The sequence below is a fragment of the Acanthopagrus latus genome, chromosome 5, assembly GCF_904848185.1.
Source record: "Acanthopagrus latus isolate v.2019 chromosome 5, fAcaLat1.1, whole genome shotgun sequence".
NCBI classification, from domain to species: domain Eukaryota; kingdom Metazoa; phylum Chordata; class Actinopteri; order Spariformes; family Sparidae; genus Acanthopagrus; species Acanthopagrus latus.
In genome coordinates, this window is record NC_051043.1 from 23,108,944 (window position 1) to 23,253,122 (window position 144,179).

The window sequence follows — 144,179 nt, forward strand, 5'->3', positions numbered from 1 at the left end:
CCTGATGAAGACTGATGGTCCCACTAAACCGAACAGACCAGAGACACTTAAAGACAAAATGGGATGTCTTTTAAGAATAGTAAAAAAAAAAAAAAAGAAAGAAAGAAAAAAAAAAGAAGCTAACAATACATTTTCAGACTGTATTCTCTCTCCAGGCTCTTGTTCATCAGGGGGAACACAGAGAAACTAACTGTTCATTCATCCATTTTCTACACCCCCGCTTATTGAGGTTCACAGGTGGCATGGAGCGGATCCAGCATGCACAGAGCTAAAGGCTGGGAAATATCGTGAACAGATTGTCAGTCCGGCACCTGGAAGGAATCCATGTGAAGACAGGGTGGACGTGCAAACTGCACTCTGAGATCTGGACACAGGACTGTGTCTGCTGTGAGGCCACGTCGCTAACCGTTTAGCCACCTCTGCGCCGAAATGTAACATCTCTTTTTTATTTATTTTGTTTGTATTTTTATAAGAATCTTCCCATTGAGATTCAGAATCTCTTTTAAAAGGGAGTCTTGGCCAAGACAGCAGCATATCAGATCCAGCCACTGAAGAGTTGGAGACATTTCTGTCATTCAATTTGTTGGAATGTGCCTTGGTAAAAACTCTAGTCTTTTGTGCTGCTTGGTTAACATGCTAGATCATTAAGTTTTGAGTGGCAGAAACAAATAAATACGAGCCTAATCACTTGATACAAAAAAATGCAGGTGAGCATCAACCCCCTCCGATGCCCTCTTCCTAAAGTCAAACTAAAGTGAAACCAGGCTGTGTTTGGATTCAGGGAGTGAGATTAAAATCTATTCTGTTGAAGAATGCACATCTCCATAGCGCCTATAATAACCAATGTAGATGCGGCGGGAGAGGAGCTGCACCAGTACACCACGCTAATTCTGCTCGCTTGCACGTAGCAGTGTGGAAAATAAGCTGGAAATATCAGATTTGAAACACAAATCAGATTTCCTTCGCTTTAGATGATTAAATGGCAATGGCAATAGCTATGTTTACAGCATGTCGCCCTGATAAGCCTTTTGATTGAATGAAAATAATGATATTCCTCTGCTCCGATTTAATTTCATAAGAAGCTTGCTTGCTCCACTGGGAGATTTCAATTCAGGAGGGTGTGACTGCATGGTTATGTTCATATGTGCAGAGTAACTCAGCTGTTGGTCATAATGTGGTTAAGGTGATGCCTTCATATACAGGTTTAAATAACTTACAGATCTCAATGAGTAAATCACCGTCCACAGGTTGAATGATACACCGCCGGCTATAAATAATGCAAAGGATACCTTGCTTACCTCCATTGATCAATAGAAGGTTATTTCCAAAGATGATGAAGAAATGATAATCACAGGGATTCTCAAAATTCTGATGACTGGGTGCCAATGTAGGAAGTCATCAATACCCTTTTTGACCAAAGCGAACCAAGTGCTGATCTGGGCTCGTGCTTACCCTGTTTTCAGTCGGTTCAACCTCCAAACCTTTCAAGAACCAGTTTGCTTTTCCACAAGCATGAGAGTCACTGCAGAGTCACATCATTCAGTGGCTGTATTCGTCTCCAATTCCCGAGGATTGCTTGGAAGAGCTAAGGTGGACTACATCGACTCTTGACAAGTGTTGTTCCTGGCTTTGCATAGCATCCAAACATGACTGGTCCTTGAAGCACTGTCACTTTAATTTGGCATCCACAGTGAAGACCTTTAGTCTTTTCTCCCTTGGGTAAGTCAGAACATGCTACACTGACTCTGGCTTTTAAAAATGGTGTCCATAAACGGTTTTAGTTGGTCCTGGGTTACAATAATCCTGCCCTCCCACCCTGACAGAAACGGTTCTTCCTTGTAGACCAGCAAAGTGTTGGTGCCTCCGTCGTACCAGGGTAGTCTCTGGCTCCAAACTGGCACCCGAACCACCTTGGTTGAAAAAGGGTAAGTGATTGAGGGCTGCAAAGTGAAATCCATGAATTTGTAGTCATATTTTGACAGGTCTCATAATGCCAATGAACACTGTCACCTGTCTGCAGATGAGGCAGATTGTTCAACTGGTCCCACGAGGGCCGACAAAGAATCCATTGATACGTTTATCTTAAGACTTCTTCTCAAACCATGCGGTGTTTCTTTCTGTGGTGGCTTTACTTCTCACTTCAACCTTACACTGCTGAATCATCCAAAGAAATACAGCCCCAGCACTGATGATGCCAGCAAGCTCTCTACAGTTGTCATTCCTAGCTTTTTTAGGGTGTTGCAGTTTGACACAATAGCCAAGTAGTGTTGGGAAGTGAAAGTATTGAAATATGATAGATCTGTCTCATGTTATGCTCAAGGGCCACACAAAACGGCCCCCAGACTTTATTTTGAGAGCTCCTCGTCTTTTTGTTAAGATGAAACTGTTCTCATAACTCTGTGTAAGTCTCAGTATGCGCCAAATACAAAACCAAAATTGAAATGACTGAGATCTCTGCTGGCAACGGTAACCCAGTTAGTCTTCAAAGCATGTTGAATTTCTCTCTTTTTTTTCTATTTTCGCAATAATGGTCTGAGTTCATGCTGACCCTGAGCTGTAACGAAACTCTGAACCGCTTTAAAATAGTTGAATTGTCGGGTCAAGAACAGATCTCTCTCTCTCTCGCACACAAATCTTCTGTGGCTGGTGACACAGCGGGAAAGTACCTGTTGATCCCTCACACCAGAGGTTGTATTTAAGGTCACCCATCCAGACAGCCATTCCCGTAGATGCAATAAAACTCTGGATCCAACATTCCAGCGGAAGCACTTTGAGGTTCCGTTTAAAACCCGTCACCAAACCGACGAGAAAGAAAGAAGGAAAACACCCCAAAACCAGCCTCTCTTGGCAAGCAATTATTTACAGTGGGGGAGGCAGCAAAAAGACTCAAACAGATTGAGAAACTCACACACGCACATGTGGCCCGCACCGAAACACACCCAGAAATACACACACATACACTCGCGCACATGTGTTTCCCGCAGCAGAGCCACCGACACTTCATCATCTTAGATTAGCAGGGTGGTCAAACATGGTGGAAACTCTCTCAGTAGTTTGTCTGCTTTAAAAACCAGCCTTCGTGTGTGTGTGTGTGTGTGTGTGCGTGTGTGATCTACCAAATCTTCCATGTCATTCTGAAGGAAAGTGATGTGTCTATATGTGGATAATAAGCTCCTTCGGGGAGAAACTCTCTCACTGTCGACCACAAACTAGTCTTTTACTTCAGATGATACACTTCATTCAGGGAACATTTTTTCCCCGTCTCCTGATCTCAATTATATTCCTCTCGTATTGTTTTTTTGCGACTTTGTATTTGGACACTCCGTTGCCATAGAAGTAATATGTGTCCTATTAGAACACACACTACAGTCTACTTTCCATGTCATCGTAAAAAGCTTTCAGAGCCAGTATCCAGCTTTACTTCGAGCATTACACACCACTAACAAAGAAAAAAAAACAAAAAAAACTAGGCCCGGCTATTAAAGCGCATACGGCCTCCTTCTTCGAAAAAAAAAATGTCTTTGATTATCCTTCCAGTTCCTCCTCGCTTGAACCACTTCAACTGCTTTCAGGCTTGGTTCTTTTAGAGCACCCTGCTAAGTGCCGCTAATTGAGGTGTGTTGAGTTTTTTTTTTTTTTTATCTTATTTTTTTTTATTGAGGGATGCCAGTCAAGCCCCTCAACACTCCTACATCCCCCACCCCCTCGGTCCACTCAGGCACATAAACACAAATTAATTCACATCTGAACCCTCGCCCCTCGCTCTTACGGACATTTCATGCCTTTGAGCTTCTGCGATTGTTACGACTCTCCTCCTCATTCTCTCGTGGCCCGGCTACGCACAGCGCCAGCGGCTCGTCTCAAGGTCACACAGCCTCGCTTACTGATTCACTCCCAGTATTGTCACGCTGTCTCTTTCCATTCAACTTGAGCATATTTGTCTTTTTAGAAGCAAATCTGAAGCACTCTAAACAAAGGTATAGTGTAAAGCACACGTTCAATTCTCAAACAAAAAAAAAAACAAAAACACCCAGACAGGTCAATATTATGCATTGCGCTTCATTTCGAGCACCATAATACCGCCTGATTCATCTTTCTTTCATTCTTTCGAAACCAAAAGGAAAAATGTGTGGAATTCCACGGGCATGAATGAAATTGTAGGTTTTCTCTTCCCCTCTTGAAAAAGAGGCCACACAATCCCCAGTCCGGAGCACACAAAAAAATGGCTTTTTCTGGGACATTCACCTGGTGTGTGTGCTCAGGGCCATACAGTCACACATCAGTATTGCCGCCGTCATACTCGCTTTTTATAGGGTCTGGAAGAACGAGATGGGATTTTGGAATCACATCACTGTGCTGAATACATCACCACAAAATGAGAGCACTACCAAGCAGGAGGGGGGGAAAGAGTTCTTTTTTTTTTTTTTTTTGCTTATTTCTCTCACAGTGGATGTCCTCGTTTATAAGCCCAGTCTTCTTGTTTTCCCTCATCTTGAATTCCTAGTCTGTTTAGCCCATGTGTGGATTCCCCCTCCCCTCCATGCTTTTGCGCTGTTTCTGATTGGGATAGTGTGTCTTCAGCCGATCAATGAAAATATGCCAATAGAATTTATTGAAAAACGTATTTACTGTATGGTGTCCGTGAGATAAGGCGTTATCCTAGATTGTCTGCTCTCTGATGTATAATCCCTGTCATGTGGTTGGAAAATCATTAATTGTGCTGTAGGGTAATAGATAAGAAAACACACACACACACACACCCACACACACACACACACACACACACACACACGTCACTGTCACGTTCACCCTCATATACTTAAGTCGTGGCAAGTGCAGTGTTTCACGTCCTCATTTCCACAGGTCCAAATGAATCAAACAGCACATGGCAGTGCAGTTGCATACGACTGATCAGTGATTTCTTATCAATTTCATTTCTCACAAATCTTAAAAATTGAGGCGTGTTTTGTATCGTTGTGCACTGCGTTACAAAAGGCCGCCAGCGTCACTGCCAACTGACATGGTTGGCTGGACAAGTTCGCATGATCACTTTTCATTATTCCTTTTTCACAGCTAGATCTGTAACAGATTAGGGATAAATTACCTCCATTCATCATACATCTACGGAGGCGCTGTGTGAGAGAAATCAGTCGCTGTATGTGGTGGATTGTTGCTGTGGTGGAATTGCACATCTCTCTCTTAACATTGATTAACACACCAAGTAGCTGGACAGAAAGCATACATTAGCGCAGTCTGCGTGTATGGCTGGATATTGATGGAAAATTACTGCGAAATGGAGACAGTTTATTTCAGATTTTATTTTCTGATCACACCCTTGAAAAACTGCCACTTTTCCTGCGGCGTACGTGATAATTTTGCTTAATTTCGTGCGACAAAAGAGCACAAGTGTCACATATTTGAACGATGTGTTAATTTGGTATTATTTCGCCTCCCCCCCACCTTCCATTTCATCCGCCAGCGTTAACACTGGTGTCTTGGCACAGTTTCTGTTCACAGCTGCAGTGCCCTGAGCCGGGTCAGGCGAGCAGACTAACAGGGAGATGAGCTGGTTTGCACATCATTAGCTCAATGATAACTTATTGTCTGTGCTGCCAACTATAACAAGAGATATGGTGGTGCGCTCACCCTGCTCTGCTTCAGCCCACATGAGGAAATGTGACGCTGAAGAGGTTTATATTCAAATATAGTAACGCAGCTGTGCATTTAAATGGGTATATGTCTCCACAGATAGAAAGAGTAGCTGACATAGCCTATAGGAAAACAGACAAATACCAATATAAACTCCGATTAGAACAAAAAAATCATCTCTCCCGCTTGTATACACAGATTTTTAAATGTAATTTTGCGAGAATACTCATGTAGAAAATCAAATCTCCCTCCCACAAATCCATCCAAATGGATTTACAGAGGAAACAAGAGGTTTTCATTGATTTGCTTTTGTAAAAAAAAAAAAAAAAAAAAAAAAGTTATTGGCGCTTTCGAAAACTTCAACCCCCTGTGCTCTTTAGAAGAGCTCAGTTTCCTCGTACTGTATCTGGTTACAGACGTTTAAAATAGTGCACTTAAAATGTCTCCTGTAACTAGCGCCCTGCTTCCATTACGGTGAACCTAGTAGCGGAGTGGGGGCACAGGTGAGGCCATTTTGCCTCTCCATATCATGTGTGCAGTTGAAACGAGGGGCCATTAGGTTTAATGAATACCATATTCTATCAATTATACATTCCCCTACATGGTTTGTGTATGTGTGTGTGTGCAAGGGAGCAGCAAAAAGGTGGTGGTGGTGGGTTTTCAACATTACAGGAAGCAATCATACTTAAAAGTTGTCGCCAGGATGTGAAAGTTGCAGCTCGTGTCATATTTTCACACAGATTGTAGCAGTGGGGGAGAAGGAGCGGGTTAAAGTTTCTTACAGCGCATGCCTTCATCTCACCTCCTCCTTTGTTGTGTAATGTGTGAGAAAGTGTTCATTAGATAATGCGGTCCAGTGGTTCAGAGTTGGCGTAATTGGCTGCTGGGCCGTCCAGCCCCTCCTCTGCCGAGCATTAATTTAATCACTGGTCTAGTGTAAGCCTATACCGACCTTAATGGTTAAAGTAATTGTGTCAGTGTGCTCTCCCACAGACATTATCCATCCAAAGTCTGTCCTCGAAACAGAAAATTCCACCTTGAGATACAGTTAGTCAAGGCCATTGAACTCGAGCAAAAACACTTGTGGCTAATGGGAAATTATTCGAGCAATTACCGCTGAGGTCAGTGAGAAAAATGATAATGGGAAGTGAAGTTGGAATAAACAAAACTTGATAATTCTATTATTCCACAGCTGAAAAAGAGAAACTCATCGGATGTATATCGGACCTGACTGAGTGTGTAAAGTCATTTACTGCAGTTTTAAGCAGAGGAAATAATAACAAGTAAATCGCTTGCATAGTTGAAAAACAGTGCACCAGTTGCACCATGGCGGACTCCGTATCTAGCTAGAGCTTTGCAGTGTTTATCACTCTGTATTTAACCCAAGGCCCCTCCTCTGTATGCCCTGCCGTCCTTCATGTGGTCATAGACCACTGGCGAGGAACTAAATAATAACATTTCACAGTTTCACTATGGGGCGCCATCTAAGGCCTGTAGCACTGTCACTTGATATCACTCTCGCCGTGCACAAGGCTGCTCGGAGTGCACAAAAATGCGTGAGTGTGTGCACGGGTCTGTGTGAGAGCTTGCACATGTGAAATTGCATTCTCGTGCGCTTGAATGTCAGATATTACGATGACTGAGAGGCTATAACCTTCATCAGGTCTGTAAAGGTAAAACATGTGTTTCCAGGGGAAGCTAACGCTCCACTCAGATTTACAGAGGGAAATGACATATCCCCTTTCTGACAGGGAGTGTTAAAAAGTGAAATGGGGATAGACGCTGAGACAAAACACACCTCAGGGGTACGAAAAGCTCAAATCATAAACCTGAGTCTGGAGGATGGAGACAGGCATCTAGAGCCATATAACACCGAGCCTAGTAAAGTAGAGGGAGGCTGGATTTTAAATATCATTATATAATATAGTCATATTTTTAGAACTTAACGTCAGCTCCACTTCTGAATCATGTACAAAGGAAACCAACCTCCTTCATAAGAAATGAAATGCCTTGGCACTATTCGGTCTTAATTATTAGAAACATACCCTGCGACACCATTAGCCCAGTTTATTAAATAGTAAAAAAATAAATGCGCAAAAATCGTAAGGCTACTTATTCGGCTGATAATTTCACGGCATGTAATTGGTCCTTGGCTGCTGTGCCGTTAGTTTCACTACAACATTACAGTGCATTGTTCATTGTCCCTGAAACAATATAGGTGTCTAGTGTCCAAACCCGATGGTTATTTGGATAGAAAACATGCTGTTTAACCCTTGTCCAGTTTGTCAAGATAGACAAACACGCTCCTGTACAGTTTGACTGCTCGACCCCTGAAATATTGGCACTGACCCGCGCTTCCACGTCTCGAGTCGTCGAGGCATAAACATTTTCCCTGTCAAAGTATTTCCTTCCCCTGAACCAGTCAGTAGTCATTTTCGCAGCGCCCTGAAAGATTGAGATGCTTGTCGTATTCATTCTCAGCCGAATCGCATGTCCGTCTGAAATGGTTGCTGAGTGCCAGCGAAGGATGCCTTTCAACAGACGGGGGGATTTCCAGCAGCTCGAGGTGGAATAGTCCCTGGGAGGGGAAGCGGAGGGGATGGATGAGGGGGAAGGAAAAGGCAGGGAAAGGCAGGGAGAGGGGAGCGGAGCCCAGAACGGGGCCAGTTGCTCAACGACCATGGGGAATCTGGTCTGGGCTGTGGCTCTCAACACATCCATCTTGACCTGAGGCAGGCAAGAGATTGGTTTCCTTTAACAGCGCTCTAATGTCAAAACATCATGAGGCGCGTAACAGGAACACCACCAATGAATGCCTTTGAATCCATAAACTGATATTTCAGCAGACATAATTGATTATCGCATGCTGACAGGCAGACACCGTGATATTGATCATTGATACGTTCCCCTTTTCATGTGGGATGGCCAAGTGTGTCCAAGAACAACTGAACGGATTCAGCCTAAGTGTTTTCTGATGACCAAGAGATTTGGGGAAATATACAGAGAATGTTGGTACAACTCAGACCGTCCACCATCATGTCCAAAATCTTCCACAAGAATGCAAACCACAGCGCGCTGAACCGGAGCCAAGTTTGGCTGCAAGCTGGGAAACAGGCTGAGACGAGTTCACATTGGTTCAGCACAGTAGATTAGTAATAGCAAACATCTTTTCTATGAGAACCATTGGAATTGTACTGCAAGCATATTGTTTGCATTTCACGTGCGTACTAGTGTGTGTGTGTGTGTGTGTGTGTGCATTTAAAAAATGTGCATATCTGTGCATCTGTGCACTGTTACACTTGGCAGGGCCTGTCAGACAATAGCCTATAGTGATAACTCAGACTGTGCGGTATGAATGCTACCAGATCTTCCCAGAAAAAATGACCTATAGGTCATCCGTGCAAGCAACTTATTACGACCCATATTTACATTTACTGATAGGCTGTGATTTCTTGTGGCTTTAGTAATTATGAGGGGAGCAAAGGAGGAAGTCAGGTACCGTATATAAGTAGCAAAGTCCGCAGATGGAGGAGGTTGAGGTGGATGGCCGGGTCAAACGCAGGACTTTCACCTATGAGACCCTTGGCTAGGAAACCGACGGCCTTACTTAAAACCAAACATGATGTTTTTTTTATGAAAGCTAACCACCTCATTTTTAAGCTGGAATCTAGCCAAACTGCGACCGTTTCACAGCGTGAAACTACTCGTTTGTCCTGCACGCTTGCTGGTCGTACCGTATATCTTGTTTCAGGATTCCTTGGCAAACAACTTGAGGTGCGGGGGTGTGTTAATTGTTGAGCGCGTGTGATTAAATGTGCATGTGCATATTTATGTATCTGCTTCACACTGTTGCACTTTGCGAGGCCAATTAGATAATAGCCTGTAGCGATTAATGCAGACTGTGCAGTGCAAACATTACGTGTGCTATCTGTAATTAGCCCTGTAGTACATTTCGAATGTGGCAAATGGAGTGCTCAGTCACTACAGGCGTTAATCTCTGTCCGGTGTTTGTCATTTTCTTTTGAAAATAATCTATTTGGAAAATATGTTTGCTGGTTATGTGAATTGTTTCAAAATATATGGTCCCTTCTTTCTTTTCTGTCTCATGATTTATTACACTTTATGCTGCATGCTACTGTTTTTCTTTGTGGCAGTCAAACAACATCACTCTGTGCAAGCAATGAAAATTCCCTTTTACCCTCCATCCTTCTCTCCTATTTTTCCATAAATTGTCAAGGAGACCTGGATGCAAACCAGCTTCAAGGCCTGGAAATGAGAGTATTTTTACTGGCTCAGACACTGTCCAGAAGATATTAGCCGTGTAGGAAATGTGCTGAATATTACAGGCCCCCACTATCCGGGGCCAAGAAAGACAGTTGGTGCAAACCCCAGACTGCCGTGCGGCTGCTATCTCTCAAAATGTCAAAGCTTTGGTCTCTAAGTCCTCTTTCTGTTCTGCTGTGGCTCCAGGTTGGACCGGGCAGGCAGGCAGGCAGGCAGGCAGGCAGGCGAGCTGACTGGCTGGCTGTCCAGCTCGCTGAGTCATAGTGGTAATTAAATGTGACTGGGGACTATAGGGTCAACTCTGATACTCAGCCCAGTCTAAAGGAAGGGTTTAGGCTGAAGCTTACGCTGCCGCTGCTGCTTCCATTTGCACGTTTTTTTTAAAGAGCTGGCTGGTTGAGACACTGTCCCAGTTTTTCCATTCATATGCTAAAACAATCGCTATTGTTTCAGCAATATCAAAATAATGCCCACGTGTGTGTATGTGCATGCATGCCTACATATGCACCTCTTTCGAAAGGGAAAAAAAAAAAAAGTAATTCCAGATGTGAAATAATAACATCTGACTGCCACAAACATGTGAAGGTTCCAAGTTGAATGAATTCAGAGTCAAGATATTTATGATCCCATAAATGGGATTATTTTGAAGTAATCCATTTTCGTGAAGAATAAAACAGAGCCAGGCGTTAATCACCAGACTTGCAAGCTCTTAGCTCCACATTCCTCACACGCTGTGCAAATGAGCCCTAAAATGTGCTTGACTGGTACTGCTACTCTGACGCTTACATGTAGTTTCCTGATCTGCAGCGTCATGTGGGACCGCGGCTAACGATCCAAGGGGGAGAACACAATGAAAGGCAATTTGTAGCATCTCATTATGACCCTCATTCATTATTATAGCTCCGCTAATTTATACTTTATGGCAATTTTTGCTCTGTTTCAGATGAGGAGGCATTAAAGTCACAGGCCCACAGTGTTGTTGACAAGGCCTGTCTAACCGCTGGCCACAACCACAGCAGCTATGAAGTGGTAGAGGGGATGAATCCCCCTACGAGGGAGCAGAGGAATAATATAACTCATATGAACAGCCACATTAAAATCAGAACGCTTGGTCTTGTAAGGTCATCTAAGAGAACATTATAACTCTTAAACTTGTCTCCTTGTAATCCCTGACATGAGGGGAAGAAATAACATTAAGTGCTTTTGGCTATGCGCACTGCGCTAACATCTCACGTCCACGCCTCCTGTGATTGGTCCGTGGACGCTCGAAAACCCTGGAGACCGTGGGTTCAGGGTTCAGCTTCCACTCATGCCAAAGACAGTAAACATCAGTCCAAGGAGTGTGTAGTGAAATCCAAATCCCACACTCCAATTCTTGAGTCTCTGACTTTACGAGCTCTTACATGATGTTTATGATTCATTCTGCATACCGTGTGGAATATCTTGTAACATCAACAACCATCATTTTGGTTTCCCTTTAAGTACAATATTTGATTTCTGCATTAGTGAAAGGAGTCCTGCACCATAGTTGTAAGAACAACAGCCCAAAAGAGGTTTGGAAAATGGAAAATGACTGCCTGTTGTTGCTTGCTCCTCTTGGTTTTTCATTTTTTTGGTTGGTATGATTCTATCTCTCAGAGTTTACATCCTTGCCATAAATGCTAAGTGGTAGTGGACAGTTCTTGGCAGGCAGCTACCATGGATTGGCCAAGTCATCCAGCAGCAGCAGCAACTACATGAGAATGTGTCAACGGACCAGATAAAACACACACAGATGCTCCTTGTTAGATGTTTTTTTGCCATCACAGACATCCGGATTTAGCATTATAATCTCGCATTTTTGTCCTTGCTTGGAAGCAATCAATAAATTTGGTATATCTTAATCCAATGACATTTCCAAGGGGATCAACGCTGATTTTTCTTGGTGGGATCTGTATGCGTTTCCTACCACACAGTCAAATAAGTGGAACCTTTGAGACCAGGCGCGGTAACACAGTGGCTGATTTACGGTCTGAACATGGGGAATGAATAAAGTGCCTTTCCCCCCCCATTGTGTAATATCCGACATGTCACGCCAGGTCTTCAGTCGGAATATGGCTCGGCAAGTGCCTTTTGCTTCACACAGAACGTGTTCTTGGCCTCGATCTGAGAAGCAGCTCTCATCTGAATGTTCTCTGCATGCTTCAAAGATATGAGATTAGACAGCTGCATGTCAGACTCATTGTCCTTCGTTAACAAGTCTAATTTGTGCCTCATTCTGTCTTCCAGCTCTTCCAAGATCTCAGACAATCATTCTGGCCCCCAGTGGGGTTGGAAGAATCATCACGCTGGCATCCATATTTGCACCATCTGCGATGGAGAGAGTTGTGTGGTTATAGATCAATCACACACACACACACACACACACACACACACACACACACGTACGCACGAATTTACAGTATATACATACACAAACGCACAAATGCTAATGTACAGTATGCACAGAAGCAGCAACATCCTTTTTCCTCTGTGATTACATAGAGACAAACAGATTTAAATGCTCTACTTTGACTCACAGCACACACACACACACACACACATACACTCCAACATCCCTATGTTGTATTTATGATCCCCATTCTCATCTAATCCCAGAATCCCTTAACTAATTTGGGCTAAAAACCACAACAAATGAGATGATACCACTTTCTGACGAGCCTAAGTGAGTGATTTGCTACACCAGCTTCGACTGCTGATTGTGAAACAGGCAGTTTATATATCATGATGTCTGCAGGCTCTTCAGACACCTCGCTATAGCAGTGGTGTAGTGTAGTTTAGTTAACACCCGGGATTATACTGATGTAGCTATCGGGCAGGCATCACCTCACACGTCTCTCTCAGTTGCACCGTTGTTCAACACCCAAAAGGATTTTTTTTTTTTGAAAAATCCAGTTACACTTCTGGGGCGGATCCATTAAAGGGATGAAATTCTACAAATGTCTCCCACCGTATCCACTGTAATAAAACCAGTGACTGTGTGCTATCAGCGGAAGTTAAAGGGAGTCACTGTTGATCCCACTGTTGAGTCAGGATGAGTGAGATGGTCCATTGGTGGTTATATTGCTCTGTAAGTGGACATATTTGAATTTAACCGTAGGTATTGCAATAAAACAAATGGAACGGGCGACCACTGTTTGGATGGATGGTCCCGGTCGCTGCCCGCGGTTCATTCTGATGCTTTCCCCCACCAGGCTCCCCCCCGTCTACTCATTTGCAGAGTTTGTTTCCAAAAAAGATTAAAAGCCATGAATCTAACAGTGCATACTGAATAAAGCCATAATGCAGGAGCAGATTTAGCTGTGTTGGGCTCTGGAGGGACGAGCTGGCACGGGGCTTAGCCGGTCTACAGCTGCCTGGTTCTGTTTGTGTGCGCTTTGATTCCAGGCTGTTCGATATTGGTCTGTTCTGCCTAGCAGGATGCTGACCATCGCTGCCAACCTGTGAGCGAAGCCCACCACAGCTTTTTTTGATATGAAACACACCCCAGTGCCTGAGCACAGAACACAACTATGATGAGGCAACCTTAAACCCGCATCCAAACACAACCCGCTCCTGGTAGAATTCTGTGAAACGCCTCTTGCAGAGTGTAATTTTGGCAGGCCTCATTCTCTCTCTGAGCAATTAACTTTCTCATTTTTGAATGGATTCCTTTCTTCGAGCACGATGTTGTTCCTGCAGCACTCGTCTCCGTGCCCCATGCTGCGCGGGCCTGCAGCAGCAGCGCCGTTGTAAAGCTGCTCTGGGATGCTGCAGCTTTCTATTCTCTGCCTCCTCACACAGCTATCAGCGGAGCAGCGTCTCAGCGGATGTTTTCGAGATGTGCTCATGAAAGCTAAGACAGATATTAAAGAGGGAATTAAACAAGCTCCTCTCTGTGGTTATTCTGCTATGAATGACTTGTTTAGATTTGGCTGTCTGCGCCGCTGCCAGCTCCAGTGTGACAGAGACAGACTGATAACGGCCGACAGTGCCTCCACTTCGAGAACAACCGCATTTACATCGGCGCGTGAGAGGTGTCGTTTTGCCATACGCGTGTTCTCCATCTCCATCTGACACACGCCGCCCTGAGAGAAACGGTTAACAAGTCAGACACCTGAATACTCCTCTGAGGACACGGTGTGTGTGTGTGGTGACAGAGCCCTCTCCAAAATCGAGGGGAGGGGGAGCATGGGACGCAGGGGGCACCACCCGAACGCATGAAGATCGCAATCACGGAGAAACAGGCAGCCGAGGCGGAGAGAGAAGGGCCTCTCGAGACAAGAGGCAGAGAGGAGCAGACCCGTGTTTTTATATATAGGACTGGCGGCAGACAAACCGCGAGACCTCGACTGCGAGCGAGGAGGGCCGGGGGTCGCCACTCTGCTCTAACACAGCAGTTGAGATGGCGAGATGAGGGGAGATACGAAGCAGTCACACAAGTGGGGCTTTTGAACATCACTTAACAGTGCAGGTCCAAGAAGTTCACGCCAGGAAAAGGCAAGCTGGAGAAAACCTCTTAAAAAATTTGCGGTCTGACGTCTCTGACAAGACTTCCCTCCATCTGATCTAGGACGAGTAACAACTATGTGATTGTACAGGCACAAGTACGTCACACGTTCTGTATTTGATAACATTTCACTACATTGATGCTCATTTTTTTTTCTTCTTTTTTGTTTTCTGCACGATACTTTATCTCAGCTGCTGCTGTCTTGGGCTTTGATTTTTACACATAGGAGACATCAGGGAAATTAACTGTCATCCTCAAGAAGTGGGAGTGGAAACTTCCCTCCCCCAGCCAGGATCACCGTGTGATGTCAGGCCGCGCTGAGCGCTCCACCAGCCGGGGCATGAGAGAGGGCAGAGGGGTCAGCTCTGTGGGAAAAATAACAGACAACAGAGGTGAATAGAGATGTGAGGAAAAGTGATATTCATTCAACTCGAGAGACGGAAAGGCAGCGATTCATAAAATAATGAAAACCGGTTGTGTCGACTTGGAGGGACTCCTCCATTCGCATCTTAATTGCGAGTTATTCTAGTGCGAGTGTTTCGTCTTGAGAAAATATGATTTATGTTCCCCTTTTATGTGCCACAGTGAGAGTGCGTATTAGCATTCTGACCTCGGCCCCCCCTCTGTTCTCTGTGTGAGCAATCACAGCTCAATTAAACCACAGCGACGCAGACACAAATTGTCCCGAATAACCCGGCGACCAATGGAGGCTGTCCGTTTAATGGGCGGCTTTCTGAAGGTGTCATGTAAGTTGCAGTATACAACGAAATGGCTTTAATGAAATATGCAAATTCTTATTATAAACCTGATGATGTTGCACTATAATTAACCTTAATATTTCAAAATGTTTAGAGGCTAACAAAGCACATTTGATACACCCTGCTTTCTCCCTCTGTGTGTGTGTGTGTGTGTGTGTGGTATTCAGACCTTAAAGGATCACTGAGTTGTTCCCGTCAGACAACTCTTCTAAATTAAGAAACCGTTTTCCACAAGGTTATCAATAATATCCCATGTTTGATTGAATGCACAGGGCACAATAAAAAAAAGAGCCTGTTGGCATTGTGAATCATGCAGAAATATTCAATCTGCACGGTCCATTATGGCGACATGTTTTTGATCACTACAATTTCACAGTTGCTCAGGCCTGAACTCAACCCATAGGACCTTGGCATCAAAACAAATGGTCCATTTCACGAATTAACTCTACTATATATGAGTTGTTCTCATGAATGTCGGCAGATACACGCTCTCCTGTGAGGTTCTTTAAGGGTGAGATTCTCCAGTTGGAAACAGCATTTGTTCATGTACAGGTCAATTTTGTGATTTTGTCAAAAACTGCTGTCATGCATGTCTTCTTTCAGACTCGTGGAAAGTGTCCAGAAATGTCAAAAACACATTTAGGTGTTAATTTTAGTTCAGGATATGTAAATATGCATACATTGATTTAGATATCCTTATTTACATATTTAAACAATTTAAAGTTTCAGACATATTTATTATAAATATATATATATATTAAAATTATAAGTCTGACTAATGAAATGAGGGAAATTGTATTTATTAGTTCCAGATTTTATCTAATTATATTCTTTATTTTGAAATAATCACAAGGTCTGGCTGTCCCTGATAGCATTTTCAGGAATTTTAAACATTAGTGAGAAAGACTTGATGGTGGGAATGGGGGCAGGTATAGCATATAGCATATGGTCAATTTTTTGCTTTAGAGGGTAGTGTCAAAAGCCATCTTGACAAAGGAGTCAGTGTTGAGCTGCGTCACTCCCGTGGGTGCTTGCATTTGTCATATTTGTGCACGCGGAGCACAAACGCATGGTTTTTCCTCATCTGTTCTGTGTACGCATGTCATGCGCACCTGCCTGGTTTGTATGTGCCAACTTTTAAGACTAATTAAACACCACAGAGGAGCTCCGTCTCTCTCTGTAGATCAGTCTTTTCCCTATTTTTTTTTTTTTTTTCAGTGTAGCTGATGCAATGCAGCCTTCTGCTTCAAATGCAACAACAACAACAACAACAACAACAAAAAACCCCGGAGCATTCTAATATGAATTTGGACATCGCAGCAGGAGGCGTTCGAAAAATTCAGTTCAACCCGAAGTCTGGTAAGTGGGAACAGCTTATCTGTCATCAAGTTAAACTACCCAAACTGTCCATTGTTTTTAATTATATGATTTTCAAAATATCTTGGCAGAACAAATGTTTGACTTTTTTCCATGTTTACTTACAGCATTTTTTTCCGTGTGCTGTTGAAAAAACATACTACTAATTTGCACCGATTTGGATACACTTGGAATTTGAACACATGAACCCCTTATGTTACCAACTGTAATGTTACTTCGCCTTTTTCTCAGCCCTCCCTCCATCTCTCTGTCTGTCTATGTGCCCATCTGTTGGAATTAAGTGCATGATCGTCTGTGTTTCTGTGCGCATCCGTATGTCTGTGGTTATGACTTGTGTGTTTCCTAATGTTTCTAAGATTTTGCCAGACATCTGAGTGAAATACTGTGCTGATGTGGCAGCTTGGAAAAGACGGGCTCACAGGAGGTAACCGCAGCACAGTTTTCAGTCTGTGACATGAAAAAGAAAGAGAGCTCAAAAGCTGTGTTGGTGTCAAATGCTATTCCAGCTACAGTAAATCCTCGCTCTCATCAGGGTTCTCGTCGTGAAGCCCCTTTCTGACACACAACACCAAACCGAAACACCTCCTCAGCTTTAAATACACCTATCTCCTGCTTTTGGAAGCCAGTGCAGTTTGCGGTCGCCAGCGGTTTTGTGGTTAAAATGCTGTATTTACATGAACCAGACAAAGCCGGGGGGGCAAAATCCAGAGCTTGCGTCCACTCCTGCGTCACCCATCCATCCCAGCCCATTTCCTCCTGCACCCTTTATTTGACTCTTTTGTCTCCCTTTGTACTTTTTTTTTTCTCCTCCTCCAGCATTTTGAGCATCTCAGCTGCCATTTAGGCAACAGAAATATGACGTCTGGCGCTCTAATGATTTGCAGACCATAAGTGGAAATGCCCACCATGAATCATGAAAATGCATTTTCCCATTTCCATTACGGAGGAGACTACATGCTCACGGAGAGATTTACGCCGTCATTGCTTTCTCGTTCTCTGCCTCTTTCTCTCGAAGTCCTCCCCTCTGTGCTGCGTTGACCGCCTCGCCTCCCATCGCCATTCGTTTTCCCACTCGACTCATTTATATTCCTCGTGTTTGCTTTTTTTGTCATGTTTGCCGGTAAAAGCCGACCAAAGTCCCGCCATGTGCATTTCATGAACGGACGCGAATATCTGAAACAGCCTGATGAGTCCTCTTGAGTTTTGCTGATGTTTCAATCTGATTAGTTTACAAATCCATCACAGGATCCATTTTTTCTTTTTTTTTTAACTCCCTGAAGGATACACATCTTGAATTGAATTAATGAAAGATTACTGTGTGGGCTTAGAATTTGTGCAGCTGAATGTTTGCCTGTTGTTATGCTAGACTACGGCAATTATGGCATCGCTGTTTGAAACACAAGACTTCAATCCTTGCAGCGTAACACAAGGTTTTAATTTCAGAGTGCTTGGCTGCCCTGGTACAACTTGGGGGCATTTACATGCTAATCAGCATCAAAAGCATGACGGCTCTGCAACTGATTTGTGCCTGCACATCCCGGGTTAAAGCACGGTGTAGAGCGAAAGAAAAAGAAAATGCCACCATTTAGTTTGAGTTCTGCTTAGAAATCTCCCTCGCGCCTTTAATATCTCAGCGTAAACCTTGAAACACATGCAAGCGCCCCTTCACAGCAAACACAGACCTCTCATAAATGAGTAGTGTTAATTGTAATTTAAGATGAGTGGCCGGGTCAGGTTAGGAGTTGCCATCGATTTGACAGAACGTGCAGAATCATAATGTTATTGGTTTACCCACAACTGGCTCAGCTCCTGAGGACCGCCTGTGGCACGTAAACCCGGACCGGGACGCATTCCAAATCATCAAGTCTATTTATGTTATTAATCGCACATCCACCCAGTCAGGATCAATCAGGAGGAATTGCACATGTAAGAATTATAAGAAAAAAAACAACTAAATAATCATTACAGTGTGTTGCGTCATCATGTACAGCACGTGATGTTCTGAGATACTGTTTTATTTTATCGCTCTGTCTTCTCTGGATCAGCCACTGATTTTCACTTTCTCTCCTTGTATCTGGTTCTTTTCAGATGCAATAATTTGAGAAACAGAACCGTCATGCGCGTTCTGGCTACATGTAAGTGGAAGTGCCTCTTACCAGAGCTGTGATTGATTTCAAGTAGAACTTGAGATGCAGAGAATACAATACAACCAAGACAACGACCAATATCACTTATTTTGGAGATCATCCTGCAGCTCCAGGTTGCTTTAAACATTCATAAACAATAAGGGAAACTAAATCCTGTTTGTCTTCCTGAATGTCTAAAAATGTAAGACTTTGGCTGAACTCCTTTGCCATCACAGAAAAGCATATTTTGAAATCTGTACTGTTGTGTTAATGTGCACATACCAATAATAGGTGTGTCAGGGGAGCAGGAGATCATCTGTGATCTCATACTGCATTTTTCTGTGTTTTCATCAGTAAAATACTAAGCTAAAAATCATTCCAGCCTCAGGTGCACATGGTGAGAAGCAAAACTGTGAAATGATCTTATAATTCATTCAAATGTAACCTACATATATTTGGTACCAACCTAAATATGTGTCTGTATTCTTAATCGTGTTTACTTGTATTGAATATTCAACATTTTAAGTCCTAACTTCAGACGGTATTTTTATTTCTGGCAACGTTTTTTGAACAGCTGCTGGTGTTCAGACGACATTTGACATTCAAGATGTTTGGCTCAGTTTCGCTGGATCGGGTTAAATTATTAATGGTTTTCATGGAAAAGCATGTTTATAATCCTCAGGTCTCCAAGAAGCATTGTTTTAGTATTAGTGCATAGCAAATAGCAAATGTGATTTGAATGAAACTATGAAATTATGTTTTCCCTTATCATGATGGGGAAGTATATTATGAAATATGAAAGCATGTCTGGCATGATGCAAACATTTTGATATTGAACAAACCGATAAGATGTTCACTGACAATGTGCCAAAATATGCATTTCCATGTCCACCTTTTAGCGACTACAGCACTATTCAGATCTTTTATGGCTATGTTTATGCATCGACAGCACTTGTTGAACATTATCGGGGCAGATCATGGTCTGGTTTAGTGCTGTTCTGACTAACAGTCTGAGGTTGTGTGCTATTGTTGTGCTCCGGTTGCCTAAACAAAACCACAACATGGGCGTCACATTGCGAACCTGGTCCCTGGAGTTAAAGTCCTGTACCGAGTCCACCCACCATCCACCTCCCCTCAATTCCGGTGCGGCTCTGAACTTAATCCTGGCAACTATTACTTCTGTCACCACAACGTAATTGTGAAAACAATTTGGTACTATTTAAATGTATTCCCGTTGCTGTGTTGCTTCATACAGATGAAGCTTCCCTCTCTCTCATCGAATAGCCCACATATGGAGAGTAAAGCATTTTAATGTCATTTATGAAAATGATGTCTCTGCAAGTTCGTTAGAATAACATTCATATTGTTACAAACACGATCAAAAATATTACTCTAGTCTTTAATTAAGTTCCACTGAGAGGTAGACACGACAATTATAACAAGAAAATAGCCTCATGAAGAGATTTCTTCTAATTTGGCACGCATAGAGAAAAAAACGCTTTCATCAGTATGTTTTTACTTCAGGAAAATAAATGAAGCAGAAGTGCACAAGCAGAGTCATACTCATACGGTAAATTAACTGTTTATTTCATTTATAGACAGGTGAAAGTGACACTTTTGATTAGTCTTCTTAGACTTCTATCTTTTATTATAACTGATGTATTTTGTGTCCTTGTTACTAACATGCATTTTTTGAATTGAATTGAATAAGATGACTTCTCCTATTCAACACCATCATTTAATCATTTCCAGAAAATGATACAGGTAAATTATCCAATAGTTAGACCAATCAAGTCAATCAAGCCAAGATTAAAATAAAAAGGAAATACATGAAACAACTCAATGTGTCAGAGAAGATTTATTTCAACGTTGTTAGTCTTTCCAGTTTGTAGTAGTGTTGGAATACCATATATAAGTAATTGAAATGTTAATATATTTTGGCAATAAGCTGTTGGATATATTTACTTTTAATCACAATAATCCAATCACATACTGCATCAGAGAAAACACCACAGTTTCAGCTTGGAAATGTATTTCTCATTCTCCTCCTCTCAGCTTTCCTTTGTGAAATATTGGATTCCCCCTAGCCCTTGACCAGAAGAAAAAGCTGCAAGTTCAACATTAAATACAGCACATTCGCTGAAAGATCACCCAAAACTGAAATGCTACACTTTATGTAAGGTTAACTGTATTTCCTCACATCGTTGCCCGACTCTTTAGGTGAAACTCCTGTCACCACTGAACTCTGAATCGAGCATTCCTCGTTCCTCTCGGGTCAAAATGTGAACCTCTGACTAGCTGGCCTCCTCCGTCTATGCCAGGAAATGACTACAGTTCAAGTGGAAGTGCTTAACAGCTGGTAGCTGCGATCCATAAACAGAAGATGGAGGCCCTGATTGGAGCAGCACACTGTGCAACGTCAAGCTAGAGTTTCAGGCTTCTGCCTCAGCGTGTAAATCACACAGTGCAGGGAAACAGAAGCCAGATGGTTATTCGCGTCCCAGGCTTTTGTGTGAATGTGCGCGTGTTGAGTGGTTGTACGTTTATGTCTGTTTGTTCCTATGTTTGAATGAATGGGTTTACTTGGCATTGTGTGTCATGTTGTATGCAAGTTTATCCAAGTCTCTCTGTTTATACAGTGTTAAGGCTTTGCTGCCGCATAAATATAATGAGAATCTGACATTTTAACATGGATAGATGACCATGGCACAACACTGCATGAGTATCATTTCTCAGTTCACCATGGTTTAAAGGAGCCTTGTATTATGTCATAATATGAATTGAAAAGTCCTTTGTAGTGATTATGAGGTGCTGATCAAAAGCAAAGGTGGACTTAAAGACTTTTCCATTACATAGAGCGCTAGAGATGAGAGAGATGTAAGTGTACATTATGTGTGCCATCTCTAGTACGTTCATCTTTCTTTCTTTCTCATATTTGAGTTTTAGATCATGAGAGCGAGGACATTTTTGTAAAGGAAGAACATGTTGGCTTCGTCAAAGGGGTTTTCCAGGAACAAGACTGTATCACAGAACACGTGGTGTGTAACGGCTGACCCGGACAACATATTTTCTGTTCTCGATTGGTTGGGTTTGCACAAAAACAAGTTTGTTTGGCTACAGAATTATTGTGATCATGCTTAAAAAACTAAAATAACCATGACTTACATTGGAAAACAAGAAGTCCAAAGTTTTGCGGACCCATCAAACTCCCTGACCTTTTACCCTAAGTGGACTTTATGGGTCTATAACAACATAACACAATTTGATATTTTCCTCCCAAGGGACAAGACTTTAAATTCCAAGTTCAATGACCGAAGATATTTGAAACAGCTCCGCAGATTTACACCCCATCAGAAGTTTGGCATCCACTTGTCTGTGCCTTCCAACAGAGTAAATCTGTTTTATGATGTAACAACACTGTAGTTAAAGTTCCATTGGTCCAGGCGCATGCATGACTTTATGCGTGTGGTGAGGGGAAACTTGAAATTAAAGTTAATTTGATTTCAAGTTAAAAAGAAATTCAAATTAAATCAACCACTTGGTTTAGATTAGAGAACAATCATGGTCATCGTTCAAACAAACCAACATTAAATGTTGGTAAGAAACAGACGAACAGCAGGGCCAGGGGTTCCCGAGGCAAAGACACAGATCTTGTCCACCCACACATCCACCTCCACCTCTTCCTTTGCTCACACGACGGTCACCGGAGGGCTTTGTCGCTGAAAAGTTGGAATGTAAAGATAGACATTATAATGTGGAGGCCTTTTCTGCTGATGCTGTGAATTGTCGATCAGGGTTAATAACATAATATGTAACACTTTCATATGACAATGTCTAAAACCTAGTAAACCTACAGTATGTTACATATTTTTTGAGCTGTGTATTAACAGTCAAACAGTAACAAATACCTCCACTGTGTTTTATTCATGCCAATTTTGTTTTTGGTGTTGGTCAATACCGTCATATCACCTTTACCCCTTTGAGGTGAGGATGAAGGTCGCTGTACTAGCTGCAACTCTATTGTCTGTGCTGCAAACTGGGAATCGAGCTTGGGTTACACATTCGGTTCAGCAATGAAGACAACGACTCCCATGATCCCGCGCTACTTCACAACGTCATCAAGCGCCATCTTCTGAAATAACACAACATGCATCTAAGGTTTGAATTGGGTTTAGGTAAGGATTATAAGGGTAGGAAAATAATTGTGATGGTGAAGGTTGGGGTTGGATGCTAAAGGATGCTTCATTTCACTGAGGGTCCTCACACGTGACTGTGTGAGAGAGTTTCCATACGGAGCAGCTACTCGTCCTCTTTGTTCGCTCGGAGGTCAAGGATCTCACAGCGGACTGGCTGTTTTCCCTTAATGATAAGCGTCTCCTGCTGGGGTTAACAGCTTACATAGTCTTGGTCAAAGGTGAAATACAAAATGGGATCATCTATACTACTCACATTTTATCCTATTATGGTAAGAACAATTCAAGCACATAGATATATTCTATACTGAGGTAAGGGCCTCCCTGTGACGCATACAACCCAGACATCATTATTTCTGTCATCTCTGAACACTATAATACAAATACATTATTAAACCTCAGAGCAAAGACAGCTTTTAATGTTTGGATTTAATGTTGTTCAATCAATAACAGGAATACTTGCAGACGGATGCATTCGACAAACCCTGTACATACAGATGAACAGCCTACATTTACACAGGCGCTGGCTCATTATGAACCGAGATACTGCTCCCAGTGATATCTTTGATTTGACAGATGCACTCCTCTCTCGGCTCTAACAGGACTTTTTATTGAGCCCTAAATGGTTGAGACAGCCACTGTATTGGCCGCTCAGCAGACGGGCCATCCTGTCCGGTATTATGGGGTGTGAAAGGAAAGAGATGAATATTGAAGGGGAGAGGCAAAGATAATGCTGGTGATAGAGGTTGGCCAAAAGCTGACAGGACAGCCCAATGGAGGGGAAACAGACAACTGACAAGACTCCAGCCATCTGAGCAGAGGGAGGCTTATAGACCAAGAGGTAAGATCGATCAGCATTAGTCAAAAAAAAAAAAAAAAAGATCAATAGAAAGACTGTTAAGTGGCTGGAGAAACAAACTTCCCTTTTCGAGGCCCAGTGTCTGAAATACGGGTGGTTTAATCACATCCTTTTCAATTACCTGAAACAAATTAATATTGTGGGCTTCTATTGGCTTTTTGGTAAAAAGAAAAAAGAGAGATTCATATATAAAATTAAAACGTCTGTGTGTGTATGCATCAGAAATGGATGGCTAGGGGGAGCAAGACGTGCAAAGTAGTGAAGCTCATGTAAGTGTGGCATCAATCCTCATTATTAGACATACGTTAACCGAAACTTGCACGTGTCAGTTCTGTTTCCTTTCTCGGCCCCCGCGCCAAGAAACGCCTCATTTGAGGTGTTTCTGCTGTGCCAGCTGTGCTGCGGTGTAGAGGTGCCATGTCTCTTCTCTGCTAAACCTGTGAGAAATCGTGTCCACTCCTACCACTGCTCTGGCTACAAATGCATTTTCTTTTCTTTTTTTTACACATTTCCTCCAAGCTTTGACGCTTTGTCTGGAAGCCTCAGGCCGGCGCAAATTTGCCCGCGGGTGATCTCTCTCCGCTCTTCGCTCTGACACTCTTATCTCTCTCTCTCTGTCCCTTTGACTACATCTACTCCTGTCCCTCTCTCTCTTCCTCCCTCTCTCTCTCTCTCTCTCTCTCTCTCTCCTTCCCCTCAAGCTATTCTTTCCCCTCTCAGTGGAGACCGTCAAGCCAATCTGCTTCGGTGACACTTTTACAGGATGTCCATGTTGAACTATGACCCCAGGAGCCAGGCTTGCCCAAAACTGTCACATGATTTAAGGTGGCAAATAAATTAGCAGCAAATTACCTGTCAAACACCTGCTGGCGAAGATGTTGAGAGGCTCCTCTTACCAAGGAACAGCTGGCAAAGGAGACGAGGAGGGGGCATTTCCATTTGACCAGAAATCACTACTTAACGACCCCCTGCCTCTTTTCAGCGCCCGGAGAATCTGTCAATATCATAACATATCATCATCTGCTCGGCTGTGACACCGATCCTAAGTGACGCGTGAGCTGTCATACGCGCCGCTCTCTGTGGGACAAATAAGTTTAGTGTTCGGCTGAATTAATCAGTGTTGACAGGAGGAGAATTCCCTCGGCTCTTACCAGTCACGACGCATTGTTTGCCTCACCTCCTAATTGCTCTTGCTTTTTTGTAATTAACTAATTGCAGCCCAGTTATGATTTTAGGAATGATTGTTTAATCTAGTGCAATGAGTGCGCCGTTGTTAGCACCTGTGGCAGAAGTTCATGAGGATGACGCGGTGCAGTGGGATCCATTATCTGAAATAAGTAAGAGTGACAAAAATTATTTAGACATTTAGACTGTTATACAATCCTTTTAGGACGCTCAGCAGCCATTATCATTGATGAGATCTGCTGCTCGGAGCAGCCGGGAGAAAACTTGACGACTGCTAAATACGAGGAACGCTCCACGTTGTGTGACAACTCGTAAACATTGCCTGTGTTATTTGCAATTAAAGAAGCATTAAAGTCTTTGAGTATTTCGCATCCACATGCAAATGCAGCTCCCTTTCCCATCTTTGTTTTTATGATATGAGTAAAGATGGCCCACCAGTCGCTGTGCGCCGAGATTCTACCGACTCTCTTTATTCAGTTCTGCCTGGGTGGCTCTGCAGGAGCCTGCTGACTTTACATTGTTTGCAATAGATACCACCTGTTTGGGGAAAACACATTAAAGCTCAAAATGAAAGGTAATATCCAATGACCTTTTCAATGGGACCTATCTACATTATTCAAGCAGAGCACAGACCAGATTTGATGTGGAATCGGCTAAACGATGCACCCGAGTCATGTTTTATTCATCCAGCTGCTTCACAAGCTGCAACCACCCAAAGACAAATGTTGGGGGGGTGTTAGAGAAACACTGAGATAAAAGTACAGTTTAAAATAAAGTAATAATCTTAAATAAATTGTCATTGTCTGCACTGAATTATTTAACAGTTTCAGACTACTGCTCCCGAAAATGATCCATTTTTAAAAAAGGAGCAGAAGATTCTTCTCTAATGTATGAGTGTACTGAAGCGACGAAGAAATATTAAAAGGATTTTCTTTAAAGAGCACAAAAAAAAAGCCGTATAGAATCGCTTCACCTGTTCGGACGACACTTGAGCAGAGCCAGCAATGTGACCTTTATTTTTTTTCAATCATGACAATTATTCTTCTTTTACAATATAATCCATTAAAAATAGTGACTGACATTAAGACTTACACAGAAGGTATAATGTTCAACCAGAAACATATGAAAGTTCATATATTATAAATAATGAAAGATATATGCTACGCAAGTACGCTATGTTACACAAGTTACATTACGTACATGAACTGACTTCATTATGCAAGTTAAAATAAGTCAACGTTGACTTTTGGATTTACACAAAACTCAAGTCCATTGGTTTATCGGTGTTGCTGTCACTGCTTACATCCACCATCAACCATTACTTCATGGTAGTGGGAAAAACTATAGAGCCACAGATTTTCTTCCCCCCTTTTTCCATAAATGGTAATCTGACTGGTGAGTGGTTGGTCCAGCGTCAGCCTGACAGAGGTGAGTGTGTTGCAGCTGCAGGTGTTTGCATCTGTTGTCTAACCCCCTAGCCATGCACAGTGTTCACCATATGCACCGCCGACCTCTGATCTCATCTCTCATCAGCCCTCTGAAGCAGCACACACTGAACCGAGTGTTGAGTTTTGCGTTTGTGTGTGCTCATGTGAAGGAATCGCATTTAAAGTCGAGTTCAAAAGGAAAAAGTCAAATTCTTTATAAATTAGTTTTGTGCCTTCATCTCAGTTGTGGGTATTTCCTTAGACCACAGGAAATGCTCAGACAAGCTTATACGACGGCAAAACAACATAATCTTTGTATTACTCACATAAATCTATTTTATATTGATGAACATTTTGAGCTGTTGAGGATTGAAAAAAACAAATGTCAAGGATCTGGACGACACACACTGCTGTTCTTTATTATTCAATTTAATGAGACACTTCAGAGAGAAAGACGTCATTTTCTGTAGATGTCTTTGATGTTGTGATACAGTCCTTAATGCGAGTTGTGCAGCAATGTATTCATTTTATTCATTTACACTGCGTTGGAAGTTGACATTAGGAAGAAAGTATCTGAAAAACACAAGCTTTGATAAAACATCTGGTGTCTAAATATGCTTTTAGTCTCCAATCATGTTTGATTATGAAAGTTCCAAGTTCAACACCGCTTCATATAGAGTTGAAGCAGACTGTGACAACACACTTATAATTGTCTTATTTTGTCTTTTTTCTGCTGAGATCTAAAGCGTCTAAAGTCTTTGACTCCACAATTTACTACCCAGCAAAGACATTTATTATGACACAAGTATCTCGTCTATAAAATACATGTTTTATAGAGTTACATAAAGCACTGTCATATACAGACACAAGCTGTTATCTCCATCACCAAGTCAGTCGGTGGAAGTGATATGCATTCTACTGTGACTGGCTGCTTATTGTTCGACAATCAGACTCCCTCCGGGGCCCACGCGGTCTCTGACAGTCTGCAGAACATCCAATGATTTTCATCTCAGTTGCCTGGTTTTCTGTGCGTCTTTAAGCCACTCTCTGAGGGGCCGTACAGTGTAACCCTACCCCCGTATCCCTCCTGTCAGTCTCTGCCTATGACCCATCCATCATCCGCTGCATAATTACTCTGTACAGCTACCTCTCGGCCCGTCACTGTAACTTTCACAGGCTGCGTTCGCGAGGAGGGCGAGCCCCTGCACATGTCTATTCTCAGACTATCTGCAGAAGTGATTAGAGCTGGAGACACGCAGGCCGACCTCATCAGTGACAGAATTAAGACCTCCGAGACAGTTGGAGGTGTATTAGTTCCTGGCCGGGGGCAGTTTCTTTTTTTTTTTTTCTTTTTCATTTGTTTTCTCTGCCTTCGCATCCATGTTGCTGCTGTATAATCTTGTTATTTTTCAGAATGTTTATAGCCCGGGAAAATAATTTTCACCAGGGCCAAAAAAAAAAGTAAGATGTCAACAGAAAGGTAGAGAGACACAGAGAGAGGGAAGGAGGGAGCGAGAGTGGGAGGAAAAGACTGCTTTGGCTGAGCGGTTGTCTCACATGAAGAGCGGCATGCTGTGACCATATGCTAGTCCAGGTGGACTTGGTATCCAGGCAACTGTATCAAAGCAGCGGGGGCATTTGCGATTGAATCCAGAGGACTTTTCAAACAGAGGAGTCAGAGAGAACAATGCAGCTATCATCTGTCGGCAGGTAAGATCACCTGGCCTCGCTGAGCCGAACACTCCTTCTGGCAACTCCACAGGGAGTTCATTCAGACTCTCTCCTGCCTCGGAAAAGACACTCGCACAAGGTGTCTGAAGGGAACACTGGCATGTCTGTTTAATTTTGATTTTCAGCAACCAAGGAGTTTCAGCACATTTAAAGTACTGGCCAGGTGCTTCATACAAATGAGGAGAAATTGGAACGGACGGAAAGATGCATGCACACTAGACTCTCAGTAATCTGTTTTCACCTTCAGGTGCACACAAAGTTAATAACCATGTATGAAATAGACTTAAAATATGTTGCCGATATTAAAGGCGTAAACACTTTTGCATAAATTCAATCCTGTAATTCAAAACATTCCTCCAAAAGCTCTCCAACTTGTGCATGCATCAAAATAACTCCACAAAAACCTTTACACGTCAGTGAAATACACGATGAATACGACACAATGCAAGAATGTTTTTCGACCGATGTATGTCCTGTCGTACATGTTTGGGTCAAGCATGAGTCATCTCGCAGAGGGCTCCTGAGTGCTGCAGGGGTGTGTGCCAGTGGGGAAATGAGCCCAAGGTCAGAGAGCTGCATGGAAACCTGCCTGCAAGTAACCGAACACCTGCCATCATCACTGTCCATACAGTACACATGTATAGCTGCATGTCAACTGAACCAAATTGGACCGACTACAATCATGTAGTCAGAAAATCTTTGTTATAAATTACAATCATACGGCAAGTTATTTACCATTACACTAAAATAAAGTACCGTAAACTAGGTCATTGTCATAGAAACACATAAGATGATGTCAGATGGTTGATTTTTTTTTACAAGGGAAAAAACAAAACCGGTTTCCTGCAGCTCCTGAGTAACTGACTTGTTGAGATGGACATGTGTGTAGTTGCCAGGGAAGTTATTATGTGTGTCAAGTGTCAGTGTCATGTTCAACAGTTATTAATTAAAAGTGTGAGTGCTCTCGGCTTACGAAATAGACGTTCAGCTCTTTTGTTACTACAGTAAATGTACATGATGTTTTCTCTGTACAGATCATTTGAGTTTTACATTTTTATTTACGTGTTTAATGTCTCATCTTACTTGTTGCTTTGTTGTTATTTTGCTGGTATTTTGTGCATTGTGTTATATTTAATGTGTTAATTAATCATCAAATAAATTCATCCAGTCATTCATTCATTCATTCAGTAGGGACTAGTTTTAATCACTTCTTTGCAGTTCTGTGATATTGCCCTTTGGTTATCTCGCTTCTGCTTTCTCTGTCACAGCACGTTGTAAACTCTGTATTTAAAAGATGCTGTATATATTATTATGCTATTATTATTATCATCATCATCATTATATTATCCCTGTTGAATTTAGTAATAAACGTGTTAGGGTTTTTTTTATTTCAGCTGCTGCACAGTGAGCCGGGCAACTGCTGGCTGCTCTTGTGATTAAAAGCTTGAGGTCTTAATCTTAATGTTTGAAATTAATTAGCCTACCTCCATAACTCTAATCAAATACATTATGTTTTTCAGTGGCTCCTCATTTACTAATGCAAAGTATAAATGTTTATGTGCCGCACTAAAAATCCACAGACCCGATATAGGAGACCATTGTTGTTTTCCTACTTGGTTTGTAGCAACCTTCCCAGCAGAAGGAATGTATTAATAATTTGGCGTATTTATTAAAACCTGACTAAATAGCATACTTGTACCGAGATAGAATTGGCTCTCCAAAGGAAAACGGCTGCTTAGCAGAAGATGGAAGAAATAAATGAGCCTAATTGTGCTGATTGGGGGAAACAAAAACACCAAACAAGCAGCATTTTAGTGGCAAATTGCTACTTCGTCAGCCGGTTGTTGCAGAGAACACATTTTCCCGTAAATACACAAAAGGCAATTTGGTCTTACAGTAAGGAACAACGCTGAACGCTAACAAACAGACTCAACTAGAATCATGTGCACCGGCGTATTCAGCAAAACACTATCAGCAAACCCCCGTTAAATGTTTTATATAATAATCATATTAGCGTGGCTCATTTTATTTAACTCAATCCAACTGACTGTGCGGAGAGTAGCTTGCTTGTTAATGTTGTGTCTAAACCAGAGAATGAAGGATCGACACTGAACATTTTGGAGCGTTTTTCGGGCTCCTTTGGAATGCAGCCCAGACAGCGGCGATGCCAAGTTTGAAGCATTATAACTGTCAGACAAAGAGAGCCAAACCTGAAACCCCCTCGCCGTGGGGGGCTCTATACATTCGTAAAATGCAACCATTCCAAAGACATTTAGTAAGAATGTCAGAGAAATATATTATAATTAAGGAGGATACCCGATCTTTGAGTTTGCTTGTCATTTGCTTAACCTAACCTCACTCAAATGCTGAATGATGCAGTGTTAGTGTTTGTAACGTAAAAGTCTTAAGAGCAGCTTTTATAATAACTGTGTGTTAAATGATCTTATTGTACTGCACCTTTAACATTGTAGACACTGCTCTGCATGCACTGTTGGAGCAGAAAATGCCTGTCGTTTCATAACAGAACGTCACTGAAGTTGTATAAGGTGTTTGTTTGAAATTGTCAGCATTTCAATACAAGCGTCTCCAGTCGAATGTGACGACCCCCGTACTTCTGAACAGTGCAAAAAGAAACAGAAAGCATCACATACCAACCTGCTGCTGTTGGATGATTTCAATCCTTTGCTTTAACTGTAAAATAAACACTGAATCAGTGCAGAGATCGGCAGACTAGCGATGGTGAATGTTCCTTGTCATTTTCTCAACACAGTGAGGCCAGAGTCCCGAGCTGCAATCTGTCTCTAATCTTCCACAGTCAGGGGGCCAGCTAGGGGGAGAGGAAGTCAGTGTAGGCAGCTGTGTCGGCCGCCGAGCCTAACACACTAACGCCCCGAATCCGCTGCTCCTTTTAATGGAACTTATTTCAGATGAAATGGAGAAAGATCAAAATGTGGATGGTGCATAGCGCAGGGCCCGGGTATAATGAGTTACAGGTGGGGTTTGAATTCCCCTGCGTGGCGGCCCACAGCTCCAGATGAGCCTGAGTGCTTTCACAGGCAGCTAGCTAGAGCCCCTTTCTGATTTCAGAGTACTTTTCCATTTAAATTGAGCTGCTGCTGCTGCTGCTGTTGACACTGCCATTAAACATCTCAAGATGCAAAAATATCTCTGTGCATGTTGGATAGTGCGACTTGACTCTATAACAATGGAGGGTCTGTTGTAGGTGAGGGGAAAAAAACAACAACTCCTTCTGCTTTTTTTTTTATTCTATCTATGCTCATTACCCTCAGGTCACCCTGCTGAATGAATACAAATCAAGCACAGGTATGGAATGAAGGATTGGTCTCACTAAGGAGTGTGGACATGTGCGTCACGTTGGATGTGGTTAGTTGTTAATCTGTGAGATATGAGTGAGGCCACCCCCTTTAGCTTCAAAAGGTCTTGAAGGTGAATACTTGAATGGCCCTGCGGGGCCGCTATATTCCTGAGAGAGTGGCATGAAACATGAGAATCGAACAGGAGGAGGAGGAGGAGGAAGAGGAGGAGGAGGAGGAGGAGAAGAGGGCAGCAGACACACATAACGAGAGCATACAAGAAGGAACTGACCACAGGCTATAGACGCTTGAACCTTGTGGTAAACTTGGGAAATGAGGTTGCCATCCCTCTAAATTTTCCCTTCAACCAAAACCACAGCTCATATGGTAGAGATTGATCCCAGATCAAAGGGAATAGCCAATTAGACACAGTCATCCATTTCATTTGTAATCTCCCTAAGATCACTGAAACATGTTGTACAGGAAACACTTAGGTGACATCTGCAGGTGCAAACTTTAAATGTTGCCCCCAACACACCTTTTTCAAATATAGAGATACAGCTCTATTTAGAATTTCATTGCAGGCGTATGCCTCATTATAATGGATGTTATTACCCTACAAGCATTATAGTGCATTTTCAAAGAGTCTAGACATTGCAGGGTGTAATTTTAAAGTCATTTGAAGTAATTTAGACCAAAATAAGTCTATCCTTTCACTCCGGTTCGTCCCCTAGGACACCCAAGAACTTTGAACTCTCGCAGACCCCGGTGTGTATATGTTAGTTCATGACAGGGAAACCCTATATGGGTGTGTTTCAGTATACTGATACACTAACAGGGTAGCCAGGTTCAGTTCACAGTGTGCTAAGGTAAAGAAGAAGTCACCATTAAGTAGATAATGGACAAGGCGCATTGTCAGTCCGGGGCACCGGGGAGTCGTGAGCGCCACACACAGATACATATACAGACCCACATGCACACACGCACACACACGCAAAAACAAATAAACATTAATGTAAATTGAAATGTTTAAAATTGTTAAAATAATTTATAGTAAATAAACAACTAGGGCTTGGCATTCTTATATGGTAATCATGATACAAGACTATATATGATCTTAAATGTTGGATATCATTATATTGTGGCATGGCATATGTGTTGTTTATTCCTGGCTTTAATTAGTAATTACGAACACTTTACTAATCATTTTCACATCAAACATCCCTGCAATTAATATGTTCTGGCAGCCATCGTCCCTGCACTATTGTTTCAATGTCGATAATGAGGAATTTGGCCAAAAACATTATGATATCTTATTTTGTCTTCCAGTCCTTGCATTCATTAAATGCTTTTGATGAGGTTTCAAAGTATCGAGATATTGTGTACCGAGATGTAGAGATATCACCAGTCACTGTAATTTTACCACAGAAACAGATAAAGAAGGGAAAAAACTGTGACTCATACGCTGATATAAAGTTTGGCATTAGATTACATTTCCATACCATTAGGTTTCCGTTGAGTATTTATGGGTATATTAAACATCTGGCAATGTCGCAAAAAAAAAATGAAAAGGGGAGCTTTACGATGATAATGAATATCAATATATGCATTTAGGGTGCCATCATCTGTGATGTACTGAAACATCTGGTTAAGCACAAACATTTTTTTATTCATGAAATAATTCATTATTACTATATATACACACAACTGCAAAAGTACGATAGAGTGTAGAGCCCAATAAATATATATCAGTTGGTCAATGTTATTAAGTATCACCACTGGCCTATATTTTGCCCAATAAGCACCAATATGACATTATTAATTTTATTTTTTAAATGATAATGTTGATAAAGTTACTTGGGGTTGTTTATAATTATTTAATTCGCAGGGCAGTTTACAGTTTCAGCGCACTGATTTTCTTCTAGACACCAAAGTTTCCTGTCAAACTGGAAAATATCTTGCAACTGTCACACTCAAGTGTTTGATAACCACATTTGAGGGATCATTGATTAGTTTCTTAATTGAAATGTGTGCATATCAGTCAATGTATAGATTTTTTTTTTTTTACCAAATATTCACATATGCATCATCCCCAAAAAACAAGTATTTGTTAACATTAACACTTAAGTTGGTACATATAATAAAGTCAAATGATACAATCAATGATGAGTGAGAAAATAAATGTGAGTGAATATAAAAACATGAAAAATCTATTTGTGTGCTCAGTGCTCAATTCTAACATTTTCCATAACAAGCATTCTCACTCTCTCCAAACAGATTACATAAATGAGTTGAAGTGACGAGACCTCACCAGCTGATACAGTTAAATAAATGATGTTATGTAGGTTTGGACCGTAACCTTAGAAATGTTGCCTTCTGTTGTACTGTGTCTGTTTATACACTGGAAAGTTTCTGAACGCAGCCGCCTCTCTCTTGTGTCTGGCGAGCAGACCAATAAACATGGAGATTACGGGGTTGTCCCCGCAGAACATTCCATGTAACCGCAAGCATAAAGCATACTTAGGATATCAAAAACTGAAATTAGAGGCGTCCTTCGTCGGAGCTCTGGAGAAGCTAATACAGATACAGTATATAAACCACATGACGTATGTATTCATTTAGGGTTAGACGCTGGATGAAATTACCATGCGAACACAGCAGGCTGGATCTTATTATTGCCGGAACTGAAGACTGAGAACTGTGATTCATTATACGGGAATTATGTGAGATGAAAAATTCAAGACAGCTCCGCACATATTTTTTATGGATGCGGCCGACATTTTTCGTATTTATTCTTGACAGCCATGTAAGTGCGATCAACTCAACACATATTAGCCACAGTATGCCGCTAAAACATTTAATTCCTTTTGCAGAGTTTGTTGTCTTTGATTTGGTGCCGGCGTACATGGAAGTGGTATTGACGCCGTGCTCTTTGAAGGCCAAATTCCTTCTCTCATACTAAGTGACTGGCTTGTGTCTTGCTCTTAAGAAGATTTTGATATACTGCACTGCTACTGATGGTATCCCTACAGAGGACAATGCTGTGCTGACATGCTCACTGGGCCAGAAACAAACTGACAGTCAATGCCAAGTATTCGGTTTCTAACATCAGAGAGCACATATCTCACAATACAAGTTTCCCCTCATCCTTGTTTCGCCACTACACCCTTTACTCGTCCTCTATTTTTTCCCTCTCTTGTCTTGAGGAAAAGGGCTCTTGTAACCCAACAGAGAGACACTGATCCCTGAGCACAGCATCTGCTGACAAGCCAGCCTCCCATTCAGCCTTGGCTAGAGGCATGGGCCACCGAGAAACCCGATCCAGCTTGGCAGGGTCTCAACAATCGCTTCCTGCCCCATCCCGGGCCCACACAGCTAAGTACTCTTAATTAAAGAGGTTAACTTGTCTAAGATGTGACCGAAGAAAAAAAAAAGAAAAACACTGAACAATCACATCACTGTTTCCTCTTTTTCCAACAAAAGAGGTTTCCACTCTGACATGGTATGATGTGAGCTCTGATACTTAAACAATTACATTAAAGGAGAAGCGGGTAAAAGATCCTCTTTAAATGTCTCTTAGTAAGAGCCGACCACCCCACTTGGTCCAGATGGACGGGGGAGAAGAGGCAAGGAGATGAGAGGAGAGGGGGATTCATGATGTACACTTGGACAGCTTTTCCTTCTCCCTTGTACTCTGGGAGCTTGGTGAATCTGTAACTGGAGAGGAGCAATTTTATTATTCTTTTTGGTTGGTTGTCAGCATACATATTAATGAAGGGGTTAGGTCATTGCCAGAGACATCTGTATTGGCCTGTGGGGCCGCCTGCTAAACGCCAGAGAAATTAGAAATGTAAATTTATACCCAGAGATACAATATGAGAGATTCTTCTCTGTTGTTTTAGGCTTCAGAGCTGTATGGGCTTCCATTCTCTGGAGGCAGCCCTGCGGAACAGGCTATTCATTGCAGATCGACCAGATTGCAAATGACAGACTTTGTACAACAGGCCTGTTGTGTCTCCGCAGCAAAACATGCAAAGCTCATTTGATTCAGTGGCTCTGCCTTCCTACTATCCATGCTACTGTCACTTTACACAATGCACATCAAAAAGTCCAGTTTCATTGGTGTCTTGGTTTACAGCTTAAATTCCAAGACATAAAGGAAATAATACAGACAAACAGGATATTCCTGCATGTCAACGTTTTATGCTTATATGAGGAAAGGCAATTTATTTTGTTGAAAAACCTATTTTGCACAAACCTTTTTTTAGTAAACTGTAAATAAGAATTCATAGTATGGCTACAGTGTTGTTACATAGCCCCACACTTGCTCCATTTCTGTGATATTCCATTTTTCTGTTCATAAACTCTTATTCCACTAATGTATCCTTGCTCTCATTGTTGCTCCATCTCCCCACAGAGATGATTAAAGTTTTATCTTTTCCTATTTTATCTTGAAAGCTTCTCCATAATTGCATCAGATATCATTTGGGAACGTTCTAATCCCTTGAAGTCATTCTTGTATATTCAAGCAATGGCCCATCAAAACCACAAGTACACGCAATGTGATAAAGACGAACCTCTTGCCAAGTGTCTATTGAGAGCTTTCCTATAATGTCCAAGAGATTCCTCATCAATAAAAATGATGCTGGTTCTCGTTTGTGTTAAGGTATTGATCAGCACAGGCAGTGTATCCACTATAATGGAGCCTCTATGGATTAGGACCTACGCTATAGCAGGTCTAGCTGTCAAGTCCAACATATCAGATTTACCTGACAAATTTTCATTAGCTCAGTCAAAACACATCTGGCTGGAGAGTGGGTCCTGAGGGGGGCAAGGGGCACTCTGCTTTGTTATCATTAGCCGTCAGGACCTAACCCATCTTTGGGTTCCCACTTAGAGGCAGGAGCCAAAACTTCCAGAGCAAAAACAGCTGTGAATAATTCCCATTTCCTCGCTGGGATTTACAATCATCTAATGGAAACAAAAAAAAACTATGTTGATGTAATTCAAATGAGGGTCCACAGGAGGCTCCAAAGTTTGACAGAACATCTCCCAAAAAGACACTGAACTTCCTGGTGTGATGCCAGGGTGGAGTGCCTGTTGTTGTTGGTCGCCTTCCTCTTTTCCTTCCTGTTTCTTACCCTGCTGGGATCAATGCCCAGAAGAGATGGTAATCACCACGACGACATGCGGCAGCACAGCTCATTAGTGTACATGCATAGCTCACAACAGGATTGCTGTCTGCATTTTAACAGAAGCACATTAGTCTGTGCCGCCATGTGATAAAACGCCATCATTGATCCAGGGTTTGCCCTGCAGGTTGAGGAAGGCTAGACAATAGCTTGAGGCAAAGGTACCCAGCTGCACCAAATACTGGTCACCCCTATATCCACTTTCCCTCCCTTCCTCCCTCCCTCCTCCTCCTAACCTCCAGCTAGCATCAGCCTTGTTTTCTCTCCAGTCCCGTGGTGCAGTCACATAATAAGCTATGATTGCTGCTCAATCTTTGTCTTTTTCAGAGACAGCCCATTTGAGATGCCTAGACCCTGAATTGAGTCTGCATGTAAAAACTCATTACTGGTGGGTGATGGATGAAGCCTTTTTTCATAGTGTGCAGCTGTAATAAACAATCAATGAGGAAGCATGTGCAGCACAAATCATCCTGTACACTGCCTTGCTTGCATCAATATTCTGTATGAGGGGTCTTGTTTTCCACTCTCAGGGTCAATACTAATAGACCAGTGCACAGATTGGAGATCTCCAGTGTACAATCCATACCAAAGACGTGTGATGGTGTTTGCACAAGACTAGTGCATGTCCTTGAGGCTTACATTCTTGCGTTTTAACAGTCTAGCAGTTTAACATTTTTTTGAATTACAGGTTTCTGTCAAGGTAAAATGAAAAACACAAAAGAGAAAAAGGTGAAAGAGGTACAGCTATGATATGGTGAGGATATAAAAGTATAATCGTCAAGCAAAACGGGACACTATCTCATTAAAGAGAGGTATTTGCAAAATTCAGTGTGCGTTTCATTCAAAATACGACTACAACTCTGTTTTAATTGAAGAAATTAAACAATTTCTTGGTAACTGCAAAGAAAAACACTGAGTTTAAGTGTTTCTAATTGCCCAACAGACTGCATAAGCATGGTGTTTATCAGGGGTGTTCCAGGGTAATGACTGAGGACAACATGAGCCTAATGGTTGTATTAGGAGGCGATGTTGAGACCAGAAGGCTCATATCCTCAGATAGACACATCAGAATCTTTGGTGGGTCAAAGTTAATGAGTTGGGGTCCATTGTGTAGCTTTTAATGCTCAATCCTGCAAAGAGCTGCGCAGCAATCAGGTTTTAAAACTTAAAAAGAAGAGGAACTACAGATATGCAACATGATATTTTAATTCATGCCCTTCAAAAGCAACCATAGGGCAGGGCAGATGCTCTGAACCCCGAAAAGAAGAAAAAAAGGAGCAAACCAGTCGTAAGCAGATACCACCAGTGATCTGGTAACTGTTCATAAAACTGCTACTTAAAATATTAATGGACTGCAGCAACTGTTAATTTAATAACTGATGGATAGTGTCAAAATGTAATGGAACCCATAATTGGTCATGTAGGTAATAAAAGGTGTTCATTAACTTAGTTAATGTGATGAGATTAAAAGTTATTAGGGGTAATTAATGTAAGTCTTTGCTTGTAGCTGGAAAGACCAATAAGTCAGGGGCTTTGCCCTATGAAGAAGTTATGATGCTGAATCAAACAGCTTCAGCACAACACACTTACATTCAAACAAATACCTTCATTCTACACTCTGAGACAATTTACAGAAAATATCTCACGGATTTTGATCAAGGGCAAAGTAGATTTTGCCATTTCAAAGCCAGCCCACAGCCAATGGGTCCTGACACTGAAAGCCCGATCAATTTTTTGTCTTTAACCAATACTTAAGACTGCCAAGAGAGCCTTGCTGGAGGACCTAAGAGTGCACTGTGTGTCAAAGGGCCTTGTTCTGGGGCAAAAATGAACAATGCTTTGGCACTTATTACTTTTGAGCTTGGCATTTCTTCAGCAGCATGATCTACTTCCAGTAAACATTCGGACTAATATGACAACAACTCTCGCCTTCACCCGCCTACCCAAGTCAAGTCAAGTCAAGTCAAGTCAAGTCAAATTTATTATTCCATGGGGGGAAATTAAGTTGCATCCATGGCATCTTTATAAATACAATGATAGCATTATGACCTTCAATCAGTGTTATAAACTTACTCTAAACTGTCGATTTAGTAGTGTGGGAGGTGGCGCAACTTTTCCTGAAAGTTATACATAGCTGTACAACTCTGGGCACCAAGCTGACCTTAAGAACAAGCTCAAGATGCACATGTTCTCTGTAAAATGTTGCACTTCCTTTGCCCGAATGAGCAATTCAAAGAAGGGGGTTCTGCATGCTGTACAGATTCTAAACCCCTTTAAGGGCAAGTATGCACACACATACACATTGACTTATATATCAGTTGACTGCATATATGTGGACTCTTGACACCATCACTTTGACTGCACATACCTGTGAGCAACTAGCCTTAGTAGCCAAAGTAATCTTTAGTTGTACTGGTGCCAAGAGTCCTTAACAGGTGTGGGAGCTGATAAGATCTTGTTGATACCAATGCCTTTATTGATTCTTTATCTATTCCCTCACTGATTCTTGATCAGTTTTTGTTCAGCAGGTTGTAGCCATGTCCGCCATCATCTTAATCAAAGAAAACATCTAAGTCTGCCTGCATGGTGCCAACATAGGATATTTACCCAGAGCAGCTGCCTCTTAGCCCTATCCCCAACCCCTTAATCCTTACCCTTGTGAAGAGTGTCAATTTTTTTTTTTCTGAACCATGTCACGTAGAATGACATTTGAGCATAGTGCTGGTATTTCTACCCTGATCTTCAATTATCATTTTAGAGCAATTACAACTAAAACTGCAACACTTTGGCCAATTCTGCTTCCCCTCCTTGACTCCTTCTTGTTGCAAATGTCCAGCAGCTTGGACACACGATTTGGACAGAATTTTTTTGGACTGAAAAAAGAAGCACATGCTGGCATTGAAAAGGAATTGATAAGCTTGGAGGCATACAATTCCTGACGGATCAGACAGTTCTAGACTGTGGATCGGAGAGTACCATTCTTAATTCTTGATTCTCATCCGGAGTCCTTAAAATAGTCCCAGGGTTGTAGTAGTAGTAGTGCTGGTTCTGGAGACACCAATCATCTATTGCATGCTGCTGATCACTTTAGGAGGTAGGTTTTTTGCATTTTTCAATAGTTTACTTGATTTGTGCATAAGTGACTACACTCTAATAGTGTTGATAGATTCTTATTGACTGGAAAACTAACAAATATCATTCAATAAACACTCATGTGGAAAAAAAACCTTAAACACTTAAAACCTTCATGGACTAAAAGTCTCATATTTCCCGTTGTCCTCTTGTGGCCATTTAGGCACCCAACATCTAATCGAGATCCAGAAAGACAAGATTTGAATGTTCTTCCAGCGACAAGGAGTTAAATGGTTAGAATTGATAAGGAAAACTTTTTATTAAATCTTGAAATCAATCAGGCAACAAATGGAATGATACAAATATAATGGATATATGATCCAATCAGAAACCAGAATAGTCTCTAAGGCACACACTGTGGCCTATCTTCCCTGATGTGTGGACAGAATTGAAGATAGCCAACCACAAAGTGGACGGCGCAATCACTGTTTAAGAGGCTGACCAAAGAGCCCTCAGTTTAATCACCCTCTTAGACTGTAAATAGTGTCAGATTCAGACTCTTGAAAAGACTATGCCAAAGACTTTTGGTCATTTCAATGAGGAGATTAGGCAGGTACAGATGTTTCAGTCAATGGCTTTTCAGTGCCTTCATTTTCATGTCTGTATTCAGCAAAACAGCAGAGCCAAGAACATCACAGATGGAATATTACTGTGTTGGTGAAGCAGTTCAGAAATTAAGACAAGCACATTGCAAATTGCACCAAGGAACACTGTGTTTCTGTTGATTTTTCCATATTTAGTAGTTTGATTATCTCAGTATCTCAGTGGGCAAGGTGGCAACAACTTTCAGTGAAATCACTAATGGGGAAGATTCCCCAATTCACAAAATGCATTCAGCTTTCTTATCTGGCTTCAGAGGATAGTTCCTACTCCAGTGCCCCACAAAAGTCTTCCTGCAGTATCTGGAGCTGAGCCACAGCTCAGCAGATACAGTTATGATGTTATTAGGCTGATGGACAAGTCGTGATTACTAACGGGAAAACATCTGAACTAAAATTAGTTCAGAATGCCACGATCAGTGGTTTCATGTGTTGCACTGGTGCACTTTTTCATCCTGCAGCTACAGAACAATGTTTAATAACTAAGACAGGGTTGTTAGGGAAATTACAATCCATGAAACAAGTTTATCAGAAAAAATGAGGTCATAATAATGATCCCATTGCATTTTAATCAAGCATACCTGTAACACAAACCAGACTAAACAATAAAAACCTTTGTTTATACAAACATCATGTGCTCCACAAGCCCAACAAGGGGTGATTCTGTTTACAGCTGATAAAATTTAATGTTTAGAAACCAAGGAAGTGGAGTAAACACAAGTTGGTATATCATAAAACACATGGTAACACAGACTCCAGACAACAGGCTGTAATATCTGTCACAGATCCACAGGTTATAATTGTGTACATGTGGAGCTTTTCATCCATCATGTCCTCAAGAATATAATAACAACCAGCTGAATTTAAACTGTCTTCATCTGGCCTCTTTAAAAATAAAAATACTTTTGATGGAAGTGAAATTTCAGAAAAACAATTTCAATGGAGAATAGATAGTTTTGCTCTGTATTTCTACTTGAGCAACTTTTCCGCTTATTGTCCTTACATGTTGTTTCCTCAGCATTGTACAGCAAGCACTGTTTGCCGAGCTTTTTTTGTCCAATTCTGTTTCTCAGCTCCAGATCTGATCTGTTATCAAACAGACAGCTCGGCGTGATGCCTTGAGCACAGTCAGTGCCAGACTGTTCATATCCTCTCTCTCCATAGCTACTCAACTGCTTCTGTGGTCAAGATATAACCCTGAATCCAATAAAGTTGGGACAGTGTGTAAAACTTAAATGTATTCACAAACAAAATGTTTTTACTGACAATGGCTTTCACAAGGTGTTCCAGAGGCTGGGCAGTACGTCCTTCACACAGTCATGTGTTTCACAGAGGTGAACTTGACCTCGTCCTTGCTTGTGAACAACTGAGCATTTTCATACACAATCATGGTCCCGATGAAACTGCTCACCTGTGGAATGTTCCACACAGATGGATAACATTCTGTCTTATTCATGTTTTACACAACATTTCAACTTTTCAGGAATCTGTGTTTTTAAATTTCTGGAGTCCTAACTTCTTACAAGAACCATCACAGTCTTTTTTGATTTTATACTTTCACTTTATTCTTTAAATTACCCATCTGTTAAGGGATGCAGTATGCCAAGAGTAATAAAAAAATATATATAAAACAGACCACAATGTTGGCATCCCCTGGTGCTCTACTGTATGTTAATGTTACTAAGATATATGCTAATAGCAAGGTACAACACAAACACATACATCAGCATGGACACACACATCCACACACATCCACCCAACACACACACGCTGGTAAGCTGGAAACTTCTCTGACTTGAACCTGAGGTGAAGGTAAACAATGGGGTCATTGTTTTTGCTCCAGATGAAGCACTCGTGTAATGAATATGCTAAACACAGAGATACAGAAGAGGCATGCTTTTTGGCCGAGTGCAACATGTCTGTCAAATTTAACTTGTGCTTATATATTGATGTTTCCACTGATAAGTGTGCAGTACGGTTCAAGAGCAGCACCAGCTGCTTTTCCATTAATAAGTCATGATTTCATGTTTTACTTCATACGAACGGACTTCTGTCACAATCACTTAAAGTGCTCGTGTTTGTCTTTAAGTACTGCAATGACTTTGTGCCACAGTTCCAAGATCTAATTCTGACCTATATACTATAGCATCCAGGGTAAAAAAAAAAAAAAAAGCACATGAATATATGTAATGATTTTCAGAGCCAACAAGCTGACTGAATCTTTGTGGGATAAAACCATTCTGTTGGTGCGTCCACCACTTGGGGCCATTTTGAAATACTGTATCTCAGACGGATTGCCATCTCCTGGGTTAATTAATCGATTTGTTGTCAACTCAAGCTCTCACAGTCTTAATGTGAGTATTTTCTGGTTTATTTACTACTCTCTGACAGTAAACCAAATATCTTTGGGTTGCGGACACAAGTCATTTGAGGAATCTTCATTCTGGACTTGGCAAAACAATGATGCACATGAATATGTACCAAACTCAATACACAAATTCATGTCCTCCTCACAATAAACTGTATTAACTTTGCTATAAGTCTAGCGCCACCACGAGACTACAATTTTGCCTTTCTTGTTCACTCAGCAAACAGTGAACTTTCAACCTTGATCCACTTTGAGAAAGAGAGTTGGAAAAGACTTTAAGTCATCATCATCATCATGTTTGAATTTAAAGTTTAAACAGCATTGACAATCTGATGTGTTTCTGATCTTTATGTGCATAAAATATGTATTTGTTTAATGTGTTGTTTGCAGTCTCTTGCAAAAGGCTTATACAGGAGGTGATCTTCATCTGTTCAGTCATCTTCAGTCCTGGTTTATCACTGAACATACAGTATAAGTACACAGCCATCCTCCTGTTTATCCAACCAAGCCACTGTTTCCTGTGCCAGTAATGTAAAACGCATCACTTCCCATGTGTCTGAGGATTCTTGATTTAAAGTAGCAAAATAGACAGTTTTTTATAATTATTACTTAAAATCCCTGCATATGTTAGACCCCGGTTCCTGTGGAAACTATTTAAGCATATGATATGACTCATTATAGGGTATAATAGTTCATTGCCTTGTTTGCTTAGTTTAAAAAAAAAAAAAAGTGGTAGGAGGATTTTTCTGAGAAAGCTCCCAATACACCTTCGTGTTTGCCAAATCGCAGCCACAAAAAATGTTCCTAGGAATAAATTTAGATCAAAATTGTGAGAACAGGATCTCAGAAGAAGGAAGAAACCTTCCAAAAGATTAACGGTGTGAAAAGGGGAGGCAACTCCTGCCACCCAATAAAGTCAAGGCTTAAGCAAACAGCTAAAGCTCCCTCACCCCTGGCCCAGATCTATGGTCTTACGATTTACATGTGAGTGAGTGTGTGTGTGCGTGTGATTGCGAGTGACTACTCAACACATATCCCCCCACACAGAAAAACACTAACACATGCATACGTACATGCTCTATCGCGCATACTGTACGTGACCCCATAAACATAATGTAGTACAACAGTGTGAAATTTGCTTGTTACATCTCCCAATAAATAAACATTAATGTCTTTTTAATGGCTTTCAAAGTGCGATCTCCCCAGTGCCAACTCCTCCTCTTAAATACTTGTTAATATTATTCAAACAACACCTCCTTCCCTGCAGCCAACAGGCATTTTTTCTCTCTCGATTCTTTATCTCAGAATTACTTGATAGGCGCTGAAGAAATACAACGATCCATGAATGAAAGGGAAATAACGGGGGAAAACGTACGAGCATCATAAAATCTTTGATGATTAACTGAACTATGTTTGCTCAAGAAATGCCTAAAAAACATGCATTAGAAGTTGTTCGCTGGACTGTGTAGTAAAAAGGCTCAGTGCTGAATAGTTCATGAAGATATTATACGTCTACTGTGAAGTGAGCATAACATACAGAACGACAGACTGGTGAAATACAACTTACTGTCATAGCAAAGATAATATCTGAAGCTAAAAGATTAGTGTGTGAGTGTTTAAATATTCATTTTAAAGAGTAACTCCACTAATTTTACAATCTAAAATGCTTTTACAGGTCTTGGGGAGTACAACTACATCTTACATGGAAAAATTGGTTTAAAGCTTTTGTGGCTCCAGGAAGCTGCATGTAATTTGATAAATTGTATCCATTGATGTCACTCGGTGTCGACGTTGCATCGAGGGTAATGTAGGCACCAGACTTCTACAACAATGCTGGACTCATTATGGACCATTTCAACAACAAAGGATTAAAATAGATACAGCAGAACCAGATATCACCTTTTTCATTTCATATATTCTTCTTCCCTTTTAAAGCCCGGTGCCTACATTACCCAACATTTTCCACATATGCAGTGGTACTCCCTGCAACCTGTAACCACAGTTTAATGTAGGTTTAACATTTATATTTCTAGTTCTATTTATTTACTTTTGTTTACAAGGTTACAATTTTTTTTTTTTTTTACCAAATACCTCAATACTGATATAGGGACAATACTGTAGGGATGACTGTTTCACACAACACATAATGACTGTTGCCAAATAATTATCAGTAACATGGATATAATGTGTAGCTGGGTAAAGGCAAGTAAGACCAAGTAAGTAACAGTAAGTTCAGAGAACTACTTCACAGTACTGTAATTTGGCATTTAATACCAGGAAAACACAACACCAAATTACAATATAACAATATCCTAAATCTAAGACAATATCTAGTGTTCTATCATAATATGAATATATTGACCAGCCCCAATAATAGTACATATTTGTTTCACATTTACTGATTTATATTTTGTCCCAACATAATCTTTATTATGTTATGTCTGAATATGTTTGGACAAGGCAATATGTCTGAGTATCCCTTGAGTTTGCTGCTGAACATAAACACAAGCACTAAAATCCTCTGAAAAACACCATCTTTGGCTGCAAGACTTTATGCAGTCATAAATATTTAAGATGAAATATCTGTGAATTTCAATATCAAGCCCATAGTAGAATTCCTCTGCCTGGAAAAGATTCAAGTAGATGCTGTGTTAGAAAAACACTCACAAGTGTAGTCAGCAATACAGAGAGAGAGAGAGAGGAGTGTGTCCTGCCTTAAATCCGTAACATCACTCTTAGATTTAATGGTATTCTCCTTTAATTTGAATCAAATGGACGAGAATTTAAAACAGCTTCTCAATGAGCGCACCGAGCTCCTGTGGGCTGAATTGAATAGAGAAGCTGTAAATGACCTGTCTGTTGGAAAATTATGTGCTTGGTAAATGCGAGAACTACTTTTACTGTTCGCTCTATAATCACTCGCGCTCTCTATTCGGTTTCATTTAGATATGCTTTATTGGCAAAGCCGCAAAACACGGGTGTTGCCAAATTTAGTGTTGCCAATTCTGAGAAACACAGCAGATTGATGAAGTACACTGCCTCTTCTCACGCCCTCTTTTTTTTATCATCATTTCAGACGATCGCACATGTGCACCTACATGCAAACATATACTCCCCACCCAAGCATGCATGCACACACTCTCCCACCCGGTCTTCCTTTGGGGAGGTCAAAGGTCTGAATTAGCTTGTCATTCAACCTAGTGCAGAGGAGAGTGTGTGTGTGTGTGTGTGTGTGTGTGTGTGTGTGTGTGTGTGTGTGTGTGTGTGTGTGTGTGTGTGTGTGTGTGTGTGTGAGGCTGTACGACTAATCCAGGTGCTCTCCAGAAGGGAAGATAAAAATCTGTTGCCTGCCTGTTGGGCCTCTGAATCTGCCAACAGGAGAGAGGTTGACCCCAACAACCTGTGTCCGGGCCCCGGTGCGTTTAATGGCTCAGACTTCCTACACGGAGACGCGAGACAGAAAACCACATGTGGTCGAGAGGGTGCTGGAATTTGTCTTTTTTGTTTGTTTTTTTTCCAAATTTACACATCGTAAACCCTTGTAAAACATGAGACAAGTTGAGGCTTGATATGTTCATTTAGCTTATTTCTAATCATAAGCAGCTTGATGTTAATGTACTAAAATGATCCTCATCAATTACTCTACATAGAAAACACATGTTCACCCCCCCACACACACACTTTATACCACTGCTGTACATACTGCAGCAATTTTGAATCCATATTGTAATATATGACCTGCTATACAGCCTGAAAATTACATGGACACCCCAGGCAGACTTCTTGTAAATAATCTTGTAATGCACGCGGGACAAGCTGCCTACTCTAACTGTTTTTCCTGTGGGCAGCATTTTTTACAGAAATGTTAAAGAATGCTGCAATCACCATTTGGCTCAGCTGGTAAAGGCTGAAATCGTGTCGTTCAAACCGGTTCTACATACATAAATAAAACATCCCTGTGGGCTAAACATTTTACTGGTCACAATGGAATACTGTTACCATTTCTGAAGCCCAAATAGTTAATTGAAACCATATTAAAAGGGCACGAGAGATACCTAAGTGTGTGCACCCTCGTTTGTATGTCTGCGTGTGCGCACAGACATGCGAATGTGTGTGTGGACCTGGTTCTGTTTTAGAGCCCGGACGACAAAATGGGAGGCAGCTGAAGAGCAGAGCTGGAGCTGGTTAGCGGCTGCCGACAAATAGGAGAGGGACCGGGAAGATTTTTTTGATCAAACACACATGAACATTGGGGGGATGCCATTTATGTTTCCCAGGATGGCAACTCACAAACACACACAGAAAGGCTGAAAAATCCAAACCAGCAGAGGAGCACGTAAGCATGTTCAATTTCAAAGTAATCTTGAAAACTAAAAAGGAACCTACAGGGAGGGAAAGGAATAAACACAGGACAGGGAGGACCCTGCTGGAGCCCGGGGAGCGAAATATAAACAAGAGCGAGGAATAAAACAGCAGTAAAACTCTTGCAAAACACCATCACTGACTTTTCCCCATTGTGGCGTTTAGCCAGCAGTAATATGTCATGGTTTCATTGTGTCTGTAATCTGATAAGGCTTTATGGTTCCTGCTGCTATTAGCGTCATCTATTGTCATTTTAGGTGGCAGGATGGCAGCCTGTGGCACTGACCTCTCGCGGATCCCACACTCTCTCCGGGCGGACGACGGATTGAGTTAGGAGCAACGCCTCTCTCTGACATCAGAATCTATCTAAATGTTAGGGCGGCTGTGGAAGAAGTGAGTGATAGCTGATTTCTGCTCACTGGGAGAAAAAGGAGGATGCGGTGAAGTTACACCACGTTTTGTCTCCCCCAAGAGGCGGGAGACATTTCTGCGCCGGTTTGCACTCCCCGGACCTCCCTCTGCGCGTCTTCCTCCTTTTCTGCTTCCCTCCGTTTCATTCCACATCTCGAAACCAAAACAGACGCGGCATGTGGTGGTGGCGACCTTTCCTGTGTTTGAAGTTCATCATGTCTTGTACAAGGGCTTAAGTTGGGCTTTTCAGAACATGGCCCATTTGGCTTTATAGGCCCTGGGTTGTGGGGTTAATTTAATTCTGCAATATATGTTTATTTCACAGCACATCCCACAGATGAATTCCGACTACAATAACGCACCAGTCGTAGTTTCTCTTAAACTCAATCCATATGGTCGTGATTTATGCCGTGTCTGCTTTTTCACGCTACAGTAATGCCATGAAATTTTTGAATAGACATATCTGCGCAGTCAATGACTCCCCCTGACCTATGATAAATTGAAAAAAAAAGAGAGAATGTCGGATAACATCTCCTAAGCTACAGCAAAGATGGCTTTTATTAGGCTGCAAAGAGATGAGTATCCTCTTCCTATACTTTCACGGTTAAATGAACACAGAGCTGGATGTTTGGTCCCGTAAGTTATCCCTCTCACAGAAATTAATAAGCATTTAGATCATGTTTCTCTTCTGTATTTATGCGTGGGAACTGCGCCCCACCCCTCTCCTCCTTCTGTCCACCTTATCCTGGTCTGAATTAACTGGAAACATGTTTCCACCACAGATAAGTATCAGAGAGGACAGGCCACGAGATTACTTTGGATCTTAGAACTGCTTCTTTTTTATTTTTCATTTTTGACAGAAGATAAGGGCGGGTTGAACAAACACACAGAACACACTGCCGCCCCGCCGCCTATGGAAGGTCACATACTTCTGGGTATTCCACGGAGAGGACTCCCATGGAAAGAAAAACTTTTTCAAAATTAATTTGATACCATTTAACTTGATCGCCTCAGAAAACGTATTGCTGGTTCGACATTAGAAATGCAATGTTTGTATAAGCTGCACGGGAAGAAAAAAAACAAAACAAACAAATGCCCAAATGGATCCTGCGAGGTCTGATTGATATCGAAGAAATGTAATTCCATATTCTGCTGATGGACGTCAAGGATGCATTATGACAATTACTGTTAAACTGGCATGCAGAACACATTTAATAACGGTCTCAATGCTAAAAGCTTTGAACTTTTCTGCCCAGTGCGCCATAGTTAATGGTACTTAATGAAATAATAGATGGCTGTGATTGACCACTACAGAATACTTTTTGGAGCCTAATTGAAAACAGTAAGCCACACTGAACACTCGGAGCACACTGTACACTTGGATGTACTGAATTGTGCTCTGTGTGAGTGAAGGGTTAGTCTGAGTCTTTTGGGGGTTTTTTTATTAGTTCAGCTAGGGCCACTGCTATGCCACGTCACATTTCGAGTCTGATTCAGAGAGCTACGATGCAATTATATAACATTTTCTGATGCATCTGCATTTGTTCAAATTTGGGAATTGTATACATGGTTAATTTTCTCTCACTGTTTGACTACTTAAACTCAAGAACTAGCCTGAGAACCTACAAACGACATACATTTACATCTGTTACATTTCGCCATCTTATTGAAACATGAAACAAAAAAAATGTATTTAAAAGCCAAATTTCGACATTGTTATCAAAAGTCAGATTATTGACTTGACATCATCTTCCAAGACAGAATTGTGGTGCAGCTAAGTATCGGTTATTTTCCACCGTTAGCTCCTTGAGTCTGACAAAAAAAATAGAGAATTAGATGTTTCCATTAAAAAAGGATAATGAAGAGGTAGGTATAATTCTAAAACATGTCGTCACTTAACATTGTGTCACTGCTGATTATATTCAGAAGCAGTAATATGTCATGTGCCATGTTGGTCCTGTAGGTGAGGAGGTGGCGTGTCTTCAGCTGTTTTGCATCACAGATAATGAGATGCTCCCCTGACCCCGGCAGTTGCTTCCAGTCTGAAATTGATCGATGAGAGCCCCCCCTTTGAACCTTATCTGGTGTTGGGCTTTGCATTATGGCTCGACATCTGGAAGAGAGATCAGGGCCTTCTTTGCATGGACTTTTGGATGAGGACGTGACCAGACTCTATTGCTTGGTGTGTAAGTGCCAAGCCACCAAAGTTGCTCACTTCCTCCACAAGTTTCCATCAGGGGAAAAACAGCCTCTGATGTCTGACATGTCATGGTTTGGTGATGTATGAGCTAGGAGACAGAGACTTTAAATAGAAGAATGTGATATTTGTGTTTTTCTCTTTATCTCCTATATGTCCCCAAACATTAAAATGAACGTAATTTTTATTACAGCCATTAATGTTGGAGAAGATATCATCAAATTTTATGCTAGCTTTGGGCAAACCATCTCTTGTAAATCAGACATAAATTTTACCTACTCATGTCTGTCGAGGCCCTTCCTGTGTTGGAGGCCCTTCTTGCATTCCCCTGACAATTCCTGATGATTTACATCTGCTCTTTTTCAGCAATCTCTGCTTTTAAGAGCAAGGTTTTTGGTTAAAAAAAGGGACTATTATCTGGATGTTAGTGGCAGCATTTTCTCTTAGGTCCCCTCAGTGCTTCTCTGAAATGGTCCTCTGTACCATCGAAGAGTCCCACGGGTTGGATAATGACAATCGATGCTCTTTTCATCAGCACAGCCATCATGTAGACCGGCTCTGCCAGCTCCACAGTAACATGAAAAGTTCATATTTCTCTCCGACTAAAATTGCTCACAACACTGAAGTTTATTTCACCAGAAATGTATCTATTTCCTTCACAAATGAAATATGCAGATGACGGCTAAACTGACAATATCAATGATGTTGCTTCTGACTCAGTTTGCGTCTTTTGGAAAACACATCTCAATGCGTTCCAAGAAATAAACACAGTAAAAGAGTACTCCAACGCTTACTGATGAGTATTCAGTACATATACTGTATATACATTACACATATGCAGGCCCAGCAGGGACTCTACCACAGCTCTCATCTTCTTCAGTGACTCTGATAAGCCCTGTGAGTTGAGGACCATAACGATCAGTAATTAGCTTTCTCGGTTTAACAGCATGTGTGATCAGCAGATCCATCCTGCATCCAGTGGCCTCTGGCAAAAACAAAAGGCTCCCTGGGCTGAATTTTCCAAAGTTGCCTCAGTGCTGTTACTGCAATAAACCTAATTTGTTGTTGTGCCTTGTTAAAGTCCAAATAAAAGCTTTAATATTTTTGTTTCTTGGAAAATTGAAGGCGCTCACTGAGCAGCGCAATGGATCTGGGTATGACTCATAAAAACAGAGTACTGCATGTGATTAGGGATTTATATGTAAGCGGTGCAGCGTTATTACTGATGACGTGCATTGTGTGTTTTGCCGATAACACACTGAGTGTACTTGAGCACAGGCATTAGTGTGGTCGTGTGGGTGTGTATGTGTGTGCCCTTGCATTCATTTATATAATAAACAAAGTATATATTTTTTTCCCTTGAAGAAAAAGGACCTCACTGAGCCAACCTTCAATAACAATGCAAGTTGTACACGCCACTGTCTAACCACTGACAGACAACATCCAGTTTCAATTACGGGTTCATATTAAGCTCCCAGCAGGAGGCCTAATTGAGGCTGTTACAAGAGTGTCTTGGGGGTCGAGCCAGGAACAGTGTTCTAATTGTAGCTTTGTTGTGGTGCTGTATCCATATCTAGTCGAAAATCTCATGAAATTTTAGGAGCATACAAATGGTTTTGCATGTGCCAGTTTAGCACAAATAACACATATTCGCACACCATTCCCAACAATTTTTCAAAGCATACCTACCGTTGTACGTTTTTTAACTTTTACGAAGCATGGACATCCATAAATCAAACTAGCAGTGATGTAATGTACGCAATTTGTGGCAAATGGGCTAAAACATTTAGGACCACAGATTAAACCCGTTAAACATTTTATAAGCAGTGCACCTCGCAAAAGCTTTGCAAGAATTTGCATCACGCAGTTAATAGTTTGAATTCACATCACATATGGTATTCATAGAGGCACATCACTTCATTAATCTTCTGTCATCAGGTTTAAAAGAATCCATTAGTGATAATTATAGACAATTAGAGAGAGCAAAGAAATTATTTTATAAAGCATATCTAACCAGATTACTTTTCTGAATTAGCCGAATATTCATTGTAATTACTGTGACAGTAAACATAGAATTATGACGAGGAAAATTTACATTCTCGCTGATCCGAGCAAATTAGATAAAACAGGACAAGAACAAAGTAAGCAAATCTGCACAATGTGGTGTCTTAGTTCACACACATTCAGCCAATCAGTGGCTTGCTGCAGGGGTGCACGTTAAAAAAAAGGGCACCTGTGCCTCCACGCCCCCCCCCCCCCCGCCCCAAAACCACATAATGAAATATCCACATGTTCTACTAATTTGCTTTTATTGCGCTACCTAAATGGGCTTGCATTTCACTGTTGCGTGAAAAATAATAAACACTGAATAGAAACAGGGGGACCACAGCAAAAACCACTGCCATTACTTTCCCCCAATTCATTCACCCTGTGCCTCCCCTTGTTTCTTCAGTGCTGGCCACATAGATGCTTTTCCAATTAGGCCCATAGTGGAGAGCAGTCTCATATATATTCATAGCTGGTATGAATGACAGAGGAGTGATGATAATGATCACGATATGAGCTGAGGAAAGCAATTACAGTCACCGCTACCATAAATAGTAATTGCAAAAATCTCTATCATTACAAAGAGAAACCACAAAACACTCACTATACAGCCGACGTTCAGCAGGAGAGGTGGTGGGGGGGTGGAGAGCAAGTACGGCTACTTTTTTAAATGAAAGCACTGTTTGCCAACTTTTCCCAACAAGCCGGTCAATAAGCACTTCAAATGAGTGGCCATGCAGATGTGTTATTGACTCTAATCACTGATCAGTCTTTTAGTGGTTTCTCCGAAATTGACTTTCTCTCCACAGTTTTAAATGGTGTGCAAACGGTAACGGGAAAGCAAGTCAATTACACCAGTTACTGTATGTTAGTAATTACTTTAGTCTGAGGATAATTTGGCTGTAGTCTGCGCTCTTCCCCCTTACACATAAGCGCGCACTATAGACGAGCGCGTGTCCATGTCTGACTGCAGCTGTCTTTTGTGTGCACATGTCCACCTACGTGCCAGCTCGTGCACCCTGATGGCTGCTGCAGTGTGCGTGTGTGTGGGAAACAGAGGGAGTGTGGAGTTTAGGGGGGTATGATTTATAGTGCTCCGCAGGTTATAACTCATTTCAAACTGAATTTCCTGCCTGTGTGATTGCATCCTTCCGTAATGCCCTTGACAGAATGGAAAGCACAACCGATGTTCCATGTCTAAAGACAGACATTTTTGGGTGTGACTTCTGAATCTATGCTTATAAATTACTCCCCTTACAAGGCAAGTCGATTGCGCCACAGAGACAATAACGGATCTCGCTCTTGCATTACAGAATATGTCTGCAAATGATTTGGGGCCATTATTGGATATCATACCAGCAAAATTATTTATGGATCAAAAACGAAATGGCTGGATGATGACGGTCCAATGAATCAGCAGGCAATGACGACCCTGCAGTTTTGACCTTATAATAATCTTAAAATGGATCACGTTTAACTGAGGACAACCACAACAGCCTCCCCTAAAACTGCAAACAATGAGGAATAAAAATGGTGATTAGGCTGCTCACAAGCCAAGTGAAGCTACACATGGAAAAAACCATTTAATCTGAATTGTCCCAGAGGTCGACTTTTTAGCCGTTCCCAGTAGCCAATGGGAAGGAAATCCTCGCTCGCCAGGTGATTCTATTTGTGGTAATTAAAGGCTCATTTAGTATCTATAAATAAAGACAACCAAGTGCTAAACTGTGTTGGCAGATTTCTCCTCCCTGAGGCCTGCAGCTGCACGTTATCAACAGCACAGGCAGGAGCACTCACCGGAGTAGAGCTTGACCAAGTCTGAGTACGAGTATTTCTTTTTCTGCATGTGTGTATCCATGCATGTATAATGTGCATGCATAGCACAGTACAGTCGTAGAAACAAACAAAAAAAAAAAAAAAAAGATATATATCAGAAGGAATAAAATTAAGACTTCTTTCCAGAAACATTGCATCCTCGCATTCTGTTGCCATTAAATTGGTATAATGAATGCAGGTCAAAGCCTGCACTTAAATTGGATGTCATTGATATAATAACTGCCTCAGCCTTGCAAGCTGCTACTGTATCACTGTGTGTGTGTGTGTGTGTGTGTGTGTGTGTGTGTGTGTGGCGTGTTCCCAGGAGTGAGAAGGGCTGATGATGCTCTGACGCAAGTTGGACCATTTCTGTTTCATGGTTTACGCCTTGATGTCGTACGTATACCTTATTACACGCATATACTCTAGTGTGTGTCTACACACGGGTGCACAGGCATAGACAAGTAAGAGAGTATGGCACTCCATGAATCAGCAGTATGTCTAATTTCTCAGCACATTACAGGGAGGATGGCCTTGTAAGACTCCAAATGAAAGGCCTAATGTCCCGCTATTGATTTCCTCTCCCTTAAATTGTACTTTATTAATGGCGCTGTCGACCTTTTTTTTTTTCCGAAACAGAAATAAAACAAGTAGTGAAAAGCCAGAGACGGAAAAGGAGCAACAGGCTAACAGGCACACCAGCATCAGCAGGCGGGTAGACAATAAAGAAGACAAACAGCTGTGGGGGATATACACAAACATGGAGAGAAAAGCGATGCTTCAGCTCCGTCTTCATAATAAGATATGCTCACTTCCTCAACACACCGAAAACAGCGAGAGCTGCCACTCTCCTCCCTTCAGTTAAAGCTTGTGGAACAAATAACCGCACGGGGAGGCGCCCGGCTCCTCCAAGTCTTTATGATAATGGTTTGGAAATATCTTACATCTTTGAGTAATAAGTCAGTGATAATGGTCTGTTCTTCTCTGGCTTTATTAAAGAAAAAACATCGCCCTGTCGTTATCAACATCTGTCTTCCTGTTTTCCAAAGAGTCTTCTCTCACTGATCCGGTGTGGCTCAAATCTGCCTTTACTGAAACGGTCTGCTCTTATCTGTCCATGTGAAACACCTCAGCACGCCAGCTCTTTCTGAAGCCTCGCCTTGCTACATTGCTACTCATGCAGTTGCACACTTTCACAGAGGGCACTCCCTGGTACAACAATCTAACGGCTAGGAGCATCTCTGCTGCTGCTGCTGCAGTTGGACGGTTTGCTCCGGGGACAGCTGCTGAGAAAAATGACGGTGCTTGTTTTCCTGGATCAGAGATTTCTTTCCGTTGGTTCCAAAATCTTAAACACTGACCTCTGTTAACACACTTCCTGGACCTTATGTTATAGAATAATTCAAAATGTCAGGCGGACAAGGATGGCATTACTTTTGATTATTTCTGTGTACAGTAGGTTGTCCTCCACAATGTAACCACTGCGAGCAGCAATTTATTTGCCCAAGATACTGTGATGTGATATCCAGCACTCCTGACCTTTCTCTATAGTAGGCAGTGTATGCTATACAGTCATCAGAGCGTAACAGAAATATGAAGCTGGAAAATCAGCTGAAAACTATTTCACTGCAGCTAAAGAGTACTGTATGTATCTGAGATAGAAAAAAAAGATTGGCTTACGGGAGAGTCGTGTGTGAGCGCACGTGTGTGTGTGTGTGTGTGTGTGTGTTTTCCAGCGTGTGCCCTTGTGTGTTTGCGCACATGTGTCTGGCTGTATGTGGGAAATGGGTGCAAAGTTCCCTACAACAACAACATTTAGCGTAAGTTCGAATGACCCCTAAAAGCTTGTGTGAGGTCATGTAATATTTGGACAGCCTAGTCCAATTTAGCTAGTCATATCTCCATCTGCTTTGCTCTGTATTTACCTCGAAAAGGGAATTGAAAACTGAGATAGGCCAGCTGTATGCATTTAGAAGTATGGCAGGAGAAGGCAGAGCCAGTACCCCTCCCTGCAGCTTTGCCCCCTGTTAGCGTGCCAATTTGTCTCCTCTATCCAACATATACTGAGTCAAACAGTGTTCCTCCTGTCTCACCCAACGTCTGGCACAGTCAGCAGGTTGATTCATTACCTGATGCTCGTACTGTAAAGCTTTTCAACTGTGATGGGGCGGAAAAAGTTCTCATGCAAACATTTTTTTTCTTCCTCTGCATGACACCTGGAAACTTGTTGACGTTACTTGTTACTTTTAATTAGTGACAGTGGGGAATAAAACATGGCCCCCTCTCAGGACTGTGAAGCTGGATGAAGTGAGAGTGACTTAAGCAGACTGTCACACAGAAAAGAAAAACAAAAAAAGAAATCGCATGCAGATGATTTTGGTTTTTACTTTTCCAGGTTTGACACATCTGTCTCTGAAGTATTTTGCCACCACCCCAATATGAAGGAGGTGGATTGTTTTCATTGAACACTAACATTAAAATATTTATGAGGAAAATGTAAATGGGTAAAGAATTAACCCAGCCCACTTTTGAATAACAAAAAATATTAAATAGGAACTTCAGAATTAGATATACATAAAATGTTAGAGTATAATATATCAAATGTAGATAGTCTTTCACTGGGTCCCTTCCCTCTAGGCTCTGGAGGGCCAGCCAGGTGAGGGATGATAATGCAATAAATTAAAATACAGTCAGAGGAGTTCATCTCCGGTGAAGAATCACGCAGATGATCAATATTCCATATCATGAAAAACACCATATATGTGGCAAATATCACAATATTCAATAATATATCTGGTATCAGCCCCTCTAACCTGCATGTGATCCTTACCTTCCTTACCTAACAAATTAAGCAATCTGTTGTTATCTGTATGACTAGAAGAGTACCGGTTTTAAATTATGCTCAGTCCTACTTTGTAATTTGGGTGAATTGGTCCTTTAAATATCCTCTTTTGCCAGCAGCAAGGTTCTTCTCTTACTCTTTATCAAGGCCCTGCAGTGATTTTCAGCTTTATAATTGGCTGTAAAGTAAACTTGTTTAAGGGATAATTATTTTCAGGAGTTACTTCATATCCATGCTCAGTTCCTGCATACAGACGGTACGTGTTAGCCTAAGATATTTTGGGTTTATTTTTCCGCTCCATTTGGGCACGAAAGGTCAACCGCTCAAAATGATTATAGAACAACTCGGCACAGGTGTCTAAAAATCCTCTGGATATGTTTGTTTACACAGTCGTGAAGTGCATGACATATTTTGCCCTGCTGTGAGCACACAAGTGTCACACACAATATCGCAAGTTCATGTTCCTCACTGCACAGACATTACCAGCGAACAGCAAAGCCAAATAATGACAACACAAGGCAAACAACTCTCGCCTGCAGACGCCAAGGCTGACACCCAAGGTCTTCCATCACTGCTCTGTGGCTGCCGCTGCTCCTCTACGGCACATCGAAGAATTTTACCCCGAAGCCTGACACAGTGTGAATGTGGGTACGCATTTGTGTGTGAGAATTTATGTTGGAGATACCGGGAGAATGAGAGAACTGTGTGTGCGTCTGTGGTTTAAAAGCGAGACAGGCTGCTGTGCCATTTTCCGGGGCACTGTGACATTTCTGCTGAGCAGTGGTCACCCATGGCGTTCGTTGGTGACGCACATGTGACAGAAGTGCTGACCCCCTCGGTCAATCTAACCGCAGCTCTGCTGACGCCTCAGATTCTGCAGGTTGCTGTGCAAATTCAAGACCCACATCTCCGGCGCTCAGGGAAGGAGTCATTAACCTCATCGTGTAGGTTTAGCAAAAAGGTTCGAACGAAACACATCTGCACTGTTACATCAACGTGCTGTTAAAGACCTTTGCAGAACAATCCAGGTTTTGGTTCTCAAACCACTTCCATGGAATTATTTTGCTGTTTGGACAGAGTAGTAAAGAATCTCAGAGGAAAGCTGGCTAATTCATCCAACATCACTCTGGGCCCCTCCACCCTGTACTGAATATTAATAGGCGAACTGGGCTATCTCTTTCCTCCCTCTCTCTCTGCTTCATCCAGATATGAGCAAATGATTTATATTTGGACTGTTTCCTCCGATTGATTGTCATTTAACTTTCTGCTTTGGAATTGTATCCCTTTTCTCTCCCTCTCGTTGTATAGACTGCAGCATCTTTACTGTCACACAGTTTGCTCTCCTGTCATTTTCCTTCTCATTTATGGTACTTATCTGTCATTCTCTTTCTCTCAAATCATACTGGCTGTCTTCTTGTGTTGCTTTTGTATTCAGAGTGGCAAACTATAAACTGACATAATAGTAAAAGGGCCTTTCTCCTTTTTTTTTCTGATGGACCTTCCTTTCATCTAACTTGTGGCTAAGTTTTCCTTCTCTCTCTGGATGCGGAGTCCCAAAAAGGCCATGGTGCCAGTTGAATGCATTCCCTCCGTTTCAATTTTCTGCACATTTCATCACACCCAGCATAACCCCACATGTTTAATTCTATTTTCAAATTGACCAAATGTAAAAATCCTGTCATTGATTGAAATGAAAAAGGGATCTTTCTTAAAAAAAATGGTCATTTGTGATACACAAATCTAGAGGACATAAATATACACTGTGCATTTTCTGAGTCATAATTTCAGAGTTCATAGTATGAATTATAGTATGCACTTTAACACACACCTTTAACAGCTGATTATGTTCCTTTCAGGGTTGGGTATCCCTGAGAGTTGCATCAGGGCAAGTGTTGGTGTTTGTGATATGTGGGGAGGGGAAAATAAAGGAGGATATTGCTGCTTAGTGCACTAAAATTAAGTGTCCATGTCCCATTCATTATTTTCTAATAAACCAGCTCAGTTAGGCAAACAAAAGACACTCGGTTTAATATGTGGCAACAGTATTTCTTTTCTGCGGGCCATTGTTTCTCTAAGCTATGCCCTTTCCATACACAGTTTGCTTAGCTGAGCTTCCTTGGCTAGACAGCCAATGTTGTTTTATGCATATAAGGCTGAACAAAGCTAAGTTACAGACATGTGGTGCAGATGGGGGTGTATGGTGGTGGTAACGGGAGTATCCTCTGCAGGGTGAGATAGTTGGAGATTCATGTCAGAGCAATGGTGGGAAACAGTGATGGCTGCAGCGGTGAGCTAATAAGCAACTTCTGCCTTATGACAACACTGAGGGGATACGCAGCCTCAAATGCATAAACAATGATGTCATTGTCCATCACAATGTTTCACTGTAGACATCGTCACATGCCAATTCGGCAGACTTCGCCCAACCCTAGTTCCTTTAATACCATTTTAGCTCAACCTCAACCTTACGGCGTTTGAGCATGGTTTCATATGTGGGAATTAAATGGATGGTGTTGTGGTCTGAGTGAGCAGGAGAATTTAGATCTGGCAACAGAGGCATTTTTTAATGTTTCCAGGGCATTTATCTAGAGTTATACAACACTTGACAGATTGTTCAAACCCAGACAGAGACAGTTCAAGTTTACAGTGGCCGCCTATTACATACACTCCTAAGTGTTGATGAGCAAAGTCTGCATTGACAGCTGCTCTTGCTTCATGCTGGGATGTAAAGAGCACTAACAACAACACTGCAAAACTCCCTCAGAAGGGAATAAAACAGCGTCAAGTTCATACACAAGGCCTCAACATAGAGTCATCCGATTGTTTCTTTAACTGTGTACTGTTTTCACAGTCATTACTTGCTAACCCTAACCATGTCACCATGTTGACAGTTTACTCTGCGGCTCTGATGAGAAAGAACCCCTAGATTTCCAGCCTTGTCTCAGGGCGAGGGCAGGGTACTCGCTGGACAAGTTGCCAGCTCATCACAGGGCCCTCACTGATGAGCAATGTGGGGTTCAGTATCTCGCTCAAGGACACTTCGACATGCAGCTCAGCCCTGCCCAGAGCCAGGATTTGAACCAGTGACCTTCCAATCACTAGTCGACCTGCTCTACCCACTGATCTACAGCCGCCCCCCTCGAAAGGTGTAGTACATAAAATCTCCATTTTTTACCATACAGTGATCTCGCATTACATAGTATCATCCAGGGTAAGGGAGGTCCGTGCCCCCATTGTTGTCATGGTTGCTGCTGTGCTTCATCGTTCCATCATTGAGAAAAACTATTTGACACGACATGTTAAGACAATATCAAGGCCAGACAAACAAATACACAGACAGCAATCTCGGGTCTCAAGCAGAGAAATGCCTCATGTCCACAAAGAAGCAAGTTGTGTTGTAACAGACTGGATGCCTTATAAATGTATAGAATACTGCCTATGAGCAAGAAAAGATGGCAATGCTGCAAGGGGAATGCAATGCTGCAAGGGGAATGCAAAGCAAACTAAGTCAAAAGGTATTAAGATGAATGTAAAAGTAGATTTCCCCTGGAGGCCTCTTATAGGGACTCTGCATATGAACCCGAGCTGCAAATAGTTTTTATTCTCGACTGCTCACAACTACCGCTACATTACTTTTGTACTGTTCCATTAACATGTCAAATTTTATTTCTCTTCAAGCAGATACAAAAAAATATGTCCCAGTAGAAATATAATCATGAACCTTTTCTTTGAAAGATGAGATATAAAGTAATAAGAAAAAAAAAGATTTTGGTGACACTGCTCCTTTGTTTTACTTTTATCTCAGTCGGCCTGCTTGCTGTCAATCCTGCATTCTCTGCAGACTTTACGGACAGATCCTCCACGCCTCCCTGCATTCCACCAGCAACCTGATTATTTTCTAAGCTTTGATAAGTGACTGCTGAGTTTAAAGAGGATGAAAAAAAAAACAAAGAACAAAGGAAAAAACGAAACGCATCAGAGTCGTTTATGGCTCTGACCTTTTGCTGCACAGACTGCACGCTTTATTATCCCTCATTCCAACTCAGGACTCATTAGGAACAACCGTTTACTTTGACATGTGGAATTCTTCACACACATCCACATAGACACAAATGCACATTCCGGGGCCCATGGTGGTTATTAGTTTGGCATTGGGAGCGGGAATGACATCATGAAGCGGGCGGCGGTAAACACCCTTGATTGGTGGACAGCTGAGACTGCCAAGAGAGTGGGTGTCAGTGTTGGTGGTCCACGGTCTCTTGCTCGAGTCCTGCCCAACGGCAACTGAAACGAATAAGCACTGTTCACTCTTAGCTGAGGTTGAACAAGCATGTGTTAGACTGCTGGGACTGATTAGAGCATTTGGGCTTGTTGTGTTTGTTTGAACAGAGGCAACTCACATCCCAAATCCTTTTAAAACGACAACCTTGTCTCGTAGAGTTGGATACGTATCATAAAAATATGGTCGCTGATGTTTGGTTTGCAAAGCGAAACGTACAGCGGGATGTGTGCCGTTATGTTTTTCTCTTTTCAATTTAAGTTTGCAAATTTGTGTGTGTGTGTGTGTGTGTCAGTACACTACATTAGTACATTTGAAGGGATGCTTTAAGCTGGGATTTCAGCCTTCTGCAATTCAGTAAAGTATAATTGCATTGTCATTTTCACAAGCTTATCCTGCTGCAGCTTAGTGTGCTGGAAGAAAGCCAAGAGAGGTGTTACAGTGGTGAGGTGGCAAGAGAGGAACTGTAAGACTGTTTGCATACACTTATGTACATAGTAAAGTACATCTATACACATTAACTGCATACTTATTATTATTATACATGTATGTACAGCATATAACAGGGAGCTGAATAATTCAAATTTAGAATCAATATTTACCACTGCATATACATTATATATCACTGTTTCTTTAATACAGCAGGGTATTTCACTGATAACATTTTAAATCACCTCGTTGAAACGCAGTTTGTACTAATTTGTGATGTCACATATCAGTTCTCAGTGATGTTCTGTTTTCAAGGTATGCAGTGGTGTTAAAAGTCGACAATCATCATACCCTGTACATTTGCTTATGTACAGTATTGCAATCTCAGTTTAAAGTTTTATCTTTTATTTCAAGTGTATTACAATCTAGTGTGTTTAATCAAACCTCCGTCAAGACATAAGATCTTGTGAAAGTATAACAAAACATTTGTCCAACCAGGAAACCTTCCTGTTTTCATTCCTTTAAAAAAGGTGCAGTTTGTAAGATGTAGCCTCTAGAGGTGTGGTTGCGGACAGTAACCAAGTAAACACTCTTGATCTTTAGCTACCCAACAGTAGCCACCAAAAAATTTGAAATTCGAAAGGTTGTTTGGTTTGCAAGTTATGGGCTAAAGTAGAAATAGGATGGTAACATGATGGACTGATGAAAAGGATTCACTCCCTCTATAGGTATAAAATCCAAATTTTAACTAAGTTAACCAAAAGGATTCTTAGTTTACACTAATGAAAACATAGTTTGTGTACAATTTATTCCAATAGATCCCCCTAGAAATGCCTCTATATAGGACTTACACTGGCTCTTAAAGGTGCAGTAACTGCTAATAATAATAATTGTTTAACACTGTATGACATGATGCCGTGAAAATGTTGTCACTGAAGGAGTGCTTACAATACCCCAATCAATAACATTATAAATAAAAAAATATATAAAGTCTCAGCTCAAACAACAACAGACTGGCCCAAAATAATCATCAACCCTCTTATTTGTCTCAAAATAAAACATGAGCTGAAACCAATTGTTATTTTCTTTGCTAATTATTTTTCTTTCAGTTGAATAATCATTCAGACTTTTAAATATTAGAGGTATGAAAAAAAAATGCCCATCACAATTCCCCAGGGACCAACAGGACATCTTTAAATTGCTTGTTTTGTCTAGCGAACAGTCAAAACCACCAAGATATTACATTAACAATGATGTAAAACAGAGAAACAATTACAGTACAAGAACAGGCCAAAAATTTCTTGTACAACAATTACCAGATGTGACTGGTGGGTAAAGAGAAAAAGGGTGTGATACATTGCAATAAAGAGTGGATATTAGCAGTGTGGTGTTTTATTTGAAGTTGGGAGGCACACTTTTTCAGGGGGGACAATGGCATATTAAGCAGCAATAGTTTGCTTTGTTTTAATGGGATGGCTCACCTTTCTGTTTTAAAGGAAAGTGGAGGAAAATGCATAATGGATCCCACATGTCTGGACAACAAATGATAGCGAATCTCCTACAGAAAATAAGATTCCTGGGATGTTGGGATGATGCATGGAACTGAACAAAGCCATTGCTTATGTTGAAACAAATTATTACTGGGACAGACGGTGCACTTTACACAGAAGTGTGCCTTCATTTTATAGGAAATAGGATATGGCCAGAGAAAACATATTGTCTGTTGGATTGCAATGTTTATTTTTTTCCATCCCTTGACTGTAAAAGCTCCATGAACTTCAATTTAGTATTCCAACTTAAGGAAATATATGCTCGGGGCATTTACCTAAAACACTGCCTCGCTTCTGCGCTGAATAACACTTTATCCTCGCTGTTTCCAGGCCGAGAGAAGTATTACCTTTCACTCAAAAACAGTCCAAGTCTGAAGTATCTGGATAGACTTCCCCTTTGTTCTCAAGCTCAGTCAGGTTTGGGGAGTTCAGCAGCAGTCTGCCAGTGTTGCTGTGTTATCCTTACATTTACATGGGCGTGTAATTGTTGAACTTAGCAGTGTGTTCATTCATTAGTGAGTGCTTACCTCCCTGGTCCCTCTCCTCATCTCTCTACATTAGCTCTGACAGTAATGACTTGCCAGACCTAACCTCTTAACTGGCCTGATGCATGCTTGTGGCAAACCCACTCGAGCTGCCCAGCTAAAATGGAAACATGCTGTTTCACTGTTTTGCTTTTTTGCCTCCGTTCCCTCTCGCTATAATTCCTGCCTTTTTCTTTTAGATCCTAAAAGGGCTATTCAGTGGAATTGCAGGCATTAATTTGTTTAGTTTCAGAAAAGTATGGCAACATTTATTATCTTTTAACTCAAAGTCAATGTGTCTAAATTTCCGTCTTCTCACTCAAAGGAGACTTATGAACATTTTCAGGTTTCCTAATTTTATTTTGGGTTACTTATAGAATAGGCTTACCTGCTTTAATGCTCAAAAAGCGCATCGCTTTCCTCATACTGTCAATTTTAGTAGCCCTTTATTTATGCTCTCTGGGTTGGCTCCTCTGATTGGTCAGCTCAGACACACCTGAGCCAGCACCACTAGCAACAACAGAGGAGCTGTGCTACATCAATTCTTCAGTGCCAAACTAGTTGCTAGACAAAACTGTTGCAAATGTATGACACGGTAACATAGTGTGATGCCACGAATGGTGTTTTTCAATTAAACCTGCTGGCCTGGCTCTACTCAGTACATCTGATAAAGTGTTTCAGGCACTTTGGAGCAGTGTTTTCTGTGGGAGGATTTTCAAGACCTTTTACACGCACAAGAGCTATAAAACAGTGAGGGAAGAAAACAACAATAAAGCGTAATGTGTCTACTTTAAAAGAGTTAGATTCTTTCTCATAGTCACAGCCATACATCTATTATCTGAGCAAACTGTGAATAGTTGGTCACAATTTTACAAAGTAAGCTCTCACCATCTAAATGTACTCTATAGACTGGGTCATGAAATCCAATAAGAATATTGCCCCCACGTGGATTTACACGACGACTCTGTATTGTCTAGCGTTTACAATGAAATGCGCTATAATCAAATGAAGTTCAGTCAGCTGCAGCCCAAACACTGCCAAGTTAATGACAGAGGTCAGGAGAAAATAACAGGATTTCAGCATGTACAGCACATCCTTTTTAACAACATAATACAGTGTCTCAAAATCACATATGATCTCACAACTTCAGTTTATTCAGATGTTCTCCATAGTCCCCAGCTAACAATCTAATTGAGCAACCATGAGTGAAGGTGAAGAAGGGGAACAGGCAACCATGTGAAATCATTACATCGGCATGGATAAAGACAGCTGGAGAACTTTTACTAACATTAATTCAGTCACACCAAAAAGTATTTTTGCGTGGATAATGAGAGTCCTATTTGGTAAGTGCCAATCTAAATGTTCACTCTATGTGGTACAGTCCAAGTTTTAACCACACCACAGCTTTGAGCCCCTGGACTGAAAATCATATCATCATATTACAAAACATGCAGCACATTTTCCCAGACAGATGTGTTATTTATTGGATGCATTTACGTTTTGAGTGCAGTGGATCCGTTGTTATGTTATCAGACATATGCTGCAGATTGGTGGAACATATTCATGAGGGACTTTTAGCCTTTAGTGCTCTTTTACCCTCACTCTATCCAGAGGGCGAAAAAAGATACACGAGTTCAGCTATATGATTCCTGACTGGACTGCAGAGATAAGAGAGTCCAAATAAATCTCCACCCGTCCAAATGGGTTCCAGTGACAGTGGAAATAAAGAGGTTTTGGTTGGCCAGCCAGATGACTGACGTCTTGGTGCCGTTCCCACCTCAGTGACCAGCAGATAAACCCAGGATTAGAGAGAGAGACACTATTAGACTGCTGCACACGCACATACGCACACTCAACACGCACACGCTCACACAAGGAAAAAAATGCATGAGCCCCATACCCAAAGGCATCGCCTGTCCTCACAAAAAACACATTCATTCACGAACTCATGTGAATACACACACTGGTATTTAGGCACATGCAAACTTGGTCAAGTTCAATACCAAATCAAATGTAGCTTCAGAATTATGACTCACACTATTACCTTGACATCTAACCCCTCTGTGCAACCACCTTGACCGATTACAAGAGCCACCGGTCAAGCAACAAGGACATGATCCCCTGCTCGCTTCCCACCTGCAAACACTGCCAATTATGTTTGCTGGAATGCGCACTGAGCTGGAGGTCCCGCTACCCCAGGATTGAACCCATCTCTCTGCGGTAGCTGGACACCGATTTGCCCCTTGGTCACCCCTGCACCCCAGAAATCATTATTTATCAGAACTGTTAGGCTGCTAAAAGTCTTGGGTGAAGCCATGGGAGAAGAGGAAGAAGAGAGGAAAAAACAGAAAGGGAAGGATGAAGGGAACGCCAGAGCAGAGAGTGGAGAGATGTTATCAGGGATCAGAGATTCTGTCTGAGCTGCAGACCTCTCTGCGTTGTGAACTCCTGGCGGCCTGACCTGAAATGATTCCAGTCTGTCTCTGGCTGGAGGAAAGACATCCAAGAGGGGATAAAGCCCTTGAACAACTTCATAATGCATACACCTGTTTCCTGTGTACACTGAGAAATGCTACAGGTTAGCCTGACAGATAATGTACTGCCATATAAAACAAGGTAGTCTGAACTTTTGAGCTGACACTTTCCTGGACACAGACTCAACTTTCGGCTCCTTAATTCAGATTCATTCTAGCATCCAAAACCCAAGGAAATACAGAGGAGACATTATAGTAATTATATGAGTCCAAGCAAATATCAAGGAAAATTCTTGACATGTCAGACTAATACAGAAGTATGATTTATGTTATAAGGATTGAGGATTGATTAAGGTTCATGCTTTGCAAAGAGAGAAAGAGAAAAAAACACCATGGATGAGAGATGACTTTTTAAAGAAGAGCGAGGAATCACACAATTTTAAAACGCAGACACCATTCTTCTTCAATAACAGAATCCTAACAGTATCAATTGAGCTAAACCTAACTAGCCTTAACTGAAGCCTGCCATTACAGCAGCTGGCATAAAACACTCAAACTACCCTATTTCCTCCAAAATATGGTCTTGTTATAAGACCTATGAGGTGGCTGTGCACACAAAGCTCTACAGATGTAATGCAAACACCATGGCCCCTTGAGAGACGCAATCATCATTAATGTGGTTGTTCTAATTAAATCACCAGTGCATACTGCTGAGCCAGCTGCTGGCTGTATGATAGTTTGCTCGATGGCTTGTCTAGCCGGTTCTCTTTAACCATCAGTCTAGGCCCAAAGTGGATTGTGAGCCTGTTAAAGTTGGGTCCTCACAGAACAAGTGCACTGGGACATTTTTATGGCTCTGGCTCTCCAGTCTGCAGGTGTCGCAGTATGCTTTGTTGCAGATACACATACCCCTAGAAGGAAGCGTCGAACTGTACTGTAATTGTTTATATGCTTGGCTGAATTCAAAATGTGATGCGTGTTGTTTTGATTTTAGGATTATTATTTTGATGACGTACTGATAGGAAGCAGATTCGTGCCTATTAATACAGAATACCGCGACAGAAATAAAGGGTATGGCTCTTGCGTGTCGTGATCTTTGAAAGCATATAGCAGTTTGAGGAGAGCTCTTCCTTTTCCTCCGATTTTGCATGGTGTTGCTGCTGGCTGTTGATTATCCCTCTAGGATAATGTGGTGCAGTTGTGCGAATGCTGCACCCTGGAGAATGGCCCTTATCTTCAATGGCTCTGCAAAACTCCAGCTGTTTTTTAATTGGTTGCTAGGATGGGTGAACAACAAGTACCTCCCAGCAGTGCTCTGTTCGGTGATGGAGAAGCAGTAATGCGTGGCACGTGGCCAGGAACTTGGAGGGCCTGCCTGGGTCAATAGCAGTAATACTTGATGCACTGGTTTTTCAAACATTTTCTCTAGGGGGAGGAGATTTACATAAGATTTGTTCTCATCGCCCCAAACTGATTTTGTGGGCGATTGAGTAAGATAAACCAGCATCATTTATTTACTCTGAATTTGGCCATCAACCAACAAGGCTATATCATTCAGCCTCCTTTGCAGCAGAGGGACCAGGACAGCCTTCCCAACACAAAATGCTCTCAGACAAGGTAGCACACAGTTTGACTTAAGCGAGAAGAAGTGGACAGCTGTTAAATGAAAAAAAAATTGGACGTTTTCAGAGAAGGTACGGTTCTCAATTACAACACATTTCAAGCTTGGCCCTTCAATCTAACTGTCCCATGAGGTTTCCTGACTTTCTGTTTATGCTTTCTATCCTGCACTCACTTTCTGCTGAAATGATGGGTGAATAATTGAGTAACTGATGGACAGAACATTAATAGGAAACACATTTGACAATTGATTTATCTAGGGCTGCAACTAATAATTATTTTCAGTGTTGATTCATTTGTAAATTATTCATTTTTTTATCAATTATTTTGCAGTTATTAATTAACGAAAAAAATGTTGATAGTGTTTCCCAAAGCCCAAGATACAGTCCACAAATGTCTTGATTTGCTTATCTGTAAAATATTCAGTTTACTGTGATAAAGGATAAGGATTGTATTCCTTTCTCACTTTGTTTTACTACTGTTGCAAGACAATTTCCCTCGGGATAAATAAAGTCTTCTTGAATCTTAAACCAGAAAAGACTAACACTTGGGAGGCTATAGAGATTTTGACCTGGTTTGATTGTCATTTTTTCATAAATAACAGTTCTGGGCTCTCAGTTATGAAGAGTTGCTTTTTTGTTTTCTATGACAGTAAAATGAATGCTTAAAAGTTGTGGACATGTTGGTTTGACAAAACAAGCTCTATGAAGGTGTCAAATTGTGACCTGGAAATTGTTCACAATTTTTTGTATCAATTATGAATTAATGGTAAAGCCTGCGTATTTCAGTGTTTCCCATTAATTACCCAGACTCTCCCAGGCCACCAAAGTCTTATTTGTCCAATCATATTGATCCAAATGATCACTATGGTTGGACAAATCACTATCACTACTTATGATGCAAAAATGTTTTCCACTTGTCATAATAGGTTTAAAGATCATCTTTCACTCGCAGTTGCTAAAGAAATGCAGAAAAGATGAAAAAAATGAAAAAAAATCTCTACCAGGGGACCATGCCCCTGGGCCCCCTACAAGGTCTGAAGTCCCACCACCTAGCCTAAGGAAATCTCGTGGGAAACAATGTATATATTATATATTATATATTATATATATATATATATATATATATATATATATATATATATATATATATATATATATATATATATATATATATATATATATAATATATATATATATATATATATATATATATATATATATATATATATATATATATATATATATATTCAGATTAATAAACTGCTGAGTTACAGCACAGAAATTTAGAAAGCCAGTACAAAATGTCTTGTGGCTAAACCTTGCATGTGCCATATGTCACAATTTAGTGGTACACTTGCCTAACAGCAACATACTATGGATCACTGGTCAAAGAGAATTTGAGTGATAGGCACTCAGTGTTGCCTCTAGCACTCATTCCTGAGTGGCGTTTCAACTCAGGGAGAGACACAGAGTGACTGAATGACGGTTATTGTTCTGGACTGGCTGTCTAGGCAAAAACCATGTGTCCTGTTGGCATAAATCACTAATAGTGTTAGTTCTCTGCAGGAACTGCAGCTGAGTTATTACACTTTTTGCACATAGAGGTCTTGTCATGGGTGGAATAACCAGCCTTTGCTCCATTTTCCACCTTTTGAAGGATTGTCCGTCCACCCTGGTGGGAGGCGCTGATCCATCCTCGCCCTGGCACTTGGTTCAACGTCAAACCACCAAACTGAAATGTCACTTTAACTTTCCGCGAGCACTTGTCACTGCAGGGCCAGCTTTGTCCCCAGGCTACGGCTGCAAGTTTCATACAGTGTAATGTCAGAGAGGCTATTCCCCCCCCATCTCACATTCAGATCTTATTCACCTATCTCCTTTAATGTGTCATTCCTGTGGTTAGGTGGGTGAGGGTCTGTGTTCACTCGTGGGATGTCAAAGACGAATCATTACACTACTGCCCTTAGTCAGGCGTGTGTGTGTGCTCACACACACACACACACACACACACACACACACACACACACACACACACACACACACACACACACACACACACACACACACACACACACACACACACACACACACACACACACACACACACACACACCTCCAGCAAGGAAGGTAACCAATTTGAAGAGGCTTGACACCTGCAGCCACTTTCCCCTTCTCTCTCCCTCTCTCCTTCTCTCTTTATCTCTCTCTCTCTCTCTCTTTTCTACCATCTCTCTTGATCGCTTGCTCTTTCCTACTGCCTCATCTGTCAAGCCACAAAGACACATTCATTCACTGTGAGGAGAAGAACCATTTGCAGGTCTGGAGACAAGATTCTGTCCTGGTTACAATCTGCCCTTGTGAAAAACGGTCAACAATTGCTTTTCAAAGCTAGAAATCAATTCAGACTGGAGCAGCTGGATTTAGAAGATAACCCTATTACATGCAGTAGTTATTACCAGATGATGCAAAAATGATGGTTTTAAGTTTCTAAATATTTGATCTATCTCATATTTAGTAACTTCAATGCACTACAGTTTCTCCCCTGCCTTCAAACAACTGTGGCGGGTTAAAGTTTGCGCTGTGATTTCCTGGAAAGAAGTGAAGATGATTTGAAATGAACATATGCTCAGTCCCTTTATGAATGTTTCATCCAGCCACTCTTTGCCCCTAAATACACTTGCCCCTCGCCTCAATCTGTGCAGCATATTGCAGCATATGGCGAGTTTACGATGACTGTCCAGTCACAGCCACCAGCCAATATCAGCCAGTTTAGAAGTGAGGACATGCCATCTGTCTGAAAGCTGATCACTGCTGCACAACTACTATATGCTTTTGTGCCATAACTGATGAAACACACTCACACTGCCTGCACATAAAAACATGGATGGCATGCACAAGGAGATGGCAGCGGGAGTGTGAAATGCACCTTGAACAAATCTGAAAGCTCGGAAGGGAAAACAACACACTGTGTTAAACTTTGGCTGAGTCTTATCATTCAGAAAAATCAAATCTTCAATCAAACCATTGTTTGGGTTGAACATATGCTGTTTGAAATAACTGACAAGTCTGTTTATTGAGTTAAATCACCATGGAGAACAAGTATTGGTTTTCTTCAATGATTGTTGAGATAGAGATTGGAAAAAGGAAAATTCTGCTCACAGCTTACTCGTTCTGGTGCCATGTTACGATAAGGTGATGCCACACAAGTAAAAGCAAACATACTGTACACCGGGATTGTACAATGATATGACGGTGTTTCAGCATGCTATCATACCACCCGGTGCATGGAAGGAAAAAAAACAAACAAAACAAAAAGTTGATTACTATCAGACCAAGCCACAAATCAAACTCACTCAAGATCAAGCATAGAACAAGATGGCGACATCACTTTGGCAGGGCAGCACATTTTCAATAAAAGAATTGCATCCCATCTGTTCTTGTGTTTATAATTACTGGTAAACAATGAGGCGGGGAATTCATCTAATTTGACAAAACAGCAGTAACAAACTGACGAAAATGGCCAGGGTTAGTGACAGGGGAATTATACAATAGAGAGAAACATCCACAGTCTATGATAATTATCGCAAGCACAGTGGAAGGAGGATATAAACAGTAGGACTCTTCAGAGAAAGGGCCGATACTCATCAACTCATAGAATGCTTTAGTCAGAGCATTAGCCCCAATACTGGCATGGGTACACATGCATCATCATTAATATTTGGGAGGAAGGACATCATTCTCACACACAGACAATTCTTCTGTTTCTGTCATTTTCTTTGCCGATAAATTGAACTTTTACAATATACTATAATTCATAAAATTGTACTTCTTCATATTTACAGATGAAGGTGAAGGTTGTGACTATTTAACCAAAATGTATGTAAAAATAGTATGGTAATGTAAAATGTGGCGCCTGACCAATACTTGTTTTTTGGGGTCGATGCGATATAGATATAGGAAGAGAAATCTTCCAGTATCAATATATCGGTTAATATACCGTCTAATGTCTAAACAGGAAAATTCACTGGGAACTTTAGAGAGATGGCCTTTTCAAGCAAAATGCTATTCAATAGTCACTGGTAGGTATTTTATGACTATTCAATTTGTTTTTATGTACTGTAGCATATAGCTGCAACAGCTTATACTGATCTTGTGTGGAAAAGGCCGTGCTACACATGTTTTACTGCAGCCTTGTAACAATAATGCGAGTAATAACACTACCTGTTTGTATTGCAGTAATACATAGCGCCAGCAAAAACAAGGGAAAAGACTGTGGAAAATATATGTATACATATATTTGACGACCAGTCCCTACAGTTTAATAATCATAACTCATCCAAGAGATTTTTCTGCATTATAATCTACAAAAAAAAGTTTTCATATGGGCACATGTCACATAACATATATGGCAATATGGATATAACTATGATAGGCCAATGTCAGCCGATAATGTCGGCAAACCTCTATACATCTGTCCAGCTCTGGTTAAATATATGTCTTACTCTTGCATCAAATAAAATGTAAAGTTAGGGAGAGCTGTGGCTCAGGGGTAGAGCCAGTATCTTGTTATTGGAAGGTGGGTGGTTCGAGTCCCCTGGTCTGCATGTCGAAGTGTCCTTGGGCAAGATACTGAACCCCAAACCGCAACTGATGTGCTGGTCTGCAGCTTGTATTGCAGCCACCGCCATCTGTGTGTGAATTATTGTAAGTCACTTTGGACAAATAGCATCTGCTACATGTTAAGTTTCTGAGTTTTGAACAGGTAGTAAAATGTGATTTCTTCATTCTTTAAGGGAATATGAAGAATATTCTCACATATTCAGCGAACGCTTTTTAAGCATTTCAGTCCTCAAACATTCATCAGGTAAATATTAATAATGAGATTCACCTGTTGATAAGACTTCATGGTGAGAAAAAATGTTGTTGTCATGAAAAACATAGTTATATAATCTCAAGTGAACAAAAGTCCATCCATTCTTTACAATATTACATTTTTTCCTTTTCCCCACATGCTACAATGCTGTGTACAGAACACTGTACAGGCATAAGTAAATACACCAGCATATGCATCTGCCTCCTCGTGCCGTAGCAGAGGTGAATGAGATGTGCTTTCTGTTTAATGAGTCGTGTCTGAGGTGTAAATAAAACATTGTCTATCTCAGATGGTGGCTTCGCTGCCGCACCTTCATGGCTTCATTTAATCCTTATATTCACCTCTGTTCGCTCTCATAGCCTCTTATCACGGCGCATAGGGGATACTCCTCTCTCTCATCATCAATCATCGGAGCACATGCCCTGTCACCCTGCTGGCAAGAGGTGCTGTGCCGTGCGCTTTTGTTTTGTTCTGTTTTGTTTGTTGTATTAGACTGGCTCTATTTTTGGCTTTGAAGGTCCTGTGGGTTGGCTTGGCACTCATAAAAAAAAGCAGCAGTGGTCTAGATGAATGTTTGTTCCTCGAGACATTCAGAAACTCTAAAAACTTTTTTTTTTTTTTTTTTTTAAAGGTGAGTGTTTCGCTGTTTGCCCTTGAAAGTCTCAAAAACAAGGGCATTTAACTCGTGGTTGTGAGCGGCACACTTATGAAAGATACTGATATCTCAATTTAGAAAGAAAAAAAGGAGAGAAAAAGTGCAATTACTCTTACAGGCTTTCAACGAATTACGGTGCAGGACCTAGCTTCTGAAAGAAAAACCTGTGATTCACTTTCATCTGTAAACAAACAGCAGCTGACGAGACACAGCAGCCATCAAAGCTTTCAAAACAAGACCGCTTCCTGTGGAACTGACATATCTTGATAAGCGGATGATAATCAGCACATGGATATAAGCTGGAGTTGAGTGCTAATGACCATACAGTATTTTGTATACAGCGACTTACAGTAATTCACACAGACATTCACACGCTGATGGAAGTGGCTGCAATGCAAGGTGCTGACCAGCACATCAGGAGCAGTTCTGGGTTCAGTATCTTGCCCAAGGGCGCTTCAATATGCAGCCCAGGGGAATCGAACCCGCGACCTTCCAATAACAAGATGTGGGCTGTACCCCTGGGCCACAACTGCACTTTGAATTATTGTTATTGCACCCAATCCTCTCACACCTTATGTACCTCTGGCCTTTTCTCTTCTACCTCAGTATTTCATTTTATAGCTTAGCATTATATTGTAGATGGTATTTTTTTTAAACATTGTTTATAGCGTTTTGTTTTTGTTTTTTTATTGCGCCTATATTTGACCTTTTACTTTGATTGCATTTGTATTGAATGTACCCGCTGCTACAATAACCTAATTTACCTTTGGGGATTAATAAAGTTATCTATCCATCCATCCAACCATCCATCCATCCAAGAAACAGTCAGGCAAATTAGATTCAGCTGATTATGGTGTGAAGAATAACAGAAAACCTTCATATAAACCAACAAGCTTTAGTGTGAAACCCTCACGCTTAGAGCTTAAAAAAAAAAGGTATAATAAGGTTTCTGAAGAAGCCAGCTTAACAGATGAATAAAAATAAAATGAAAACCTCAACTAGAGAATAAATGTCACAGTTGGAAGCACCCACTCTTCAGCCTATAACACTTCCAGCATGCTCAGTTAGGCAATATCACAATTACTGGCAATTCAAGAAGAGCTATGAGGAAGCAGGTAAATGACAGTACAGGCTGTCAGCCAACAGACCACCAACGCGAGCAAAGTGACTTCATAGAGAACAGCAAACAAAAACACTGAACGTATTCACGACGTCTCCTCAGCACAGCACATTAGCTCAACAAGAAGTACTTACCTTGGTGAAGTGGAGCAGTCATCCTCAGCAGGTGACACTTGTTAGCAGCTACGCAGCCATTATTTCCTCTTTAGAGCCTCTTGGGGAAACATGTTCGGACTTATTAAAGGCCAGCTAGCTTAAGAAAAGGCTACTTTGAAAGCAGTAGCGTTACAGTGACGTTAGCAACTGTGTAGCTTGTCGGTATCAAAAGGAAAACTGCTTCCAGGCCACTAACAGCGAGGTTAGACCTTCATCTTCCTTCTGCCTGAAGCAGCCTGTGGTTTGGATCATCTGTCTCGAGATGTAGCTAAACTGAGACCATGATGCAACAGGTGAGGCGTTCAGGTACTTGAGCTGATGCGTCTGTTATTTTTGGATGGGCAACTTTTAAATCCATAATGTTTCTTTTCTTCCTCCCGAAAATTGAGAAGCAATAAATAAATAAATACATGTTTGAAAGAAATTATTAAACAATGTTTTATTCATTATTTTTTAAGATGTGCATTATTTATTCTTTAGTTGTCAGTCCTCAGCACTGTTATTGTCTTCATTGTATATGTATTTTACAAGACGTGGTGCATTCACTTGTTGAATATAGTTTTGTCAAAAAAAAAACAAACAAAACAAAACTGATACTAAACACAGAAACACACAATAACTACACAAAAATAAGTCTCATCTCATCTCACATATTTTGTGCAATTTATTTGTATCAGATATTCTGTCAGTGAAATTTGTAAAAGGTGATTATCGTATGCTCTGTACATGCTTCATCTATTGCATGTCTGTCCGTCCTGGGAGAGGGGTCCCTCCTCTGTTTTTCCTCAATCGAATCGAGGGTCTGAAGACAGAGGATGTTGTTCACTGCACACATTGTAAGGCCAACTGAGGCAATGTGATTGTGATTTTTCGCAATAATAATAAGAATGACGTGATAATCATAACAACAACAACAGTAAAATTAATCATAATCATAATATCATATGAATAATATAAAAGGAAGAGACAAAAGAAACTGGAAGGCCTATTTGAAGCCTCCACATAAAAAATGTTAATATATCACAAACTGATAGAAATATCATAAATAACATTTAGAAAATCAGTTTGTACATCTTAGCACAAGTAATCTTTTCAGTCAGCCATCAAAGTGCTTTAAACCGTTATTGTTTTAATCAACTCAAATGACTCAGTAAATTAATGTAAACACAGACAGTTACAGCTATATTTTAATAGGTCACACAATTGATTGGTCACAGTGTTTGCAAGAATTAAAGCTATCAGTTACAGTTCCAGATAAATGCATCATACACTTGGCTCACATAAACAGATATTTCAATATGTATGATGTTAGTTATGTGAATCATTTCTGGTGATGGACTGAAACAGGATAGTGCAGGTCGTCAGTTCACTGTACGGTTACATACTGTAGCAAAACCCTCAAATTCATGCCCATGTGAAAAATAAAAATCTCCAGTTCACCTGACTTACATGTTCATGACATGCAGGTGGAAAACAGATCACCCAGAGAAACGCAGATGAACAAGTTGTGCCCTACTCAAACTTTATATCCACTTGACTATGATATATTCATTTCCTCGCAGAGAATTGTTTAATGGTCCTGTGACCTGACCCAGATCGGTTGTCCTATTTTTAGAGGCTTCATGCGTACAAAACCAGAGATGATCTTATGGTTATGATCCTCAGGGAAATCAGGTGGGGTTCTGTTCGAAAAGCCAGAACACAGGACACGCCTGGAAGGAGTCAGAGAGGCATGAAATCCTAATGTTGCCGTTCCTGTTACAGTGAGCAGACCCGGTCCAACGGTCATCTCTGCCTTACCAAGATTAATAGCTCGTCTCACAGGTTGGGTTCCCATTACGTAGTTTGTCCGTCGCCACCTCGTTATGGACACATCTTTCACTGTCAGGCGGCATAAGAAGGCCGTCCAATGGTCATACCCCAGCAAACCTGGCTCACATAAACCTGATATGCGCTGTACAGCACATGGCTAAGACCAGTAAATCCTCCCCCCCTCCCTGCACCGTGCACACACATGGTCAAAGCACTGCATGCACCCATAGGCAAGTGCTGCACATTTCCATGTATTGGGGGGAAAAAAAGTACACCTATATTGGTATCTGTAAGGAAATTAAGCTTGGATTCATAAATGTGGCAATTCAATAAGGACGACTAGCTCTCCTACACTCAGTCTAAAAAAAGGAAATCTATCTCAACTGTGTGACTAATGTTGACTTTTCTCTACTTTTACTGTATCCTTGGAAAAGAAGCCATAATACCAAGCACTGTGATGACTGTGATCCCTTCTGAAACTTCGAAAGCCAAAGCACAAAGAAGATCAGTCGGGCTAATTATGTTATTACAGCTATTTTCTCCGGAGAGATTCTGCTGTGAGAAAAAAAAAAAAAAAAAAAAAAAAACATATACGGCATTCACAACGACCCCCATGGAATACTCTGCTTTGTTTCACATTTTCCTGCCATTAAAATGTGTTGTCTTGTGAGCCTGTGTATACATCACACATGTGAATTTGTATGTGTTAAAGGCCTGCTGTTTGGGATCTAATGTAGAAGGATTCCAGGCAGGACTCACCCTCTGATGGCTGGATGAGAGACTGTAACTAATGGTGTGGTGTCAAGCCACGGATAATGTATGGCTCCACATGCAGTTGGATAAATAGGATATGGCCAGTGTGTGCGTGTGTGTGTGTGTGTGTGTGTGTGTGTGTGTGTGTGTGTGTGTACATGCACAGCGATGAGTGATGTGCAAGCATGTGATGGTGATATACTGTCGTTTGTGTGCGCTTATGTGTCTCGGCATGTGCCCACATGCCTGTTTGGTCATGTGTGCGAGGGGAGGATGCACCGTGGAGATGTTTTTTGAAAATACCCAAGATTTTTTTTAAACCTCAGGAATTCAGGGCCCCTGCGCCTCCTCTCCCTCTGATGAGAAGCCCTGTTAATAATTCATACGGAATTCTACATGGTAAGTTATTGTGTTTTTGTGCAGCCATTCATCTTCATAGTGACTAATTTGCCCTGCGTTCTAATGGCACCGAGGGCTTTGTGGGTGTAATGGGAGTCAATGACATTTTCTGGAGATGTGATTGCTCTCGCGTTTTATTTTTTTTTTACCTCCTGCAAAGACACAAATGCACATGCACGTGGCGCACGCCGCACAGGATTTGCGAGCAGTTGGAGTTCCTTGTGCGCAGAGAAATCTCCTAAGCTTGAGTGAACGCAGGCGCTCCGTCCCTCACTTCCATCCGCCTATTTATCTAAGTAAGCTACATGTAAGCTGTTATTTATGATGGGACTCTGGAGAATTATGTGATCTAAGTAGCTTCTCTCTCATTATTGCCATAATGCGCATTAAAGCATTAAAGCTAGCTGTGTATACTCTCCTGGTGGGTTTTCTTCATCAATATGCATGAGGACGGGCGAATCTGAGGTTTGCTACGTTGTCAGTACATTAATCTCCTATACCTCTCTCTCTCTCCCTCTCTTCCTCCCTCCTTCTCTCCTTCTCTCTGTTTCTCCTGTGAGAGATTAGAGAGATCAGATGTGATGTAATGTAATAAACAGCTGTGATGGGCTGTCATGTCTGTATAATCTCTCTGGAAAACAATTGGCCGAGACTTTGCGTGACATTCAGATAACAAAAGTTGTCATTGCAACAAAGAGGCGCGTCTGATGGATCCTGTGGCTCCGGACACGTCTTCCGCTTTGTGACAGCTCACTTTGTCATCAAAAGTATATTGACGTTTTTATGTCCTGAAAAAGTAAAAACAGGTCTCGAGATAAAGTTTTGCATTTCTGAACAGTCCCTGTTTGATGTTCATCACCTAGTGGGTGCAAACTTTGGAGAGTGGAAACAGAGACAAAACCAATTTGGAAAACTTGTTTGATATATACACATGTCAACAAGAATTCTAATAGTCTGCTGCAATCAATAAAACAAGCAGCGATGAAACACAAACAGAACGTAATTGGAGAATGGCAGTTTATCACGATTTATGGCCCTAACTGTACCCATAGTTAGTGTTCCTGTGGGATTGGACCATTCATACAGGTAATAAGCTGATGTCTTTAATAGATGTAGGAAAATTGTCATGGCAGGCTGAAGAGGGAAAGAATACAAGATACAGATGTGAAAGAAAGAAAGAAAGAAAGAAAGAAAGAAAGAAAGAAAGAAAGAAAGAAAGAAAGAAAGAAAGAAAGAAAGAAAGAAAGAAAGAAAGGGTGGTGGGAAAGCAATGGAGAGATTACCTCCACCCACCCGTCCTTCTCTTCTTCTTCCTCCGTCCCTGGATCCCTCCGTCCTGCTGACAGAAATACATTAGCCGAGACATGCTCGCCTTGAAGTCCCTCCCTCAGCAGCTGCTGTCTCAAACACTTTATTGAGTTATCGAACAGAGAATATATATGACAAATGGAGTCAACAGACTGGGCTTTGGTTTACATCCCTATCCAAACACTGTGTGTTTACTCTCGGAAATCAAAGTATAAATCTGTTCCCAGCCCATGAGCAGATCAATAATCTGCTTCAGATACCTTCAGGTGTCCGTCAACAAACACATGAGTCATATTGCATCGAATGCTGAAACTCCTCCTCTCCGTTTGGCAACTTACTGCAAAGCCAACGCTTTGTGTTGTTTAACCAAGGGACCTGTTTGTCATTCGCACATGCACAGGTTGTAAGAACTGTGAGAGGCCTGGCCTCTCTCAGATAAACCTCCGGGAGTCAAACAGTATGAGCCTAAATAAAAGGTGTGGAGAGACTGGATGAGACAGTGGAGTGCATTAAAATCATTGGAATGGAATGCTAAATATTTCTCAGCATATATTTCAACCCAGTCACCAGAATAAAAGTTGGCAATGTGTTTCTTCAGCAACAGATACAGGATGTTGAAACTTTACATTTGTTCATGTTGATTCTTTACATATCTTTAGGTTTAGTTTATGTTGTGGCAACACTGTCTGATTAGGTTTGGGCACATAAACCCCTCTGACAAAAGAAGAGCACGTGAGGGCTTACCTAGTTCTGTCGCCACAAACATGATCGGAACATGTCCTGATGTTTCCCTATCCATGACCAAGGGTTTTTTGTAAGAAATAGGATATTAAACCAAAAAAACTGTTCAGTCTATTTGTGGTTTGGAAAAATGTACTTAGCTAACATTTATTCTGATGATTGGGATGGGAACATACAATGCTAACACAATGACACACTTACGCTGACTTGCGCAAACCTACAGATGGTAAAATACCAACACTTTACTCTTGCCACTGGACTGTGGATTCATTGCATTGGTCTTTGTTTTTGGTTATTTAGCACATGACGGGTTAACACTTGGACCAGCTGATCACCAGATTCTCCAGTGGAGGAGGCCACCCCTTGAGATAAACACATCTGCCGAACTCATTCAGAGCCTCATCCTCCCTCAGGCTGTTTGGACGTCTGTCAGCACGGTCCCCCCCATCCCTGCCATCCCCCATCCCCGTCCCCCTTCTGTCCAGGGCCGAAAGGATGAGAGGGGGAGATATGAAGGTTTGACCAGAGGGCGAAGGAAAATTGTTGATTTTTTTCGCATATCAGTTTGACAGCTGCATCTCCTCACAGTTTTTTTTTTTTGTGTGTGTGTATAACTGTGCCTGTGTATGTGTTTACAGTTAATATTCCGTGTGCATACAAGACTTCACTGTGTGTGTAAAAAAATGTGAAAAGAGTGCAGCTAAAAGGGCGGTCTCCGTGTCACTGGATGAGTCAGCATGTTGTTTACTGGAGTTGTTGTTGGAGCAACAACAGAGCCTCACCCTCTGAGTCCCAGAGTGCCTCATTAGCTGCTGCCATTTCAGCTCTTGTTCCCTTGTTAATCACCTCAGTCGATCACCTCTGTGCAATCAGTTAAATTTAGTGATTAAGTGGAGAAAGCGGAAAAATGCTGCACGGTGTAGATTTAGGCAGTTAGAGAAGAAGCTCATGCCTGCAGCCGAAGAGGGTGGGTTTCAATAGATGTGGAGCAGCCTTCTCAAGGTGGTGCCATGTTACCATAAGTTTTGTTAGGCACCTACTATTACCGTCTTTGAATACCCCAAAAGGGCCTCTGTTATGATGAATCACTTTTATATGGTTTTTATTGTTAAACCTGCAAGCCTGCGAGAAAAGAACGTCATATTTGATACGCCGGTCGTATGTTTTGTGTGAAAAATGTCTGCACGGTCAGTGCCGTATAGCCGTGAAATAAATGTAAAAGATTTAAGAGCACAATATTTCTCTCTGGAATGTGGAGGAGTAGAGGTAAACGTGGAAAATTCCCAGTGAATGAGTTACTCTCCGTGCCCCCTCTTGCTTTCCGAAGGCACATGAAGAAAATGCTTAATAAGAAATCTCAGGGAATATTGATTATACAAAGCACCTGGACCTGCAAAATGTGCAAGAGCATGAAGTAGCCACTTAACTACTGTAATGAGTCACATTCCACACCTGGTTGCAATCGAGCCGCACTAAAGTGTCTTGTTAAAGAAAGTCATCCTCACCTGCTCGGAGGCCTGGACCCCGAGAGTTAAACTCACTGAGGAATGACGGACAAGAAGGGCATGTCGCTTCAAACACTTTTTTGAGTCAGTGAAAAATTACACAAAAATAGTCTCACAAGAAGCTGAGAGGAAGCCTCCGCAGCAGCAAAATGTTTTTTGATGGTATCTTACACAGCACATCAACTCATTCTCTTACACATTTTCAAGGTTCAAGGTTGCTTTTTTGTGTGTTATTTTTCATTCTACAACACCGGGCTGGAAAAAAAAGTACTAGTTGTAGTATCTCTACACTCAAGACAATATAACATTTTATGATAGAGCACAGAGAATGACTGAGGAAACAAGCTGTTCTGTAGTCTGGTGGTACAACAGCTGATACAGATGGCAGAGCCTACCTGTTGCTGGGGTATGCAGCACCTTTTAACATCCTATATTTGTTTTGTGTGTTTTCTGGGTTTTGTGGAATTTCCAGTGTTCTCTTTCCCTCCTGTGCACCATCCCATCCCACTTTCTGGCCTCCTTTGTTAGCCCAACCCTGTTCCCAGTGTTCTTTCTGGCCAATCAGCTCCCTCCCTGCTCTCTTGGTTCCTCTACCCTACCTGTGTCTCTCCACCTCACTCCACCTGCACCTCATCCCCTTGTTAGTTTAATTTGTATTTAAGTCCAGTGTTTAGTTCAATCCTGTTCAAGTTATCTGTTGAGTTTCCTTGATCCTGCTGTTGAGTTTCTCTCATCCTGAGTTTTTTGCGTTACTGATGTTCCATTGCATTTGTCCGTTCTTCATCCTGAATAAAACTTCACCCACTGATCTTCCTACCTGCTGTCTCCTGCATTTGGATCCACCTTGTCTGCTCCAGCTTGACAGCTTTGCCATTTGTGTTTTGTAATAAACACCTGTTTCCAGAAAATGCACTTACTTTTCAAGGGCATTCACCTGTCACTTGAATTATGCTCAGACTGCGTGTGCGTGCGGGCACATGGGTTCATAGATAGCGGCTTTAACGAGCATCATTCAGCCTCAATCTAATGTGACCTTGTTGTTTTCTACCATGCTCCATTTGAAAATTGCATTATCATTCAATAAAAAAACAGCCATTCTAATGTATATATGAATACACAAATATTTGTTTTCAATAAGTAGGCCACTTCAGCATAATGATAAAGGAAAACTGAAACGAGACCGAAAAAACTATCATCTCAAAGTCATTGAATTGTCGTCTGTCTAATGTATCACCATCGGAGCCCATTACGTGTGACAAGCAAGAAACAAGACTGTCAGGAATATTTCCAGGCACCTGAAATCTTTTGTTTTTTGATTGGAAGTGTATTTATATTAATTTGCTTACATCCCTTCTGCCATTTCACGTTAGAGCAACATGACGTTGAATCATTTACGTCCAGATAGTTTTTTTATGTTGATTTTGTCATCTCATTGGAATTGGGTAAACAACACCGACGTTTGGTTAAAAGTGAACCAAGGAAATTCATAACTTCCAATTCGTCGTGTCAGGTCCCATATTGTCATGAGGCCAAAAATCTCAGGCCAGCTGAGGATACTGGAGATCATGAAAATGTTACACCGAAGGTAATAAACACTAATGTATTTACTATTTTTTCTTCCCATAAATTAGATTTTCTTAAGCCTTTCTCATCCTTGTTTGCTCCTGAGAATGTTCCCTTTCAAAGGCTGATGGCTTTGCTCTCCATATCTAAATTGAATTTGTTCTGTTTATCAAACTTTTCCAAACATCTGAGCATTTTTGTTATCTGTTCAAGTAAACACCTCCCTTTGTAGCGCTGTAGTATTTTTTTTATCTCGAACAGCTCTGTCATATGTGGTGCCACATGCCGTCTTCGTTCAAGGGCAGTCCACCTCACCCGCACTTTCCCCCTGGTGAGCGGCGCTGACCTCAGTGCAAATGCAGATGAGCGTGTGGCCGGTGCCAACTCAAGATCGAGACCTTTGCTCCCTTTGGTTCAAACATGAGGGGTTATTTTAGCACCTACAGTTGTTTTTTTTTTCTTTTTTTCTAAGCTGAAAATTATGTTTATATGTTTTCTGCCTCTCATCTGTCTTCTATCAGCACCCTGTCAGTCACTGGATGGATGCAGCAGTTCAGAAGTCACACTGACCTTCACAAAACGAGCCGTCCTCTGTAACACTCCTGCATACAAATGTCCCTGTGTTGTTGCTCCGAGATGAAAATATATTCAGGTGGTACCTTGAGTACCTTTTGCTGGCTTTTCTTTATAGAGTCTGTTAAGTTGATATCTACTTGCAAAAAAAAATGTGATACTGCCAAAAGGATATTTATGCATATATATATATATATATATATATATATATATATATATATATATATATATATATATATATATATATATATATATATATATCCTAGTTTTCGACGATGCTTAATCAAAAGAGCGGAGCCACCGGACACTGGAAGATGTTGGGACAGTTTCCAGCCATGTTTGGTTTGACAGGACCACTCAAGCCAATATTTTCGTGACTCTAACCAAGTGGTTTGTGTGCCTAAACCTAGCCAGATCATAAGGAAGGGGGTGTTATGATATAACATAAAAAGAAATTCAAAGAAGATTGCAGAATTGGGTTGACATTAGGACCTTATTTGAAACATTCCTTACTTGTGTTTCTATATTTTCAGTACAACATTAAAAGGATTGATATGTTTTATGTCACCATGATCTAAATTTGACAGGGGCAAATTTGGTTCAATCTGATTAAATCCCTCAGTGTTGCTGCACCAGTTGCTGTCCACAGCAGCATCTGTCGCGCCAACAACGGGCCTTGTGAAAAGCACAGGTTACATCTCCCCCCACCCCGCCTTTTCTGAGCAATTTCTTCCCCAGCCCATCGGCCCCTTTTGTCCTCAGTGGTATGCATGTCATCCCCTAATTTTGTTAAGCACACTAACCTTTCACAGCAAATGTGATAATGGTGGGTTTAATGTCACGCTGTCGCTTACTGAAGGCAGATAGGGAAATCATGTGGGAATTACACAAAAGATTAAGTGGAATAATTATCCGATGTACCATTACGAGTGACACGAGGCTGATTGGGATGCGGTGTGCCGGAGCTGACAATGTACATATCATTTAAGAGTGCCAGAGGTCGTGTTTGAGTACAGGTGAGAAGCAATGCAAAGAAATTCTCCTCATTACGCGGCCCCTCTCCCTCCCGTGTTTCCTAGTTACTGCAAATGTAGACATGTTTTGGGAGTCTAACACAGCCTTGCTTGTTAAATCTCCACTACGTTAGCTGATGGTAGGCATTGCAAATTATCTCGGGGGATGATGTTTTCCCTGCTCCTCAGTACCAAAAAGCAGCAGGGTAAACAGTCTCTCTAAATCGTAGAACAGCTGAGCTTCTTTGCATATTCCTTCAAGTCGCCTCAATGTGCCTCAGGAAATCAGCGAAACCGCCGTCAGACACACGCTTCCCACCGCCACAGTCTAGTTCAATATCCTGCGGTTTCTTATTTGACTGAATCTGCGACAGACAAAAACAGGGGTTCGAAAAGGCGGCGGAATGTCTTCATTCATTTGATCAAATAGCTTCGACAGGTGAGCATCATTTCCTGACTTGCTTTTCAGATCTAAGATGGATTTGCTCTGGGTGTTCCCGGCTGAAGTTTCGGCGAATACGAACTCCAAATTGCTCCTGCGAGTGCGAGCGTGTGTGTGTGTTTGCGCGCGAGCCCCGGCAGCAGGCTAATGAAGTGTCTAGGGTGTTTTTTCGCAGCGCATGCTGATGATAAGCAAGTACAGAAAAGTGGATGCATGCTCGCACACAGCCATACAGCTACAGTTACATGCGAGAAGAGGAACTAAAAGAGGGTGGGAAGTTTATGTTTCCCTCACAGTCTCACCCATGTGGTTGTTGACTGGCACCTCGGTAAGAGGGACAGGTATAAATCGCTCTTATGACCGGGATATAGTGAAAGATAGAAAAGAGAGGTGAATAACTTAAGTCCCCGACTGCTATAGAAAAAGACAGAGGAGTTGAATGAGGAGAAGACGAGTGGAAAATGTGCCCGCTGAGGCGTAAAATTAGCAATTACATTGGGTGTCATCAGTAATGACTATTTCAGCGTAGATATAGAGGGTTAATGTCCAACAGTGAGACTGTAATTCAGCCGTTACACCTGTGTTCAATCAGCCGGTCAGGGGAGGCTGTGGAGGAGCACAACCTGGCTCAAAAATATCGCACCTATGCACCAATAAGCCAAGATGGCCGCCATCTGCTGGGAAAGCTTTCAGAGGCAATTTATTTTTTAAGACCCATATGCTGACCTTGGTTGTGAAAGAACACATTTGTATGAAACTCCATTTTTTTTTTCTTTTTATGCCTGTGTGCGTGTGTGTGTGTGTGTGAGTGTGCACGTCTCATCTGCTGTGTTTACATGTTGCTGATTTTTTTTTTTCTCTTCTCTTTCTCCCTGGCAGGGACAAGTGCAACAGCTGAGTCTGGGAATTTAATTGGCTGAAAAAAATTTTTTTTAAAAAAGAACTCAGAGGTCAGAGATGCAGTTAAGTTGACCATGACAGGTGGAGAAACAGATTTATCTCAGCTCGGCCCTCGTGCAAAGTTTGAACCTCTGGGATTTGTGACTGCCCATACACAATCAAGAACTGTTTGGTCATGAATGTTATTTCAGTTTCGGATGTTGCTTTTTTTTTTTTTCTCCTGAAGCCTTGTGAAGAAATTATCATGCAAGGCTTCCTGGAATCTGACATCTTCATTTTCCCCATTTACACGAACCACCTTCATGTCTGGCAAAATGTGTCTACGCAAAATAGTCCCGCTCATTTGGTTTGATTATTCTGCCGCTCTCATAAAAAATAACCATCTGTCCTTGGTTTCCAGAGGAAGCGCTTTTTAAAATCCCTACGCTTTCATTCATCACCATGATGTCACATCTATCACCGTGGCGATGGGAATACAAATGAGGTGGATGCGCACTCAGTGGCCCGCTGTAAATAATTTACTGTTTTGTTTTATTGGAAACAGAGACACAACATTATTTCCTGCTAGGACTCCCCTTGGCCAAGGTCTGCAGACACATTCATCCAGGGTGCACCGTATAGAGAAAGTTAACTCTCGTTTTTATCATGCATTATCACTCTGAGCATTAAGCAGGACTCTCTCATGGCCGGGACACACACTGGAGTGCTGTTAACGGGGCGACTTGATGCATCGCAGCTCCTCAAAACCATATGGTGAAAGCCGGGATACATCATGATGTATTAGTTGTGCTTTTAGGGGCCACATTTGGACATGGTTCTCTCTTTTGCCGCGATGATGAATTACATGTTATCTTGCAGGCACAGGAACACTGGCACCAGGACACACTCAAAACACACATATATGTTCAAACAGTATGCACGGACACATCTGGGCAAACATCCAGCTTCCGCCTTTCGCACCTTTCCTCACCCTCCCCTGTTCCCCATATAATAAGTCACTCAGTTTTTTTTTTATTTTTATATATATCTTTTTATTCAAGCTGAATTTAAAAACATTCCTTGGCAGAGCATGCATCCGCCGATTTAAAGTGCAACTCTGAACGTTAATCTTGGTGCACCAGTTCACTGACAGTGCTGATTATAAAAGCTTTAATTGCGAGCTTTAATTACCCAAGCATCGCCACTGGAGTGACAGTTTTAGAACTCTCCTCTTTCTGCACCTTTAAACTTGCCAGCCAGTCGTAATCCTGTTGGGAGGGTGACATAGTGGAATTGGCTGTAGCCATGCTCCACAGTTACTTTTCAATAGTGCACAAACCATCTAATCAAACCTTATGAACTAAAGCAGACCCCAAATCTATGAGACTGGCAGTGTACTCCCTACTGGTGCCTTATTTTCATGGTCTTAAAGCTGCACTAATCAAAATTAATTTCATATTAAAAAGGAGTCTAATGACTGCAGCAAGTGTAATATGAGAGGCGTAACTCCTTGGGACGACCACAAACAAAGTGATAAACTAACCTGCAGTTCCCCTTAGTGTTATGGAGCAGTTTCACATCGTTCACCTTGTTGCTTTTGCTGTTTTCAAAGGAACCGCACACTACCTGGGAAAGACAAAGACAAAGTTAGCAACTAGCTGGAGAACATACTGCGGCGTTTGGTTGCTAAAGTGTCGGACATTTCCCTCTGGAGTTTGTGGAGCCCACAGCACAGCTTAAAGAGAATTAATATTGAAGGGTAAATCAGCCATTTTAAACATCAAAGTGTGTTAACAGGTCTTGAGGAGTACTACCTCAAATATGAAAGAAACTGATATAAAGCTTTCCAGAGGTGGTTGCATGAAATCTGATAAATTGCCCCCAGTGATGTCACTCAGTTGCTAAGTTGCATTTTGGGTAATTTTTGAAAATACATTCACTGGTCTAGCATTGGATTCTTGGATTCACTGGAAAAATGATAAAAATAAATACAACCGAACCAGTGATCTTTTTTCATGTGATGCATTGTTCTTCCTTCTTAGATTCTGATGACTACGTTACCAACAATTCAACTTAGCCACTGAGTGACATCGCTGGAGCTAATATGTCAGATTACATACAGCTTCCTCTGAAGCCACAAAAGGCTTTGTACTACTTTTTTCACATGTGTAGTATTACTCCCCTGTAAGACCTGTAAACACACTCTAATTGTTGGAGTTACCCTTTAAATTACATTCATCAAGTGCATAGAAAAAGAAGACCCTCAAGACGTAGCTTTTGTTTCTATGTGCCATCTGCAAATCAAGCAAATACAAAACATTAAAGCTTTCACGGCTAAATTGGAGGTTTCTTCAGTTGAGGCTTCACACGGCGAGGCTCCAGTACCTCTGTGTTGTTCCTTATTTTCTTCGTTTCTGGGGCCCATTCGGCCAAGTGCCTCTGACATACCTCCCTTGCCCAAAGCAGCCACTATACCAGAACTATCCACCCGAAGAAAATCAATTTGTCTACCGCTGACGCGTGCTGCACATCCGTCACTTCAAGCCCCGGCTCGCTTGTTCATTTACAGAGAAGACTTCAGCTGGCCCCAAGCGTGTGGAGGAAGTGGACCGTTGTCAGCGAGCTAAAGAGCAATTTAAGAAAAGATGACCAGAGCAAACCTCAGCTGACAGGCAACACAAGTGCCACAACAAGCAGACATTTAAATTCTGTATGTTCAGAAGCTGTAGCATACGGGCAGGAGGCAGACAAGTGTCGGGGCAGAGTTAACCTGTCCGACACTTTTAAATATAAAACATAACTCCAGTCATTTTCAGAGTGGATTTTTGTTTTATTCCTCCAGTTTGTCAGTCTATAGAACTAGTAAGGAGCATTACTGAGCAGTTAAATCCAAAACGGTCATGAAGATTCAACAAGTTGACACCTTAAAACAATGAAAAAAATTAACCTTGGGGACAATGAAAGCTGCTCAAACTGCAGCCTGTTAAAAGCTGTGATTGAACAATTAGTATGTCACCTTATCTGTTTGACAGCTGTTGACAGTTGCTGTTGTTGGATATCCAGCACTGACTGTTTTTTTTGTCCAGAATTTAAAATGCAGACAGGAGGAATGCCATCCTACATTTGATGGTGTTACACTCAGATCTGTCCCAATGGGTTTGCTGAGCCATCGCGTCTGTAAATGAATATTTCTACAACTTTTTAAACAGAAAATATGTATCTGGATGGTAACCTGTTTGTAATCACCAGCATTTTGATCAGTAACTATGATTCAATTACATATTTGTCATCAGTAATGATCATAATTATTTTGTTCTTGATTAGACTACATGTAGCCAGTGTGATATAACCAGTTACTCCCCAGCCACAACCTTGTGACATTAAGTCTAACTGCTTTGTAACTTGGATTTGTAGCTATTCATTTAAGCACATGATTAAAGTTAATTGCAAGTGGGGAGATACATCTGTAACTGCACTCAACACTTCACACTGTAGTGACAGATAAACGTTCCTCTGGGTCATTATTATCATGACTTTGTAATTTGATATGGGGCGTAATTAATTTGAGTGTCATTAAAGCATATTTTTTTTTCCTATTGTACTACTTTGCCATCAGCCGTCAGTCACCAGTCGCAATTTGTGTACACACTGATTAAAGTTATCGCGGAGGTAAACACACTGTCACTTCAAGTGAACTTTTTAAGGGATGACAATTTTCTTTTTGTGCAAAAGCCGTCTAATTAGTTCAACCACTAATCAGCGTTCAGGCTCATCAGTGCCATTTTAAAATGTCACGACAAAGCAATCAGCACACATTAGGTTGCATAAAAAACCCCAGTGGTAGATTATTATTTATGTACACAACAGTGAATAAGAAAAAAGATCCAAATCAAGAGTTCAGATCTGATTAATAATGTCAAAAATATTGTCAGGAATGGACCGGAACCAGCAAAGTGACTGCAGCTAGACCTCATACAAGTAGTCTCTGTTTAAAGGTTTTTTGTTTTTTTTTTTACAACAGATCCCAGCTGTATATTAAAGGGAAAAAGATACCACTGTCTAATAATGCTCATCATCCTAAGCCACATTCAAGGAGTGGATGATGATGATGATGATAATGTGGCTGTTTATAGGCGGCATTATTACTAACTGACGTGTGGAGAATGATGAAAGCGCCGCTCGATGTCTCTCTCTGAAACCTCTTTATGACAATCTACAGCTATTGTTGTTAACGATAACGAGAAGAGTGATGGGAGAAAAGAGAATCGGAGTCGTGCGAGGATCTGATCTGATGTGCGCTCGACTTAATTTGGATGTGCACGGGCCCGGCTGCAGCGATCCGACGTGACATCTTGCGGGAGGGAACAGTGCATTTAATGATGATTGTAGAGATTTTTTAAGGAGTGATTCTTGATATCGTTGAGTTGCGTGCAGGAGCGAGGAATCGTCGAATCGGTGTTATCGCTGCATGTGGTCTTGGATAATTCGGCGAAGGGAATGCAGCATTACGGCTACGGGGGGGGGGGGGGAGAAAAAGCAGATAAAATCCTATTTGACAAATGGAGCATAGCAGGCACAATGTGACATTGGCATCACCACAGTTAAGACATCGTCTCACAGCTTAAGCCATGCTCTAAATATGAAGTCTTAACTAAATCTCTGAGCTTATCTGATAGCAGACACTTCAGGGAAAGTGCTGTGGCTATGAGTTTTCATCCCCACTGTCACTGATTTGTTAGGGCCACCTTCGCTGCTGACACTGATACTCTCCTCTGCTTTTCCTCTCCTCTCCTCTACTCCTTAAAGTTGTCTCCCTCATCCCTCGCTCTCTCTCCTCCCTCTCCGTCTCTCCATCCATATTACCATGGTCTGCTGCTCCCCATCTCCTGTGGGGATTAGCAGGCTAAACACAGGGAGAGGCTCAGTAGCATATGGGAGACGGTTCCCTCCGCGGATCGTAAATTCGTCCATGATTGAGGGGAGTGACGCCAGGCCCCTACTGGGCAAGCAGGAGTTCCGAGGCACCATACCAGGCAAAATGACCTCAAACTGACATTAAAGCGACCTTGAGTCGGACTTAGTGTGTCAGCGTTCTTGCTGGAACATGATGATAAGGCTCCAGATTAGCAGTTGAGACTTGGGCAGGGGGGGGATGAAACCATCTTTCTGCAAAAAAACAGGAGATTAAGAGGAGTGGAGATGCAAGATGCACACATTCACATGCATGGTGGAATGAAAAAGACGTTTGGTCAGCAGCCGCTGCAGCAATCTTTTTCTTTTCTTTTTTTTTTTCAAGTGATTTACTCAGGGTTATAGTATATTCTATTTGTCACCGGCAGGCCATTAAGGCTAGGTGAAGAATGGGGGAAGAATTTAGAGAAAGGGCGTTTAATCTGCCTAATGCAAAAACACCATTAAGGCCTTCCTTCAACATGTGACTTGGGGGCCAAAAGTTACTGATTATGGTAACTTTATATTTCTCTCATTAACAATACGCGGAAGATCATCAAAGATGGAAGTTGTGCTCGCTGTTATGAAAAATAAGACATAGTAGAGGAATTTGATGTTGTTATAAATAATCTGTTTCCCCTTGCTATTGGTTACTTTATCTATGATTACATAAATTGTGTCTAGCTCAATCAACTGAGGCCCAGTGTCAGAGTTTCTCTTTCTTTTTTGTCAGGAATGTGCTGGCGGGGAGCTAGAGATCACTAAGATGAAGCGCTTATGCAGTGATGGAAAAAAAAAAAAAACACCTCATGTTGGCTGTGGTTGACATTAGCTGGGTTTCTAACATTATGGCATGTTAACAAAGGGTTGACTGCACAGCTCAAAACAAGCTTACAGCATGTAGTGTGATCACAGCAACTCACCAGCAACATTCAATGTCCGGTCTATCGGCTCCCATTAATGTGCTCTACTGTCTGTGTTATGAACAAGTCATTTTCTTGGTCACCAGGGTGACGGGTGATGAGTTCGACTCCATCTGATATATGATTTAGTTGCCTAAAAATCGCAACAGTAATGACACAAGTGCCTTTATGAAAGGTTTGGAGACTTGAACTACAAATAGAAGCACTAAGGGTGGCACAAAATAGTCGGAGCTCAATAAGATGCTGGGTGCATGCTGCCACATACAGTCTCTCCTCATTGGAAACAATATAAAAAAGCCAAATGGACACAAATCCTGATTGTCCTCACCTTAGGCTGACTTTCAATAACTTTAGAGGCCAGAAAAAGCGAGACAATACTTTACTTCACCCAAATCTAACAGAAAAATCTCCCCTTTATCCCCTGAACAGGTTATCATCTTGTGAGCCCATTTGAGGGAGCCGAAACTCCACCCCAAACTACTGCCTTAAATCATCCGACACTTTAAAAACTTTTACAAGACACGATGGTCCCTCTAGACCACACCAAACCTACCAGCTGACTGTGTCAAGTGATACCAGAGTATTAACAAAAAAACCCACAGTTTTCTAAGATAAACCTTCTCCTCTGCTCATTTTTTCATCTCTCTGATGCTAAATGGACCCATGCTTTCTCAGTCTTCCTCGGCCCACTGGATGTGAACTGGCTCAAAATCAGCCTCTGGTCTGTCAACAGAAAAACATAAATGCGTCATGTTCTGCACTGGAATTTTACTAGCTGATTGTTAAAAGAAGCTCTGTGGCTTAATCAATAGCATAATTAGGCTTATGGAAAATATCATGTCATGCATGACAGTGAGTGGGCCCTGGTGTATTGCAATCAGTGAAAATGGGGGCTCGGTGACTCCTCTGGCTAAGGCCGCGGAAGGGTAAAGTGAATAACTATAGATGAAGTAAAGAGAGGGACATAGATGATATCAGAAAGCAGACGTGATGTTCGTATTGGGGCTACGTGATGAATAAACACAGGCACAGTTTACCAATAAACTGACTCTGATCTTTTCTTGTTTCAGCCCCCCGCTGAGTGTATTCCTCGGTGTTAAATTTAGAATTATAACATCAAGCGTTGAATCTCACATATCTGTCTACTAGTCTAATTTTGTCCAGTTCTGGGCTCAGCAGTATCTATCATGTTTCCCAACACGATCAGAATCTCTGAGCTGTGTCTGAATGAAGCTATTATCTGAGCACGGACTTGCTGACCAGATGCTTACAGTTTTTATTCACTTTTAATGAAGAAGAAGTGATGCAATTATGAGTATGAGGCGCAGCTGAGAGCTGTCAGCAGCTCAGTATTTGCTTTAGGGCGTGAAGACATTGTTTAGCAGCTTCGGCCAGTGTTGTAGTCAAGCCCACTTAAACCAAGACCAGGTCAAGAGACTAGGCAAGCACAGGGAAGCCGGGAGGTCAGTGGGCCTCAATGAATTTACTTTTTAATCAGACCACACATGACACAAGAGTTAGTAAGCTATCGTGTTATTTCCTAACTGCATGTTCACCGGTTGTCTGGTGTTAATGGGCAGCCTCTGGGTTTTTTGGGCAGTTGGTTTGTTAAACAATTAGGAAGAGCTGGTACTGCAGTTTTTTTTAGATGTAGTAAAAACACAGATCTCTTTGGCTGTCACAGCTGCAGAGTCTCTGAGTAAGGTAATGGAACGGCAGAGGCTTCTCCTGCAGACACCCAGCCAGTATGCTCTGCCTGGCCTAGAGACACTCTGGCAGCAGATAAGTGAACCTTAGCAGAACAGCAGACTACCGGGAAGGAGGCAGAAAAAGGTTGGTGTGTTTACCACGGAAACTACAACTCATACAACCCTGCTTCAGGACAAGATAAACAACAAGCAAGATGAATAGACATAACAGGAGCTCACTGCGGGTTAACAGTTTGAGCCGAGTCTTGGTCGAGTCTGAGGTCTCCTCGTGCGTCCTTATTAAGTGCAGACAAACATTTGACATGGTCCGAGGCGTCTCAGTAAGTGTTGCATTCAACAACATATTCTATGGGCTGTTTGTAGGCAACTGGACTTGTTTCAGTTTCTTGAAGTCGTTTCACTTTTATCCAAGGGGCTTCTTTCATTCTAACTGAGTTGTTGAGGACACATGTGAGTGCTCTGTTTCTGGGTCGTTAGGGCCACTTGTGGGTTGTTGACCCAACCGGGCTTCATGTGGGTTGCTAAGCTCGGCGGGCAGGGAACTCAGTATTGCATTGTAGGTGGGTGATAAGTAGAGTCGTAGCCCACCGCCTCTGTTCAAGGACAGATGTTCCAGTTTGACATAGATGGATTCTTTTACTCCTCTTTCAAATGATCTGAGTCATCTGTGTCAAACCGAAAAGACCAGCCTTGTACAGAGGAAGTGGCCTACGACAGAGCTCATACGTGTCCTTAACAACTCTACAAGGACACTCCCACACAGAGTTTAAAAGCCTGCAGCTTCCCTCCAGTTAGTTTGAACTGAAGGCCCCCTTTTGGATGAGAAGACAAATGTCTTCAGGCAACCAAAACAAGTCCAGTTGCCTACAATGCAGCTCTCAGAGATAACCGTGACCTGGATGACAGAGAACCTTCATAAACAGACAACAATATTCCTTAAGAAGTGGTTAGCAAACACATGAGATTAACTTATGCATCTTATTGACTTCTATGGAGACCTAATTTTATTTCTGTACATAGCCTAGTGACTTAGAGGAATAAGAGTGAAACCTGAACCTGAAGAGTTCTAACTCAGCCCTCCAGTACTGGGATCTGCATCAAGAAAGATTGCAGTAATACACTACAGCATTCAATAAGGCGATGCACTGTATGGGAGCAATAATACAAAGAGTTTTCCTTGGGAAGATTTGAAGAAAAGAAAAACATACGGTCTTGCGTACTCAAAAGACACTTTTATTTCTGAAAGGTGGAGGGAAAAAATCTACATGCAGATCTCCTCTCAAACTGTGAGCCCAATTTGTTTTACTTTGACGCTGCTTACAAGCGAGGCTACTGGGCAACAGTTACCGGTTCTCATTAAAGATTGTTCCTCTTCACGTTACATTTGTCCTGTGTTGCCGTAGCCAAGCTGAAAACATGCCCACTGGAGTTCTCATCACTCACATACATACTAGCTGTGGCAGGGCTGGCAAGCGGCAGCTCCTTCAAGGGTACTCGACTACAAAACATTTTTTATACCATGTTTTCCTCTGTAAACACAAAAGAGTTCCTCTTCACCTGTCAACATGATTATTCAGTCCAATGTTTCCCGCTGAATGTAGAACGGTGGTCTTACTTTCCCACATGGAGCTGTGGGAAGTCTTGAGATGTGGGACAAAGAAGGCCCACAATCCTGCCTAGATTACCTCATGCCTTTGGTCCCTGAAGTGGCCAGTCAGTCTCTCTCTACCCACTCTTAAAATACTAGCAAAGAGCGCGAATGAGTTAGGAAGGGAAAGGAGAAAGCATCCGAATGAGAGGAAGAGCGGAGTGTCGAGTGGGCAGGAGCATAAAAGGTGCTGGTAAGGAAACAGATTGCTAAAAAGAGAGGGAGCAAGAAGGAGGAAAGACAGAAAAGGAGGGGTCTAATGTTTAGTATTCATCCATGTTTGTATTATTAGGCCAAGTAGAGCAATTAGTCCAGATGGAGAATAGAGACTGGGTCTGAGCACTGGACTACTGATTCACATAAGAGTTTCCTCAGGGACACAGTTCACCTGGAGTGAACCTCCCGTCCAACGCCTCAGGGCAGCTGACCCCCCACAGCACTCAGCGTGGCAACCCAGACACATTTATGATGAAAATTCCCACCTACTACCAATACGTACACGCCTGTGGCCACTGACCCTGTCTGTTGTTTACCAGACTGAGTCACCATAGGAAGCTCTGCAATCTGATTTAGACTTGTTTCATCAGAGTGTGCTGCGGTATTTTACACTCTGGTGATACTTGTATCATGTTCTCAGGGGACACGTTCACTTCCAGGTCACTTTGCTGTGATTAACTGGTATGTCATGCTAAAAAATCCATTATTCCAGCATCTTACATATTACAGCTACTAATAGTAGCACCAAAAGCATGTGATGACTTGTTTTTTTTGGGGGGGGGGCAATTAGGGTAAGCACTCTATAAAAGCTGAGTATCGTATAAAAGTCTTACATATATGGCCTATTGAAGCTACGTGGCTAATGTGTTAGCAGACTATTGCCTGCTTACACATGCAGCCGAGACAGAGCAAAATTAAATTGTCATTTTATGGTGATCTGACAAACGTTGATCTCCTTCTCTCTTTTTATTATTGAATAGATTGTTTTGTTCTTGTTTTGATATTTTATTGTTCATTTTCAAGGCTCTATTTATTCTTCTTGATGTGCAGTTCTGTTACATTTGCTTATATTACTTTTCCACTTGCTATTAATTTTGATGTGCACCAAAACACCAACACAAAATTGCTTATTTAAACCTGGCACCCACCTATTTGATTTTTGGCCTCAAACAACTTCTGCAGACTCGGGTGATAGTTCTCTGTGAATTAATTATCACAAGTGACCCCTTCCATATTGCGCATAGGACTTTAAAGACGAATTTTTGAAGTAGTCTTCTCTGAAACATTGAATAGAATGTATATTTTTTTGTCCCAGTGGCCCGATTTGTCTGCCTGTTGCAGCGAGGTTTAAATGAGCTGAACCTCGATCAGATAGAAGTCTCGATCAAACATAACAGACTGAATATAAAAAAGCATTGAGTTGAAGCAAAAATGTAAATCATCACAGTGATGACGCACCACTGAGTTCTAACACACTGCAGGACAAATATTTCAACCAAACAACATGATTAGTAAAAGACTGTGCTGAAAATTGCTATAAAGCACTGCTGTGATCCATTTTGCTCTGCAAATGTTGTTTTGTTGGTACCTATTACATCAACAAGTCTCCTCATTCACTGTAGGGAATGTTATTTACTGCTAATCAAGAGCCGTAAGCAACTACTTGTCTACTTTTTGGAGGAAAAGAAAATAGTAAAGAAAGGGAAAGAGATGTTGGAGGGGGAGCCGTCCGGATCCTCAGTGGATAACACTATCTGTATCAATCTAGAGGCTGAGGCTGAGATCTAGAGCCTATCGTGAACAAACATTTTGACAGAATCTCTGCAGCACAGTGGATCCTGTTAGCTGCAGGGATTTGTGACTCAGGAGCTGCCACAACACTGACTGAAATGCTTCATGAAATCATACAGACCCTCTACATCGACCGTTAGTATAGTCTTACCAATGTTTCTGGAGCACTTGCTGAGGAATGATTCACTGGATCATATAAGTACAGATTCGGAAAACCTCAACACGCAGCTGGGAGACTCCCTGGTGCTTTTGCTGAAGTTATTCACGTCCCACAGAACAAATGTGACAGTGCAGGAAAGCAGACAGAACTGGTTGAGGAGGAAGTTTCACTAAAGGTAAAATCTGCTGTATCTCTGGACATCAACAGCCCTATTTTGGCCTGCCATTTCTGTCTCAGGCTCCTTTTGAAACACAACAACAGTGTGAGTCATTCTAACATATGTCTGAAAAGACACGTCAGTGAAATGACCTCCAAGTGCCTAGGATATTGTTGGTGGCCAAAAAGTAGAATGATCGTTTCACACAAAAGCTATGAATTCAAAGATTTCTGTCCCTTCAGTGAGATGTGAATTGCTTCACAGCATGAAATTCTAGGTCTCCGACTCCTCTGTGAGTCAAGTCAGTGGCTAGAAGCCTTGACAAATGGTCCTGTGAGAAACCCAAACTCAAAGAAGACACTGACACTGAGATGATAAACAATGTTGTTGAGAACGTGTTTTAAAATTTAAACCTGCCAAAGATACCTGCAGCACATGCCAACAAAAAAAGACCACAAACCAGCCAACATGACCTGGCGGGCTTAAGAGACTTGTTAGTACCTTTCAGCGATTCTGCACTGTCTCCACCTTTCTGCACTGACGATGATAGTGATGACTTTGAGGAAAATCAATGTCAGTGTGACTTCAGGAGTCACATCTCCTGAAGTGATGTCTGAGAGTGCACCAGTGTCCAGTTCCTCTGTTCTTCTGTACTCTCAACAGTAAGGTGTCAAGCTCTAACAAGTCAGGTAGGGGAATCTCGGTCAGCTGACACCTCATCTCGTATATGCTTTCAGAAAAACTAGAAAACGACAAGTCAACAAAGCAATTAAGGATTAAGGACCTCGAAAAGGAGTTTGGCTCCCCTGAACAGCTTCTCGAGGCTGCAGTGGTGGATTGGAAACAATTCATCTTCCAATGAAGCTGTTTTGAAGTATCTGAAAATCCACCTGGATGTCCTCAACCATTCAAAGAGGTCTGCAGTTGCCAGGTTCTTTTCAAGAATGGGAAAATCTCGACAGCACTGACAGCAACTAAATTACCTTCTCCACCTTTTTCGTAGCCCCTCACTTCTTTTAACATATTTGAACCATCGTTGTGGTGTGGAGTTTCTTGACTCCCTGGGTTTGAAGGGGTTTACTCTGAGTTGCTTAGGTTTCCTCAACATAACATTTGTAACAAAACACACTGAGCTGGTGCATCGTGGGTAGCAGCAATGACTGAATTACCACCTCCCTCTTTTTCACCGCCCCTCGTTTCTTTTAACATCTTGAAGCATGCAGCATTCATCTTGAAGGAAAGAAGACGTTCGCAAACCACCACACCTCTTCCTTCTCACCTAGCTTGAGGTAGGACAGATGAGGTAAAGGGTAGCAGTGATCAAGAACTACAGAACTTCTTTCCTTCAAGTTGAATGCCATTAATGGACCTTTCCTACAGTGGGTATTTTGACATAGCAGTTCCCAGGTAACCAAATTGTACCAGACACCCTCATCTGGCCCATATATGGATGAATGGTGGCACTTAGGCAGTCCACTCCTGTTTGCCAAATCCGAGCCACAAGCAGGCAAAAGCATGATCACGTGTCACCGTCCCACCAAAGTACCATCATTCCACATTGTCCCATGGTTAGATATGGACTGTGTTTGTTAGAAAAAAATATTGAGCTTAGATATTTCTTGACAGGACATGAGGTCATATTTGAAACTCACACATCAACAAAACCCTGAATATCCATCAGAATTGTCCTGTATTCTCCAGACAATCTCAGACATGTCCATTTGTAATATTTTCTCGATTCTGGCCCTTTTTCTCGCCATGTACACCCAATTAAACACATCTCATTTCCCAGAAAAACCACCACAGATTGGATTTACAATCCCTGGAACAGGTTGATTTATATCACAGCCGGCGCCTTCTTATACACATTTTGCCTGGATTTACTTAACACGGTTTTTGTACTCAAGCTGAATACATAACAGTTAAAGAAAAGCCCTGATTAAATTAACATCCCACTTGAACACAAATCTGAACTTTAGAGATTCCAAGTATAGAAATGACTGTTCAGAGCAAAGTGATGAAATCTAGGTGGAGAAAATGCAAGCTGTGGCAAACTATCACCTCGATATCTCAGAGTATCAAGCTGTCTCAGGGCATCAAGTGTTTCAAATCATAAATGAATTGGAAAAACAGCTAATATCTCACCGGACTGAGCCTCATTGATTTTACCCTCAGAGCATGAAAAAAAAAAAGAGAAAATCACTTTGCGAGCAGCATGAAGCCCAAGTCTGTGGGCTTAGTAACTTAACCTTGAGGTGCTGAATAATTTTTCTGTCATTTGATGTGATCCATGGTGCCTTAAGTGAGGACTGAAGACCACACATAAGCCGGTCTGATAGTATCAAGGAGGTGATTTAGAGAAAGAGTAAAGAAAAAAACTGTAGAGTCAAACCGCTTCTGACCTGTAATGAAAACGGTGTTGAATTAACTGTTAGAGAAAATGAATGAAAATGAAGACGTGGTTACATTTTATTGTCAAGCTCTGTAAATACCCATTTAGTTTTGCTAATGGACTGAAAACCTCACTGTTAACAGCTTTTTTTTTAGGAAGAATAGCCTAAGAAATCACTCTGTGGAGAAAAATACATAGCTAATGGAACAAAAGTAGTGGAGTGAAAGGGTAGTGGAGTGAAAAGGAACTTCAGTTCTCTATACATGATATGTGAGCTAATATCAGCTGTAGTGGTTGAGCTGTAAAAACTCCCCTTTGTTTCTACAATGTTATTTTGGCAAGGACAGTGTTACTCTGTACTGTGCTGAACCCAAGTATAATTGGATTCTACTCTCTATTATAGATATTTTACTTTGTCACTCTTCACATTTGTCTGACAGTTGAAGATACTTTTCAGATTAAAACTTTAAGTACACAACTGGAGAGGAGATTGTCTGGCTATATTAAGTTTTTTTTTTTTTTTTTTTTTTAAATTGGCTCAGTAATGCATTATTGTAGTAATGATAAATCTACAATACTGCATAATGACTATTCACTTTTGTCACAATGGACTCTGATATTCATATTTCAAAGGTTGAAATGGATTTGGCTGCCTGATGTGAGACTGAACAGCTGGACAACAACCAGTGACTGAACAAGGCCTCTAAGACTGTCAGAGGTTAGTTTGATACCATCAGATTACAGTACGGAGGCGATTTACAGCTGCCGTGACCAAGGCGATGACCTCAAGGATGAGAAGACATGACGGGTGGGGACAGGAGAACCATTCAGCAACAGAGTCAGACATCAGCAGCAAGTGAAAACAGATTTTACTGTTGCAACATTTTTACATTTTACTCCGAGAGTTGAGGATTTATTATAACGAACCCAGAGGTGATGCGAAAAGACAAACCAAGACTGTTCAGGTGAGTTTTATGTGGGTTATGTCGAGTTTGAATGAAGTGTGCCAATACTCACTCCAATAGAAACACACAATGCATATAGGTCTTTGACATGATGTCAGCACTGTTGTTTCTTCAAACTCTATTGATGATGTTAGCTCATTTTTTCACATTTTTAAACAAAAACCAGTGTAGCTCAATGCCATATAACCAAAAAATGGTGGTGAGCGGAGGATGATTTGACAAGACTCATAGCCTGACGAAAGAAGGTGCTCTGTACATTTTACTACTTTTACTTAAAGTTTTGTATACAAGACTTTTACTTGTAACTGAGTATATTGTAATGTTACTATTTCTGTTTACGAAAAGTAATTCTTCCAGCGCAGGTGTGAATTCCATGGTCCAGGGCGCTCTGATTATAAAGATAAATGAAAATGTGCACAACAACTCCATTAGACAATAATTGCAATTGCTGTTATGAGTACGGAGACATTTACAGACCGCCTTAAACACACCGCCTTAAACACACCGCCTTAAACACACTCCCCCTATGATGCAGTAGATGTGCTTTTTGCACACTGCACAATACCACATGACACAGGTGACTGAGCCCCAGCCTGAAAACTATCTACATGTAGGATTATTATTGTTGCAGTCCTGTCCTTTGAGCTAATATGTCTGCATTCACATACACAGCAAATTCATTCCTGAACACATTTCTGCACATATGGGCACATCTATTATCAAGTGTGTTCTTACTGATGCTTATTGCCCTTGGAAAAATGTCAGTTTCTCTAATATCACATTATGTGTTAGTAATGCAGCCGAATGCATTTAATCAGATGAATATATTCATTTAATGTTATTTATTCATCTGTGTGTGTGCATTAATTTACACAGTCACGCAGGCATTCATTGCACAGCTCCATCTCAACACCACAACACAGCCTGCGCTTGTGCAACATTTCTGATTTATATTTGGATTATATATCAACACAAAATTAAAGCTCTGTTTACGCTTTTGTGTTGTACATATTTTTGTCTCGCCAGGTCCACAGCCAGCCTCATTTTCATTTCCTTCGTTTTTTGTTTTTTTTTCTTTTGTTTTATCCATATTTATTCCCACTGACACGAGCGCACCATGCCTCCACGTTACTCAGAAGCTCACTGAAGCCGGGTCCATCTTCGGTGACATCTGCCACCACCAGTGCATGACTGTGGAGAAATCTGTTTAAATCTACGGGGCTCTGTACTGAATGGTTCCTATTGATCTACATTTTGCCTGACACTGTGACTGACAGAGCCAATCAGCCTATCACGGCCCTGGAGACGGACAGACACTCATTTACAGGTGAGATGGGGTGGGATGAGTTTGATTGATTGGCAGACTGTCACCGAGCCGCCGGGGCATTACAAAACCATCTCTGCACAGCAGGACGGCAATATTATGTCGGCGCACGAGTGTGTGTCAGCGTGTGCGCGTCGACGCTTTTTTTTGCAGGCGTGTGTACGTATGGATGTGCTTGTGAGTGTGGGTGGTCAAGCCTTACACAGATTACCCATTGCACCTTGAGTGCGGTGACAGGTAAAGAATCAGGCTGTCAGGTTGGCCCGGCCCACATCTTCAAAGGCTGGCAGAATTAAATAACCTATCAGGGAGAGACTCTGCCAGGAGGCTGCCAGGACAGAATCATACGCATAGACGTGGACACATGAATGTGCACATCTCCACACCCCCGCCGGTCCCCTCTCCCGCTTTTATACAGTCTCTCGCTCAGACCAGTGCTCCCTCTGTCAGAGTCCCCTCACTCTGCCTCCTCTCTCTCCCTCTCTCAGTCTTTTTCCCCTCCCGTTTTCTATCCTGTGGTTCAGTGTGGGATTCAGCAGTGCCATTACTCAAACACAGCCTGTCAGTACAGATAACAGTTGTTTGTTGTTTAACACTGTACAGAGAGCTGCATGGCAAGCCAAATCTGGAAACATTTTTTATTTTTTATTTTTTATTTTTTTTGCATGATTTCACATTCAGCAATTTCAAAGCTGGTTCAAACTGGCTTGAGGCTACAAATGTGAGGATTTTTTTTATTATTATTTCTCTTCCTATGCACAGTCATATCATATCTGGAAAATCATAATTAATAGAGAGGAAATGTCTTGTATGTAAAAAAAAAAATATATATTCTGGTCAGCATATTTGGATATCCATCAAAGAAGAGAAGAACAGATTCCCTAATAGCTTGATTTCTGCAGCTGTTAAATACCTGTTTCACAGCTTCAGTCTATATTTGTTATACAGTATTTCATTGGTTTGGCACAATGGATTTTTGTTCTGGCGGGTTGTCAGTGTGACAAGGTTTTAAATGACCTTGTTATCCCCAGAACATCTACTGCCCTCATGTGGCAGAAACATGTATATTTGAACTGAAAACAACTACAGCGACCACAGACAAGGAGCATGCATTCTGGCAAAACAAAAATAATCATTAGTAATAAGCCAGCTGATGTCATCAAATTACTTTTTTGTTCATTATAGTGGTACTGGATAGCTAAAAGTGAAGAGGTGGAAAGACATGAAACAAAGGCCAGACCTGAACCAGAGCTGTAGCAGATTCATTGGTGCCTCAACCCCTGGGGCCACCAGGATGCCTTCATTTTTAATGCTGGCATCAACAATACTTACCTTTTTTTTAATATAGTTAGGCTTACATTTGCTAAAGTATGTTTTAACATGTGCATATAGTGCCATGTGTCTTGCTTATGTTGTGTTGTTGTCCTTTGCATCTGTTTATAATGTCCTAAGTAGTTTCTAAGTGACCAGTATAGGCAACATATGACACCAGTTTTACGCTTTAAAGTTACTCACAATTCAACTTGTCTGAGTGACATCACTGGAGTCAATTTATCAGATTTCCTGCTGCTACCTCTGGAGCTTTGAAAAGGCTTCAAGTACTTTTTTCACATATGTAGTTGTGCTGCCTGAGACCTGTAAACACACTTAATGTGTGCTATTGGTGGGGTACACCTTTAAATCAATATTCTGTTATAATCAATATTTCTTATATAAACAGTGGATCACACCTTTACTTGTAGGTGAGAGAGGTCGTTCATATTGGCAAACCTAAAGAGAATTTTCTCAGCTTTATGGCATCTTTCAGCTGGCTGTTCATGTTTCACAGCCCTCAACTTTCCTGTTATGATTTATGTTTCACTGCTCTTTTAACATAATTTCAGGCCACAGCAGGCAGCTGTTGTTAGTAAAAGTGCTCTGAAAAAAACAGACTGTGCAATACCCGCGCAGCATCAAACAGCAGGCAGACAAAGTTATTGACTTGCATAGCTGTTGAACATAGAGGAGTACTTAGCCGCTAAAGAGCCAAATTTCCCAAAGGAGTTTGGAGGAGATAAAAAAAAAAAAAGCAGAGCTACATTCATATTATGTTGCTCCATATCTGCAGGATGTGTGAATACGCTGAGCGAAGTTTGCTGAGAGGCTCACCACATCAACTTGTGTTCCCACAAGCCTAAAACTCAAAATACTCACATAAACAGTATAACTGAAGGTGCAATAGAATAGAGAAACGTAAATGATCAACAGTCTATAAGGAAATAACATTCTTGGTGTTATCTTATGTTATAGCACGGCTCCCTGCCAGCATTCCCAGCTGCATCGCTAACTGCTGCAACAGTTAGCAACAGTTAGCAGCAGTTAGCGGTTACTCTGTTGATACGCTGCCCCCTGTTTGTTTGGAATATGAACTCAACAGGTAGCCACTTCTTATATGGCACCTTAAAGTATTCATTCATCACACTCATTTATTAGAAGGCAAAGCTGTATTTGAAGCTTAAATAATTCATTCTGTAGTCATATTTATGGATATTGTATGACAAATTATACAATAGTTTGAGGCAAATATAGATTATAATGTCTTAAACTTTATACCATGTCACATAATGAGATGTCCTTTAACTAATGCAACGTATGTGCTTGTCATGTGAAGGCACAGCATGTGTCTCACAGCATAAATAAACAGCTTGACTCTGGTGTCACTAACTGTGTCATATGGACCCTGGAACCCTCCCACAGGAGCGCAGACCAGGTAAGTCTCACGTGGAGAAGCACACTGTACGCGAAGTGGTGTTTGTTTGCACTGCGTCTCACTGGGTGGTCTTAGTTCAGCGACAGGGGTTTTCTGTGGGAGAGGAAGCATGTGGTATTACAGTTTCCTGCCTGTAGACCTGACACTACGGTCTGGTGTGAGAGAGCGTGTGTGTTACTGATGTGCTGTTGACGTGTGTCTGTGACGGCACGTCACGCTTCGTTGGAACCTGTTCTTGCAACGCACACCTGTTGCTGACACTGGCGAAAAAAAAAGAAAAGATAATGTCTCCTCTATGGAGAAAACAGCAGGAATTAGAGGGGAATAAAAGACGACAGATTTAGTGAGTCTGTTTATTTGCATACCTTTAATTCCCCCTCTTCCTCTTCTATCGTCTCCTTTTATTTTCGGCTATGTTTCTTTTCACGTTGAGAAATGCTGAGCGGAAACCAGAAGTCGACCTGGGACATAACTGAATAGTTGTGAAAAGAGGAGGGCGGGCCAACAATTCAAATAATATTACACCACACAAACCATCAGCCAACATGTCCACCAACACAGTCTGCCAGCACATATATTCTCACTTTCATGTTTTTCCTCACGTCCAGGGGCTCTGCGGACCGGCCCTTGTGCGTTTAGATGATTTTGGAGCCCGAGATGTTTTACCAAGTGCAGTCATCCCCTGAATGAGCTTCCCACCTTGGGTTTGGCAAACACCACTTCCCCCGAAACTCCCCGTGATAATAACCCCGAGCACCAGGAGATGATTTTTAACATAATAAATGGACAGTTAGAAAGGAACGGACACAGAGAGAGGAAGGTATGTAGGGGAAACTTCTCAGCCTCCTCAAATTTTTAAACTGGGGGTCTTTGGACACACGCGGACTTGGAAAACAGATCCAGATTTGATTTGTTTCTACAAGGCAAATCCTTTTTTTTTTTTTCCTGACATATGAAAACATTATCAATTTACAACCAGTAGATGGCGGTAATGTACCACTGAGTCAATACGACTTGAGAGCTGTGCAACCATTTATGTGTAAAACGTTGACACTTGTGACAGAGATTACGAGGCGAGTTAGGCTTGACTCTATATTCTACATTGTTCTAACATTTTAAAGATGTGTGCGCTGTGCTTTCTGTGTTTGAATGGAGACGACGACTTCAAGCTCTGGTAAATTGTGTCTTAAGAAGTCAATTAGAAAAAGCAGAAAGAGAGCTTTGCATACTCTCTTTGCAGACTGTATCATTACCAATAAGCACACATGAATCCGAGTGCCCTTCACTGCCTTTCCGAGGAGCAACAATAATTCCTCCGATTGCTGTTGGCCAAATATTCTCTTCCAATTACAATCGCTGCTCCATTCCCAGAATGTAAAGCAGAGGATTAGAGGGGAAAACCAATATTTCAGACAGACGGTGTCTGGCCATTTCACAGTTCGTTGTTTGGAGAAGTCTTATGTCACTTTACTTCCCAGGGAAAACTGCGAGATTAACCAAAGTAAGAGAGGCTGTAGGTCAAAGGAACGTGGGCTGTTTTAGCCATGTTAGCACAAATGATTCTTGGGATGGGATGGCAACCGGTGTGTCAAGTTAGGCTGCTTGGTCCAGACTGAAATATATTCATATATAATGCTAATGGGTAGATTGATATAAAGTTTAGTACATAGATTAATGGGTCCCAGAGGATGAAGCCCATAGTGCCACATGTCATGTCCACATCTATGGTTTGAGTGAAATACCTCAACAACAACTGAACAGGTGACCCAAAGGCCCATCACACATTTCTGCAAAACTGACAGCATGCCCATCAGCCTTTGTATTTAGATCTAAATACAGTTCACTTTTACTGTCACAGTTCTTGCCAGGTGTTTATTGCCAGTCTGTCTCTCAGTGGACGGATTCTTGTCTCGACGGCATCACTGCCGTGCAAGATACAGTTACATGCAGATACACAAACTCTCACAGCTGTTGAGATAGAAACAAAGCGCTCATAGATGGGTGTGGTCCAAGCAAGGGGACTAAACTTGGGACATAGGAAGTGGGAGAGGTACCACATCCCTTTAGATAGATAGATAGATAGATAGATAGATAGATAGATAGTCAGACACTCTATTCAGGCCTGTTAGAGGTGGAAGATTTAGCTGAAAATGAAACAAAGTTTTTAGAATGAAATGTTTCGATACTGTCAGCACTTCTATCTGAGCCCACTGACTTAAATAGAGGAACAGGGCATGTTGTCATCCAGGCATCCTCCTCCAGTGTAGTTCTGTAAATGTGATTTCCAGGAATGAGAACACAAGAAGTACCAGCTGAAATCAAGACACATGCTGGGGCTCTGCGTTGCTGTTTTGCTTGTGTGTGGTTAGCACAGTCCTCTCAGTGTGCTTCAGGGGAAATTACCACAAAGCTTTCAGTTTACTAGAAAGTGCGCTGCGCTGATGGCCTTTACAGAGGCTTGACAAGAAGTGGAGCTTTTAGATCTATTGAGCCGTGCAACCAGCTGAAAATTCCTTTGCTTGACACACACAGCGCATTACCTGCATTATGTTGGAATGAAACCAGTGGATTTCTCCTTCCTGGCTGAACAAGAGCTTATCAGCAAGGCGTCCGTTTCCTGATAAAAATCTGCACTCCCTTCCAATAACACAGAGGGGAGGAGGGAGAGCAGGAAATATCAGCCGATGCAGAGGAAGATGCTTTAATCCTCTGCAATTGGCCGCTTGAAAGCCGGCAGCCTGCCATAAATCAACACTTAACGTTCGGGAGGCTGGAGGATTCTGGGAAAGCGTGTAACAACAACAGCGAGCGTAACGGCTTGAATAATGACTCCTAGCTTTGCATTACTCGAGCTGCTGGCCGGACCCCATCAAAACAAGATGCGGAATCATGCTTCCAGGAAGAGAGCTGAGCAGAACGACTTCTGGCTCTTCTTGGATGGCATTACAGCAAATTTCCATCTAAACAGCAATATTACAGTATATTTTTTCTTGAGACTAACGGGGTTCTTGTGACTTGATACAATGATGAACTTGTACTTGTCCAAGAGAAACGTGTCCAGCAGATCACCTTGCAAAGGTAGAAATTGAAAAACATGCTGTGTTGTTGCAGCTCAATGTTCAGGATGTGCCTCTATAAAGACTTACTCCACTTTGACCAGCAGAGGTCAGCAGATACTCACTAATATAGTCACCTGAAATCTAAAGCTAAATCAGTGGCTCTCTGGAACATGACGTGTTATCGCCGCTTTATTGAGAAAGCTGCTATCGTTACTGCTCCTTTCATCATGTCACGTTGGCTCAGATCCCAGCCAATCACTCGGCTGCAGGGGGGCCGTGTGAGTGTCTTCTAGAAGTTTGCAGCGGTTTTCAAGCCTGCCCTAATGGCCTTATTATAGATTATCTCCTAATGGGTTTACCATCTCTACTGCTCCCATCGTGTGTTATAAAATACTCTCCCAGCTAATAACAACCGCATGTGTCTCCAAAGATGTTTATCCAGAGCTGATGTGGCTGAAAACGTGTCAGGTACCAAAACATGAAATGTTACAGCATGCTCACCGAGGCCCTGCACTCACGTTACACGGCTGATGGAATATTGCAACATGTCTTGCACTTAAAAAACAACAAAAAAAAACGTGCAGGCCCTTTTCGCAGGCGGCACTCATCCTTGTTTTACTCACTCGTGACAAGGTGAAGGGGTGAGACTAGGAAGAACTGTCTCGTCACATGCCGTCACCTGACTGTGAAGGACGAGGCAGAGAACACAGGGTTGATGTTACAAGTCTGCATTTGTCCTCTTGGGAGCTGGATCCCAAATGCCTTTTTAGGCAGGGGGGGTGGGGGGGTGTAGAGGGTCATGTGGTGTCGGTATGCAGCGGACCCACCAGCACCGCCCAGCTCTTGAGCTATGGCATGCATGTGACATCACTGGCCTGCTGACTGCTTGGCTCGCCTATGTTTGGAACTATTGGCATTAGTTGGCTCTGAAACAGAGACAGGATGCAATAAGGAGAGCTGCAGTGATGGTTAACTGTGGTTTTCTTACTAGCACCAAATCCCCTGAGTACAACATTCAAATCTGAGTTCTGGGGCGGGGGGGGGGTCTCATTACATAACAGTTCTTGCAACCTATTGGTCTTTCCAGTGACGTTCAGTACAGTATCACCTTTCCTCTGAAGGGCAAACTCTTGGATCCTGACAAAAGCCCCGGTTTAACTTCTTTACTACTACTCCATCTCTCCCGCTTTGATTTCATGCCAACAGAGTTAATTCTCATGCATATCCTTCCTCCGACGCTGTGGTGCTCCTCTTTTCTTTATAACCGAGGGCTGTCCACAGCCTGCAGCTAAAAAAAAAAAAAAACGATCCAATACTTATTTTCCCTCTTTTTTCATAACACCCCGGCAAACCAGTGTTCTGTAATTTCGCTGTTGACTTTGCACATTTGGGGAACAGGCCTCACCAGGAGGCTAAAATCCAATCCAGCCTTAAAAAAAGGGTCATGAGAAACATTGCTTACAACAAGAGCTCAGCTATCCCTCGGAGTAGTTTTCCACAGTCTTATATCTATCAAATAGTTGCATTTGGGTCACGTAACGTATCTCATGCATGAAAGTGAAACACTATAAATTTCTTTATATATATATATATATATATATATATATATACTGTATGAGTAACAAGTGGGGACGGAGAGGGAGAGGTGTCGTCGTGAGAGCTTCTGGATTCTTCCCATAGCATGTGCTATAAGTCAGACAGCTAGATGTAACCCACCTGTTAGTTTATGTGCATGCAAACTGGAATATGTCGTGGGGAGATGGGCTGCACGCTGCAGAGAATCAAGCCTTAAGTAACAACAAGCAGTGGTGTCAGGCTTCAGTCCTCCAAGGCAGTCGGTGCAATGTCTGACTGAGCTGTGCTGTGTGCATCCAGTGCGGCCTTAAAGCTGCACCGTGTTGTTTTGGAGAAGAAATGTCACGACTGCATGAAGGGTATACACAAACTGACCTCGTAAGGACAACTTAAAAGCTTTACTTACTGTTGGTATTTGGAGGACCCTGCCACCTTTCTGGAGTTGAATGCAGTTCAGCTTGTTTGTTCGGTTATGGAAAGGATGAATATTTCTGAGCGTGCATCTTTACCTCATTAATGCTGTAAATGTTAAGATTCTGATTCCAAAACTATATACTGCCCCTTTAATCTGCACGAGCCAGTTGTTTGTTGCAGATGCAAAAACACCTGCAGTAAGGGTCCTTTTACTTGGAATAGAGAATAGAGTGATGAATACTCTGATTTCAGCTTCAATCATCACTCGGTCCCCAGTGACCTTTTCTTGCAAGGTGGCAACTCTTTACGGTAAAGCAAACCTTTTTGATCGTGCATGACTTTTACCTTCTTTGTCCCTTTGGGTCCCCTGAGGATAGAAGCGTTGCACCCGAAAACTCCCCCCCCCTTGTCATATACCACAGATCAACTTTCACCTCGCCCACACAGAGAGTGGGAAGCATTTACTGACTCAGAGTTGACATAGGTGGGCTTTTGTTTCTCTTTGGAGTTTACACGCATGATTTTTAATCAGCGGTGATAGACAAGAACACCCCCCCCCCGTGCACAGATACACACATGCACGGCATTTACAAACATGCTAAGCCCACATAACCGGGCGCTGTAGGCTTTGCAGCGCAAAGATGACACAACTGGGGTCAATTAGAGAGAGCTGAGAAAAGGTGGAGGTGGAGGGAGGCGGAGGGAGCAGAGGGGGTAAACAATTGGAAGGAAGAAAACAGTGCAGGACATTCTGACCCAGAGTGAGGAACAGAGTGGAACACAGGGCTAGAGTAACACAGTGTCTGCTTTGGCACTTGTGACTGTGCCCCGTGCCAAGACTGTCAAAAGATCACAGGGGCACATGCATGGCACACACTTTTCCAATGCACGAGCACACAAAAACACACAGGGTGATTACGCACAGCCACATGCGAGTACACTCGTATTATCACACACACACACCCACACACACACCCACACAGTTAATGATGTTCTCCAAAGAGCTCAGGGAAGGAGATCAATAGCTATTAGAAAGCACTGTGAGGTTGTATTTCTCTCCCTTTCCCTCTAATGTGCGCCATGATTTGTTTCAGTAAGAGCGCGCAGCCATTTCTTTTCATCTGGTCACTCGCTATTACGGAAACAACTAAATATTACCAGCAGCACATTTCCTATTCCATTGTGCCCAAGAAGCTATATTTGTTTCCTATCCCCTAAGTGATGACAAGAAACTCTGAGGGACTATATTTAGCTGTTTTAAACAGCAAAAACCCATAAAGATCATGAGCAGAGGAAAAGGGGAGCTATTTGCCAGTAATGCAGCAGCATAGAAGAGTGTTTGCGGTGACAGAAGATCACACAATTCCTAGCTGTAGTTGTGAAAGTGCCCACAGTTTTTTTTTTCAAGGTGGATAAACTTGAGAACATGCTACCTGTCACTGCAAGTCCACATGATTTTTTTTTTTTTTTTTTTTATGACTGATTTACAGGGGAGGGGGGCTCTCAAAATAGCCCTCTAGTGGAACAGGCTGTCTCGGAGGAGCCATGTGCCTGTGTTACATGTTCAAAAACAGGACTTGATTAAGAATGCCGCTTTAACAAAAGCTATGACAAATTGGATTTTGGTTTCCAGAGAACATTGTGATTTTTTTTTTCTTCACCCCCAAAGACTGGCAGTTCTTCTAAAACTCTACCCGCGGCTGACCGTCTCTGCTCGGCCAGGTCTGTTATTCAGAAAAAAGCGACCTATTTAAAGGGTCGCCAGATGAAGCACAGCTGATTGCAGTTTAATTGGGGCCCGTGCTCGATTTATCGCTTTATTTGGGCATGTCTTCCGGACGGTGCAGAACATGCAGAATGCTAAAGATGTTCTCTCAGCTTTATTGAAGATGTGATCAACAGATGCAGTCACCATACATATTACAATCAACGCACCCAGAGGTAATACTGACAATTTGGTGCTCTACGTGAGTAGTTCCATTTTATGCAAATAAAATCCCACTATGCTTCCTCTCTTCTACATCTCAGAGGTAAATACTGTAGTTTTTTAACTCAACATTTTTTCTGACAGCTTTTATTACTAGGTACTTTTCAGATTACCCGTCCAGTGCTAATCATGTATGTCCAGATGTGTTGATGCTGATTGACGTATGACGTTTTACCCAAAAGTCTTACTCAAGTAAGTCTTAAAGCATCTGATGTTAAATGTAGCGCTGATGTAGCATGTAATCTGCAAAGTAACTAGTAACTAAAGTTTTCAACTAAATGTAATCGAGTGGAAAGTATGTTCTTTGTCACCAAAATGAAGTGGAATGGAAGTATAAAGTAGCAGAGAATGGAAATACCCAACAACAGTACAAGTTAACTTCTATATTTGAGTAAATGTACTTAATTACACTCCTATTACTGGTTACATGCTGTGTGATGAGATTACTGCTGGGTAGACTTGCCGGATAGAAATGTGGGGCTTTCGGTTGGAGTGTGGTTTCTCTTTCTGTTAGCCGAAAGTGAGAAGAGCAGCAAAAATGATTTCTCCTGTGCAGAGAAAATGCCCAAAGGGAGATTTTAGAGAATGCAAACAACGCAGGCTGTGCTAAGCGAACTCACCTTCATGTGCTGTACTGCATGAGTCATTTATGTCCCACAACACAGTAGTAAATATTGAATGCAGTCAATATGCAGCATGATTAGGCAACAGGTTTCTAAATACTGCGATCCCTGCTCTGTTTGCTTTGAGTCAGTGTTCCTGTGCTGTTCTCTCTCTTTCTCTTTGTGGACATTCCCAACCTTGTTTTCACGAACCCAGGGGATGAATTTCACACACTCTTTCCAGCTCGCCCCACGCATGTCGTCACATCTCCCATCACATAGTCAAAGCCTAATCGCTGTATCGCAAATCGTAGCGGCAGGCCCAATAGGCTGGGTTGGGGGGGGAAACAGTGGCTCAGTGGTGTGTGCTTTCACGTCAGAGCGACACTCTCCGCATGTCGGCGGGGGTTTATCATATGTGGCGCGCTGGTTTCCTCCCGCATTCGGAAGAAAAAGCTAATCAGTTGAAATTAAAGAGAAAAGGGCATGAAAGGAGTAACAGTATTTGGCGAGAAAAAAAGATTACAAATGATGCGTATTCAAAAAAGAAAAAAGAAAGAAACTTGCTTCCCTGTTGCAATATCAACTAAGCACTATTTATCCAAAAATGCACTCTGAAAACCCCTCATGTTCAGTCAGTTTCGACTATGTTTAGACTGCTGTTCCACAGTGCAGTGCGTGACAGAAACAAAAGGAGCTCGTCGTGGGTGGAAAAAAAAGAAGCAAAAAATAGAAGATACAGTCGGCTGCTTGGACAGCAACAGAAGAGAAATGAATAAATCCCTGAAAATACAGTTTCACCACATATTTTGGGCTTCTTTGAAATTGAAATCCACTCACAGTTCCATGTTGGAACAAAACCTGTGGTATCAGGATGTTGCATTGAGCTGCGTGGACAGTGAGCCTCCACCTCGTTCGCCCCCCTGTTAGAAAACCACACGCTGGACCGTCAATAGGAGGTGGAAGGTCAGTCAGTAGCAGGCTGAGGGGTCACCAGGTCAGAGGCAGGTCTACATGTTGTAATTGTGCCATCCCCTGGGCTGTGTAAAAGGGACTAGACAGCTGTCCTGCCCCATAAAGACACATTAACCCTGCCCTGGCTGAGTGCAAACTGGACGTATTCTCTGCAAACGGCTCTGCGATGACCTGATGCTCGGATCCAACATGAACACGGACCAGACAGCTTCAGCAGTGGGGTGATATCAGATACAAAGCTGCCGGCGAATGGTACTTCGAAGTGCTATAAGGCAGGCAGCTGGACTTGTTTCAGTTTATGGCGGATGTTTCACCTCTCACCCAAGAGGCTTCCTTCAGTTTCTAGGAACTGAGAAATGGATGAGATGTGATAGTGAAACGAGTCCAGTTGCCTGCGGTACACTGTAGCGCTTGGAATATAGACGTGAGGTTGTTCTGCAGCATGCACGTATCACTAAGAGTCCTGTATGGCCCCTTGCCTTCATGAACAGGACTCTTGTGCATTGTGTCCGTTAAGGGGAGGTGCTCTGTATCTGGTGCAGCTGTTGTATCTCCCCAAGGGGCGAGAGGAGGAGGAGAAAAGGGGATAGAGGAGAGGGTCTCTGCCCTGTACTGTCTCTATCACACTGCTGCTGCTGCTGCCGCTGCTGCTGCTGCTCCTTTCTTTCTCCTCCTCTGCCCACTTCTCAGGTTTCACAGCCCACACGCCTGAATCACCCATGAAACACACGTGTGTGCGCGCTTGCATGCACGCACACACTTTTTTCATACCCCCAGCGATGATTCACGGTTACCCCCCTCATTTCCCTGGGGAGCACGCGGTGAGTCAGGGTGAGAGGAGAAAAAAGAAGAAGAAAAGGACAGAACATAATGGAGGGGAGTGAAAAGTGAGGAGAACAGAGAGCGCGGTCGGGGCGGCGTAACGATGAGCAGTCTGGCCTTCAGTGCTTTGAGGAGGCAGCAGGCGCTCTGTGCAGCACAACTTGCTCAACATGATGCACAGTGCTGGTCTTAGTCACCACGGCAACTGTTCTATGGAGCTCAATAGAGGGACAATATTCATCAAGTGGCATTCATCATCATTTCGGCAAGAACACAGACCTTTGTATTGTTCTTAGGAACATCCACCAGTGGAGATGTTTAACTCCAGCTCCCGGGAATTACATAATATCAAGATTAAAAAACACAAGTGTTGCCAGAAAAACTAGTGGAGTATGAATTGCTGGAAATCGTCACGCTGACAGATATTTTCTTGGAATTGCACACTTAGGGAACAAAAGCTTTCTGAAGTAGCTCAGACTGAACATTTTCACTGAAGGAGTCTGAATCAGCCTCAAGATCAAACACCTCTCCAACTAATAATTCTTCTAGTTTTCTTCTGCAAGAAGCTTTGAGATGTTTTATGTGTTGAGTAATGTCTAGAAATCAAATTATGTAACCTTCATGTTGATAAAAAAAAGCCTCATAAATCAGTACCACAGAGGTACCCTCTCATGAAGGGACTGCAGCATTCAAAATTGTCCTTCAGAGAGAAAAATGATCTAACTTTTTCAATCTGATCATGCACTTTTGAATTCAGCTGCATGAGCTAACGTTAGCTCGCAAACAGCTAACCTTGCTAACACTAGCTAGACGACATTAAGGCAGTACAGTCTGCTGGATTTGTGTACTCAGCCGTGTTTTTTTTTTCCCCACATGATCTGATCTTTTAACAGACATAAACCAAAATAAGCATTTTGAGGCCCAAAAAATGTTTTGATTCACAAATACAATAATTTTAAGTTTAAGTTATACTTGTTGTTCTGCACCGTTCTGCACGCTCTGCAGATGTGTTGTTTTTTTTTCTTTAAATGACTGTCTACATAAAAATGTTAACTACGTGACCTTTAAATAAGTCGTCTCAGTGACGATTAGTTGTTAATACTCTGACCTTTGCAATGAAATCTTGAAATTGTTCTCTGCTGAAATCATGAAAGGTCAAGGTGATCTCAGTAATTCTCAAGTAACAGATCACTACACACACACACATTATAATCTTGATACAGATCTGAGAGAGTCATCAAATTTTCTTTTAGAACTTCGCGATCGAGAGTAGCTACAGATGCCAAAGTGCCTTTGGTGCACGATCATGTCTACAAGCGGCACGTTGTGGTTTGATGAGTAAAAGCAAAGCAAAAGCAGCTGCAGGGTTCAAATCATAATATCTACCATGGTGTGTAGCTACATGCTGACATTCAGATCACACAGGCACAGGTCTCTGCCGCAGATAGTGCCTGGTTTCTATATTGCCACTGAGAGATAAGTGGACAGTATCAGAACTACTGTATAAGGAAAATACCCAAACTTTTATGGTTCAAACCCGCACTGAGTAAGCAGTATTTCTATGACTTTCTATGACACTGTGCTGACAGCCAAACACCAAAAGCTCCTTGCTGTAAGAAACGGCTGACCTTTTGATTTTTCTTCTCAAATGAGGTGTCGAGAGGCTCTTCACATTTCTGTCTCTTTCTTCTGTCTGTCTCACATGTTACAGCTATTACTAAAGGGTCCGTCCATTTGTGAGAGAGCAGCTACTACAGCTTCTGGCCGAGCGGGTCCTAATTGGTGCATTTACGAGCTGTCGAGTGTGACCTTTTCAGACAGAAAGGAGCGGGGTGAGTCAGAGTGCGTAAAGTGCAGCATCTTGACACATGCCCAGACCACATGGTGTGGGGTTGAGAGGGAGAGGGAGAGAACCTCACAGCAGTGAGGCGTATGACTCACGGCTCTTTCTCTCTGGGATGCTTTCAGCCTGAGGTGGGTGTGTGTATGTGGGATCTGTCGGCGTGCGTGGCAGCATGTGGTGAGCCTGCTCGGTGGGAGGCTCCGCACACTCTAATGTCACTTTTCATGCACAAACAACCCCAGACAAACTGCTTTGGCCTCAGGTGAAATGCATAGGATTGTCAGACATTAAGCCTCTTCTCTCGTGTGAAATGAATACCAACGAATGGCCGTGGAAGATTCCAGTTTCTAATGACATGTGTAGGACTGAGGGCATTTTTTCACAGAAGTGAAAACAAGCCGGCTGCGGTGCCCATGATGTCTTGTTGTGAAGACGGTGCAGAGCAAAGTGGAGTTTCCTCCAGTAGAGGAATCCCCCCATGCGGCGACCTGGTTTCTGTCTTTCTCACACACACACACACACACACACACACACACACACACACACACACCCACCCACACATACAGTACTGCTTACAGTGCAGGTGTTTAGACTCACTGTACGTGTGGTATCATTTAATTCATTTAGGTTGCATGTATTGTAATATTATTTGTATTGGATTGCACCTTTATTCTATTGTCTTTACGTTCGAGCAGTCAAATATTGGTGATGTTATCGCAGTTGTTAAGATGCTGACTATATCACACTATCAGTATAAGATTCTTCCTCTTGTAGAAGTGCTGTTCATCCATCTAGATCAGGGGTTGCCCCTGACCCAGGCACTTGGTCAGGGGTCGCCCCTGATCTAATTCCTGCTAACATACAGTGAGCACATGACTCACCCACCTTGACTCTCCACTAATGCCTGGAACCTATTGAATGTATACCAGTGTTTCCCACACATATACTTTACTTGGCTGGGCCTAAGTATATTTGCAGACACATTTTTAGTAATTTGTACTTCTTCTTTTAATCTTGAATTTTATAAAAACAACAAGCCCTCCTTATCACTGTGTCTCCTCCAGTTAGCTCTCAGTGTCAAAACGATTGGTGACCCCTGATCTGGATTGTTTTGGCGAGTTTTGGAGTTATCGGCCTCGGAGGTATCGGCCTTCTCATAAATATAATGGAACTGGATGGCACTTGACTTGCGGCATTGAAAATGTCAGAAGAATACATTTGAAAAAAAAAACTCAACCGCAATGTCTCTTTCCAGAAATCATGACCCGGTTATTTGAGATAAACCACAGACCTTGTGATGAACTGTTTCATCTGGGCCATATTTTCTGTCTACCTAACCACACCGGCTCATGGACGAGACCTCGTGCTCGAGCCGGCGCAGGATGTAAACATCCTCCTCCACTGAGGAGAGCCTAGTTAGCCTCTTGTAAATGAGTAGATAAACGCTTCCTTCTGCACTATAATGCAGAAATAAACTAGCTGAGAACTGTTCTATTACCAGTTTAAAAGTGCAGAGTGCTACATTCAAGAGTTGGCCGAAATCTCAAAGACTGATACCTCAAAAATTCGCCAACTTGACCCATAACAGTCTTGTTGGATAAAATGCATTACAAGTTAGAGAAAAAAAATATGTATGTTTGATTTAGGGGTGAACCATTCCTTTAAATCGAAGACTTATGTGTTAACCTTTTCATGAAGGTTACATGCTTTCATGTTTTGCAAAGTAAATGCCAAACCTACTCTACAACCTGTATCTTTTACCTATAGAACTCCATGACATATTGGTCTGCGATGTGGCAGAGGGCCAAAAAGACATAGGTCATCATTGGCTTGACCCCTCTAATGGAGTATGATGACCTCTGACCTGTATGCTCACACGAGTCGCAGCTCTTATTGACTCAGACTGCGAGTCAGCTCTCACTTCGTCACGTCAGCCCTGAAGAAAAAGTGAAAACTGGCCCTGGATCAGCACAATGCAGCCGCGTTAGCCTCTTGCCCCTGCAGTTAGTGCGACGGCCCGGGTGGAGGAAGTGAGTGTGATCTCTGATGATGATTATCTGACTGACAGGAAACCCTTTTGTCTCCGGGGGGTTATCTCACTGCCTGCAGAGGAGATGACGTGAGCACTGGAGAACAGAACGGCCATTTCATTGGCGGCGTGTGCAAGTGTTCCTAGTTTCCTGTCGATACGCCCACACCCATATAAAGACCACTCCAAAGTTAGCATTAATCCTGCAGGTCTGAAATGAAATGTCATTAAACCTAAAGCGGCTTGCATCATGAGACAGGAAGCCGGGTCTTTTGTGTCAGACAGCCCCTCATCTCTCTGGCTGTCTGCCTCCTCCATCTTCCCTCCAGCACACTTTCTGCTTTTTTTTTGTTTTGTTTATTACTCCCACTCCTTTGTCTCCCTCCGATGCCTTTCGGCCCTCATTGTCCCGCTGCTCTTGTTGTTTTATGCAGCACTTGGTTCCAGACATAAAATTTCACAGGAATTATGAGTAATGGGACCCCACAGTGTATAGAGAATCCTCCACCACGGTGGTCCAGCACATGCTCCAGTTTGCTCTCCTCTCTGTTTACCTCTTATGTGAGCCGAGTTTAGAAAGCAAAAGATGGTGCCAGAGCCGAGGTAAATATTCTCTTAATATGCAAAGTTCCATTTGCGCTGTATCTGTCTTGCATAACACGACATGATATTTATTAGCACGTATACTTAACTCATAACTTATACATGACCTAAGTTTGTATTCTTGTGTATAAATATGCCAGGCATGTCGCTGTGCTGGCTTACAAGACACAACAAAACCAGATCTGGAATGCAGCACAATAACCTTCAAGCACTTCAAAAGGGTCCGTTAAAGGAATGCAGACAATACCACTAACATGAGCCACATGAAAGCGCGTGTAATGCGCTATTAAAGGGCTCAATTTTCTGCTCTTTTGGTGTGTTGGAGGATCTCGTGCATGAGGATGATCTTGAAAGTTAAAAAAAAGGTCAAAGTCTGCACCAGCAGAAGCTCCACTCTCCCACAGAAAACACCACTCCCGAAACGCCTCGTCAACTGAGGTGTTTGTGGAGCAGTAAAGCATGTAGACCTGCTCTGAATATAATCTGTTATTGTGTTAAATATTGATCGAGAAACTAATTTATTCCCGGTGGTGTTGAGAACCACTGATGTGCTTGTCCAAGGCTGCCAAGAGATTTCAAAAGTGCATTCGGTGTTATCCTGTGAGATCAAACACGCCTTGATGTATGAGGAATATGTTTAAAGTCAAACAAGCTGCACCAAAAAGCTGCTGACCTGCTGTGTCAAAAGGGACTTCACCTTGTTCAAACATCTGCCACGATGTGACTCAACAAACACATGGCAGAACTTGTTTGTGTGCAGGTGTTTTCTGAGGAGGGCCTGTTTGTGATTTGCACAAAAAAAAAAAAAAAATAGAGGTGCACCTTTTGTGTGAGTTTGTGTGTGGGAGGAGAGAGGTTTGTCTGGGTCTGTGTGTCTGTGTGGTTCTCAGACCATAATGTAGGATTCCAGCACTGTACTCCCTCCGTTGCAGATGGGTCTGTCGCTCCCCACAGGAGGTTGCAGGTGGGCCCCCGGGTGTCGACCACAGACATCCAGCACCCACGCGGAATCGGTGCTAGACAACACAACCTCTTTTGAGTGGTGGCAGGGTGGGCTCGTGTTCAGAGAGTTCATCCTTCAGCTGGAGGCGCGCTTTCGTGCATCTGTTCCGCCGAAGTGCACGTTGAGTCCTTGAAGGCGCTGTTCTGCCGCCGACCCCTCGCCTCTGACCTTGATGGGGCGCATGCAAAGAAAGTTTCAGAGCCGAAGATCAATAAAGTATTACGTTATATTCAAACCCTGTCCTCAGTTTCACCCTCTTGTAATCTCTTTGTCACACAGGGGCGAGCGAGGACTCCTCTCTGCCGTCTGACCCACACGCCTGCCGCCTCAGTCTCAGCTGCTCCTCTAAGCTAATGAAATGGAGTTTTAAGTCTGTAAGAGGGGATCTGCTGACTTTGAAGAGACGCTCCGTTTTAACCACAGTGCCGCGGCAGGTGGAAAGGCCCTCTAATCCCATTAGCACAAGTTCCTCATCTAATCATCTAAGACAGAAGGTGATAGTGGGACGAAAAAGAAGCCGGAGCCAGAAAAACTGGCACCTTTGCAGGGGAGGTGCACGCTGATGTAACATACCTACACCTTAAGCAAAGGAGAATGATAGCATCAATCTTAGAAAATGATGTTGGGTGTGTTTCTGTTGCGCTCCATTTTGTGTCCTCACGGCTTCAACCCGCTGCAAGTGAAAAGCTCTGAGCATGTGCCGCTGAAAGCGCAGCTTATGTAATATTCACAATCGAACAGGGCGGAAACACTCGATTGGAGAATACGCTCTTTTATTTTCTGCACAGTTCTCTTGCTTCACAATGCATTCCAGAGTTTTCCTGAGTTCACGGGCTGCAGCTGTAAACAACACCGGGTTGTGTAACGTCTCACATTACCCCCGCGAGCTCACCAACCCTTAAAATAAAGCATTAGCTGTGCGGACAGCTGAGGGCACTTCACCGCCCGCTGCAGCTCAGATCTGCAGACTGCATTTTTTTCCCTACATGTTGTTTTGCGTGTGTGGGCATTGGACATGAAACGCTCCTTCTTGTGCTTTTGGACGTTTTTGCATGTTTAATCTGCAGCTGAGCTCTGCGCTGTCATGTCTGCCATGTGGTCACATGTCTGCATGCATGTTGTTGTTGTTGTTTTGGTTTTTTTTTCCATTTCAACTCTCAATTTAGAACAAAGCAGCCTAATTCTATGCTTTTTCACCAGATCTCTCTTTACTCTGACAACTATTCATGTTAACTGGCGCGCTGGCGGTGAAGTGTTTACATCTGCACACGCCCCCGTGCCGCCCTGTGTCTGCGTTTTTGGGTTTTTTTGCTTCGTCTGGTTTGATTTTTTGAGGGACTGGGCGATGTTGGGGTTGTCTGGCGCATTGGAAACCCACTGCTGTAACTGACAATTCATTCTTCACACACACCCGCAAACAGACTGTTCGCAAGTGTACAGACACACGTACAGGGACACAGAAAACACACACCCTCAGACAGATGGTTCGCATACGCCCACTACTGAATTTTCCCTTTCGCGTGCACGCCTCTGCCTTGCCCAGACAGACTTTAGGACATGTATTCATGTCGTCACTGCAGACACGAGACAGGTTTCGCTGTGACAGGCAGGGCTGGCTAGTATCACAAATTGAAGGGTGTTATCCAAAAAAAAAAAAATTATAACCTCTCTGTGTCAGTCAGTGCTTCAAAAATGAGTACGTTTCTCATTCCCACCGACTTCGAGTCTTTACTTTCTCTACTTTCCGTCTGAATCAAACTGATCTCCACCCTGCAGGGCCTCCCTGTCCTGTGAGTCAAACGCAGACTGACACTCATAGGAGTATCTGCGAATGACACGACCAACGCTTCCAAATCGCTGCTGAGGCACAGAACCGAACCCTTTTAAAATGGGAAGGGAGGCAGACAGACAGTCATACTGTTAAATAGGTGTTAACTGTCGCGTCCAAAGCCTGTTATTTGCTAGACTGCTGACAATTACAGCTCTGGGTTACAGCACCTGCACTCATAACTTGCAGTTTCTATTAGCATCTACAAATGACACGATGGTGTGATCCGACCTACTATGAGAAATTGCATGATTCTGACATGAGCTGGCCGCCGGTTGACCCTGCGTCTCATGGAAGTCTTGCAGGCTGACTTTCTGCTGCATAACCACAATCACATGAGATTATTCCAGGACCAGCACGGAGTAGATTAGGCTCCGACAGGTTTAGACTGGCGCTGCATTTAGAAAGACTGATAGCCAGAGATGGAAACCACGAGATGAGGTCTGCTGGAAATAGAAGGAATAGTCTCTTAAAAAAGGAACGGAGGCTCCAAAAATAAAACACTCCCAGTCCGAGGTCAGTTTTTAAGCTGCCGGGAAAAGTACACAGGGAACAACACAGAGACATCTTAGGGGATATTTACTGCGCCGTCATCCACTTAAAGTAGCACATATTCCGTCTCTGGCTGCCCCACATTCGCGCTCTCCTGGCTGTCCTCAGCGGCGCAGACAGCTAATCCGCTGCATTCAGGTGAGAGGTAGGCTCACGCAGGATCTGGTTCTTTCTGGTCAGTTCTGAGCAAGAATCTAATCTTAACAACCTGTTACTGCAAAAAGAACGGAGGTGTCGCCGGGTGCACGTACGTGTGGGTCGGAGCGTGTGCTAGCGTGGGCGACTGGGCGTGCTCAGAGACCTGGATCACAGTAATCATGCATCTAGGCTACAAACAGCATCGCTCATACATAAGATGTCTTCATTCAGAATGTTTTGAATACATTTATATGCAGTTATGTGCACACAAATCATGCACATGCACACTATACTCAGCACTCAGACCTGTGGCCTCCTCATGCACTTCAGTTTTTGGCTTTGATTTGCTGAATTTGTGCGTGAAATGAAGAGATTTTGGGAACATTCTCCAGCTGAGACTGCATTCTTTAAGCCCCTTCTAAGTGAACTGTGCTGCAGTTTGCTGGTACTGAGGAAGTAATCTGGAAACAACCCCATGCTGCATTGATTAACAAGTTTAAAGGACAAATGAGAGACATTTGATGCTTGAGGTAAAAGGGCTAAATGTTCTCACGGAGTTCAGCATGACACTTGTTTCAAGTAATTGCCGAGCAAAGACCGCAGTCTTGGTGCTACTTAAATTGACTGGAGTTTGTTGAGTTTTGACCTCAATGTCTCTTACCTTTAGGGGTGATGACAGGTTATTATCACCTTTATGTACTGTAAGCAATCTATTTATAAGATCACTGCACTGTTAAAGAATTGACCACCTGGTGAATTCATGCTCCAAACAAACACCATACCACCAGAGAAACCGCTGACTGTAGCTGCTACAGCTAGTTAGCTCAGTTAGCCATGCAGTTAGTGGTCCATATGCGTGGAGCACCAGGGGAATGCTGGTCTTGTAATTTCTTTTAGGTTTTGAACTAACATTCTTACATATTGCACCGTTGAGTACAGCCGTGCTTCGTGTGAATCCTGGCTGAATCAAAAAAAAAGCGCGAGAAAGGTATTTTTGATACGGCTACAACTAAAAAAGAAAGCCCTGTGCTCGTCTTGCGCAGCGTTATCGATCAAACTGATGTAAAACATTGATCTTCAGACCGCTCTGTCACTTCCTCTCGCTGCCTCTATCGCCCTGCTTCCCTTTATTCTCTCTGCTCGTCTGCTCCCTCTCTTTCTCCCTCTCATATACATGTGTATTGTTCACCTCCAGTCAGGCGTATGAGAGAGACGGCTGTTTGGAGTGTCTCTGTTGTATCCTGCTGTTAATCCACTTCCACCCTGAAACACTTCCCTTTCCCCTTCCCTGATACGCTCACTGACATGCACACACAAACCGATGCTAACGCACGAAACATGCGCAACCATCATGCACACACACACCCACACACACCCTGCAGACCTGAGCCAGTTATTCAAGCCTCCCACACAGGCTGAATGTGTTTGCGTGTAGGTTTATGTGCGTATGCGTTGGTGCTTTCATGATTGTTGAATCTCCTGAGTGTGATATTTTCTCCTCCATCTTGCCCCCTACATTTTCACCCGACAGTGCATGACTAATACCTTTACTTCTGTTTCAAGCATCAAATTTAAAATTTGCTCTCCCAGTGGTTTCGATCCACAGGTTGGTAAAACAAAAACTACGAGGTGCTACACAGTGACTCACATGCCTCTCGCTCTCATCTTTCACACTCCGGATGCATACAAATGCAAAGCATTGCTCTACCTTTTTTTTTTTTTTTTTAATCGGATATTCTTTAGCATCTTTTGTCGTCGCAGTCTATTTTGGGGTGACACACATGCACACCTTTGTGTCCCCAGATGTAGGTCAAATCATGTGCTTGTATCGAATCTACAAACATGGAACCAGGTCAGTCGGACGGTTACGTGCTTCACCTACATCGCTTCTTTTGTGTTAACGGTGGGAAAATAGAGAAAAGGTGAACAAAGCTGCTCTGTGAAGTCTGGGTCACAATATTTTAGTCTTACTTGTTAAAAAACCCCAAGGTGTCAAAACAAAGACACGTAGGCATATTGGATGTCAGCTGGATAGGCAACTGTATTTTTCCACTCTTGCTTTATTGGTCTGCAATTCTGCAGCAGTATTTTCCAAATTGACATTTTGGGCAGTCTTCTCTCCCTGATATACTGACATGCCAGTAAAGCAACTTCACAGTCGAAGTACAATCCAGCTCGAAAAACCACACAATGATTAATTTCTTATAAAAGTATTGCATTTTAAAGAAGACCTATTTTACTTTTGCATTTGTTTCCTTTCCTCCAGTGTGTTGTATCAGTTCTTGTGCATGTAAAAAGGTCTTGAAAGTAAGAAAAAAAAAAAAAAGCAGGAGTCTGCACCAATGGAAGTTCCTCTCTCCCACAGAAAACACTGCCCCTGAAGCGCATCACTAAAAAGTCCCTCCTTTAATTCTGTGACTTTGTGACATCACACTACAAGACCAGCAAGCAAGCTGACCAATCAAAGCAGGGTATCCAGTATCGGGAGGACCTTAAAGAGACAGGAGCTACACCAGAACGTTTCAGACATGCATCGCTGGACATTATGAGAAAACTGATGAGTATTTTGGGCATTAAAGTATGTAAAACATTTTTTGTAGTAACCCCAAGTCAAATAATTAAACCTGAAAATGAGCATTACATGTCTCCTTTAAAGACTCTGTGGTGAAACTTCAGAAGAAACTTGCATTGGTACTTTGGATGCACAAGCATCTCCTCTCCTGCAATTACTCCCCCAGATTTTACCGTACATAATAAAAAGTTCTTAGTCAATTAGCGAGCTTAAAAGAGGGTTTAAAGGCAGCAGCCTCGGCAGCAGGGTAATCACGACCAGAGAGGACAGCTCCTGTTTCAAGCCAGCTCTGATTCTACCATTTACAAAGCACTGGCAAAGTAGAATACTTAGATTTCTCTGGCTGCCCTATAATACAGAGACACTGTAATTAGAGAGAAGAGGGGCTTTTAGATGCTGAATTGTCATTTGAGGTAGTTCAAAGGCAAGCCACGACAGCTGCGCCGAGGCACCAGGATCTGAGCCCGAATGTGCAGTTGTTGTTTGTTTATGTGTGATAGATTGTATTTAAGTCGATGTTTGCAGCGGTGCATGATGGGCTGCACTGCTTTTGGGACAATACGTCTAAACAAAAAAATAAATAAAAGGCTGCAAGTTTCCATTTTATTGCATTGCTTTTTTTTCTCTTTTCTTTTCTTCCTGTATGAGAATTGGATGCGCTGAACCCTGCACGTTATTTACACACGAGCTAACATCACATGCTATCCGGAATAAAAATAGGCATTCGCACCATGTTACCATTGTACAGTCAGGCAGGTAAACGCTGAATGTGCAAAGCCAGTCAGACTCGAAAATAATTTAGCATAAACGTGAGCGAACTCAGCAAATAAAGTTTCCTGTTGACATGCAGCAAGTGCAACTCGAACCTTTGGCAAATCGCTGAGTAAGCCTACCGCATGAGCCTGTTGGAGCGCTTTCCATCGGACGCGAGCCGACTCACGCTACAGCCTAGGGAAAGTAACAGATGCAACAGAAAAGAAAAGAAAACATGCAAAAAGTACGATTCAAGCTTTGCTCTGAGGTGTCTGATACATTAAATGGAGGCGTGCAGTACAGTATAATGCGTGTTCTTGAAGGAGGCCACACGGTAAATCACATGGTTTTAATTTTCCCCGTGTATGGACCCTCTGCACGCACGAGATGTTTCGGAAGTCCCCCCCGCACGAAAAGGATGTAGGCTTTCTTTCCACCAGAATGACATCTTTGACTAAACTCAATTGCCGGCGAGGTCACGCACACACACGTATGTTTGTCTCTCCCAACCACTTATGTTTATTGTCTCCACACGTGCAGAAGAAACATGTGTGCGCCTACTCATCAGACACCTCAAATCTACGGGCTCGGCCTCAGTTTCTCCTCTCTTACCTCCTGAAAAAAAAAAAAAAAAGTCAGCGATATGTGTCATTGTGAAAGCTGCGCTCCTCGGAGGGGAAAATCGTGTTGCTACATGAGCAGTTCTGAAAACGCGCCGCTCTCAAAACGGTAGTGTTTTTTTTTGTTTTTTTTTTCAAAATCCAGGCCGATCAGCTGTTTCTTTATATAGATGTGCCTGCGCTGATTCTGAGCTCCTGAGTGCACTGGGTAACCACAGAGGGCTGAGAGTGAAACAGCAATTACAGGCAAACAGTGTGGCAATATGACATTTGTGTGGAGCAGTGGGGCTTAGTGCTATGGAGGGGTTACACAAGCCCGAATCCCTCTCACGATATTAGTCGTGGTGCAAAATGAGACACAGAGCGGTATGACTCGTCATCAGAGCTGTTTGCCTGTGAGTAAGACTCTTGCATACAGCCTGAGGGGCGACCACTTTCTTTTATGTGTGCTAACGTTTCGCTCCGAGGGGGCTGGCTTGAGCTCCTGAAGTGACAGTGAAAGTGGCGGAGGGGGAAGTGTGCGATGATCAGTGGTTGAGTGCATTTACCCAAGTACTGTAGTTTAGTGCAATTTTGTGGCGCTTGCACTTCACTTGAGTATTAAGGTTTGATGCAATTTTATACTCCTTTTGCACTTTGAGCGAAATAGGGTACTTTTATTGCACTACATTTACTTATTATTATTCATCAGACGGTTGTGGTTACTCTACAGGCTGCAACTTTACACCCAAAAACACAAGTTTATAAAATGCAATGAATCATTTAAGATTGCTGTTTTGTAATGGGCCACAAGCTGAACTGCAATCTCAGTGTTTGGTTGGGGCCCTTTGCCCACTGACGAAACAATTACCCTCTTTTTTTAATTAAATTAAGTTTTATACATCTACTTTTTTTTGAAAAAACTAGTCACTGTTATGTCGTCTTTGGTCTGTAACCCATCTATCTCCTCCCCCTGCTCATGCAGCAAAAGAGAAAAGACATTTTCTGGTATCCCTGCCCACTTTATCCAATCACGACAGAGCTCTCCACAAAGAGGCGTTACTTGTCTGCTCGTAAACATGCAGAGAGAAGGATCCTGCTGTTTGCTGCTGTGTCTGACGATTACCGCTGTGCACTCATCTGGTGAAGGACAGGAAGTTAGCTAAAACGACGACAACACTAAGAGCAACTTGAATTAAGGACTGGGATTCTTTTCACCCCTCCACATTTCCTCCGTCAGCATCCTCTTCACGCTCCTCCTCCTCCATCCATCAGTCCTGTGCTAGCAGTGTGCACCAACACCCCCAAAGTGCTCTGAGCTCCCAGCCTAGTGCGGGCAAAGCTAACCCCAGCAGTTGGTGCTTACTTTAGCAACAAATAAAGCTATCAGTCTGTCAGGCAACTCCTTAAATCTCAGAGAGTCGAGGCAGAGCAGTCAGCAAATCAGCAAACATCTGCACATAAAAAAAGTTCAGTTTCCAGTTTACATAGTCGGGTGTTTTGCAATTGAAGTTTATTTTTCCATGGCTAGCCTGTACAGTGTGTCCTCACTCACCCCAAGTGTTGACGAGTTGTTTTACATCACTGAAGTCACGCTCAAGTCTCAGCATGCAGGCCAGCCGCTCGAAAAGCAGACAGCTTATTGCTGATTTTGCGGTGCGGAGTGTCACGTCTGTCTATTAATAGTTCACCTGTTGTTTTTCCCTTCCTCCGTCTGAAAAACTGCATAACAACGGGCTTCATTAAGTGGTGTGGGGTTAAAACAAAAAAAACACCTGGATTCCCTGCTTCCAAAAATAGCGCCTGTAAGATACCGGCAGATCTGTTTGCTTACTCACCGCCACTCTACCTCATTCGTGACATCACCGGGCTCTTGCTAAAAAACACAATAAGCACTTTGTGATTTACTGGATCTATTTGTGTCACCGCGGGCTAAAAAAAGGGAGCCGCGGCTCTAAAAATAGTGAGTCTAAACCATAAACAATAGGGGTAAAGAGTGGTGTTATTACAGAGCTCAGTCTCCCTTCAGCATCGCTAAGATTACAGGAGCTGGGAGCAGGGGGGGAGACTGAGAGGCATTACTGCTGCTGACGTGGTGCCTGCTGTCATAATGACTGTGCAGAAAGAAAAGACTCGGAAACAATCTACAAACCTGACCTTTCCCTGAGCAGGAAATCCAGCGACGGGCGAGGTTTTAAGTTTGCTTATGGAAAGGATCCCACTAGGTGGTGGTTGGTGGGGGGAATCTTTCTAAATACAGCCAGACAGACAACAATACATCCAACTATCCTGCAGCTATAACCTGATCTGGGTTTAAAAAAAAAAAGAAAAATCCAAATCCATGCTATTTATAGACTATAGGGGGATTTCAAGTGGTGAAAAAACTCCACCTGTGTGTGCGTGACTCTCTCTTATCACTGTGTGTCTGGCACCAGTGAATTACTGCCCCCATGACACCTTCCCCCATTCTGCCTCACGACCAGGCTCCCCCCCCTCCTATTGGTCTTTCCCTTTAACACGGCTCCCTGATACCCTCTCTCCTCTCAGTTAATGATATACACACTCAGCTCGGCGACCACACCTCTTTGTCTCCAGCTTAGGTCTACGCCACTTGTGATCCTTTCTGAGCAAATATGATCTTTCAGAAGAGGCACTAAATTAATACTTTTTAACAACCGCGCTCCCATAATCCTGTTCTATCCTGTATGTTTTGGCCTTTTTTTTCTCTCTTTATCCCGCCCCCCACTCCTCTTTTCCCAATCCTTGATTAATGAGTTCAAAGGAGCCAGCATATGGGTACTCAGATCAGGGTGTTCTGTACACATGCAGGCACACACACACACACACACACACACACACACCAATAAACACACAAGCCAGGATTAGAATACAGAAGGTGGGACTGGCATTGTGGTAGAATTATCCCTCATTAAAGCATATTTCTGCGTCAGTGTGTGTCCAGGGGGATTCTGGGGGGTTGTTGGTCACGCCCCATAGAGTGATTAGCGACCTCCAGATGTTCCTGACATTGTCTTTCTGACCACTGACAAAACAACCGTATGCCCTCGTTATGCGGAGAGCGTGTCTACACGGTATGCACGTGTGGGTGGGTAAAACCACAGCGAGGACAGACGTGGGCAGAGAGAAGTGGAGTTACCCATCATCCCGGGTGTGTGGTGTTTTTAGATAAACTGGACCCCCCGCCCAAAAAAAACTAATTTAGACAGCTCCCCTGTGCATCAAGAGAAAAAGGTTGAACGCGTTGACATCTGAACTGTAAAGACAAGATAAAGATCTGAGGAGCAGTTCTCTTTAATGTTCTCACACAGGGAGGTGATGGAGGAGTGCGAGGGGAGGCCTCCTCTTCTTGTGGAGGCTCATTTTAAGTGAGCTTAAACAGGACTGTTTAACTGTAACAGTCCTGCTGCCACAAGGCGCTGATCTCAGGTCAGTTTACCGGCACTGTCCCTCTATGTAACGCTTGGAATTTGTTGACCTGTAGTTGTTTGTACAGCACTTAGTCAGAGGGAGGGAAACCTTCATGTGATTATGCCGATAATAGCAGTGGTGGAATGTTATTACATTCACTTGAGTAAAAGAATGTTGGGTATGTGTACTTATTGTACTGTATTGTATTGTGCAATACTGCAGTGCTTTTATTCAACTTCCACTCAACAGCTTTAGTTACAGTTACTTCCCAAACTAGTATTTTACATACAAAACACCAGAACAGCTTTGATGCCTTCAGTGACTGTTAAAAAAAATCAAACTATACAACTATTTCAGTGTAAATTTAAGCTTTAACTGTATGTTCTGAAGACCATTTGTTTCAATTACATGCAAATCCGCTGAAAGAAAATCTCTCAAATGTGATGTTTTGCTGCTCTGTTTAACTCAGTGAAAGTGAAACAGAATAAATTACCATTACCTCAGTCACCAAGTAATATATAAGTTAATGACAACGCTAATACTGTATTAGTGCTTATAGTCATTATATCTCTTTATGCTCACGAGAGCATTTCCCTAATTAATTTTTACTTTAAGTATTTTCCTGATAATAGTTTTGGACTTTTATTTTAAAACACATAGAAATAGTGTGAGTGTGTTCACGGTTCGGTATTGTTCAAGTTCAAGTTACTTTATTAGTACCCAGAGGTAGATTTTATTTGCAGTAGTAGGGTCCTCATACACACTTCTCGCTAGTTTCGCTGAAGTGAAAACATTTATAAGCTGTTCTGTATGAAAGCCTCCCAGCTCTCAGACACACAACATGTTAACAGCAGTATTTAAAATGACCGGATCTACTATATGAGCAGCCTCACGATACACACAGATTATTTTAGTTAAATATCAAATGGTTGCAGCAGTGGGAGTTCACTGGGTGCAGTGGCATCAGCGTTAAGCCGCCTAAACCACATCAAGCGCTCGTCCTCGCCTCTCTCTTTTCATCTCTCGCTATCTCGTGTGTTTCTTCTCTCTCCTTTCTTCTTCTCTCTTTTTTTTTTCAGCCGTCCGGCATATACCTGCACCGGTGTTTCGCTTCTTTTCATCCCATTCTTTAACTCTGCCGCCTTTACAGTCTTCCCGCCTGCGCTTCCCATATGCCGCCGTCATGTAGCCCAGGGGTGTGAACATGTGTGCACTCCAAGTTTAGGGTGGAAGGAAAGAAAGGAAAGAGAGAAAGAAAAAAAAGAGAGTCAGGCTAGACTGGGTGAGCTGTTTTGAAGAACAAAGGTTGTCATTAGCTGCTTTGTAACATGCAGAGAAACTCTGCAGCTGTGCGGCAATGACTACTCGCGGCGAGGCTGAAAATCATCCAGACATAAACAGTGAGACTAATATGTAGTTACATGGTTTCTACTTATCAGTACATATGCTCGCCTCATGTCACTTGTTGCCAATGTCACATATACAGCGGTAGACAGCATATTAGGTCAAGGGGCCATTTATATCAAGAATCTTCTGAGTCTATCCTCTAATCAATTGTTCAAAGAGGTCAAAGCCTTACATATTCCCCGAAGTTCTATATATATATATATATATATATATTGGATATCGGCAGTAAAACCAGGTCAGTGTGTCAAGCGGAATACCGTTCATGCACTGTCCTCTTTGTGTATCTAGAGCCACCCAGCTTAATGTGACCACGCACTGAAAGGCCCCCCCCCACCTTTTTTTTTTAGAGCCGGTTGGCTGGTGGCATCTCACGTCTCATTAGCCCTCAGCCAACAGGTGAGAGCACAGCTGCAGAAATCTGCATACATCTGTCACAGCAGAGTGGCCGGTCAGAGGCGGAGAGGGAGGGGGGGGAGTCGTAAGTGTCACAGCTGTCCTCATAAACACACTCTGCTGGGACACAGGGCAGACAGACGAATGCCTGACAAATAGTGTCACAGATGCAGCGGTGCTCCTGGAGTTGATGTCTATGTAAAGTCCAAGATGTTGGACTTAGGTTGAATAGTTGATCACTTTCCAACAGAAATGAAAATGTATGGGATTACAGCTGTTCTTTTATGTTCTCTACCCCTCACTTATTTCATTATAAAAGTCCTATTTGAAAATATGTCATTACAAATGTAAAAGTTCCCTATGTGAGAACTGAACATTACCAAAGAAGACAACTATTTAATATGCAAAGATGGAGCAGAGTGGCAGCCATTGTTGCGCTTGAATGCACCGAAGAGCATGTTCATTGTCCGTGCAGTTGTTAACTGAACACAGTCACAGTCGTTAGTCGTCACTAATTAACACGAATGTGAAATCTCACATTTTTATGCAAATTGTGCTCGATGGATTTGAAAAAACAGGTCACCAAGTCGCCAGAATAACTGTTAGCCTTATGTTTATGAAAAATGTATGTGTCATATAAACATTTGCACATTACATGTGCATGATCTGAGTTTCGTGTCAGGAGGCAGAGGTGAGGGTGCTGACTTACAGCTAGACAAGAGAGCGCCAGAGACCGCTATTCATTTGCAAGCATGAAACCACTGGATATTTTTGACTCTCTGACAATTTGCAGCCATGTTTATGGCAACAGAATCTGGTATTTTAAGCCAAAATAGGATTCTTTCCCTAACCCTAACCAAGTGGTGTAACCCTAAACTTAACCAAGCAATAATAACACTATTGTTAAAACAATGGAAATGGAAATGGAAAATTTTACTTAAAGAAACATACAGTTGCAAAATATCCGTGGTTTGCAATGATGGACACAGCATTTATTTTATGATGATTGGGTTTCTGAGCTTCTTTGTCATTTGTTTTAGCAGCAGATCAGACCACATGCGCATGTGAGAGCCATGTGAGCTATGAGCTAAAAAAAAAATAAAAAATGCTAAAAGGCTCCAACTCTATCTGGAGCTGGCTACATTTAGCTAAACGTCGTACGAATCGCCTTTAAGTACACTCCTCAAAACACTTCAACTGCACACTTTTGATTCTTTGTTAGGTTAATATACACGTTTTTTATCAGTTGCCTTCTCTTTGTGTCTACATGATCAATTTGTTAGCTTCACATGTTTTGTTGTAAAAGCGGTAAAGTTAACTCTACGTACACATTATAAATCCCCTGTGGTTACCCCTCTCCTCAAACACCCAACTGACACTGTTCCTGGGCTCCGCAGTGTTCGGGCTGATAAGTGAGGCCTGATCGTGCCACTTCCTCCTTCACCTTGATTGATGGCTCGCTATCAGGCCCCGCTGCCCGACCGCAGCTGGACGTGCGGGTCATGGGTCAGAACAGGAGAGATAACCACCTGCTGGAGCAGCACGGAGCCCCCGCGTCTATCACACGCTCTGCATGGTGTGGGCGTGGCCCGGCGAGCATGTTGACGTGCGTGTGAGTCGTCGGGAAATTCTGTGAAGGTTGCCTTTGTTTCCAGCAGTGGAAAACTAGCAGAACAGATGTTTCGGTTTAGCGCGATGACCAGTAACTGGTTTCAAACAACGGGAGGGACAAAGGCTGCATTGAGACGAGACATGAGCTGAACAAAGTTGTGGTACAAGAGTCAACAAGCGCTTTACCCCGCTGTGGATAACCATGAGGAGGCAAACAGCACAGAACAGCAGCCACTCCTTCGACAAGTTTGCAGAGTCATTAGCATCCACTGTGTTATTCAGGGTTTGATTTTCAGTTGTTGTTTTTTTTTTTTTTTACAGAAGCCCGCTGGATGCTTTCTTTAGGGATCACAGATGCTCCACGTCTGTGTTAATGACTACCTAGCAGTCAGTGTTACAGCACAAGTGACACTTTTTCGAACAATGATGGCGAATCACCCCCCACCCCACCCCCAGATAAACACAGGAAGTGGGTGTAACCCAGAAGATAGACAGTTACAGGGAGTTAGGCTGTTTTCCAAGAGCTCCTGCGGTGAGCTGACAAAGAGAAGGACAGCTTCCACCTTGTTAAGACAAATGACCAAAACCGCCCCGCTTTAAATGTGAACAAACGGCCTAATTGTTAATCTGCTTTACATAATCAAATTGTCAGGTCTGGTGTTCCTCCTGGTACAACGCAGAGGGGGGAAGGAATAATTAAAAAACACTCAAGTCTTTCAGAGTGCTGCACCTCTGCACACCTGGGCTCCATGCAGACACATTATGTGCAGGCCACGGATTGTGACTGTAATAGTGTGAGGAGGTAATTTCACAGTGATTTGAAGGTGGTGACAGCACTCTCATTAGGAGCTCCAAATAGCTTATGGACTCTTGTCAGTAGCTACAACAATATTTTCTTCAATCTGACTGAAATCATTCTGATTATATTATATTATATTATATTATATTATTCAGAATATAACTTTTTTGACGTGTGCAAAGTGGTTCTACCTGCTGTGAAGCATTTAATCTGCTGGAAATACAACAGTAGAGGACTTGTTTTTCCAACTGTTTTAGGTTACCAATTGTCAAACACATTCATTTGTCATCTGTCAATACACGTTTGAGGAGCTAACGTTAGCTAATGTTACGATCTCAGCGTTAGCTCCTGAGAAGGAGCAGAGGCTGCAGACGAGTTATCTTCAAACCGCGCATCCACGCCACGGCAAGTCATGTTCGCCAGTCATCACAATCTGCCTGGGTCAGAGACTTCACCAAAAATGTTACCCTTACGTGGGGCAGCCATGTGAAAGAATGTATTTATTCCAACGATCATAATTAATATTTATGTAATATTTTCATAACGATAAGAGTATCAGTGTTTTACACCATCCCACTTGATCTGATTGAGAATTCATTCAGATCAGTCTCTTCTGATTGTAGTGTTTACATGAGGCATTTTTGTTCTGATTGGGCATTTATTGTGATTATTTGCGTAATATTTGTGTCCATGTAAATGCAGCAAGTGATAAAAACAGGCTGAGAATGCAATCTCAGCTACAAACCAAATTAAATAAGCGGGTGTGAGAGAGAAACAGTTTCAAAGCTTGAGGCCCACCAGGCGACCGGACCAACGATTAGCGCTGCAATGTGCTCTCATTAGCAGCGTTAATGACGCTGAAGGTGAGGCTGAGTCAACTGCCCACCTCTTCAATAACTGGAATGAGATTCAGAGATTCATCCACATGTTTAAAAAAGGTTACCTGCAAGAACCTGCGTGCTTTCACAAAAACCACATGGCAGTGTTTTGCTAACGTCAAATAAAAACGCAGCGTCTGTACAGCTGATCAAAACTAAGGAAGCTGCTGTTAAACCCCCCCCAAAAAAAGTGTGCCCATACGACCGCATTCACTCACGTTAATCCTCCGGGGTGTGTGTTAACACAGATAATGAGCTACTTATCAGATGGTTAGTCCTGGGATTAATTGCCTGGTCAGTGTTATTCAAACACGACACCCTGAAGACACCCTGAGGGCTGGCTGCACAGCTAACTCATCTGTAATGCAGAGCAAGCTGTTATGAAGCTCATTACAGTGAGTGGGAGCACAGGGATGGAGCACAAACACACACACACATACACACACACACACACACACACTTCCTGAGTCAGTAATATACAGAAATGTTTGACAGTTAAGGAGATTTACTGGAGAAGGGATTTTGCTGCTATGACCAAATAAACTTATCCGAACGAGAGAAATGTAGCTGGAATTACTGTAAACTGTGACCCCGTGTGAGTGGTAAGTGCTGAAATTGCAGTCCAAGCCTCTTCTCTCCTGCATTATTAATAACCGCACACACACACACACACACACACACATACACACACACACACACACGCACTCACACAGATTGACTCACGACATGCTCAGTCCTGCCACTTTGTGCGGCCTGTCACACAGCTGTCACTGTAGTGAGCTCGGAAAGAATCCCTTTTTCCAGGCAAAATCTTTGTGTAAATGAGAAATCTGAAAGAATCGGACCATGTTTATCTGCCGTACGCTTCAAAAGCCCTCCAGTGTTCATTCTGCTCTGTGTACAAGCTGCTCCGTCCCTCTCTCCTCCACCCAACAAGCTCTTTGATTATGAAGGAGTCTCCGCAGGAATGTTATGCTAAACTCCATGCTGCAGACGTCAGGCTTTTGGGTCGAGGGCGCATACCACTGATTCCATTCATTTTACACTGCACACATGCCCAGAGAGAGAGAGAGAGAGAGGGAGGGAGAGAAAGAAAGAGAGAGAGAGCGCTGAGGGAATCCCCATGGGGCCTTCTCTTTTGGTGAGCGCTAAATGCTTACACCGACAGCTGCAGACACAAGTGTGTGTGATGTTGGGAAAACCTGCTGCTGAACATCAAAACCACCCAAAAAGCTCATCAGATCTGCATTTCACCGAGGTGCAGCGGAGTCCCCCCGGACTTCAATAGAACTTGTGTCGGCTTTTTGTCCTTCTGCACGTTTGAAGTGCCAAGTTTGGTTTTTTTTTGTGCTTCAGACATTTGGACTCCAGTAATAACAGTGATAAGTACATTATTTAGATACATGATCTTTATTTGAGCATCCCTATTTTAGATAACTTCACACTCTGAAACACATTTTGATGAAAATATTGAACGTTTTACTCCACTACTTTGTTTGCTTTAGTTACTGGTTACTTTTCAGACTGAAAACATCCACATCCACAGACAAAACACGGGGTTATTTCACTCAATGCCATTATACACTACAGCAGCCACTCCCAAACTGCAGAATGATATGGCAAAATTCGAAATGGCAAAATCCTGCGGGGCTCATCCAAACTTTTAACGACCAGTCTGATCCTGTCATGTACGTGAGATGAGATGCGTGCCGATGTTGTCTCTTCTCAGGACACCTTGGTGCCACACACATCAGTGGGAAAACAGACTTGTGGCGGAAACTCTGGGACTCACTGCAAGAGTTGGCACCTCCTCAACCAACTACAACAGTGAACTGATAATTACGCTAATAAAACCTTAATATGTCATATTAGAAACAAATGGGCAACAGCATAGCACCAGAGTAACTGCTGGTTGCTGAAGCTGCTGTTAGCAAGTTAGCTCAGTTAGCTGTGCAGCCAGTGGTCCTTGTTGCTGCTGGACTGGGAGTTTCAGGAGAGTGCTTTGGACAGCTGGAAGGAGAAGGTTTTTAGGCCCAGGCTGGGGACGGACCAGCGCTGGAATGGGCACAAGAACCAGAATCAAGCAAGCAGAAATTTCTCCATCGCTTTTTACTCAAACAAACACAAACCACACAGGGACGAGCTCAGGGCTCACTCGCCAAACATGTTTGTGGTTGGCAGGAATTGTTAACTTTAATCTCTCACATGTGTTAATCTCCATACATTCATTATCTCTTCTGCTGTGGTTCAGCGAAAGATTACAACTTAAAGAACAATGGGCTAGTTGATCTGGTATTACAACCCAATCTTGTCTCCTACAGGGGAGATTTCAGAAAGACAAAAAGAGATCCAGGGGGGTAAAACATCAAAATCTTTCCGCGATGATGTGATTCTCCGCTCAGGTGATTTTGCTAAGTGTTCTGGTTGTTCGTGTGAGAAACAGGTTTGTCTGCCGAGACACAGAGCAAACAAAGACGATCCCATTGTTCCATCTTCGGATGTTTATCGTGACATGATCTGTTGCTTCCATATGCCGATCTATAAAAGGTGGCTTCCCCCGCCTCAAAGAGCACAGATTGTAATCCCTCAATGACAGATTAGTAAATGCTTAAATTCCTTCTGCTATATATCATCACCATATTCCTGGTTAAAGCACGCACGGATAGAGACTGAGGAAAAACTGGAGTGGCCTAGCGATGAAGATGAGAGCAATATGCAAGAAAATATGAGAAAGAGGAGACGGAAAAATAGCGCTGGCGGCGCTGAAATCGAATGATTTGGGGGGACGATTAGAGATAACTGAGGCAAAAAGGAAGGAAGACGGATCGAATAGAGGCAGTTTAAACACATTTGAAGGAGACCCCTTTATAGAAACTTGAATTATGCATGAGTATAAATGGGCAGCGGACGTTCCGTAAGTGCAGAGGAAGATGAAGTTCTTTGAGGGGACGACTTTGAAATTGGGTGAGAAGAGAGAATAAGGAAGACGGAGGAGACGGAGGAGGTGATGCAACGGCAGGAAGTCAAAAACAGTGAGCAGTGGCATCAAACTTTTTATTATCTCCTCACCAAAATTAATACATACTGACACTGGCTACTCCAGACACACAGCTCTCTGTCTTTTTCCTAACTCCCTTATATGCATTAAGACACACACACTGACACACACACACACACTGACACCCACACACAACAGATAAATCCTCGGGGGGCCGTTCAGCCGCTGGCTCTTGCTGTGAAAAACATCCCAGGAGGATTTTAGAGAGCACTGATCCCCTCGAGATTGCGTATGTGTCAATATGTAAACATGTGTATCTGGATGCATTGCTCTGTTTTTGTTTTCAGGGACACGCCGTGTTTCGAACATGTGGCCTCTGATGTGGCAGTTGTTGACGTCCGCGTGGTCACACAGTGCCCTTTTGGGGGCTGAATTCATTAAAGGATTGTGTGACTATGCAGAGCAGGGCCGGAGGGGATTATGACAGAGTCCACTGTGTTTTTTTTTTTTGCAAAAAAAAAAAAAAAAAACTACAATAATAAACCTTGTGTGATGTTTACGCATTGTTTTGTTCTCCTTGGCGTAGCGTGTGCCAATTACACTTGGCATCAGGCTCTCAAAATACACTTCGGCTATTGTTGTTGTATTTAGTCTCACAGCGAACACATTAAATAATTCTCATGACAGTGCCGACAAAAGCGGCGATTGTTGGTGATAAACAACCAGTCACCGTGCGCCGCCGACTAATTAACGATTCTGAAGTATTAATACGGCTAGATGAAAGTTTCATTTTAATGAAAGCAGCCTGACTCATCAGATGCCATCAGTCTGCAATGGGACGACTGTTTCAGTCCTCCCATCCGCTATTTACTGTTTTCGAAACCCCCATCTCTATGGCGGCGAGTCACCCTGACCCTAGCCTGGTTGCTAGCGACACAAACGTAAACAAGCTAGCAGCTCTTGCATTTCTGTCGCAGGGGTTTTTGCCTCCCCACAGGCAAAACATGTTCCTATCCGGCACTATTTTACACGGCAACGCTCGCTGCATCGAGACATTTGAGACTGGTTTGAAGAAATACTTTCAAATCAGGACGTTTCTTTCCCTGACACCAGACTGATAATAGGTCACAGCCAGACCAGTCTCCAGTATTGACACAGTGCTGTGGAGATAAGCGTCGCTCGGCAAGGCTGCACTGGAAACCAAATGATCTATCTTGCCGAGAGTTAGATGCCGCAATCAATAGAGCAAAAACAAAAAGTGACACTTAACTTGGCTTACATAGGGAGCACAGCCAGCATTGCTCTGTATAAAAATTAAAGAAACTAAGTAACATTTTGGGTGACTTTTTTGGCAATAGTCTGAGTGAAATGAAATTGCTGTGTGTCTGTAAACGGTAGGGAGGCGAAGTCATTCCCCTTCCGATTGACCACCAAGGGACAAGGGCAAGACGAAATGTTTTTAGCATATTTTGACTGTGCCGTCAGGTACACGTATGATGTTTGTGAATTCATAAGACATTTTTTCAACACATTGACACTTTCAAATTGACAATCATCATTAGTGTCATTCAAACAGGATCATAAATGCATTCATGTTTCCCCATTGACAACTGTTTGGAAGGGGCGTGACTTTGCCAACATATGTTTTCAATGTTTTCAAGTACACAAATATGTAAAGAACCCTGCTCACCAGTATCTCTGAAGTCCTTCGAAGAATGCAGTAGTAAGTATTGATAAGTGACATTTCAAAGTCACACTTGCTTCATGCAAAACAGTGACCACTTCCCCCAAAATGTGGAACTATGTCTTTATGTGCTGACAAAGTATGAAGATTAGAGGTCTTGCCCATCAAAGGATTATTTGGAAATGCCACTTTCTGTCTTCGTAAACCATAAATATAATGCAAAGTTAGTTTAGGCACATATGGTCACGCTACTGACATTTTCATGATGCTACTTGTATGTGTTAAGCGCACACATACACACACACACACGATAAGAACCCGGTTAACTTGTGGAGAATATCTTGAAGTAAACACCGACATGCTCATTAGTTGGTGTGATCACAGCCAGCCTGCCTGCTCTGCAGAAAAGCAGCAGAAGTGACAGAACCAGTGGCTGCGTCCTGAATTTACCTACAGAAATATCCTCATGTGACCCAGATTAAGTCGCCCTACTTGGGCCCGTGGTCAGAGATACTGCTGATCCGACAGTCCAGACTTTGCCGGTGCTATGCAGCGCTGCGCACCAGGCACACAAAGACGGCCTTGTGCTGATGCAACAAAAGGCAATAGAGAACATCAAACACATCTGTACAAGGAACACCCCCACTGGAGGCCAGAGGCAACCCCCACCACCATCACCACCACCACCACCCCTGTGTGTTTGTGTGCTCGTATTTGTTTTGTACGACTTTTTAATGATGCATCAGCTTGTGTGTCACTATATCACACGCACACGCTGTCGACCCAGCGTCCCTGCGTGTGCCCCACACAGTGTACTCCATAATCAGCAGCTGAAGGTCTTGATGAACAGCAGAGCAGCGTCAACTTAACCTAGTTTCAGCTGCCTGTCCTGCGTCAGAGAGAAGATACTCTGGGCCCAGAACTGGTCCGATTACAAGGCTGTCTGGAGGGAGTCCAGAGCCATGAGTGGGCCTTGTTCACAGTTTGATGATTCCAGGGGGGTGAGAGTGGCCCCCAAGAATGAGAAATAATGTCCCCTACACATACGGAGTTTGTTTGCTCTCAAGGTTCTCACATTCCTGCCAACTCTCTCTTCATTTTCTTCCACCTCCTCCTCCTCCTCCTCCTCCTCTTCTTCTTTCACTCCCCCACCTCTTTTATGCTCTTCTAATTCTCACAGTAAACAGAGGGCCTGTTGAAGAAGAAGGTTTCATGAGAACAGCACATCCCATTCACACCACACGAACTGCATTGTTTTGCCTACCTCGGTGGACCGCCAGTGTTTGGCCCACGTTGCCAAGGTGTGGGACCGCAAGACCGACGACAGCGTAGGAGTCATGTTGCTCAGGTGTTTTCTGGATGCTGGCAGTCACTGTGCTGAGAGGCTGGGCCGTCCTGTGGTACTGACTGTGTGGTTCAGTGGTATGACAGCAGGATGAGGCAGCACGAGGTGGGCAGTGGTCACAACAAGGGATGAGAGGAGGGCAGTGGGAGGCTTGTGGGGGGTGTAGTAGGAGTAGTAACACAGGTAGATGTTAAATATATACATTCTAATAGTCCAACAGTCTTTGCAGATTAAAAAAGTTGTGGGATATTTTATTAACTTTCCTGCTTAGCCAGATGGAGACAAAAACATTAATGCTATTTATGTCAGATTTGATGTCAAATGATGATTTTTGATCCATCTGGTGATTCACTTCAGACCACAGATGTGTGAGAAAACTCATATTATATGCACAAACCCCCAGATGAGGCACTAAGGTGGACCACATGCTCATGCACACACCGACATATATGCACCAAAGAGGTTTTAATCAGGATGTGGGACAATTATGTCTGCGCTTAGCACACCTTGGACCCCACAGACTCCATTAATGCAGCGATACTTTAGAAAAGAAGTAGTAACACATTTCCACTTTGGTGTGACAGCAAACAAGCAGTGTACCGACACATTCTAATAGAGTTGAGTTGAGGTGCTAGCGCCTTAGCTAACACACCCTCATACCTAAGCCAAAACAACACAATATTCCCGTTACGACTTAACTTCAAGATTAGGAAGGTCAAAGGACTCACCGTTAACGTCTGGTTCCACAACAGACACAAACAGCGGTCTTGGATTAACCCGATGCCTGAATTCATCAGCACTCAAACTTTTCACTACTTCCCCTCACTTCCTCCTTTGCAGCTGTAATATTTAATACAGCCACTAGAGGTCTGCGAACAACAAGCTCGTTTTGGTCTGTGAAGCTTACCTTTGACTCATGACAAATTAGTGGTGAAATTAGTACTCAACCTCTGGTAAGCTAATCACGAGTAGGACAGAACCAGATATGTTAGTGTGGAAAACAAGGGAAATCTCGCATTTGTTATTTTACCTGCATCGCAAACAAGAGTGTCTCACAAGTAAGATTGAAACTGGAACAAACTACAAAGCCTGGTCACCGTATGCACACTTTTGGATCTTGCCAGTGAGAATATGTAAGACACAATTTTAATGCTAGCTGGGTAAATCTATGTGCAGAATGTGCATTTGATTAAATTAGATGCCGCAACTGGGGGAGCTGAACCCATGTTCTCAACTCAAGTTCTATGGCAGTTTTGATGAACATAGTTAATAAAACCTTATTTAAAAAAAAACCCTCAGTGATGTATTAAGTATATTTCTGGGCTAACTAAGCTAAGCTGCCATGATTGTCCTTACCTAATTACCACTCACAGATTAATAACGCTATCTATCTATCTATCTATCTATCTATCTATCTATCTATCTATCTAGAAATACCACAGCAAGACACAAACACATCAATGACCCTGTGTCACAAGTAGGAACAAACTCAAAACTCCCCTGAAGTAAGCTCTTCTTTTATTAAACACGTTTGTTTCCCCCCGTGGCAGATATCAAGACGCAGCACACTGCCTTTATTCATAGCCTAAGCGCTCAAAAATAGACAAAGTGGTTCAGGGGGTTGATGAGTCACTGGAACTTCACATGTACCTGTTATATGTTCCCGTTTGTTCCCTCTGGCGCTCCCCATTAACAAAGCCCATTTCATTCACACATCTGCTCACAATATTTGCTTCTTCCAGCTGCTCAATTAGATTCACTCTTAATTTTTCCACACATTTCGCGCAATTGATATCTTCCAAAGACTGCAGGAACTCTAGAGAAAGACTAAATTATGTAATAAAAGTGAATCACGTGGCGGGCTGATGTGGCCCCGGTGCTTTTTCTCCCCTCCAAATCAACACGAGAGGGTGTTTATGAATCAGGATTTTACAGGCAACAGAGCTTCAGCGGCTGAAATTTTGCAAGCAATTGTGATTTATGTTTTTGATTAGACCAAAATAACTGTTTTAACGGTGACATGCTTTAAAAACGTACCCATCCGTGAAATAAATGCATCACATCACACCAATCTATCCCCAGCCCACCATGCATGTTTCAGTGGTAAATATTGATTGAGGCACTTATCTAAGTGTTTTAATGTGATCCATATGGCGCCAAAGATTTGGTGCAGTTTATGCCAAGAAAAATGAAAAACTTTGGAGAGCCGTGTGCAAAAACTAAATTGCAGCCTGAAAACAGTCGGGTCGCGTGGGTGCTGCTCATTTTTCAGCGGTTTCTCTCTGCTTATGACAGGATGGGCACAATTGTTGGCCTAAATCTGCGGAGCTGTTTGCTTGGAGACGGATGGTTTTGCCCCACATTCTGTTTCCAGGCTGTTGCGACAAAAAAACCCAACAAAAAACAACAACAATACACACAAACCAATCTAAGAAAAACAACACATCCGGCCAACAAACACAGAGCTGTTTCGTCTAGAAAAAAAAATCTAGACTATGGATCGGGTGTTCAGGTTTGTGGTACCAATTTTCCTTGCCCGGTTATAGAAATGACGGTATTTCTGATAGCCCACACACTGAGACATCTAAAAGGAGTCTATAGGGAGGATTCAGTCAGAGAGTACCACATACTCTTTTATACCTGACCCTCTTCTATACTCTTTATTTTGTCCATTTGTGATGACATAGCTTGCAATCTACTTATCCAATTTACATTATGGCCCTTAGTAAGCTTGATCAATACACATTACTGTTTCTCTTGTGAGGCCATTGTCATTAGGAGACATTTGAAAACAGAGCAGTCAGGTGGACTTTGAGATGTAGAAGCGTCTTCATAAACAAAGCAGCATTTCACTGGAAAAGAGCCTTGTTTTTATGAGGAGAACTGCTGCACACAGCCAAGAAAACAAAGGATTCATTGTGAACAAATGTGACTAAAGTGTGCCACGGAACACATTAGTCAAAGCAAGTAATAATTATATGTATGTTGCAGTATGACAAAGTCATGTTTTTTTGTTTAGATAAAATAACAGCTCATTCTGTGAGCAGCTGATGCAGATATTCATCAGTTGGGGAATTTCCTGCACAAGTTGCAAGCAGAGGACTCAGCAGCAGCATTAGCACGGGGACTTTTGCTATGTTTAATTTAGGCTTTGCCCACATGAAGCTATATGGATATTCTCTGTGTGCATTTTTTCCCTCTCCATCTTAAAAAAAAATCTCTTTCCAAATACAGCCGCAAAAACGATCAGACAAACACTCAGACAAGCACGATGTGCCAGTAGGTGGCGACAGAACCTACATCGACGACACATCCGACACCACAGAAGAATATTACGAACATGTGCAGTGAGATTATTTTGTTTATATCCAGTTATCCGAATCTGAGTTAAGAAGTAAACAAATAACTCACACTGGTGTCAAACGTAAAAACACAACACAAACAAAATGACAACTAGCATGCACGGATTGAGGTGAAGACATCAATGGCTACGCTAACCCGCCAAGCCAACAATATTCTGGAAAATAATACTCCGACTGAGCTTTTTACATTGCAAACTAAAATCATAATACTCAGATGAGCTGGATGGGGCACGTCCCTTTTGAGTGCTGTAGATTAACTCTTCATTCGTGTTGTTCTCGCGGTGAACCCTCATTATCACCGTTATGCAAGTTTTGCAAAACCCTGCTTCCTACCAGAAATGTGGGCATTTTTTCTTCTGTGCATGCAGCCCTACCTCAGCTTTGCAAGCCCTTAGCTGGTTTGTTGACGGTGCACAGAGCTGGCCAAAAGCCGCTAACAGGCGTGAGGCCGTGTGTCATAAACGGTTGTAAAAACTATAGTTAAGACACATATTCTAAATGTTCTGTACACACAGAGAATGCTCTTAAAATTATCGGCAGTTATCTATGACTAATTTTTCCTGATGTAATAGACCATCCCAAACCTAAGACATTCATGCAGAGCCAATGGGTTGCTATTGTTTCACATGATGAACTCATCAAGAACACACAAGCATTATGCATAAACACACATAACAACAATGGAAGCCCTGCGCATGTGAACTCCACTCAAGCCCGGCCTGTATCCCTCCGTCTTTCTTCCCTCCTGTTGATGCACAGCCGGGAAGTTGTTACATGCAACACTGTTGCCCTGTGCAGACGCCATGTGACGGGTTTAGATTTCCTTTTTTGTGCCTCTACATTCGAGCATGCACAAACAGAGAGACCGCTGCACCGTGCCAAACAAACAGCATGATGTGTCCCCGTGCTCCCATAAGGTTACACAACCCTGCGCGGATCACACAGTCGAATGGCACACAGTGAGCAGGAAACAAGACAAACATGTGCTCTGCGTTGCTGCTGTGGCCATCGGAGCTGCAGGACCGGCTGCCTTCTTATCCCAGCAGTTAGTAAATTGCATCCACCTGCCGTTTCAGGTGTAAATCAGAAC

The 144,179-nt window shown here is 42.3% G+C and overlaps 2 long non-coding RNA genes across 2 annotated transcripts; both read right to left on the reverse strand.

The window, feature by feature from the left end:
* Positions 1-20,561: 20,561 nt before the first annotated feature.
* Positions 20,562-74,368, reverse strand: LOC119019755. Its single transcript, XR_005075147.1, has 2 exons — positions 74,056-74,368; positions 20,562-22,441 (listed from the first exon to the last, which is right to left on the reverse strand). It is a non-coding gene; the product is annotated as an uncharacterized LOC119019755 (long non-coding RNA).
* A 2,810-nt stretch (positions 74,369-77,178) lies between these two features.
* LOC119019937 lies at positions 77,179-81,107 on the reverse strand. Its single transcript, XR_005075189.1, has 3 exons — positions 80,990-81,107; positions 78,324-78,376; positions 77,179-77,828 (listed from the first exon to the last, which is right to left on the reverse strand). It is a non-coding gene; the product is annotated as an uncharacterized LOC119019937 (long non-coding RNA).
* Between the last annotated feature and the right edge of the window lie 63,072 nt (positions 81,108-144,179).